Consider the following 144,179-nt stretch of genomic DNA (forward strand, 5'->3'; position numbering starts at 1 on the left):
TTTGAACAAAAGAATGAAGGGGGCGTGGAAGCGTGGCGGTGAGGTGTGGGAAGCTGTAAGCCCCAGGCTACTTTGGGCTCGCCTTCCCATCAACTGGAGGCGAGGAATGGTGGTCGTGGTTACTTATGCCCCCACCGAAGATGAACATCCGTGGAGGGATGGTGGCAAAGCCGATGAGTCAGATGCCTTCTATGACCTCCTGTCAAAGGTGCTGGCTAAAGTGGCCCCTCGGTAAGAGTCATCATGTTGGGTGACTTCAATGCCCGAGTTGGTCATGATACTGGCACCTGGTCTGGAGTGATTGGAGGGCATGGGCCAGATCAGCTCAATAATAACGGTAGGAGGCTGCTAGATTTTTGTGAGCCCATGGGCTTGTAATTACCAACACGCTGTTCCGGCATCGGCGCATCCACACAACATCATGGATGCATGCCGGGTCCAAGCAAGAACATCTGCTGGACTACATAGTGACGGACCAGCGAATGCGAGCCCATGTCCTTGACACCAGGACCTACCGTGGAGCTGATCTGCCCTCTGACCATCGACTAGTCATCTGTAAGATGCGCCTGCCATTCTTCCACTCCGGTGGTGGGTGTACACCCAGGACCCCATTCCAACATAAAGTGGCCTGGTCTCAGTTATCTGATGAAAGTTGCAAGCGAGAATTTCATCATCGCTTGCGGCTGGGATTGGCATCGTCCCCGACTCCTCCTGATGTCGAGGGTAAATGGGCGAGGTTTAGGACTGTGACTCATGCAGCTGCAATGGCTGCTTTGGGTACGCGGTCCAGACCTCCCCAGAGACCCTGGCTGACAGAGGAGGTGTTCAGGATGGTTGAGAAAAAGCGACAGGCCCACTATCATCGGCTACAGAATCCCACGTCAGAGAATGAGGAGGCTTACCGCAGCCTTCGCTTGGAGGTTCGGAGAGCCGTGAGGCGCTGCAAGGATGGGTGGTGGTCGCGGGTTGCTGAGGAGATGGAGTCTGCCTCAGTGGCCCGTGATCACAAATCTCTATTTAACTCCATCAAAAAAGTAACCTGCAGCGCCACACCTATTACCATCATTAGGGGAAAAAACGGTGATCCAATCTCCGACCCCCAGGAACAGGTTCGCAGATTTGCTGAGCATTTCTGTGAGGTCCTGGGGGAGGGAAAATCCCACAGCCAGGAAAACATCGTGGCACAAGGTGAGGATGACCCTGCTGAGGCTGCGGTGCCTCAAATATTGGAAGAAGTCACCCCCTGTGAGTGGCTGGCTGAGGTGCCATCTGCTGAGGAAGTATTGAAGGCGATCCGGAGTCTGAGACCAGGAAAGGCCGCAGGCAGAGATGATCTCCCAAGCGAAATGCTGAGGGAGGGTGGCGTTTCTGCACAGACTGCCCTATATGACATCATAACAACAGTCTGGACCACTGGACGGGTTCTGCAGGATTGGAAGGATGCCCTGGTGGTCCCCCTTTTTAAGAAGGGGGACCGCACAGACTGTAACAACTACAGGGGCATCTCACTCCTCAGTGTGCCGGGAAAGGTCCTGACAAGGATTATTCAGCATCGCCTTGCCAGGCACGCTGAGGAGAGGCTTGCGGAGCCCCAATGCGGTTTCAGGAAAGGGCGGTCCTGCACAGATGCCATATTTTCTGTCTGTCTGCTATAGCAAAGGTGTAGGGAATTCCAACAAGACCTACATCTCTGCTTTATTGACCTGGTCAAGGCCTATGATACCATCAGTAGGCCTGGGCTCTGGGTCGTTCTTCGTGCTTTTGGAGTACCTGACCCTCTGTTCACGATCATTAAGGACCTTCATGATGGTGAGCGGGCCCGGGTAAAACTACGTGGCCGGGAGTCAGAGCCATTCCCTGTACACCTTGGGGTGCGACAGGGATGTCCTCTGGCTCCCACATTATTTAACATCTATTTTGACCACGTAGTTCGTGAAGCCTTCAATAGCTGTACCGGGGGAATCTTCATATGGTACAGATATAATGGGAGGCTAATCGATGCCCGGGTGCGGTCAAGGGATGGCTCCCTATTGCTCAACCACGTTATCTATGCTGATGATTTGGTAATAGCTGCTCAGTCAGAGGAGGAGTTGGAGACGCTGCTGCTGAGACTGGAGCGTGCCACTAAGAGGTGGGGCCTTACCATCAGCCCCACCAAAACTAAGCACCTGCCTGGGTATTTTGTACCATCGGACACTCCACCCCCACAACTCCAAATCGGTGATGGGGCAGTTGTGGAGAGAGTGGAGAGTTTCCCATACCTGGGCAGTGTGCTTATGACTGGCTCCAGTTTAACAGCAGAGGTCTCACTCCGAATCAGTCGAGCGGCAATATATTTTCATCGGTTGCGTAACGCTGTGTGGAAGCTACCTGGTCTGTTGCTCCGCACTAAGCTTCAGGTCTTCTCGGCCACGGTCATTCCCTCCCTTCTCTACGCTTGCGAAACGTGGACCCCCCTAATGGAACATCTTCGCCGGTTGGAAACATTTGGGCTAGCCTGCCTACGATCCATCCTGGGTTTAGCCAGACTGGATTGTGTGAGGAGCTCACAAATCCTTGAAAGATCTGGGCAGGGTCCCATCGGTGAGCTCCTCCGGCAGGCAAGGCTACGATGGCTGGGTCATGTAGCCCGCATGCCCAGCCACCGCATGCCGAAACAGCTTTTGTTTGGCCGGATTGAGGGGGCTGGGCGGGCGCGGCACGGGCTAGAGAAGAGATGGAGTGATGTGGTACAGGAGGACGTGGAGCTGAGTGGACTTGCCGATGACTGGTACCAGCGGTGTCAAGATCGGCCTCTGTGGAGGAGGCTCGTGAAGGATGCTACTGGGCAGTTGGAGGCAGTCGTCCTCCAACAACAACGGAGGACGGAGGAGCGACGCTCAGAACAATGAGCAGAGTGCCGGGTGGCTAAAGCACAGCAGGTTGGCACAGTAGGGGGCACAGGTGGTGCATCAGCCAGTCATCTCAGTCAGTCGACCCGTGGCACCTGGGTCTGCCCCGTGACCTCCTGCCAGCGGGCGTTCGACACTTCACGTGGCCTCAGGGTGCACATAGCCTGGCACAAGCGTCGTGGTGACGTCACCGCCACTTAGTGGCGAATGGCGGTTGTTGTTGTGTATGTGTGTTTGAAAGAGTGTGTGAGTGAGAGAGTGTGTGTGTGTGTGAGAGAAAGTGTGTGTGAGAGAGAGTGTGTGTGTATGTGTGTTTGAAAGAGTGTGTGTGTGTGAGAGAGAGAAAGTGTGTGTGAGAGTGTGTGTGTATGTGTGTTTGAGAGAGAGAGTGTGTCTGTGTGTGTGGGGAGCGGTAGTGGAGCGATTAGCGCGCTGCGCTATGAACCCGGCGACCCGGCCAACACCGGTGACGATTGTCTGAACCGGTCCTGGGCATCCCCTAGGGTCGACTCAGCCTCAAATGAGTATCCTGGTGCCGTGTGTAAACATCGCCACTGGGGAGACAAAGGCGGCTGGGTGTGGTGCTGGCCACCCACCCCCTCGTGTGCCGTGTTGGGGCACTTGCCCCAACAGTCTGTCAAGGATATACATACGGTAAGGAGGGAGGGGTTTGTCTTTACGTGTGGCCGTAAGTGCGGGTGGGCACGTGTTGACAACTCCGACAGATTTTGTTTGGTTTGAATTTTTATTCTTTTTTTATATTCGCGTTTATTTATTTATTTATTATTTTCGGCGTATCGCGATATTCTCCGAAGTGTTGTTTAACGAGAGGTGAGAACTCGGCACCTCGAGACTGGTCCCATTTGCCAAGATCCATGCGTCGGTAACCACTGCGCGTGGCCTTGACATGGAGCCTAATATATAAATGTGTTATATATAAACATAATATATCACAGATTACGCTTTTTTTATAAATGCCCCCTTATGCGTAGCACGTGAAAAAACATTGTATTGCATTTATCTGCGATGAAGAAAGGCCATTGCCCGATGCGTATTGTTATAGAAGTATTGTTATCGGAGTCAGGATAAAGATTCCTGAGTTTTAATATTTCATTTGGATACATGTCCAAAGGATAAACTGTTAAGGACATCCGCCCAAAGTTTTGATGATATTTTCATATTCATGTTGGCTATGACGAATTGCTGACATTTGCCTTATTGTTTTTTTACCCTTTGAAAAATGAATATCCAAGTTAACGTTACTACTGCTGCTGATGAGAATAACTACTGATGTTGCTGCTGTTACTGATGATTTAGATGTTTGTTGATGATGATACTGATTGATAATTCCGTTGCTGCTGCTGATGATGAATCCTGACGATGACGTGGTTGCTGATGGTGATCATACTTCTATTACCGCTGGGGCTGACGACGCCCTTGCTGATAATGATGATTATACGTCTGAGACTTTGGCTTATCTGTGACACTGTGACCCTTCCGAGTGTTTGCGGTGAGGACCCTAGAGACGACTCCAGGGCTGGGAGATGGAGGAGGGAGGGAGGGAGGGAGTGTGACTGGGTGGAGGAGACCGGGGGAGGGAGGAGAGCAGGGAGGCGGCGAGGTGGGAGCTCGTTTGGGGAGGGAGTGGGGGATTTGAGGGTGTGCAGGAGGGAGGGAGGAGAGGGAAGGATGAAGGTTGGAGGGAGGAGGTTGAGGGAGGGTCTAGGAGCGAGGAGAGGAAGAGAGGGAGGGATGAAGGATCGAGGTAGGGAGGAGCGGGAGGGAGGGGTGGGTCGGAGGGAGGTGGCTGGGAGGGAGGAGGCGGAGGGTTTGGGGGAGGGAGGAAAGGAGAGGAGGAGGAGGGAGGGAGGGAGGGAGAAGAGAGTTGGGGTTTGAGGGAGGAAGGGGTGGGTCGAAGGGAGGAGATGGTGGGTACGACTTACACGGAAGGGAGGAGAGGGAGGGAGGGGAGTGGGTAGGGGAGGGAGGGGTGCGTCGAAGCGAAGAAGTGGGACGCAGGGAGAGAGAGGGGAGGGAGGGGAGGGAGTGGGAGGAAAGGGAGTGGGTGGGAGCGAGGGGGTGGATCGGAGCGATGCCGTGAAGGGCGCATTTGCTGGCCCCTCGCCCCAGCACCGCGGGATGCGAGGCGCACGCACGGGGGCCCCGAGACATCTCCCCCCTCCACCCTCGCCTCGGAGAGCAGAGCGCAGCGCGGCGTGGCACGCGAAGTACGGGAGCCTCTTGTAGATCCACTGCTGGATGAGGGCCTCCCCAAGCCGTACGGGTCATGCTCGGCTGTTTGACCATACTTCACCACGCTGTTGATCAGTGCGGGCTGGTGAAGGCAGCAGGGAGCACCAGTGCACCAGGGAGCAGAGTGGGACAATGCGGTGTGGAGTTGTTTGATTGGTGCCAGGGGTGTCCAGCTTGGCCTCTGTGGAGGAAGCCCTTGAAGGACACTAGTGGGCAGTGCCAGGCTGGGTGCACTTCGAGGCTACTGGGAAATTGGAGGCAGTCAAAAACGGGAGGGCGTAGGAGCGACGCTCACAGCAGCAATCGGAGGTTCACGGTGGCTAAAACGCAGCGAGTTGGCACAGTGCGGGAGCACAGGTGGTGCATCTGACAGTCGTCTCAGTCAGTCAACTCATGGCACCTGGGTCTATCCCGTGACGTCCTGCCAGCAAGCCTTCGACTCAAAGTGCACCTCGCCTGGCACAATCGCCTTGGTGACGTCACCGCCACTAGTGGCGTTGGTTGTATGTCCGTGTGGTTGTGTGAGTGAGTCGGTGTTTATGTATGAATCTGTGTAAGTAGTTACTTTAGTGTGTATGTATGAATGATTGTGTGTGATTGTGTGAGTGTCTCTATGAGTGTATCTGAATGCATGAATGGTTCCGTGTGTGTGTGTGATTGTGTACATGCGATTGTGTGAGTGTCTCTATGAATGTATCTGAATGCATGAATGGTTCTGTGTGTGATTGTGTACATGCGATTGTGTGAGTGTCTCTATGAATGTATCTGAATTCATGAATGGTTCTGTGTGTGTGCGATTGTGTACATGCGATTGTGTGTCTCTGTGAGTGTAGCTGATCACTGTTACAACGCTGTGGGTGATCACGATATAGTTTTCTCCGATACCAAGGTTCTCTGCAAACCCACGGGTTTTTATCAGAGATTTGTCAACGAGGCAATTCAGATTTACAAACACAGACATAATTTCAACCGATGTTCTAAATCAAACCAAACATTAAACTAATTTTCAATGGTACAGTATATTTATTCAAGTAGTGGTATCCCAAACTTTCACAGCAGCTTATTTCCCTTCACACCAACATTATGTAAACTCCCCCCACCGTGCCGGTCCAGTACATCATTGTTATGCTAATTCCTTTGTCAAGGCGTTTTTTTTTGTTTCCTCCCACACAGCTTAAAGGACGCGACCTGGGCTGGCTGTCTTCACTCTAACCCTTTCCTCTGGACAGTCCGGTCCCTTCACCTGATGAAGGCCACTTGTGTTGTGGCCGAAACGTCGTGATTTTTGTAATTTTATTTTTACCTACGTGACTTTACCGAATAGAACCAAAGAGGATGTACGTGTGTATTTGTCATTGTGTACATGCGATTGTGTGAGTGAGTGTTACGGAGTGTACAATCTGTGGGCATGCATGATCGTGTGACTAAGTGTGTGTGTAGTGGGGAGCGGTAGTGTAGTATTAAGCGCGCTGCGCTATGAACCAGTGTGTGGTTCGATTCCCGCTCACGGCCAACACCAGTGACGATCATCTGAACCGGTCCTGGGACTCCCCTAGGTCGACTCAGCCTCAAATGAGTACCTAGTGCGATGTGTAAACATCGCCACTAGGGAGACAAAGGCGGCCGGGTGTGGTGTTGGCCACCCAACCCTCTCATGTACCGTGCCGGCCTTTATAGGTGCTCGCTAACAGCACTGGCCCCTACAATCTGTTAAGGCTACACGAGGGATCTTTGTCTTTGTGTCGTTGAATGTCTGAACCCGGCGACTCGAGTTTGATTCTCTCTCACGCCCTTCATCAGTGGTGGATATCTTAACACGTCCCCGACTCAGCCTGAAATGTGTAGCTGGTGGGGTGTACCATGAACATCAGCACTGGGGAGACAAAGGCGGCTGCGCGTGTTGGTGGCCACGCACCCCGTCGTGTGCCGTCCCGGCCTTCATAGGTGCTGCTCGCTAACAGCACTTTCCCCAAACGTCTGTCAAGGCACCATGGGGGATCTATTCGTCTTTACTGTCGAGTGCGAATGTGTGACCGAGTGAGTGGTGTCTCTGTGAGTCTCGCCTATGCATCGCTGCGATGTATTGTAGGGAGAGAAGATGCGCGCACGCGCGCGTGCGTGTGTGTGCGTGCGTGTGCGTGCGTGTGTGTGTGTGCGTGTGTGTGCGCGTGTGTGCGTGTGTGTGAGCGCGTGTGTGTGCGCGTGTGTGTGTGCGCGTGTGTGTGTGTGAGTGTGCGCGTATGTGTGTGCGTGTGTGTGTGTGCGTGGGGAGCGGTGGCGTAGCGGTTAGCGTGCTGTGCTATGAACCCTGCGACACGGGTTCGATTCCCGCTCACGGCCAACACCAGTGACGATCATCTGAACCGGTCCCGGGCCTCCCCTAGGTCTACTCAGCCTCAAATGAGTACCTGGTGCGGTGTGTAAACATTGCCACTAGGGAGACAAAGGCGGTCGGGCGTGGTGCTGACCACCCACCTTCTCGTGTACCGTTCCGGCCTTCATAGGGTGCCCGCTAACAGCACTTGCCCCTTCAGTCTGTTAAGGCTACACGGGGGATCTTTGTCTTTGTTTGCGTACGTGTGGGCGTGAACATGTGTGAACATGTGTGAATGTGTGACTGAGTGAGTGTCCCTGTGAGTGTATTGCCGTGCGTGCGAGTGCGTAAGTAAGCGACGGAGTCTCTCGGCTATGCCTCGCTGCGATGTAGATGGAGAAGATGCGCTGATTAGGCCGCCGGAATGAGATACTGAATCGCATCGGTCACACCACGCGAGTGTGTCCATCCCACCTGTCAATCAATCACGCGCTGCCCGTGATAAATCTGGAGCAGTGTGGGATTGGGGCGTGGGGGAGAGAATGGGTGGGGGGGGGGGGAGATTAAGGTGGGGGCTGTGGGGGATGTGACAGGGTAGGGGTGTGATAGTAAGGTGGGTTCGAGTATCATCTGCTGAACACGCACAGCAGGAATCAGCCTCGGTTCAAGCAAAGGCTGACACTGCTGATGAGACATTGAATGTCGAAACGAGTCCTTGTCAATAAGCATCTGCGGGCAGTTCGCCAGCATAATCTCAATTTTATATAACAACGCATTCCGCGCAAAGCCTCAAAGCTCTTTACGCGAGGCTTATGTTAGAGAGAAAGCCCGTTGTAAAAAAAAATACAGCTGAGTTTTAAGACGCGATTTGAAACGTGTAACAGACTCAGATTCCCTAATGGAGCGAGGGAATTCCACAATCGGGGAGGGTGGCTGCAGTATTCTCCTTCTTCTCCAGATCGAACAAAATCCGCTCTTTATAGACGTTATATCTGAGTAGGAATGAGATGATCTAAGTTTTCGCAGTGGAATACGAGAAAAAAAATAAACTGAAGCAGATCGGTAAGATGGCGAGGAGGCGACTCCTCCAAAAGCCTTAAACGTGAGCAGAAGTTGAAGAAGAATCTGCAAGTCGATTCTGTACGTCGAAGGGAGCCGACGCAGGGGGGGAAAAGACGGGAGTGATCTGGCCGCACGACTCACATCTGGATGAGGATTGAGAGGAAGGGCGTTGTGTGACGTTGTGTTGTAAAGGGCCTCGGCGCTGCTGCACCCAGAAGCGTCTGTTTTCACAGTGGGCGGGGAGTATGGGAGGGGGTGTTGCTACACAGAAGTCACGTGATTAACGGGATGCTTCAGCTAGTCGAGATAGATACCCGTGTTAGTTGCGTGCGTCTGCGTGCGTGACTCGGAGTATTTGTGTGCTTATGTGCGTGTCTTTGTGCCTACGTGGGGAGCGGTAGTGTAGCGGTTAGCACGCTGCGATACGATTCCTCGCTCACGGCCAACACCAGTGATTATTATCCAATACTGGTCCCGGGCCTCCCCTAGGTCGACTCAGCCTCAAATTAGTACCTGGTGTGGTGTGTAAACATCGCCACTGGGGAGACAAAGGCGGCCAGGCGTGGTGTTGGTCACTCACCCCCTCGTGTGCCGTGCCGGCCTTTATCGGTGCTCGCTTACAGCACTTGCCCCAACAGTCTGTTAAGGCTACATGGGGGATCTTTGTCTTTGTGTGGGGGGTGGAGGTGGTGGGTGGTGGGGGCTCTGTGACGCATGCAGGACCAGTTCAAATATTGGAAATCACTGGCCACAAAGACCCAAAGACCTAAACACCGTGCGAGGAATATTTCCGGAAATGGGGACTCAAGCCAAATCCCCCGAAAAACAACAACGGCAGCATTTCACATTCACGTTTTGAGCCCCAAGTGCACTCTGAAAGTGACCTTCTGCGGCAAACACCGTTGTTACACGAGCCCGGCCGGACCTACCTGGGAGTGAAGCTGGCACCGTACGCTCACCTTGCACGACCACCTGACAAACAGCTAGCTGCCAAGACGAAAAACCAGGGTCAGCCTGCTCCAAGAAATTGGCTAGCACAAGCTTGGGGGAGCGTACCCAGTGCCACGGACATCGACGGTGGCCCCTTTGTCTACTCCGCAGCCGAGTACTATGGCCCACCAGAAGTAGCCACAGCTCGACTTGTCGATGCCCCCGCTGAGTGCTGCAACGCGACGCGTTACTGGAACCCTCGAGTCGACCCCAACAACCCCGGCTGCCCTTTGCTGTCACAAATCTCTCCCCCCCCACCCCCCACCCCCATCCCTCCCAGCCGCTGCAACGCTGCAACCCTCTGGCAAGTCCCCGCGCATCGGGGAAAACAGTCGCCGAGCCATTCATCAGGACCTCAATAAAGTTCCTCTTTATTAATCAGGACCTCAATGAAGTTCCTCTTCATTCATCAGGACCTCAATAAAGTTATCTTTATTAATCAAGACCTCAATGAAGTTCCTCTTTTTAATCAGGACCTCAATAAAGTTCTCTTTATTAATCAGGACCTCAATGAAGTTCCTCTTCATTCATCAGGACCTCAACAATGTCCCTCGTCATTGCCTGGAAGTCACGCCATGCCACCGAATGGACCCACGCGCTTAAAATTCAACCCGTCTATGAAGCTTGCAGAGCCGAGTTGGATTTCTAAAGAACTCACTGACGAACACATTGTGAAAGAGCCAAGGGAGAAGGTCCGCGAGGTTTGATCTTACACGAAGCTCATCCACACTCACTCACACACCATGGCAGTAGATGCGGATGCCCGATGCACAAATGGAAAATAAATAAATAAATAAACTCTCCAGCAGTAGCGTGCGACTGTGGTCATCCAGAACGGGAACGCAGTTACGACGCAATTCCCCGATCCACAAATACGAAGGAGACATCACAGCGATGATACACTCCGCGCTGCCTTCACCACCTGAATGGGAAATTGTCGTCGTTCCGCGTCTCCATCATCAGCCGGCTCCCCCAGGGCTTTCCTGCAGTAGTTGGAGGCCATTGAACAAAGGCGGTGGTCACCGCGTCGCGCGACGCTTTCGGATGCGCTTCCACGGCCGTCTGGAACGCTCTTCCTTTGGATATTAGGAAGCCCCTGGGAGCTGTGCACTTTTTAAATCGTCGTCTCGATCAGGGGTGGAGACCGTCCGGCCCGCGGGCCGTTTGAGGCCCGCGAAATCATTTGGTGTGGCCCTGCCAAGGCAACCGCAGGCGGGACTCGAAATTCAATAAATCTAGGAGCAAACCTGGAAAAGCAGTTGCGAGTAGCAACATCATCAATACCAGCTAACATCATCACAAGCCTCGCCAACAAGAAGCAGTTCCAGCCATCACATTAGGGGTGAGTTAATTAAATGTTTGACCAAATATAACATGCTAATTTTTAAGTTGAAAATTTTGTACGGCCCGCGAATGATGTTATAAATATCCAAATGGCCCTTGGCAGGAAAAAGGTTCCCCACCCCTGATCTAGATTGACAAACTAATTTCTTTAGAAGTGCTTTCTTGTGTTTAGTATGTTGTTCCTCCCCCCTTACCTCCGATTAGCACGGTTGGCTACGTACGGTGCGATATAAGTTAAACATACACACATATCTTCCACTAGCAGTGGCGTGAGCGAGGAGATGCAGGGCTGCGCCTTTATCTTTGTGAGATTTTTTTTTCACATTTTAAACGTAAATAAAGCGGTGCTGGGTCTGTTAGCGCGACGCGGCGCTTTAAAATGAAGGGAAAACGCAAACGCCACAACAATAAATCACAATGCCTAATAATGCAAACACGGGCGCGCTCTCTCTCTCTCTCTGTGTGCTGCGACCTCGCTATGCGTACAGCTCGCCTCGCTCGGTGATTCCTGTAAACCACTCCACCACTCACATAGTGAACCCCCCCCACCTATACCACTCACATAGTCACCCTCCCCACTCCACCTCTCACATAGTCACTCGTCACTCCACGACTCACATAGTCACCCTCCCCACTCCATCACTCACATAGTCACCCTCCGCACTCCACCTATCACATAGTCACCCTCCGCACTACATCGCTCACATAGTCAACCTTCCCACTCCACCACTCACATAGTGAACCCCCCCCCCCCTATACCACTCACATAGTCACCCTCCCCACTCGACCACTCACATAGTCACCCTCCCCACTCCACCACTCACATAGTCACCCGTCACTCCACGACTCACATAGTCACCCTCCCCACTCCATCACTCACATAGTCACCCTCCGCACTCCACCTCTCACATAGTCACCCCTCACTCCACGACTCACATAGTCACCCTCCCCACTCCATCACTTACATAGTCACCCTCCCCACTCCACCGCTCACATAGTGAACCCCCCCCCCCCTATACCACTCACATAGTCACCCTCCCCACTCGACCACTCACATAGTCACCCTCCCCACTCCACCACTCACATAGTCACCCGTCACTCCACGACTCACATAGTCACCCTCCCCACTCCATCACTCACATAGTCACCCTCCGCACTCCACCTCTCACATAGTCACCCCTCACTCCACGACTCACATAGTCACCCTCCCCACTCCATCACTTACATAGTCACCCTCCCCACTCCACCGCTCACATAGTCACCCTCCCCACTCCACCACTTACACAGTCACCCTCCGCACTCCACCGCTCACATAGTCACCCCCCACTCCACGACTCACGTAGTCACCCTCCACACTCGACCACTCACATAGTCACCCCCACTCCACTACTCACATAGTCACCCTCCCCACTCGACCACTCACATAGTCACCCTCCGCACTCCACCGCTCACATAGTCACCCCCGACTCCACGACTCACACAGTCACCTTCCCCACTCCATCACTTACATAGTCACCCCCCACTCCACCACTCACATAGTCACCCTCCCCACTCCACCACTCACACAGTCATCTTTCGCACTCCACCACTCACATAGTCACCCCCACTCCACGACTCACATAGTCACCCTCCCCACTCGACCATTCACATAGTCACCCCCAACTCCACTACTCACATTGTCACCCTCCCCACTCCACCACTCACATAGTCACCCTCCCCACTCGCCCACTCACATAGTCACCCTCCCCACTCCACCACTCACATAGTCACCCTCCCCACTCCACCACTCACATAGTCACCCTCCCACTCCACCACTCACATAGTCACCCTCCCCACTCCACCACTCACATCGTCACCCTCCCCACTCGCCCAGGTACATAGTCACCCTCCCCACTCCACCACTCACATAGTCACCCTCCCCACTCGCCCACCCACATAGTCACCCTCCCACTCCACCACTCACATAGTCACCCTCCCCACTCCACCACTCACATAGTCACCCTCCCACTCCACCACTCACATAGTCACCCTCCCCACTCCACCACTCACATCGTCACCCTCCCCACTCGCCCAGGTACATAGTCACCCTCCCCACTCCACCACTCACATAGTCACCCTCCCCACTCGCCCACCCACATAGTCACCCTCCCACTCCACCACTCACATAGTCACCCTCCCACTCCACCACTCACATAGTCACCCTCCCCACTCCACCACTGACATCGTCACCCTCCCGACTCGCCCACTCACATAGTCACCCTCCCCACTCCACCACTCACATAGTCACCCTCCCCACTCGCCCACTCACATAGTCACCCTCCCCACTCCACCACTCACATCGTCACCCTCCCCACTCGCCCAGGTACATAGTCACCCTCCCCACTCCACCACTCCCATCGTCACCCTCCCCACTCGCCCACTCACATAGTCACCCTCCCCACTCCACCACTCACATAGTCACCCTCCCCACTCGCCCACTCACATAGTCACCCTCTCCACTCTACCACTCACATCGTCACCCTCCCCACTCCACCACTCACATAGTCATCCTCTCCACTCCACCACTCACATAGTCACCCTCCCCACTCCACCACTCACATAACAATACATTTGATTTGTGAGCGCTTTTGTGAATACTCAAAGACACTTTACATAAAATCATAAAAGCAGCAAAAACAACATCAAATGGTAAAAAAAACTAAAAACACATCAAACTTAACTAAACATTAAAAGCAATTTTAAAAAGGTGAGTTTTAGTCAATGATTTGAACGCTGGAAGGTCGGTGCAGTCACGGATTTGTTTTGGGAGAGAGTTCCATAGTGAGGGGGCAGCTATAGAGAAGGCTCTGTCGCCCCAGGTTCGATGCTTGGTCCTGAGAGGTGGAGTCAGGAGGTTGGCGTCAGATGAGCGAAGGCTACGGGATGTGTTGTGGCGGTGGAGCAGGTCAGTGAGGTAGGAAGGGGCTGGTTATGAAGGGCTTTAAGTGTGAGGAGGATTTTGAATTGAATTCGTTGTGGGACCGGGTGCCAATGGAGGTTCTGGAGGACAGGGGTAATGTGGTCACCGGTGCGGGTGTGAGTGAGCAGACGAGCAGCAGAGTTCTGGATGTACTGGAGTTTATTTAATGTTTTGGTTGAGGTGCCGTATAGGATGCTGTTGCAGTAATCGATTCTGGAGGTGATGAAGGCGTGGATGAGGGTTTCTGCAGCGGAGAAAGAGAGTGATGGGCGAAGTCTGGAGATGTTTTTGAGGCGAAAAAAGGCCGTTCTAGTGATTTGTTTTATGTGGTGTTCAAAGGAGAGGTTATTGTCAAAAATGACTCCAAGGTTTCGACTTTGAAGGGATGGAGACAGGGTGTAGGTGTCGACAGTGACGGAGAAACTGCAAATGGATATAGTGATAGATTTGGGACCGATGATGATCATATCTGTTTTGTCGCAGTTAAGTTTAAGGAAATTGGTGTGCATCAACGATTTAATGTCAGCGAGGCAGTTAGAGAGAGTGGAGTGGGTGGCGGAGGTGATGGATTTGGTGGAGATGTAGAGCTGGACATCATCGGCATAGCAGTGAAAGTTAAGACCATAGTAGCGAATGACGTTGCCAAGGGGAAGCAGATATAGTATGAAGAGCAAAGGACCAAGCACTGAGCCCTGGGGGACACCTTGGGACAACGGAGCGGTGGAGGAGGTGCAGTTGTTGATGTGGATGAACTGTTGTCTGTCGGTGAGATAAGATTGGAGTCAGGAGAGGGCGTTGCCAGTGATGTTGAGGGTAGATTTGAGGCGAGAGAGAAGAATGGTGTGGTTGATAGTGTCAAAAGCTGAAGTGAGGTCCAGGAGGATGAGGATGCTGAGGTGACCAGAGCCTGTGGAGAGGAGGATGTCGTTGGTAACTCTGAGGAGGGCTGTTTCAGTGCTGTGTTGTGAACGGAAGCCGGATTGAAATGGTTCTGCTCCTGGGAGATTTTAACATCCACATTGACACTGACTGTAAATTTGCTACCGAATTCCTGGAACTGCTGCACTGCTTCAATTTCACCAAACATGTCAACTTTCCAACCCACAGCCGTGGTCACATTTTGGATCTGGTCTGCTCTACTGGTCTCACCATACCGCTTCTCGAGCCCCGCAACCTCAACATCTCGGACCGCCTGGCAATCACCATGAACATTGATCTCCCCATTTCTACAACCAAGGACAAAAGGACAAATTATTTCAGAAATCTTAAATCCATCTCTAGTCCTGCCCTTTCAGCCTCTCTTGCCAGCAAAATATCCTCCTCCCCCCCACCCGTGACTGACAACCCTTCCGACCTCACCAACTACCACAATGAAACACTTTCCACCAGTCTCGATCATCTGGCTCCCATCAAAACTAAAACTGTCTCATTCACTCACTCTGCTCACTGATACACTCCTATTCTGCACAAAATGAAATCCCGTAAGCGTCAGCTTGAAAGGCTCCATAAGAAAACTGGTTTAACTGTTCATCTACAAGCGGATTGAAATGGCTGTTTCAGTGCTGTGTTGTGAACGGAAGCCGGATTGAAATGATTCGAACAGGTCAATTGAGGAGAGGTGGGTTTTGAGTTATTTGGCGACAGTGCATTCCAGTATCTTAGACAGAAAGGGGAGTTTGGAAATGGGCCGAAAGTTTGACATAATGTTGGGGTCAAGTCCAGGTTTTTTGAGAATGGGGGTAACTGCAGCCAGTTTGAGTGAACGTGGGATTGAGCCAGAGCTGAGAGAGGAGTTAATGATTTTTGTGATGAGTGTGGAGATAGCTGGTAAACAGTCTTTGATGAGGTGGGATGGGATGGGGTCCAGGACACATGTTGATGTTTTCATCCCTGTCAAGATTTTAGACAGCTCCCCCGGCGACACTGGGGAGAACTGAGACAGTGGCTGAGAGCTGTGGTGGGGGGGAACACATGATGGAATGACAGAGCAGACAGTGGTAGCAGAAGAAGAGGACAGGTTGGTGTAAATGGTGTCAATTTTCGTCTGAAAGAATGATAGAAAGGCGTTGCATTTATCAGTTGTGAATGAGTTGACGATATTGTCACTGGGTTTGAGAAGTTTATTTACTGTGTAGAAAAGAGCCTTTGGGTTGGTAGAACCAGAATGTATGAGGTGTGAGTAGTAGGTGGACCGGGTAGTTTTAAGAGCTTCCTTATGCTGCTGAAGGTAATCTGTGTAAGCTTGCAGATGAACAGTTAAACCAGTTTTTTTATGGAGCCTTTCAAGGTGACGCTTACGGGATTTCATTTTGTGCAGAATAGGAGCATATCAGTGAGCAGAGTGAGTGAATGAGACAGTTTTAGTTTTGATGGGAGCCAGATGATCGAGATTGGTGGAAAGTGTTTCATTGTGGTAGTTGGTGAGGTCGGAAGGGTTGTCAGTCACGGGTGGGGGGGGAGGAGGATATTTTGCTGGCAAGAGAGGCTGAAAGGGCAGGACTAGAGATGGATTTAAGATTTCTGAAATAATTTGTCCTTTTGACCTTGGTTGTAGAAATGGGGAGATCAGTGTTCATGGTGATTGCCAGGTGGTCCGAGATGTTGAGGTTGTGGGGCTCGAGGAGTGGTATGGTGAGGCCAGTAGAGCAGACCAGATCCAAAATGTGACCACGGCTGTGGGTTGGAAAGTTGACATGTTGGGTGAATTTTGATTTAAAGCTTTCGTGACTGCAGTAATTCATATACTTGTTCTTTCGGTAAAGTCACGTTGAAATCCTGCGTCCTTTCACTGGAAAAACCACCTCTGCGGTACAAAATTCTACTCACCTGGTATCGACAATCAAGGGTATTTCCCTGTCCCCAGACGACCTTCTTGTCAGTTTTGATGTAGTTTCCTTATTCACCAAGGTTCCTGTACCTGACACCATTGCAATCATTGAAGACTTGGTTCATCAAGGACTAAACACTGAGGTACCCCCCCTGGTGAGACACAGTTTAACCAATACATACTTCACTTGGAATGGAACTTTCTACAAACAAACTGAGGGCACCCCAATGGGCTCCCCCCTATCTCAGGTTATAGCTAACATTTTCATGGAGAAATTTGAGACTGACGCCATCCAGACTGCCACTCTGCATCCAACCTTATGGAAGAGGTACGTGGATGACACTTTTGTCATCTGGCCACATGGCCGGCCTGCTCTAGACCAATTCTTCGACCACATCAATTCCATACACCCAGCCATCAGATTTACCATGGAAGTCGAAATAGATGGCAAGCTACCTTTTTTGGATGTCCTAATTAAAAAGAGACCTGATGGTTCAATGAGCAACTCTGTCTACAGGAAAGCTACCCATACGGATGCTTATCTGAAACCAGATTCCCACCACCATCCATCACAGAAGAATTCTCTCATCAAGACTCTGTATCATAGAGCCCAATGCATATCCGACCAGGAACACATAGGCAGTGAACTCAAGCACGTACACCAAGCTCTTAAGGCTAATGGTTACTCCGACTATACAATCTGCAAAGCTATCACTCAAACCATGAAAAAGGACCCTCTTGAGGAGCCTTTTAAAAACCATCACTTTACCCTACATTGCGGGGATCACAAAAAATATCTCCAAAATCTTGAATAATCACAAGATCCAGGTCCGTTTCAACACATTACATAAAATCCGTGATCTGGTTCTGTCTGTAAAGGATGTGATTCCGGACATACAATACCCTGGTGTCTACAAACTAAGTTGCCTCTGTGGTAGTAATTACATTGGAGAAACCAAACGCCATGTCTCGGACCGCATTCGTGAACACAAAGCAGACCTTAAACACGGTAGGACCAACACCTCGGCCGTGGAAGATCATTGTTATAATTCAGTAGGCTCACATGACATTGACTTTTCCAAGACAGAGGTTCTTTGTAAGCCATCTGGCTACCATGAGAGATTCGTTCATGAGGCTATCCACATATACAAGCACAGAGACAATTTCAACCGAGAAGATGGATTCTGGCTTAGCAATCATTGGAAAGATTTGATAAACCATTTCAGGTCTTAATTGATTGTTCACGCTTACAGTGGCTTTCAGACAGCATACAATATTAAAAAAAATGTTCGTCTCCCCCTCCTCTTTTCAGAACATAGATGGACTAGTCCGTCTAAATAAACTGCAAAATCGCTGCGCGTGGCGCTAACGTTTTTTTATATATAAATAAATAGATACACCGTATATATAAAAAAAATTTCAATGCAAACCGATACACCTGAAGACGACCGTTTGTGTTATGGTCGAAACGTCGTGAGAATTTTTATTGTTTTATATATATTTTATTATTTTGTTGTTTCCCTTCAACGTGACTTTACCAAAAGAACTAAGACTATGTTGGGTGAAATTGAAGCAGTGTAGCAGTTCCAGAAATTCAGTAGCAAATTTACAGTCAGTGTCAATGTGGATGTTGAAATCTCCCAGGAGCAGAACAGAAGGTGAGATGGCAGATAACTGAGTTAAAAAGTCACAAAATTCAGAGAGAAAGGAAGGATTTGGTTTGGGGGGTCGGTAGATTATGGCAGTGACCAGAGGAGTGGGACTAGAGAGTTTGAAAGTGATCTGTTCAAAGGACTGAACAGCAGGGATGGAGATGGTGGATGTTTTAATGTCCTTTCTGTACACTGCAGCGACACCACCTCCCCGCCCCTCAGATCGGGGTGTGTCCATGTATGTATATCCTGTAGGTGTAGTCTGGTTGAGTGCGAAATAGTCCATAGGTTTATGCCAAGTTTCAGTGATACAGAGAAAATCCAGGTTATTGTCAGTAATGAATTCATTTAAAATGAGGCTTTTATTGTTTAGTGAGCGGGTGTTGAGCAAAGCCAGTTTCAGGTGACTTTGCTTCGTGGTGAATTGAGAGGACCGAGGGATGGGGCGGAGATTGGTTAGGTGCACGTGTCGTATGTTGTGATGACGTATTGAGGAAGTTGTGGGGCGCAAACAGGACCAGATGGAATGGAGTTTGGGGTTGAGTAGTTGTAATTGAACATACGACCAGAGCCTCTGTGAAGCGGACGGCGAATTAGTCCAGTTTCTCGGCGAATGCCAATGCAGTCCAAATGAAGGTGGTTGTTGATTGAGTGGAAGTCGGTGGTAGAGTGGAGTGGTGGCATTATCCAGGTGTGGAGCTAGCACTAGCTTGTACCCAGATGCCCGGTGTCTTGTAAACGGGGAGGGCGTCCACGGCTCCCAGGCGCCGCTCCGGCTTCTCGACAGAGGCGCTGCGACCGCTGCATGACGGGAGCCGTGGGAGCAGCTCAGGCAAACCCGGGGAGCAGCAGCTCAGGTAGACACAGGGAGCAGCAGCTCAGGCATGATTCACTCTCCAATCCACCACTCACATAGTCACCCTCCCCACTCCACCACTCACATTGTCACACTCCCCACTCCACCACTCACATAGTCACCCTCCCTACGCCACCATTCACATAGTCACCCTCCACACTCCACCACTCACATAGTCACCCTCCCCACTCGCCCACTCACATAGTCACCCTCCCCAATCCACCACTCACATAGTGACACGCCCCACTCCACCACTCACATAGTTACCCTCCCCACTCGCCCACTCACATAGTCACCCTCCCCACTCGCCCACTCACATAGTCACCCTCCCCACTCCCCCACTCACATAGTCACCCTCCCCACTCCACCACTCACAGAGTCACCCTCCACTCCACCACTCACATAGTCACCCTCCCTACTCTACCACTCACATAGTGACACTCCCCACTCCACCACTCACATAGTCACCCTCCCCACTCCACCACTCACATAGTCACCCTCCCCACTCCACCACTCACATAGTCACCCTCCCCACTCCACCACTCACATAGTCACCCTCCCCACTCCACCACTCACAGAGTCACCCTCCCCACTCCACCACTCACAGAGTCAAGAGAGAAATAAGACAGACAGAGAGAGAGTGAGTGCAGCACATACTCTGCTCGCTCCACGCATAATGTCGCCCCATTTAGCGCGCTGCTAGTAGCTGATGGCTATCACGGTGTATGGGGGGGGGCAGGCGGTGGCCGGGGGGGCGCGTAAGGTTTAAGGTACTGGGGGGGTGGGGGTACACCCCTCACCCCACCCCTCCCCCACCAGAAGTGAGGGCGGGGGCTGGTGGAAGGGGGGTACCCCCCCCACTTCTAATAGCTCCCCAACACACAAGTCCCGTGGCTCCCACCGCCACGGTCACCACCGGCGGCCGTCAGCGAGTGGATAACGCGCCACGTGCTCCCTCTGTACGTACCGCGCCTATGTCGAACTTCTTTCGCACCGTGCGTAGCCAACCGTGCTAGTCTCCCCACGAGAAGAGACGTCACACGTAGCCCCCTGCACGTGTGTACGTGTGTAAGGAGACACGGGACACGTGAGAAGACACGGAGGGCTTACGGGGGGGGGGGGGGCGGGGGGGGGTACGCATGCGCTTCAGTAAAAAACGTGACGGCTGTGAAACATGAAATATCGTGAATCACTCCGCGCCGAGTGATTCACGGTAGTCACCGGGGGTCTCCGATTAGCGCGGGCAGCAGCACGTCCGCGTATCCACGCGGTTGCCCGTGTGCTTGTCGGTGTGGGTGGCCGCCCGAGTTCGATTCCCGCTCACGGCTGACACGGACCAGTCTGCCAAGGTCACGGCGCGGGATATTTGTCTCTGTGTCTCTCTGTGTCGGGGAGCGGTGGCGCTGCGGTTTCGCACGCTGCGCTATCAGCCCCTAGGTCCACTGAGCCTTAAATAAGTAGCCGGTTAGGTGCTGGCCAACCACCTCCTCGTGTGCCGTGCCGGCCTTCATAGGTGCTACTGGCTAGCAGCACTTGCACCAACAGTGTGTTGAGGCTATACGGGGGGAGCTATGTCGGGGGGGTCGGTAGCTCAGTGGTCGGTGCACTGGCGATTGAGGATCGCAGTTCGACTCCAGGCCACGGCCAGCAAAGCCAGTGGCGAATGATGTATTCACCGATCATGAGACTTCCCCTAGATCAGTGGTTCTTCTTCTTAACCTGGGGTGCACGCTGCACCCACTGGGAGTTCTAGATGCCCTTTCTGGGGGGGGGCGGGGAGGGGTGCGAGACATGGCCAGATATTTTTAGAAGGTTAATCATCAAAACACAAATTAAGCACGGGCACGTGAGCACAAATGGGGTGCAAGGCTGCCTTAAAGGTTAAGAAGCACTGCCCTAGATGGACTGCGGGAGACAAAGGCGGTCGTGTGTGGTAGCCGGCCGTGGTAGCTGTGCCCTTGCAGCCTTCGTGTGTGCTCGCCGTTTAGTGCAGAGGTTCACGGTTTCGCTATCCAGCGGCCACCCCGATTAAATCCTGCGACGTCTGATAAGCGTCCGCGGTACGGCGCCCTCCGCTTCACTCCCGGTGGACGTCAAAGATCCCCGTGGCATCATTCCCAAGAGTGGCGCCATTCGCGTGCTGCTGGGGTCACGGTCCAAAATTGACCAAATTCTAAAAGTTACACCGCAAATTTACTCAAAACGGGATGCCTACGCCGTAGCAATCATCGCACCCCCACCCCTTACTGACAGCACGCTAATGCCACAGGTCGCTCTGGCACATGAGACTCCTATCCTCGTCTGTTGAATTCTCACCTCGTTACAACAAAATCAACTCCCCTATCAAAGCCTCGCCTCTTCCCTCTCGCCCATTCTCTTCCTCTTCCCTCCGCTCGCCCCCTCCACTCCATCGCGTCACTCCCCTAAAGTACCCCTGTAATCGCCGTCACTCATTCCTCAATCTGTCCGAGGCCCTGGCATTTAAATCTTTCCGCGATATTCTGTCACAGGTTTTTTTTTTCCTTTAAACTATGTCGAGCGCCTTGAGTGAAGGCGGCTCTATTAAAAATTTAAATACATATTATTATTAGATTAACAAACGTGACTGGGGCTCTGTAATGAGCACCAAAAGATGCGAATCCTGCATACATCAATGTCCAGCTTTTTTTTTAACGAGAAATCCATTTCACGATGACCAAGCGCTCACATTTAAAATCGCGCAGTCAGCTGAAACACAGCAGCCATTTCCCTCCACTGAGTTCGTTAAGCCTGATGTTTTGTAAAAAAAAAGACCCATAACGAATACAGCTCATGAATTATTATTATTTCTGTGCGTGGGTAGCTTTGCACAGCCCTCTGAGCCCGTCTGCTAGTCGTGTAAGAGGCCAGATAATCATAATCACAGTGAAATATTATTGTGTGTTGCAGGGGTGATTTCAGCCCCTTTGTAACTTAATCATAGTCATCGTGAAATGTGACCCAGAACCTTGAACGGCGCTCCCAGCTACATTCACATTGCGTTAGTCCACTGCACGTGAACACACACCAACAACCCCACTCCCTCCCCCCACGTATAGCCTTAACTGACTGTTGGGGCAATTGCTGTTAGCGAGTAGCACCTATTAAGGTCGGCACGGCACACGAGGGGGTGGGTGGCCAGCACCACGCCCGACCGCCTTTGACTCCCCAGTGGCGATGTTTTTAAACACTGCAGCAGTTACTCATTTGAGGCTGAGTCGACCTAAGGGAGGCCCAGGACCGGTTCAGATAATCGACACCGCTGTTAGCCGTGAGCGGGAATCGAACCCGGGTGGCGCGGTGCGCTAACCATTGCACCACCGCTCCCCAGACATGCCATGGATATGTGGAAGCATGAAGAATGGTGTGCAACACATAGATCTGTTTCATGTTCCTGTAACTTAATTTCGTAATTATTCCATGCTGAGCCTGAAGATTATCTGCCCCGAGCCGACTAGAGCAAGATGGTATTTATTATTTAACATTGATTTATGTTAGTGCAATATTGTTATTCGATTTCTCACGTGACACAGATCTTTTTGATCTGATTTAAATTCGCTTCATCGTTTGCTGTACGATTTATATGCACGTATATATTTATGTTTGCGTACCGTATTTTTCGGTAGATATATTCAAGTCCGCTTTGAAAAGCCCATCTCTTTAAAGTGGATTTCCCTTACCAGTTTGGTTGGTTGGTCCCTGGTTTTTTTTGTGTTTCCTGCTCTTCATGCATTGTGCATTGGGGTCCTCGGAGGGAATGCCGCATTATACATTTTAATTTGTATTTATTATTATTATTATTTGCTTTCGCGTTTGCCTTTGTGATGTACACATCGCCACGGCATGTACTGCATTCACGTTGAACTTCTTTCGCACCGTACGTAGCCAACCCGTGCCAATCGGAGGCGCGGGAGAATCCTGGCATCTTGAGTTCTTTCTAGATTTGAAGTTTTCGTGACTGCAAGGATCCATACTCTTTGATTCTTTCGGTAAAGTCACGTAGGTGAAAAAAAATTGCATGCTGTGGTTGTCACACCTGATGATGATTGCTTGTGTTGCAATCTAAACGTCGTGATTTAATGTATTTCATTTTTATTTCATTATTTTTTTCACGTACGTGACTTTACCGAAAGAACCAAAGAGTATCTTGAGTTCTTACCTCGGGTACAAAAACAGAACTTCTCAGCACATTAACGGATGCAGATGATTGACAATCTGTAGAACAAAACGCCAAACATCACCGCACCTCCTGGCTTTTCACAATCATCCTCCTCGAGCACACCCAGGGGGTGGAACCATCGACCCGCATCAGAACATCACCACCAGGGCTGGAGCGCAGCAACATCTCCTTCACGGATGTGGATTGCAAGACGCAAATCCGCAGCGGTTGCGACTGCGACCCCGAGGTTTTGTCTCCCCCGGTGGCGACGTTTACCACACACCGCAGCAGCTACGTATTTGAGGCTGAGTCGACCTAGGGGAGGCACGGTTATAGGTTCAGATAAACCGTCACTGGGTGTCGGTGGCCGTAAGCAGGCGAGACGAGTTCGTAGCGCAGCGCGCTATCCGCTGCACTCTACCGCTCCCCAAAATGCAAGGACAGAGATCCCCCCCCCCCCCCGTATGGCCGTAGCAGACTTTTGTGGCAAGCGCTGTTGGAGAGAACTCGAGCGCACACCTCAGCCCCCCCCCTCCCCCCATTTGTAACCTCCTGCCAGCAAAAAGTCTCCTAGTCACGCACGACAAGCGTTTGGGGCTCGTCCCTATAAGCTTCTCTCTATCTCTATATCTCTATCTCTCTATATATCTCTCTATCTCAGTCTCTGTCTATCTGTCTATCTCTCTCTCAGTCTCTATATCTCTATCTCTCTCTATTTCTCTATCTCAGTCTCTGTCTCTCTCTATATCTCTCTATCTCTCTATCTCAGTCTCTCTATCTCAGTCTCTCTTTATCTCTCTCTATAGCTCTCTATCTCTCTATCTCAGTCTCTCTTTATCTCTCTATCTCTATATATCTCTATCTCAGTCCCTGTCTCTCTCTATCTATATCTATATCTCTCTATCTCTCTATCTCTCTATCTCAGTCTCTCTCTATCTCTATATCTCTATATATCTCTATCTTAGTCTCTCTCTATCTCTCTCTATATCTCTCTATCTCTATATCTCTATCTATATATCTCTATCTCAGTCTCTCTCTATATATATCTCTCTATCTCTCTATATCTCTATCTCTCTATCTCAGTCTCTCTCTATCTCTCTATCTCTCTATCTCAGTCTCTCTATCTCTCTATCTCTATCTCTCTATCTCTATATATCTCTATCTCAGTCTCTCTCTATCTCTCTCTATATCTCTCTATATCTCTCTATCTCTCTATCTCAGTCTCTCTCTCCACCGTCTTCCACCTTTAGCATGGATCAGTCGGCGGAGGCCACGCGGCGTAATTGGAGGGGGTTTACATCACGTCGTAGTGGCAGGCTGTCTCTCTCTCTCTCGCGTCTTCTTCGAACGCTGGGGAGCCGGACAAGCCCCTCTCTGTACTAGCGTGGACGGCACCCCACGTGTTCACCTTCTGAGGCGCTCGCTCGTCACCATGGCGCGCGCGATGACCACCACCACCACCACCACGTGACTTTTCTTTTGTGTTGTGCGCGGTGCTTTTAGCGCCACAGCGCGTGGATGTATCGTGTTTGTTTTATTTGTGTTGCTGGTGACTTTGTGTATTTCATATCGGAATCGCCTCCAGTGCTGTTGCTGCTGGCGGCAATAAAAGTTGTTTAAAAGTCAAAAGTCTCTCTCCCCATCTCTCTCCTCTCTCTCTCTACATCTCTCTCCAGAGAGTCATCGACCAAGCGCGACTACTCCGTCTGTCACGGCGACCGCGAGGTTCGCGAGGAGCAGGAGCAGGAGGCGCTGATGCGCAACAGCCGAGAATCGCCGACGAGCAATTAACTCGATCACGCGGCATGGCTCTGCCATTTAAGCGTTAATTGCCGTCGCCACGGCATCTAATTTGGTCGCTGCTGCTGCTGCTTTTTTTTTTACAAATCGCGGTCGTGGATTTTTTCTTTCTTTCTCCGTGGCCGGACACCGCAGTGGCCACTTAGTGGTAAATGGACCGTGCTTTTGCTTTGCGTTTGACACACAAGGCAAAGACAAAGGTCGCCTTAACGGAACTTTTTTTTCTGGGGGGGGGGGGGGGGGGCAAGTGCCGTGCGTGAGCACCTTTGAAGGGCCGTCACTGTAGCACAAGAGACGGGTTGTGGGTGGCCAACGCCAACGCCCTCCGGCCGCCTTTGTCTCCCAAGTGGCGATCATTTACGCATCGGTGGCAGGTGTACTCATTTGAGGCTGAGTCGACCTAGGGGGAGGCCCAGGACCGGGTCAGATAATCGTCACCGGTGTTGGTGGCCATGAATCCAACTCGGGTAGCACGGTTTCGTAGGGCAGCGCGCTAACCGCTCCACTACCGCTCCCCACGTTTGCGTCTGATACACGCACACGCACACACGTAGCGTGTGGCGATTTGACTTCAAATATATCGTAAGATTACGATTCGTAGTTGCTTTATTTTTGGGTCAGGTCTTGTAAATAAAATGGGCATCGTAACCCCTCCTCCAAGCAACAGTCGCGTCATTGTGGCCATGCAAACCCAAATCGTGGACTATACAGTAAACCGATAGAGACGCACACAGATACCATTTATACTCTTAAAGACCCGTAGAGACCCATGAAGATATATATAGAGATTCACAGAGGCCAACCGAGATGCATAGCAACCCATAGATACACCTAGATGTATCAGGTAAGGCCCACTGAGCTATTCAGCTCTTTTTCAGAAGCCACCTGGCCACAAATGATAGCCCATCGAAGTGGCTTATCATCGCGTGGAAATGTATAGCAGCCAAATACTCAAAAAAGCATGTTTCTAAATGTGGAGGGAAAACCCGGAGAAAAATCCACGCGACCACAGCAAGAACATACAAACTCCAAATATACAATAACACGTCAACGCATACGGTTTACCCGTATTCTTGTACAGGGAAATTGAGTTTTTAGGTCCATACGGCGTACAGCCGTTTCAATATAGGCAACAAAAATGTGTCTATTTGTTTGTGTTTCTCCCTTGTGACCAATACGCTCTGAATTGATCTGTAATAAGTTAGGCACTGATAAGGGGTTGACGGGTAGATACAAGCGTCAGAGTCGGGATCGAATACCTAGAGAGACATTCCAGGCAAGCCACAGTCGTGCCAATGTGGCCATGCGACCCAGACCATGGACCGCACGATAAAGCCACTGCGGTCTGCACTCCTTCAACGGAGGAGGAGGAACAGCGACACGAACTCTCTCTCTCTCTCTGTCTGCTAAAGCCCTCTCGTCGTGGCCACCACCAGCAGCAGCAGACTCCGACATTGGCATCGAGCTCCAGAACACCAAGCGCATTGACAAACATCCACACCCACGCTGCGCGCGGCAAATCCACATTTTAAAACAATTTTTTTAAACATACTATACGGTCCATATAAGTGTGTAAAGACACACTGAAAGGCTATCGCAAGAAAACCAATGTGGACATTACACACGGGGAGGTGCGAGCCACCGATCGCCGACGTAAATAGCGCAATGTCCTCCATCAGGCAGAATGAGAATATTGATTTATGCTGGAGGAATCCGATGAGCTATGAAGCTCTTTTTTTCCACAGATGTCCAGTATGGGGGGGCGGGTCAGTGGTCGGCTTCCCGGAGAAGCGTTTTGCCCTCGAAGCAGAACAGAGACAGAGAAAGGAGAGAGACGAGAGAGAGAATGGAGAGAGGGGGTAGAGAGGGGGTAGAGAGAGGGGGTACAGAGAGAGGGAAGGGGTAAGGAGAGCAGAGCGAGAAATCTTTTGTTAAATCTTTAATTTAAAAGGGGGGGGGGGGTTACATAAAGCAAAGCATTAAAAAACGAAATTATGAACGAAGCAAAGTGCCGACTACACCGAGCATCTTCTTGTTTCCTCAAAAACAAAGATAATGGAGAGAGAAGGGAGATAGATAAGGGAGAGAGAGAGAGAGAAGGGCGAGAGAAGAGAGATAAGGGAGAGAGAGAGGGGGAGAAGGAAGGAGATGGATATAGAGAAGAGAGGGGGGGATAAGAAAGGAGAGGGATAGAGAGAAGGGAGATACAGGGGAAAGAGAGGGGGAGAAGAAAGGAGAGGGATAGAACCACACGCCATCAGTAGGGAGCTGACCCCCTGCACGTTCGCACAGGCGGACTTGTGATTCCAGGATTCGGACTCCTCTGGAATCATCTCAATACCCGTGCGTGAATCTGCGGTAGAAGATCCTCGTCCAATCGAGGAGTTGACGATGATAAGCATCGCGCTAAATTGGGGGGGGGGGGTAGGGGGCGATTAAACGTGGGTGGATGGGGGGCAGGAAACGGAAACGAAAGGCACTTTCCCCCCACAGACTTCTCAGGGCTCTACGGGGGCCTCCCCTTGGTGGACTCAGCCTCAAACATCACCACCAGGGAGACAAAGGCGGCCGGGTGTGGTGCTGGCCACCCACGCCCTCGCGTGCCGTGCCGGCCTTCATTGGCGCTCGCTAACAGCACTTGCTCCGATAGTCTGCGTGTGGGAGAGCGGTGGTGCAACGGTTAGCACGCTGCTGCGCAATGAACCCGGCCACCCGAGTTCGACTCCGGCTCACGGCCACCGACACCGGCGACGGTTGCCTGAGCCGGCACTGGGCCTCCCCTAGGTCTACTCGGCGACAAATGAGTACCCGGTGCTGTGTGTAGTTAAACATCGACAACTAGGGAGACAAAGGCGGTCGGGCGTGTGTGCTTGGCCACTCACCCTCTCGTGTGCAGTGATGCCGGCTTTAATAGGTCCTCGCTTACAGCACTTGCCCCCAAAAGTCGCTTAAGGCCCTACGGAGTGGTGGTGGTTGGGGATATTCGTCTTCTATTAAGCCACTTAGCATCCGTTTAAATCTCCGAAACAAGAGGCGAGCAAACAGAGGAGTGGTGGCCGCTTTCTAATTGCGATAATGCACCGGCCTAACGAGATTATGGATTAGGAATTAGCGAGGGATAGGATCAGAGCTGCTAAATACAGGGACATTTTTTTTTCTATCTTTTAACGCGGAATGGATTGGAGGTCAGGATGATTATTGGGGAGTGGAGAGGGGGGTGGTCGAGGGTTGAGTTGGATGTTGCATAGACTCCATCTGCTGGAACCCGCTGGGTACTACGCATTAGCCTCTTGGGGGTTGTCCCCGATCTCCCCTGATGAGCCATTTGGCTCAAAATGGCTCATCGGTACCCCCTAAGGTGGCAGATGCTGCCATTGATTTTCCCGTGGCATTTTATCTCTCGGTTACACGTATGTGTGATAGCAAGGTCAATCTGGTAGCTTTTATTGAGATTTATTTTTGTAAGTTGGATTCGGGCTATCTTCACAATATAACGTGCCAAACCTTGCACCACCGCTCCCCATATTCATCTCCCCCAGGCCCCCCACATACACATTGGCAATTGCACGAATTGGCTGCGGCTCTCGGATGAGCACCGAGAACACGAATCCTGCGTAGAGTCTCCTGGTTTTAATTTGTTTTTTTTATATTTTGACAAGCTACGAATGGGCACCGGACATGCAAGCAGCACTGATTATAATTTAAACCACATCGTAGATAGGGTGAGGTCGGGTGAGGTCAGGTGAGGTCGGGTGAGGTTAGGTGAGGTCGGGTGAGGTTAGGTGAGGTCAGGTAAGGTCGGGTGAGGTCAGGTAAGGTCGGGTGAGGTCAGGTGAGTTCGGATGAGGTCACGTGAGGTCAGGTGAGTTCGGGTGAGGTCACGTGAGGTCAGGTGAGTTCGGGTGAGGTCACGTGAGTTCGGGTGAGGTCACGTGAGGTCAGGTGAGTTCGGGCGAGGTCGGGCCAGGTCGGGCCTGGCCCCACATGACTATTAAGTGATATCTGAACTGGACCTAGAACTCATTCCCACCCCCCTCCCCTTTTTCCAACGCACACTGACCAGCGTGGTCAAGTATGGTCGAATGACCCCATTGGCCGACGCAGGGTGAGAAGATGCCTTCATCCAGCAGTGGATTGAGGAAGGACTAGAATGTGTTACCACGTATGAGGTTGTTTTTGTTTAATGCAGGAGCAGAGAGGTGGAGGGAATGTGTTTAAATGTGTCTTGGCAACACGACAACAAATGTCATTATTCATATACACACAGCCCAATTAATGCATATCAATATATGCAAATGAAATGTTTTGAGGAATAATTACATTATATATATTCCTGCCACTTTCGTCATGTTTCCCATGCCATAATTGACTCGGCCTGGGGTGGGGATGGGTGGAGTCACGGTTTAATGAGGACCGCGCGTGTCTATCATCGCACGCGGCGTGAATTCGCGTAAATCGGAGAGTCCGTGAGACCTCTCTCAGTGTTCGCGTGAACCAAGAGGAACCCCATCAACACATCGGAGGTTGAATCGCAAATTTGAATTGCGTTTCGTGTGTGTGGGTGGCATTGTGTCCATGCGGACAGCACTTGCCTCCAATAGCCCGTTCGAGGCTATACGGAGGGGTGTGGATCTTTGTCTTTGTGTGGAGGAGCGGTAGTGCAACGGTTAGCGCACTGCTGCGCTACGAACCCCGCTCACGGCCAACAGCAGAGGCGAATATCTGAATCGGTTCTGGGCCTCGCCTAGGTCGACTCAGCCTCAAACATCGCCACCAAGGAGACAAAGGCGGCCGGGCGTGATGCTGGCCACCCACGCCCTCGTGTGCCGTGCAGGCCTCATTGGCGCTCGCTAACAGCACTTGCTCCTACAGTCAGTTAAGGCTATACGGGGGGTCTTTGTCATTGTGTGGAGGAGCGGTGGTGCAGCGATTAGCGCGCTGCTTCGCAAACGAACCCGGGGACCTGAGTTCGAATACCGCGCACGGCCAAACAGCAGTCACGATTATCTGAAACCGGTTCTGGGCCTCCCCTCGGTCGACTCAGCCTCAAATGAATACCTGGAGCGGCGTGTGAACATTGCAACTGGAGAGACAAAAGCGGCAGGGCGTGGCGCTGGCCACCCACCTCCTCTGTGTGCCGTGCCGGCCTTCAAAGGTGCTCGTTCACAGGATCTTCTGTTTGGGGCAAGTGCTGTTAGCGAGCAGCACCCACGAAGGGCAGCGCGGCACACGCGCTGCGGTGTTTATACAACCGGCAGCAGGTAGGGTGCTCAAGGAGGTTGTGACGGGTGGGACACGCGCGTCACGGGTGGGACACGTCACGGGTGGGACACGTGACGGCGCGTGTGTAAGGGGCTGGAGCAGGAGGCTGACCCGAGTCAGATATTGCAGTGGCACCAGTGCCGGATTATCCTAGCAGCACAACAGCAGCTACTAGGTAGTAGTAGCTATGTATGTAGTAGCAGCTACTACAGCTACTACGGATGTAGTAGCTGTAGCAGCTACTACGGATGTAGTAGCTGCTACATATGTAGCTACGGGCCCCGCACTTTCAAGGGCCCCGCGCTAAATGCTTTCAAGCTATAAATTCCGGTTCAGTGATTCTGCACTTGCTCTATGACTATATTACTCCACGGCCTTCAACTTTAACGAACGACTAGGTGTTATTTATTTAAGGCCCCTTTACAACATGCCACAGACTCCGCACTAACTTAATCCGACACTCAGAGTCCAGTGACCAAGGGGAAGAGTAGGCCTGGTGGGGAGCTAGACTTCCCAGGGAATAGCTTCAGGGCCGTCCATAAATGACGTCACGCGATTTTGGACGATTTTTGCCCCCCCCCCCTCGTCACACGGCGTCACAAAAAGTCAGACCCCCCCTCAAATATGACGTCACAAAGTTCTGCCCCCCCCCAAAAAAACATATTTCCATTTTGAAAATAAAACATGCTTCAAATCGCTTTAAACTATTGTCATTGTAGTGCGTATTTAATGTGGCGCTGCACTCTGATGTTGTAGGAGAAAACATTTATTAAACAGTCAATTTAATTAAGTTGAACGTGCTGTCTCTATTTAAAGCTGCGCCATTGATGTGACGTCACATTTCTCACCACGCCCTCCTCGTCACAAATGTCTAACCCCCCCCCCAGGTGCGTGACGTCATTTATGGACGGCCCCTAACCTCCAAAAGGGCACGAGCCGAGAGACGGCCTTCTACCCCTAGGTCGACTCAGCCTTAAATGAGTCGCGTGCAGCAACAGCGCTGCGAGACACGAGGGGGCGCTGCGGTGACGCTTTCGAGCACCAGGAAATGGTCTGTTGACGGTTTCGCGACATCACAAAACCTCTTCTCTCGCTCTCCCATCGTCATCATCGTCGTCGCCGTATCATCATCATCATCGCCAACATCACCGCCGAGACACCACCCACCACCACAACCACGGAAGGTAACACGCGTGCTGTGTATTCGCCGAATGTGTTCAACGGGGATTCGTGCGCGCGTTAGCTCGTTTCTCCGTTTGGTCTCACGTCCTCTTCCTGTCTGTGCGCCGCAAGTGTCTGAACCGGTCCTGGGCCTCAACCTAGGTCGACTGGGGGAGACAAAGGCGGTCGGGGGCGCGGCGCTGGCCCACCACACCCGACTCGTGTGCCGTGTCGGCCTTCGTTGGGTGCTGCTTTGCTAACAGCACTTGCCCCAAACAGTCCGGGGAGGCTATACGGGGGATCTTTGTCTCGTGCCTGTATCTCCGTGTGTATGATGTACAGCACACGTTTAAAGCCGCCGAAGTCGTCAACGGCACCGTTTGGGGCCGTACATAAATGACGTCACGCACCTGGGGGGGGTGGGGGGTGGGGTCAGATATTTGTGACGATGTGTGACGAGGGGAGGGTGGGGGGGGGTTGAGAAATGTGACGTCACATCAAAATGCGCAATTTTAAATAAATACAGCATCGACAACACGTTCTACTTAATTCAATAGACTTTTAAATAAATGTGTATCTCCGACAAAATCAGAGTGCAGCGCCACATTACGTACGGGGCAGAGCTTTGTGACGTCATATTTGAGGAGGATGGGGGGGGGGTGTCTGACTTTTTGTGACGTCGTGTGACGAAGAGGAGGGTGTGGGTCTAAAATCGTCCAAAATCGCGTGACGTTATTTATGGACGGCCCCTTATTCCGCCATACTTCACCGCGGCTGGTCACCGCGGTCCAATCGGCTTGCAGCACCCCACAGCGTAGCCACGTGGAGCGAGCGACTCAGCCGTGCACGGACTTGGGCAGCTCACCGGCGTTGGTTCAAGCAAGACTGACTTGCTGATGAGACCGCGTGTGTCGAAACGGGTCCAGAGCTGTGTCGTTATACTCTTTGGTTCTATTCGGTAAAGTCACGTAGGTAAAAATAAAATAGCAAAAAATCACGACGTTTCGGCCACAACACAAGTGGCCTTCATCAGGTGAAGGGACCGGACTGTCCAGAGGACAGTGTTGGAGTGAAGACAGGTCGCGTCCTTTAAGCTTGTTGTCGCTTAAAGGACGCGACCTGGGCTTGCTGTCTTCACTCCAACGCTGTCCTCTGGACAGTCCGGTCCCTTCGCCTGATGAAGGCCACTTGTGTTGTGGCCGAAACGTCGTGATTTTTTGTTATTTTATTTTTACCTACGTGACTTTACCGAATAGAACCAAAGAGTATGGATCCTTGCAGTCACGAAAGCTTCAAATCTGGAACAGTGTAGTTATCTTCAGTCAATGTAGCTGATATTCAACTGAACTACGAACGCCATGATATACAGAATATATTTTTTAGGGGGGGTGGGCGGGGGGGTCAGATCGCGTGATTATAAATGTGTCGTTAAACCCGCCACCAGAACTCCTACATACCAAGCGAGGTAGTTAACATCGGGCCACCGTGATGATGATGATGAGAGAGACGCACAAACTCCAAATATACAGCAGCAGGCATCGTCAGGGTCGGGATCGAACCCACGACCTCCTGCAGACCAGGCGAGGTAGTTAACATCTCCTAGCCACCGTGATGATGATGACGAGAGAGAGACACGCAAACTCCACATGTACAGCAGCAGGTGTCAGGGTCGGCATCGAACCCCACGACCTCCTGTATACCAGGCGAGGGAGATAACATCTCGCAGATAGGCCGTGTCAGCAGATGGAATGTCGTCTGCGGATCTGTTTCATAGTCGGTGGTCACCCATCCCCCAGTGCGACCATCCAGCCAGGCCCCAGCTTGCTTAGCTTCCGAGATCTGATGAGATTTGGGTGGGGGGGGGAAATAATCACTCAACAGTTCCTTCACACCTTCGATTAACACGGCTGGCTACGTAGGGTGCGATGGAAGTTCAACATACAATACGTACTTAAACACGTTCGTCAACAACACTGCGGCCTTAAAAGAAACATATTTAATAGGCCTTCCTTCATAGCGCGTAATTAGAGATGACAGGAGAGAGAGAGTTGATCATCAGGCCTGGAGACTGCACTTGTCTGCACCATGGTGGCTGATTGAAGTTTATAAATAGGAAAATATGAATAATAATCATCAGTAGCTATTGCGTAACAGACAAAGCCCTACGGAAACCAACACAAAGGTTTAACACTTGGTATAATATTTATTTAAAGATTAATAAGCGGCGTCACTTCACAACGCTTCCTCCACACGCGCGGCGCGGTGACCTCTACACATGTGGCAAAGGTACGTCTGTGTAAAAGATGCATCTGTGTAAAATGTGTGTCTGTGTAAAATGTGTGTCTGTGTAAAATGTGTGTCTGTGTAAAAGGTGCATCTGTGTAAAAGGTGCATCTGTGTAAAAGGTGTGTCTGTGTAAAATGTGTGTCTGTGTAAAATGTGTGTCTGTGTAAAATGTGTGTCTGTGTAAAAGGTGTGTCTGTGTAAAATGTGTGTCTGTGTAAAATGTGTGTCTGTATAAAAGGTGCATCTGTGTAAAATGTGTGTCTGTGTAAAATGCGCGTCTGTGTAAAAAGTGCGTCTGTAAACAAAAACAAAAAAGAGATTCCTGGCTCTCATCGGATTCCTCCGGGTGCCAAGAAAAACAACAACAACGCTTTTACTCCATCTCCACCGCCCGCCCCCTCTCCGCTTGCGACCGCGCGCAGCCGCCACCCGCGCCATGGCCCCGCGCGGCGGCGGCACCGCTGGCGCCGCCGTCGCCGGCAGCTCCAGCTCCAGCTCCAGCTCCGCGGCGGCGGCGGCGGTGCGGCGCGACCTCCTCTTCCAGAGCTACGCCCGCTTCCACGAGGCGCGCCTCTCGGCGCCGGGCAGCCGCGGTCGGCGGCCGCCGGGCGACGCCGCCGACCTCCGGCGGGACGCGCAGGCCCTGCTGGCCTCGCCGGAGCACGCCGGCGGCCCCGGCGGCCCCGGCGGCTCCGGCGGCCCCGGCGGCTCCGGCGGCTCCGGCCCGACGTTCGGCCGCGTGGACGTCTACCGCCTCGTCGAGGGCTCGCAGCGCCGGCCGGGCCCGCCCGGGCTGGGCGCGATCGCCCGCTGCCTCGGCTGGTTCGAGGCGGTGAGCCTCCACGTGTTCCTCTACCCCTGGAAGAAGGAGTTTCGGCAGATCAAGGTGAGTCGCGTGCGGGGGTGGGGTGAGCGTGGGGGCACCGACCCCCCCCCCCCCCCCCCCCGGCGCTTAACGATGGCCCCCCGCCGTGTATTTTGGAGCGTGCTTGCCGGTGTTTCGGTTGCTGCGCCGCCACGGAGGCCCGATCGGGGCCGCCGCAGTGGCGAGGAGATGTTGACTGCCTCGCCCGGTGTGCAGGAGGTCGTGAGTTTGATGCCCGACCCCTGACGCCTGCTGCTGCTGTGTATTTGGAGTTTGCGTGTCTCTCTTTTTCTCTCTCTTCCCGTGGTCGCGTGGATTTTTCTCCGGGTCCTCCGGTTTTTCCCCCGCCGCATTTACGGTTGACGTGCATTTCAGAGTGTTTGGCTTGCTGTAAGTCTCCACGTCGTGATAAGCCGCTTCGTTGAGCCATCATTTGTGTGGCCGGGTCGCTTCTGATAAAGAGCCACAGAGCTCAGTGGGACTTACCCGGTGTAAAATAAAAAAATAGTTTTCGTTTTAAGTGTGGGTTTCTCATCACGCGACATTCCTCTGTGTGTCCATGGCGGACAGCTCTTGCCCCAACAGTCTGTCAAGGCTACATACGGGGGATCTTTGGCTTTGTGTGGGGAGCGGCGGTGCAGCGGCTAACGCACCGCCACTACGAATCCGGCAACCCCCGGGGTTCTATTCCAGCTCGCGGCAGCCAACACGAGTGACGATTATCGAAGCTGCTCCCCTAGGTAGACTCGGCCTCAAATGAGGACTTGGTGCGATGGTTTAAACATCGCCACTGGGGGAGACAAAGGCAGCCGGGCATGGTGCTGGCCACCCACCGCCTCGTGTCGCACAGTGCTTTCATTCATAGGTGTTACTCGCTAACAGCGCTTGCCCTAACAGTCTGTTAAAGGCTACATGGGGGGGTCATTGCCTTTACCTATTTTCAATTAAATTGCTTGTTTATGCAGGAGAGAGTCACTCTTTCCTTTTTTCTGGAGGGTCCCGCCACTGCATTGGGGTTCTATCTCAAGGTGTTTCCAGCTGATTAACGATGAGTGGTGCTCATCATACGAGCGGGAGCCACCCACGCCTTGCGCGAGAGAGGGAAACGCTCTATCCCCCCCGTACGCCCCAGGGGAAGCAAGTTTCGCAGCACGTCCGCGCGTGATCCACCAACCCCCGCTGCCTGTCTCCATGGCGGTGCCGGGTTACGGGCAGCCACGTGCAGCGGCGTAGCCACCGCCACCGAACGGCTCTCTTGACGAGACGCCGGCACGTGTAGGGAAAACCACGCACACCCTTTAACGTAATACGCTACCGGGTATTCTGGTCCAATAAAAAAATGTTCGTTAAGCAGTGGAGGACGGGTGGCTCGGAGGTCAGAGATGCCGGGACGGCAAACGTCCACGGCCTGGGTTCAAATCCGGGTCTTGGTCACCGGTGAAAGAACAGGGTTCTCGAGTTGTGGTAGATCGATTGTCTCAGACAAGTCACCAACGGCTGACACAGAGACCCACAGACTTGCACGGATGCAGATAGATGCAAATAGTGACCCGCGGACTCGCATAGAGATCCACAGACTCGGACAGACTGAGTTGCCATTGAACCCGGGCTTCTCAAGTGAACAGATTATTGCACAAAAATAAAACATCCCGTTTAAAATGGGCTCTGAGAATTAAAACAATCACGTTCACTGTAGTGCAAAGAACCTCCCAGTAGCCCAGATAAACTGTGGTGGGAAATGCTGTTTGTGAGCACCTATTAAGGCCAAGAGAGTGCGCAAGGGGGTGGTGTGGCCGGACCCACGCTTGGCTGCTTTTATCTCCCGAGTGATGATGTTTACCAGACTGCACCAGGTACTTATTTAAGGCTGAGTCGACCTTGGGGAGGCCCAGGATCAGTTCATAATCGTCACCAATGTTGGCCGTGAGCGGGAATCGAACCCAGGGCTTCCGCTGCGTAGTGCAATGCACTAACCACTGCATCCAACACGCACGCACATACGCACGCACGTTCACACGCACGCACTCACACATGCACGCACACACACTCACATATAGCCTGAACAGACTGTTGGGGTAAGTGCTGTTAGCGAGCACCTATGAAAGCCAGAACGGTACACGAGGGGGTGGGTGGCCGGCACCACGCCCGGCCGCCTTTGTCTTCCTCGTGGCGATGTTTACCACACCGCACCAGGTACTCGTTTGAGGCTGAGTCGACCTAGGGGAGGCCCGGGACCAGTTCAGATAATCGTCACTGGTGTTGGCCGTGAGCGGGAATCGAACCCGTGTCGCCGGGTTCATAGCGCAGTGCGGTAACCGCTACACCACCGCTCCCCACCACACACGTACTCACACACAAGCGTGCACACACGCACTCATACGTGCACTTACTCACGTATGCACTCGCGCACGCACGCACGCGTGTGTGTGTGTGTGTACACACCGGCTTGGGGAAAGAAAAAAAAACCCAGTAATATTATTCAGCGGTGTCAACAACAAAAACGCACGCACTTGACTGAAAGACGGCAAATCTAATAAGGTTTTCACCCTCCGGAATTACGAGATTGAATTAATGTCGGGATCTTGCGGCAAACGAGACGCAGCTTCAAATTGTCCAAATGCCACGCGCGGGCGGGCACACGCGCGGATGCGGGCAGGCGGGCAGGCGGGCGTCCCAATGGAGGAGGAGGAGGAGGAGGAGGCAGCATCGTCGTCATTTTGGCGGGTAAGCGTTCCGAGGAGCCGGGGGACCGGGGGAATGGTGGAGATTAACATGAACACTTCCTTCAGACGCCCGGGGGGCGGGGGGGTGGTGGTGGTGATGGGAACCGTTTGAGAGAGACAGCTTATAGACGGCTTACGTGAATTAAACAAGAGGATCCTGAGCCGCTGCCGAGAAACTTTCCAGGTTTGTCGTAGAGCCGCGGAGAGACGCAGAGACGGAGAGACACAGACACGCACAGACACAGAGATGCAGAGACAGAGACACGCAGAGACGGAGAGACACAGACACGCACAGACGCAGAGACGCAGTGACGGACAGACACAGAGATGCAGAGACAGAGACACGCAGAGACGGAGAGACACAGACACGCACAGACGCAGAGACGCAGTGACGGACAGACACAGAGATGCAGAGACAGAGAGACACAGAGACGGAGAGACACAGATGGAAAGACGCATATATGGAGAGACGCAGAGACACAGAGACGCAGAGACACAGACACAGAGACGGAGAGACACAGAGATGCAGAAATGGAGAGACGAAGAGACGCAGAGACGGAGAGACGCAAAGACGGACAGATGGACAGACGCAGAGACGCAGAGACGGAGAGACGCACAGATGCAGACACGCACAGACGGACAGATGGAGAGACGGACAGATGGAGAGACGGAGAGACGCAGAGATGGAGAGACGCAGACGCGCAGAGACTAACAGACGGAGAGACCCAGAGACAGGTCCCTGGGACGATTTTAATGACATGCACGCAAATTCTCGACGTGTTTTTTCTCCCCCCTTCTCACCCGACACACGCAGCTCCTCCCCCCCCCTCCACCTCGGCCTTCCGCCCCCCCCCTACCCATGGCGTGACGAACCTCCTCCCGGTAGCGCCGAGACGCTCGTCGTTTGGAGCCGCGCGCCGCGCCCACAAGCGAGTGAAAACAAACGAACAACCAAACAGGCGACAGCCACGATGCTCGCCTCCCGCCCGCGCGGTGGCTGTCTCGGCGAGTTCGACTTCTGATTGCGCCGGGGAGGGTGGGGGTGGTGGGGATCGACTCGGCCCATCGTCGTCGTCGTCGTTCCGTGGTCGATTAAACGAGAACCGCTTGTTGGGGAGAAGTCACGTGATTGGCGGTGGTTGCCCGATGGGTAAACTAACTCGTCCCCTGCTATTACCACACGGTTGGCTACGCACGGTGCGACAGAAGTTCAACATCAACTATTTTTTTATTTGACCAGGCAAGTCCCACTGAGCTATGTAGCTCTTTTTCAGAAGTGACCTGGCCACAAATGATAGCTCAACAAAGTGAGCTTACCACCACGTAGAAAGTTATAGCAGCCAAATACTCTCAACGCGTGATGTCGATTATTAATGTAGAGGGGAAAACCAGAGGACCCGCAGAAAAATTCATGCCACCACGGGGAGAGAGATATGCAAACTCCAAATATACAGCAGGTGTCAGGGTCGGAATAGTATCCACAACGTTCTGTATACCAAGCGACGTAGTTAACATCTTGCCATAGACTGGGGGGGAGGGATTTCCGCTGCTGGTTCTGGGCTGTAAAATGGAAATGGGCATCTTTTAGAGGCACCATCGTGTGCTTTTAAGTGAAAGTGGAGGGAAAATGTAATCTAAAACCTGAACTGGTGTCACGGCGACGGGGTTTTTACCAAAACAGCAGCAGCAGCAATGACATTGCAGCGTTCGTCTCAAGTCGATGTTTATTGTAACCAGGCCAGAACTCGAGATGCCACTATTTGCAGGAGTGACGAAGTACAACAATGAAGGATGTAGAAATCAGAGCAGAGACAGCCATATAGAGATCAGGGCAGAGACAGACAAATAGAGATCAGGGCAGAGACAGACAGATAGAGATCAGAGCAGAGACAGCCAGAGAGAGATCAGGGAGAGACAGCCAGATAGAGATCAGAGCAGAGACAGCCAGATAGAGATCAGGGCAGAGACAGCCAGATAGACATCAGGGCAGAGACAGACAGATAGAGATCAGGGCAGAGACAGCCAGATAGAGATCAGGGCAGAGACAGCCAGATAGAGATCAGGTAGATACAGCCAGAGAGAGATCAGGGCAGAGACAGTCAGATAGAGATCAGGGCAGAGACAGCCAGATAGAGATCAGAGCAGAGACAGCCAGACAGAGATCAGGGCAGAGACAGACAGATAGAGATCAGGGAGAGACAGTCAGATAGAGATCAGGATAGAGAAAGTCAGATAGAGATCAGGGCACCGACAGCCAGATAGAGATCAGGGCAGAGACAGCCAGATAGAGATCAGGGTAGAGACAGCCAGATAGAGATCAGAGCAGAGACAGTCAGATAGAGATCAGAGTATAGACAGACAGATAGAGATCAGAACAGATACAGTCAGATAGAGATCAGGGTAGAGACAGTCAGATAGAGATCAGGGCACCGACAGCCAGATAGAGATCAGGGCAGAGACAGACAGGTAGAGATCAGGGAGTGACAGACAGATAGAGATCAGGGAGAGACAGCCAGATAGAGATCAGAACGGCATCACAGGAAACACTGACAGTGACACTCACACATAAATCAACCCGATCCCCCGAACCACACAACTCCAGTCGATGTTACCCCGGTGCCTCATGGCATCGGTCGTCCAATCGGTGAACCCCATAAATCGTTTTACGCGCGTGCCCAGTGTTCACTTCGTTATTCATGAACTTGGCTATCCGCGATTTTTGCCTATCTGCATCGAGAGTGAGAAATAAAGTGATGAAATAAAGTGATGAGCGAGAATGTGATGGGATAAAGTGATGAGAGAGAATGTGATGAGATAAAGTAATGACAGAGAATGTAAGAATTATCATTTAATACTTTAATATTTACTTTAATGTTTATAATCAATATTTTTTTTTATTACTATACATGTATTTAATAGCTTATTTACGTATCATCATTTAATACTTTAATGTTCATCCGTCTTCACTATATATTTTAATCAATGGTTTTAGAGAGCTACAGTGAGGGAAAAAGTATTTGATCCCCTGCTGATTTTGTACGTTTGCCCACTGACCAAGAAATGATCAGTCTATAATTTTAATGGTAGGTTTATTTGAACAGTGAGAGACAGAATAACAACAACAAAATCCAGAAAAAGCATGTCAAAAATGTTATAAATTGATTTGCATTTTAATGAGGGAAATAAGTATTTGACCCCCTCTTAATCAGAAAGATTTCTGGCTCCCAGGTGTCTTTTATACAGGTAACGAGCTGAGATTAGGAGCACACTCTTAAAGAGAGTGTTCCTAATCTCAGCTTGTTACCTGTAAAAAAACACCTGTCCACAGAAGCAATCAATCAGATTCCATCACTCTCCACCATGGCCAAGACCAAAGAGCTCTCCAAGGATGTCAGGGACAAGATTGTAGACCTACACAAGGCTGGAATGGGCTACAAGACCATTGTCAAGCAGCTTGGTGAGAAAGTGACAACAGTTGGTGCGATTATTCGCAAGTGGAAGAAACACAAAAGAACTGTCAATCTCCCTCGGCCTGGGGCCCCATGCAAGATCTCACCTCGTGGAGTTGCAATGATCATGAGAACGGTGAGGAATCAGCCCAGAACTACACGGGAGGATCTTGTCAATGATCTTAAGGCAGCTGGGACCATAGTCACCAAGAAAACAATTGGTAACACACTACGCCGTGAAGGACTGGAATCCTGCAGCACCCGCAAGGTCCCCCTGCTCAAGAAAGCACATATACATGCCCGTCTGAAGTTTGCCAATGAACATCTGAATGATTCAGAGGACAACTGGGTGAAAGTGTTGTGGTCAGATGAGACCAAAATGGGGCTCTTTGGTATCAACTCAACTCGCCGTGTTTGGAGGAGGAGGAATGCTGCCTATGACCCCAAGAACACCATCCCCACCGTCAAACATGGAGGTGGAAACATGCTTTGGGAGTGTTTTTATGCTAAGGGGACAGGACAACTTCACTGCATCAAAGAGACGATGGACAGGGCCATGTACCGTCAAATCTTGGGTGAGAACCTCCTTCCCTCAGCCAGGGCATTGAAAATGGGTCGTGGATGGGTATTCCAGCATGACAATGACCCAAAACACACGGCCAAGGCAACAAAGGAGTGGCTCAAGAAGAAGCACATTAAGGTCCTGGAGTGGCCTAGCCAGTCTCCAGACCTTAATCCCATAGAAAATCTGTGGAGGGAGCTGAAGGTTCGAGTTGCCAAACGTCAGCCTCGGAACCTTAATGACTTGGAGAAGATCTGCAAAGAGGAGTGGGACAAAATCCCTCCTAAGATGTGTGCAAACCTGGTGGCCAACTACAAGAAACGTCTGACCTCTGTGATTGCCAAAAAGGGGTTTGCCACCACGTACTAAGTCATGTTTTGCAGAGGGGTCAAATACTTATTTCCTTCATTAAAATGCAAATCAATTTATAACATTTTTGACATGCGTTTTTCTGAATTTTTTTGTTGTTATTCTGTCTCTCACTGTTCAAATAAACCTACCATTAAAATTATAGACTGATAATTTCTTTGTCAGTGGGCAAACGTACAAAATCAGCAGGGCATCAAATACTTTTTTCCCTCACAGTGTTACTATCCATTCCTATACACGTATTTAATAGCTTATGTATTTATTTGAGGTCGAATTTGATATTCACGAGCATCTCCGCAGCGTATCCCTCGCGAAAAAAAAAACAGCGGAACCCTGTGCCATTTTACATGTACAGCGCACGACTTCATTCGGGGCTGCGCGGGGTGCAGTAGCGGTTAGCGCTACGCTGCGCTACGAACCCAGAAGAGACCCGTGTTCGATTCCCACTCGCGGCCAACACATTTTGACGATTATCTGAACCGGTCCTGAGCCTCCCCTCGGTCGACTCAGCCTCAAATGAGTACCTGGTACGGTGTGTAAACCGTCGTCACTGGGGAGACAAAGGCGACCGGGCGTGGTGTTGGCCACCCACCCCCTGGTGTGCCGTGCCGGCCTTCATAGGTGCTCGGTAACAGCACTTGCCCCAACAGTCTGCTGATGCTTCTATGGGGGATCTTTGTTTTTGTGTTGGGGGACCCCAGTCCAGTTTCGATTATTTCGATCATTTTTCTGCTGTAACTTGCCACGTGATGAGCCGCTTCGTTGAGCTGGCTGGGTCTCTTCTGAAAGAGAAACTAATAGCTCAGTGGGCTATTGCTTACCTTTCCTATACTTTGCACGCCTATCGTGTTTTTACGCTGTTTGTTGTCACGTTCTGAACCCGCCCCGACTGGACATCTGTGAAAAAGAGCTTCATAGGTCATCGGATTCCTCCAGCATAAATAAATATTCTAATTGTGATTCAGTCGCGTGTACTCGCGTACAAAATGTTGCCTAAACTTGGGTTCGGAGACCACCAGTCATCGTAATTTAATGCTTTAACTTTAATGCGTGGTGACAGAAAGGAGTTCATGGAGCGCATGTACCACGAACAAGTTAGGTTCCAGAGGTCTGTTCGTAATTTGATTTGTTCGCAAGTCTAACTTTACCCCTGTCCATTCAAAACAAGTTGTACGGCGTGTACACTGAACCCGGGGAATGGCATTAAAAGTTGTATAATCTCCCGTAGATGTAGATGCCACTGGTTCTACATGGTCTAAAGATGTAGATGCCACCAACCGCCATCTATTGCACGGCGGTGGAACGGACAGGTTCGTATCTATGAAAGTTCCTAAGTCGAATGTTCGTACAAACTGCACGCAACATCGCTGAACACTCCGCAGCAGCGGTGGGCGCCTAAGCCCCGGCTAAACTAACGTCTCCGTCGCTGTCCACCTCTCCGCGCGTAGGCCTACTCTGGGCCATTCGTCTACTGGGTTCGCGGCGTCCTGCGCAAAGACGACACCGAGCGCATCCTCCAGCTGCTCGGCTTCAACCGCTGCCCGCCGGAGAGCGGCGACGCCGGCGCCGACAGCACCGGCGCCGCCGTCGCCTACGAACGGCGCGGCCGCTCCCAGCCCGACGTCGCCCTGGCCGTCGCCTTCGACCTCTTCCTCGCCGCCGCCGAGTGCCGCCTCATGGAGGAGATGGTGACTCGCGCCGGTGCCCTCCGCCTCCCGCTAGGCCACGTGGTGCGCGAGCGCCGGCGCGGCACGCGCGGCGGCCTGGAGGCGCAGGTCGCCGCGCTCGCTCAGGCGGCGGCGACCGCGGAGACGGCGAACGGCGACGCCGGCAAAGCGGCCGCCGCCGCCGCCGACGGTTACGGCGACGGCGGCCACGGCGGGGAACTGAGTTTCCTCGGAGCGGCGTTTTCGGGGCAGGCCGCGGAAGCGCCGGAGATCCTGCCGGCGGTGCTGAGCAGCGGCGACCGCGCTTCGTGGGAGCGCGACGACGCCGCCATCGCGGCCGCGTTGGCGCAGAACGACGACGACGACGGCGGTGGAGGCGGCGGCGGCGGCGGCGGCGGCGGCGGCGCGGCCGACCGCGACGAAACCATCCTCCGGCCGACGCCGTCGCTCATGCGCATGAGCAGCTCGCCGAGCGACCGCACGGACTTTCGCGGTCGAATCCAGGCCGGCGCCAACGTTTCGGGGACGGGGGCCGAGATGGCGGCACGCCAACCAGCGCCCCCCTCTCACCACCACCACCAGCAGCAGCAGCAGCAGCAGAGCGCGTCCATGCGCGGCAACCAACGCCGTGCCACGAACCCCATGGTCTCGTCGGACTCCGGCGCCGGCGGCGTCGGCAGGAGCCGTGGCGATGTTGGCGCCGCGACGTTCGACGTTTGCTACCGGTGCCCCGATACCGCGCTGGAGAAGTGCCGCTACTGCCAGTGCTCGTTGTGCGAGTCGTGCAAGCGGTTGCACGCGTGCACGGGAGCAGACGACGGCGCGTCGCCAAAACTGCGGCGCTCCGAGTCCAGCATCAAGAACCAGCAGCAACAGGGGGTGACGGCGGCGGTGCCGGCAAAACCGTCGCTTGCGACGAGCCACTGCGGCTTCTGCGGAGACGCGAACGGCGCCCTCAGCTGCCGCTCGTGCCAGAAGGTGACGTGCCAGGATTGCTGCCTGCATTACCGCGAGCTCTGCCTCGGCGTCGGCGATGGGCGCCAGCACGCCTTCGTGCCCATTGGCTCCACCGGGCACGGGCAGCAGCAGCAGCAGCAGCCTTTCCGCGGCAGCAGGAGGTGAAAGTTCCATGCGGAATGGATGGCCCCGATGTTGTCCGGACCGCCGTGCCCTCCCGTCCGGACCGCTGGGCCCTCTTGTCGGGCTCGTCGAGTCCTTTCTTCTAGACCACTGAGCCCTCCTGTCTGGACCGCGGGGTCCTCCTCTCCCGCTCCTCTCTCTCTCTCCCCGTACATTACATCCTCGACTCGACTCAGCTTCCCGTGCTGTGGTGGTGGTGGTGCCAGGTGTTAAAGGTTTTATCGCTTATATATATTCGTGGGTTATCAAGTTTTTTTCCAGCCGGACACCCAAGGAACAGTGCACAGTTTCTATTATAAAGCTCAGCGCAGCCTGCTTGGAAAGTGCTGGCAACGTTAACTCCATTGAGACGTCATCCGTGGACGTTGTCCGTTGTCCGTTGTTGTGTGCCTTGCGTGTAGCGGTGGATCCCCAGTGTTGTTTTGCCAAAATTCGTTAAATTGACTGCAGTGGGAAGATTTTTTTGGGGGGGATTGTTATTTACTCCAGAAATGGAGACGGAACATTCCTGGAAATGATGTTTTGTCTAAAAATGTCTTCGCTCTTCCCCTGTTCTGCATGGATTTCTCCGGGTTCTGCCTGTTTCCTCACCTCGTAATACAACAACAACAAAAACCTGGCAAAATGTAACTGGTATTGGCCAAAAAACATCACATTCCACCTAATTCTGCCTTACCTACCCCAGCAACACCAGCTCCATTCCCAGCCCCCTGTTCCTTTCATTCATTCCGTTACCTCCCTCACCTGACCGCCGGCGGCTTATATAAATCCAAAATAGCATAGAATACAAATAATTTCTGCACCCGATCATGACATATTTCGGAAGTGTAAGCAGGATTGAACCTGGATAGCACATGCATGGGTGACCACGAGTGTTTCTGCGATTCCACAATCTAAGGGCATACCACGGTGGCGAGGAGATGTTAACTACCTCGCCTGGTATACAGGAGGTCGTAGGTTCGATCCTGACCCCGACGCCTGTATACTGGGTGCTTCAAAAAAATGTTAACACTTACATGGTACTATCGTTTTTAATGGCAAAAGAACGGATAATACACTGTAGCATGATAACAAATGTAATGTTAATAGCTTAAAAAAGTCAACGAGTCTCCACTTGTTCGCCATCGTTGTCAACACGTGCCTGGAATCTTCTCCAGGTGGTCTCTAAGAGCCCGGAGGCAGCAGCACATTTCGTGTGGTGTTGTTTCAAGTTAACATTTTTTTTAAGCATCCTCTATTTAGAATTTGCGTGTTCTCTCTCTCTCTCTCCCCGTGGTTGCGTTTTTTTATTATTCGAGTCCTCCGATTTTCCCCTCCACATTTTCGATTTAACATCACGCATTTAGAGTATTTGGCTGCTAGAAACTTCCACGTGATGAGAAGCCACTTCGTTGAGCTATCAGTTGTGGCCAGGTTGCTTCTGAAAATGAGCTATATAGCTCAGTGGGCCTTACCTGGTAAAATAAAAAAAATGGGTTTAGTTTAGTATAGCACAATAAAAGGCCCACTGTAACCTTCTCGCCCGTTTTATACAACTAATTTGATTTCTTTGAACGTTTAATGTTTTATCTCAGACTAAATATTTAAGAAATGACAATCGCTGATAAGTAAATTGAATAAATGCATATCTGAATGTCATGAATGGAATTTGTTATGAAGTTGGAATGGTTTGAAAACTTGTCGCAGTGGACAATATTCTCCCACAAGTACTGTACAACAAAGAAAAAAAATAATTTACGGAAATTCTAAACGCAATTGTAAAGTTACGGGAGTCTGATATCGCGATAACAGTCATATATAACGGACATTGATATCGTATTGTATCGTGGTGAAACACTGGGTATTGTTGAGTATGGACTGATGCAATTGATTGATTTTATTGCTTGATATCGATTCTGAAGCTCGCGAGAGAGGCTTGGAATCGTGCGTGTAAGAATCGACGTATTAAGTCAAAAATCGATACATTCTTTTCTATTTTTACTGCATGTTTTTTTTCGGTCTGGTTGAATGCTGGTTTTAAGAAGGGTAACATTCGATTTTAATTAAAATAAATCGTAAACGTCGCGGTTCATTGCATACTGACGTGAGTACAGGCTTCGATGTTTTATTCGTGTCTATTCGCCCGTGGTGGATGATATTGGTAGAGCCACCAAATTAATGGGAGGCTCAACCAGGACACACGGGGATGCCCCTCCCCCCCCCGTCTCAGCCCCGCCTACTTTTACATAACCACGCCCACTAGCCCCGCTCACGCAGTGGAATCGCTTAACATTTTTATGTTTGGCCCCACCCAGTGATCACAGCCCCCGCCCACTATCCTTGGACATGTGGGACAATTTATCATATCCATACGTAAGGGACTCTTCCGCTTACGAACATTCGACTTACGAACTTTCAGAATATACAAACACACCTGTCCGTATGTCCAGTTGCCTGTTCGGACCGAGAGTCGTAAGTTCGAACGCCACTCAAATAGATGGCGGTGGTGGCATCTACATCTGCAGAACCTGAAGAACCAGTGGCATCTACATCTAAAGGAGATGAATATACAACTTTAAAAGTCATTCCCCGTGTTAAGTGTACATGCCGTACAAGATGTTTGGAATCGACAGGAGTAAAGTTGGACCTAAGAACAAATCGACGAACAGACACCTGGAACCTAACTCGTTCATAAGTAGAAGAGTCCCTATAATGTCAGAATCAGAATATTTATACTGGAAGAATCCAATGAGCTATAAAGCTCTTTTTCACATGTCGCCGTGGTGTAATGGTTGGACTTGCAACCCAGAGGTTCATTCCATCTCTCATCCCGTATCAGTTGAAACAATGGTGTGGCTTTAATCAGAATTTGTCAGAGGTTGCCTCTTGCAAATGTTCCTCCGGTATATTCAGATTTTGGTCACAGGGAACATTTGACCATACTTCACACCACGTCGACCACTACGATCTGGTGAATGTAGTAGGGCCGGTGTTCACGATCGATTCAGACATCATTGGCCACTGATGTTAGCCGTGACTGGGTCTCAAAAAACTCAAAACATGCTGGGGTTTAGAGTGCAGTGCGCTAACCACTGCACCACCGCTCCCTCCATACACCCATAGCACTGCGGCGCACCATGAGGATCAATCTCATTTAATGAATCAGGGGGATGTAATAAATTGACTCGTGAATCATCACCTCTATTGTATTGAGTCACCACATCATAATAACCGGCCACGATCGATCCACTGCTGGATGGGCGACCACGCACCACCACGTGATCGGGCGAATGTGGTGATCACGTGACCGACTCGACCGCTTCCGCTCGCGCGTCACGTGGAGCGCAGGATTTCCACGATGGTGATTGGCGGGTTGCGAGAAGGTTTAATAATGGGCGTGCTCACGACAGTGAGGGAGGCGTGGTTATAGCTCAGGAGGGAGGCGTGGTCATAGCTAATGAAGAAGGCGTGGTCATAGTTAAATGTTGGAGGCGTGGTCAGGAATGTCGGGGCGGTGTGGCAGGGGTGCGGCCAGCTCGGGGAACGACCCCGGCTTCTTGTGTTGCATTGTGGGAGTTAGGCTGCAATATTTGCTGGGAATGGGGGGGGGGGCAGGGGCTTAAAGGGGCGTAGCCCAATGGCGATCGGGCGTGGCCTAATAACCGCGGGGCGTGGTCATGCGGGGGGCGGTTGGGGGCTTTAAATCCGCCGTGTTGCATTGCCCGGGTGGAGGGGGCCGCGAAATGGGGAAGGGCGGGGCCAGGAGGTGGGGGGAGGAGCCACGAGGTGGGGCAACGAGATAAGGGGGGTGGGCGGGGTTTTAATGAGGGGCGGGGCTTTGCCACAGGGGCTGAGGGGCGGGGCCGTGGGGGTGATGGCGGCCGCGTTGCACTGCGGGACGCAGAGGAAGCGGTAGCGGCGCGCCAGGCAGCGGCGGCGGCAGGCGGAGGAGGCGGCGGCGGCGGAGTGCGAGGGGAAGAGAAGCCCCCTGAGGCGCCGCTTTCACTCGGAGGCGAACTCTGCACGCGCATCGCGGCGGCCGTGGTCGTCAAGCAGTGGAGCCGGGCGACGCGCGCGCCAGCGGGGCTGAGGTAAAGGCCCTGTGGTGGTGGTGGTGATGATGATTATGGTGATGTGGTGATAATTGTGTTGATAGTGGGGTGGCTTGGCGGTGATGGCGATTTTTGTTGTTGGTGGTGGTGGTGATGATGGTAGTGAGTGACGACTGTGCGTGTGATTGTGATGGTGATGTGGCGATAGTTGTGATGGCACTGGTTGAAGTATTGTCCAACAACCTCGCGGAGAGGCCCTCATCCAGCAGTAGATTGACGGACGCGCTCTACGAAACCTGAATAATGTGGGTCGTGATGGTTGTGGCGATGACAATAGCGATTGAGATGATGATGGGACAGTGTAAGTGAATTTGCGATGTTGATGATGTGTGATGATTGTTGTGGTGGTGGTAATAGTGGTGGTGAATGTATAGCGTGGTGAAGTATATAGTCGATTAAAAACCTAGAGTGCTCCCGCATGGATGGTGTGTCACCTTCTTCAGCCAGCACTGACCAATCTTCATGATGGTTCTACAGTTACGCTTTGTAAAGGGATGATGGGTGCCAGTGTTGACGTGGGATAGTGGACTGGCTGTAAACCAGGGGTGGGCAAATTTGTTGACTCGCGTGCCACAATGGGTTCTAAAATTTGACAGAGGGGCCGGGCCAGGAAACAGATGGATGGAGTGTTTGTGTGAACTAAATATAAATGACACGTAAAAAATCATTACGTGAAAGGATTTGGCCTTTAACAGGTAGCAAAGCATTTATTTGCAAGGCAATTTAACAAATTGCACGAACATGAACAATACAAAAACATGTCGTAACTCCCGGTCAAAGTGCGCCATCTAATGGGGAAATGGGGGGCATTACAGGAGAAAGGTAAAATTTAATTTAATAATAATATTTGGACAAGTTCGGCAGGCCGGATTAAAAAGCCCTACGGGCCGTATACCTTTGCCCATGTCTGCTGTAAACACATACCGGCGAATCATCTCCATGACTTACGCCGTATCGCCCACTCTTCAGTGTCTAATTACAATGGCATTAAAAATACAACACGTGCTTTACCACCGCTGGCCAATGCGGTTGGTGAGGGTGGGTCAATAGAGGTGCAGTATAACAATGCGATGTCTACGCACTGCCCTCTGCTGCCCACAATTTAGCCCAGCGGCGGCCTGAAGTGTGACCTGGTGTGAACTATCCAGGATACACCAGCTTGGCTTCAGAGGTCTGTCGAGATCGAGTGCTTCTCTTGGCGATTTAAACGTGGTCCTCACAAAAGTACTTTGACGTTGATAGTCAAATTAGAAAGTGATTTCATTCCCCACTCAACCTTGTAACAGCCCAGAGGAGTTCTAGATTTGAAGCTTTCATGACTGCAATGATTCATACTCTTTGGTTTTTTCGGTAAAGTCACGTAGGGTAAAAAATAAATGAAAAAACCAAATTAAATCACGACGTTTCGGGCGCAATACAAGCGTCCTTCACGTTGCCCCCACCTGAAGAAGGGCGCTTGCATTGTGCCCGAAACGTTGTGACTTAATTTAGTTGTTCTCATTGATTTTATTTTATTAATTTTTTACCTACGTGACTTTACCGAAAAAACCAAAGAGTATGAAGCCCAGAGGAGGTGATGGAAATTCCACATTTTAATGGCAAAGGTCATCCGCTGTTGACGTCTTGCACAGCACGGTACATTACCCACCCCTGTTGAAGATCCCAGAGCCACGACTTGTAAATTGACAAGTTACTCAAGGCATCAGGCATACTTGTCAAAACCTTATTACAGACCAATTCAAACCTTATTGGTCACCCCGTGCCCTTATACATCTCAACGTTCATCCCACAAAGTCCCATCACAAAGGAGAAACAAACAAATAAACAGAACACATTTGTTGCTCGTATTGAAACGGGTGTACGCCGGATGGATCTGAAAACTCGCTTTCCCTGTACAAGAATCTGGGTAAACCGTATGGGTTGACAGGTATGATGCAGGGCTACGTGGTGGACGGCAGAGGGCAGTGAAGCTAAATCCATAAGCGTACTACTGTACTGTGCTTCTATGCTCCCGTGCCTACTATGCTCCTCACCCTTTCTTTGAACCTATCTACGTGACTTTACCGAAAGACCCAAGAATATTAATTCCTGCAGTCAAGAACGCTTTAAGTCAAGATTTAAGTGCGGTGGGGTTTAATCAAATAACCCGCTGGTGCAGCGTGGCATGGGGGAAGCCCTCATCCAGCAGTGAATTGCATGTGCCTATTTACGTAAGGTTTGAATCCATATGACAAACACTTGGTTTGCCACAAAGTTGTACTAATTTTAGGATGATGGAGAATGGCTGAGCCCACATTTGACTTCCTCCTGCTGGCTTCCTACAATGTCGTCATCATACCAAGTCATCGCACATGCAGCAACAACAACAACAACAGCTGCCGTTTGCCACGAAGTGTCGTCATCATGTTAAAAGACTAAAGATTCCGCCATACAGGCTTTAACAGACTGCTGGATCACCCATGAAGGCTGGCCTGGCACACAAGGGGTCGAGGTGGCCAACACCACGCGCAGTGCCTTTATATCCCAAGTGCTGATTGTTTACACACCGCACCAGGTACTCAAGGCTGAGTCGACCTAGGGGAGGTCCAGGACCGGTTCAAATATTCGCCACTATTATTGGTCGTGAGCGGATATCGAACTCTGGTTGCTGGGTTTGTATCGCAGTGCGTTAAACAAAACTCTACCGCTCTCATGCAATGCATTGTTTTCTTATCACTTAACCTTTCATAGAAATGAGATGTGAAGCGGCCAGGGGATGGCAGTACAAGTCGGTGATGCTCACTGTTTTCTTCAGATATTTAGTTTCCCCCCCCCCCCCACACACAAAACTTTTTAAAAGGAGAGACCCAGAAGACCATACACAATCCATACGGACCAATTATAATAAATAATATAACACTTGCCACTGATGTTAATCAAAGCAGGGAATCAAACTCTGCTGGGTTCTTAGTGCATTGCGCTTATAATTGCACCACTACACCACTGCCAATCGGCATAATCATCCATCCAGGGTGGATAAATTTAGTACCATCACTTTGTGAGAAGCTAACAAATGGTTTGTGTTTTTTTTTGCTGTAATTTCAGCCCAAACATTTGGTCTACAGCACCCCAGAGACAAGCTCTTGGACAACCGTATCGAGGAGACATCTCTAACAAAGCCAAGGAAGACGAGCGAGCAGGAGAGTGAGGCACCATGGCGCAGTGCGCTCAAGGAGCCTCCGAGTTCCTGCAGGACGTGTTCGTGCCGCGCATCGCGACGCTGTGTAGCCCAGATGCCGAGGCCGTGACGCGCAAGAACAACCTGAGCTTCCCGGAGCTGCTCAGACCGTTCTGCCGCCTCACGTCCGAGGGTGAGGGTTAGGGCCGCTTGTCTTATGAGCGCAAGCGCGTACGTGTGTGCGCGCGCGTGTGCGCGCGCGTGTGTACAACCGTATGTGTGTGCATTATCGGCTCGGCCTCGAGTGGCTACGTGGTACGATGAGACAAAGGCGGCCGGGCGTGGGTTTCTGGCCACACCACCCCCTCATGCGCAGTTGATGCTCGCTAACAGCACTTTGCCCTCTGCGCTTTTTAGTAGGAAATATTGGATCTCTGCCGCACGCGTCTGCGTTTGTGTTGCAGCTGTTTAACGCACCGCGTTGCATTCAGCACAACATGCGCTCTTAACAAACCGCTGTCACGACAGGAGTGCTAATTTGGAAATTGGCAATATAAGCACTTTCTTTTTTTATTCAATTGGCTTAACAGTTGCATGCTGCTCTTCATTGCTACAGATGGCCTCCCCACACCAAGTGTAAGAGTGCTTGGTTTGTTATTTTTGTCGGCACAAAGGGAGTTGCGATTGGTCGCAGAGGCATTTGCTTTAAAACTGGACACTGCTGCAGGTGGCCTGGTGGCTCAGAAGGTCAGGCTGAGCTTCTGGCTTTGATTCCTGGGAAGAGCCTGTGATAAAATTGTACTGTCAAGTGTAGTGAGTTAATGGTTTTGGGGCCCAGCCACGAATGACTGCACGGGGGGAACAAAAAAAACCCTTTCGAATTAAATTTGCTTCCGCACTTGATTTTATTAAATTCCCGAAGGAGAATAAAAAATATTGGGTTTGACCGACGTGCGACGAGCATCGTTTTCAGTGGCAGAGCGAGTGGGGGGCGTGTGGACCAGAGGTCACTTGAAAGGAAATTGAGAGGTAGTTCCGTGATATCCACCTCTGTGGGTCGCTCTCCAACATGCAGTTGTGCCGGGGGGTGGAGGGGGGGGGTGGCAGGAGGTTGCACTGCTCTGTGAGAGTTCCAAATGGATTCTTCATCTCCTGACCTATCGATAGCGCAGTCAGGATTAAACCTGGGGGGGAGGGGGATTTATTTATTACAATTAGACGTGGCTGTCATCCGGGACAAGGAAGCAGGTCGACCCCAATCCTTGGCTGTGCAGCCACTTGACGGCACTCGGTGACGCGTGCGGGCCACCACTTGGTTGCTGACTTAGTGCTCGACGCTCTAAAGGACGGTGGAGAAAAATATTTCCGCAGCAGCAGAGTGGGGCTTCTCATTGATTAGTGCCCGTGCTGTAAAATAGTTATTCGAGCGCTGCTGAGCCGGAAGGATCAGTGAGGGTCAGTGGTGGGAATGGATTTTTCGATGTATCGATTGTATGCATTTAGCATTGCGGAGGGTTTAGCCCCTTCAGTGGCTGCAGGGTTTACGCAAAACAAGTGCACGTACGTGCTCTGCCCTTTTGTCAGTCTACTGCCAGATGATGGCATCCCAATGCCGTGTGGGTCGGAGGATTATTTGGCCATACCTCACCGCTGTTAGGTGCGGATTGGTAAAGGTTGGGAACATGGAAGCATAGAAGTACCTTCTGACACAGCAATGGATTTTTCTACAATGCCTTCTGCTGCTCAAAACAATGTGAAATTCTACATGTGTGTGTGTGGAATTTCCATCTGGTAGAGGTACAATGGGAGGCTGATCGATAACCGGGTGTCATGAAGATATGGTTCCCTATTGGTAATCCATGTTATTTATATATGCGGGTGATCTGGTAAATGCTGCTCACTCAGGGGAAGAGTTGGAGGCGCTGCTGCTGAACATGGAGCATGCCACTCGAGATGGGGCCTTATCATGAGCCCCATGAAAACAAAGCACCTACGTTAGTATTGTATGCCATCAAATACTCCACCCTCTCAACTTTGCATGAGTGATGGGGCAGTTTTTGAGAAAATGGAGAAGTTTCCGTAGAAGGATCGTGTGCTTAAGGCCAGCTCCGGTTTGGCAGTGGAGGTCTCACTTCAAATCAGCCTAGTGGGACTATATTTTCATCAGCTGCATAACAATCTGTGGAAGCTGCCTGGCCTGTTTCTCCTTATGCAGCTTCAGGTCTTTTCTGCCACAGTTAACACGAGCAAAACACGGACTGTTTTAAAGTAACATCTGCGCCTGTTTTAAATATTCATGCTGGGCTGTCTACAATCCATCCTGGATTTAACCAGACTGGATTGTTTGAGGAGCTCACAGATCCTTGAAAGAGCTGGACATAGTCCCATCAGCGAGCTCCTACAGCAGACGACACTTTGTTGACTGGATCACGTATCCCGTATGTCCATCCGCTGCATTCCCAAGTAGCCTTTGCCCGGCCAGATAGAGGGGGCTAAATGGGCAGGAGATAGGCTGATGTATGTGGAGCTGATTGGACTTCCTAATGACTTGTCCCAGCGGTATCAAGATCGAGGTCTGAGGAGGAGGCTTATGAATGACGCTACTGGGTAGTTGCGGGCACTAGCCCTCCAACAACAATGGAGGGTGGAGGAGCGATGCTCACAACAACGAGCGGAGCACCGGGTGGCTAAAATAAAGCAAGTTGGCAGAATGGAGAGCACAGTTGGCGCATCTGCCAGTCATCTCAGTCAGTCAACCCAAGGTACCTGAGGGTCTGTTCCATTGCCTACTGCCAGCGAGCCTTCAACGCTTCACGTTTGCCTCAAGGTGCACGTAGCCTGGCACGCCATGGTGACGTCACCGCCACTTAGTGGCCAGTAGTGGCCGTTGTTTGTTGTTCTTCGTTCGTTCACGTGTATATACATGTATATGCACGTGCCCGTGTGTCGCAGTTCACCTGCGCGACCCCAACAACCAGCTGCACGCGATGCGCGGCCTGCGTGTGTCCGTGTCGCGGCTGGAGACGCGGGCCCCGGCGCCGACGGCGGCTCGGAAGATGCTGAGCGACGTGGTGTCGGCGAGCCACGCCGCCGACGGGCCCGTGGGCAACCTGCTATCTGCCGGGGACTATGACCTCAACATCAGCGGTGAGACGCGTGCATGCGTACTCGTGTTTGTGTGTGTGTGGGGAGCGGTAGTGTCGCGGTTAGCGCGAACCCGGCGACCCGAGTTCGATTCCCGCTCACGGCCAACACCGGTGACGATTATCTGAACCGGTCCTGGGCCTCCCCTTGGTCGACTCAGCCTCAAATGAATACCTGGTGCGACGTGTAAACATCGCCACTGGGGAGGCGTGTTGCTGGCCACCCACCCACTCGTGTGCTGTGCCGGCCTTCATAGGTGCTCGCTAACAGCACTTGCCCCAACAGTCTAGTACAGGCTATACAGGGGATCTTTGTCTTGTCTGTGTGCGTGGGGTGCGGAGGCCAGTCATCTCAGTCCGTCAACCCATGGCACCTGGGTCTGTCACGTGACCTTCCAGCGGGCGTTCGACACTTTACGTGGCCTTAAAGTGCATGTAGCCTGATACAAGTACCGTGGTAATGTCACTGCCACTTATTGGTGAATGACGGTTGTTGTTGGAGCGGTGGCGCAACTGGTTGACGTGATGCGTTACAAACCTGCCGACCCGAGTGTGATTCCCGCTCTTGGCCAAAATTGGTGACGAATTTTCATCAAGTACTATTTATTTGTATCTCGTCGAGGGGGGCAGTGGCAGTGTCGTAAAGTGGCGAGGTTTATTGCTACCTGTTTATCTACCTGCTTAGCTGCCTGCTCACCCTTTGCCCGCCAAGTAGTTTTCATGTTTTAATGCCCTCCACCTTTCACCTGGACAATTGTGTGCCAATCAGTGGGCCAGGAGCCGTGTATCCCGACTGAAGTTCGTGTTTTTGCAACTGCGCCTTGCCTTTATATTCATGACGTTATCTCCCATTCATAATTGTTTTCTTTTGAGTGAGATCGTCATGTAGGTACAGTATGTATGTTGAACTTATTTTGCACCAACGTAGCCAACCCTGCTAATCGGAGGTGTGGGGGAAGGACAACAAACTAAAAACAAAAATAATTTAGAATGAAATTAGTTTTAAATCTTAATTTTAAAAGTGCAATACCGTAGCTCCAGTAACTTCCTAATATCGGTCGGAAGAGCATTGCAGACGGCCACGCATCTTAAAGCGTGCCACGCGGTGACCGTCTTTGTTCGATGGCTACCCAGAAGCCGCTGCTTGATGGGTGACCAGAGTTCGCGTGATGGTTTATGCTTCTCGACGATATCAAAAAGCAAGCATGATGATGATGCTGCTCTTGATGATCAAACGCTGCTGATTTACAACGATGAAGTTTGACCGCGCGGTCCCTGCGTGCACGTGTGCGTGTGTGTGCGTTTGGCACAGTAGGGGGCACAGGTGGTGCATCGACCAGTCATCTCAGTCATTCAACCCATGGCACCCGAGTCTGTCCCGTGACCTCCTGCCAGCGGGCCTCCGACACTTCACGTGGCCCTAACGTGCACATAGCCTGGCACAAGCTTAGTGGCGAATGGCGGTTGTTGTGCGCATTTCTGATCGTGTGTTCACAGCGACGACGCCCTGGTACGAAGCGTACCGTGAGAGCTTCATGCAGGTGCTGCCCGTGAGCGACCACGAGTTCCTGCGCCACTACCTGGCCTGTATCCTCCCACCCTCCCCCGCCGTGCGACGGCCACGCAGCGATAGCGTCGTATAACTCCCGTTTTTTTTAAATATTGTTAACGTTTTTTATTGTTCGTTAAAGCACTTTTTCGGCTGCAAGTCCCGTGTTGCCTGTTCATATGTACACAACACTCTGACCTTGCTCTGTGCTAATGCACCACTGGCTCAGTGGGACTTTCCACGTAACAAATAAACAGTTGATTGATTGATGACTCTTTCAAGCTTAGTGGTTTTTTTTAATCATTATTACTATTAGTATGCTTGTTTTTACGCAGGAGTGGTCCTTCAAAATATTTCGCAGTCAGTGGTCAGTGTTGCCACTGTTTGTTGTGATCCCACTGCTTTTGTAATTTACAGGGAATTTTTCTGCTTTGGGATGTTTGGATAACATCAGTTACTGCTGATTTGTTTGGGCAATTATTTTCATAACCTTTAACCTGCTTCATGAACTTCTTTGGTTCTTTCGGTAAAGTCACGTAGAATGTGAATAAAATAATAAATTGATCAAATAAAATAACACAATAATATTCTCACGACGTTTCGGCCACAACATATTCTCACGACGTTTCGGCCACAACACGAGGCCGCTTGTGTTGTGGCCGAAACGTCGTGAGAATATTATTGTGTTATTTTGTTTTATCAATTTATTATTTTATTCTCATTCTACGTGACTTTACCGAAAGAACCAAAGAAGATGAATCCTTGCAGTCACGAAAGCTTTAAATCGAAATTTAACTGCTTCATGATTTTTATGCATTTAATGTAAAAAGAATAAACATTGTTTTTTTTTTGCTATGGCGACGGAACTGGAGAGCCCACAGGAAATCCATGCAGGAAAGGGGCAGAGAACGTACAAACTCCACTGACGCTTACTCGCTCACTACAGAACAGGGGGAGAGCATACAAAACTCCACACATAAAGGGAGCCCGGGTAGGGAATCAAACTCAGGCGGCTATTGCTGCAAGTCACGAGTGTCACCACTGTGCCACCACCCTGCGGCCCATTGCTGCTGCTGCTTCTAATTGGAGGGCATTGCCCTCTACCGACAACAATGGACGGCGGAGGAGCGACACTCGCAGCAACCCAGATTGTGGTAATGACAATGCCGTGACGATGACCGCAGCCACCCCTTGACCTTGCTGCCGGCGCCCAGGCATGCTGGTGGTGTCTTCGTCTCACGCCGACCCCATGGACATGTTTGGGCGGCTGTCCCAGGACCAGCACCGCGTGCAGCACAGCGGGGACTACGCGCAGCCCAAGTGGCTGTCGCCCAACACGCTCAAGTACTACGTGCTCGTGCACGACATGGCGACGGGGGACGAGCGTAGGTATGAGCACTCGCCCGGTCGCTCGCCTGTGATCGCTTGCGAACACTCTCTCTCCGAGCACTCGAGATCGCTCGCGCACTCGCGCTCTCCCTCCCGTGCGAAAGAGCGCTTATCCGATCACTCGCGAACACTCTCTCGCCGAGCACTCGAGATCGCTCGCGCATTCGCGCTGTCCCTCCCGTGTGGACGAGCACCCGCGTGATTGCTCGGGCGTGATCTTATGTTACCAAGATTTATATCGTGCCATATTCCAAGGCGCTTTATGACAATTATTACATTGTACGTGAGGTGACTGGTTGAGATAAGGAGTGGTGGTGTAGGTATGGTGACGGGAGAATATGTGGGAGAGGTTAAGGAGGGGTTGGGGTAGTGGGAGGGGTAGCGATAGGAGTAGTGATAGGGGTTGGGGTAGTAATAGGGGTTGGGGTATTGATAGGGATAGGGATAGTGATATGGGTTTGTTGGAGTGATATGGGGTAGTGATAGTGATAGGGGTTGGGATGTATTAAAGCTATTCATTTCTTTTTCTAAAAGATATTCATTGCTTTAATACCTTTTCTGCCTCCAAACGCTAGCAGACACCTCTCTCACGCCTCGCTGCTAGGCCAAACTTGCCAACCGTCTTCCTTTCTCTGCACCTTTTACCTACTTTTGCGTGAGCGTTGCCCGCATCGCGATGTTGAAACGCATGGACTGTGAGGGACGGTAACGGCTTGAGGGAGGCTGTAATCTAACAGTGGGTTGTCAAGTTACGTTGAGCTTCTTTCGCACTGTATGTAGCCAACCGCGCTAATCGTAGGTGCGGGGGAACGACAACAAACTTAACACAAAAAGCAGTTAAAAAGAAATTGGTTTTCAATCTAGATTTAAAAGCTCGAGTGGCTTCGTAATAACGGACGGAAGAGCGTTCCAGATGGCCGCAGAAGCGCACCTGAAATCGCGCAATGCGGTGACCGTCTTTATTCGATGGTTAACCCAAAGCCGCTGCGAGGATGACCGGAGTTCGCGTGATGGTTTACTCTCCTTGACGAGATCAGCGAGGTATTGTGATGGCGATGATGATGGATTGTCACTTGTGTGGTTGTCTGTGTCTCTGTGCCAGAGCGGAGTCTGTGTACGAGAGCATGAAGCAACTGTACGGCTCTCAAGCGTGCCACCTGCTCAAGATAAACTCCAGGCAGCCCAGTCGCGATGGAGAGGAGCAGATACCCGACCCCTGGAGCCAGTACTTGAACCGCTGCACCAGCCTGCACTACGCGGTACCCGCCCCAGTCTCTGCATCAGCCTGAACTGTGCGGTACCAGCATGTAATGTGTGAAATTGTCTGCACCGTATCCCGTCATGGCCGCTCTATCAGAGCCGATAATAAATTCACTCTGCTGTTGCTGTTGATTGAGCTGCTGCTGTTATCTCCTGCTGTTCCTGATGCCGATCTTCCTGGCCATGGCTAACTTGTTGCTGTGTCGGCTGCTGTTGCCGCTACCGTTGCCTGTTGCTGACGCTGCATTTCCCGCTGCTGGTGCCACAGAGGTTGCTGGACGGTGGAGGCACGACGGTGTTCAGCTTTACGGAAGGAGAGGACGAGGTCATGGTGGCCGCCCTGACCGCTGATCACGGTGCCGCCCCACCCCCCATGCCGTGCCCCCCTCCCCCCCCTCCCTCCTTCCAGCCATACCCCAGTTGACTACATCAGCTTAATCCAGCTTAGCACAGGGTTTGGCAAAGCCAAATAACAAGACGAGCCCTTTTTTTTTTTTAATTCGGTAAAAAAAAAACCTCCAGATTTCAAGAGCCGCAATGCAAGTGGTTGAAACGAGATGGTGGCCCTCAATAAATAACGTTACGATGCCGACCTTAAAGAGCCGCAGGTCGCCGACCCCTGGCCGAGTTCAACCCAGCGTAGTGCACCTGAGCTGGAATTTCTCGCACGCGCAGTTTTTACGAGAACCAAAGCCTCTTTAGTACGGTTACAATACCAGGGTGCTGCATCTGGTGGCCTGTGGCCCACATGTGGCCCACATGTGGCCCTCCCAAGGATTTTGGAGTAGCCCTACAAGCCGTGGCCCAACGAAAGAAGTGGACTCGGTGTATACATAGCGGTGCAGCAGCCAGCGCCGACCAATGCGGTCGCGTGCGATCAAATAACGTCAGACGTGACTCGTGCAGCGACAAACCGGGAAGGAGGCCCTCATCCAGCAGCAGATTTGACGAAAGGGCCTTGTACGCGGTTGGCCACGTCGCATTCGCCACCTGACCATCGTTTTTGCGCCGCCGACAGATGGCGCTGGGCAGGGCTGCGACCTGCAGGCGCACCCCCTGCAGCAGCCCCCGCCGTCGTCGTCGACACAGGCCGACGAGGCGGGCTGGGCGCCGGCGCCCGCCGACGTGGGCAACTCGCAGCCGCACCCCGCCGACCCCCGCAGCGCCCTCGGCGTTGGGGGGCCACCCCCCTTGCCCACGGCGGCCGTGGGGGGCTGCGGTGGTGGCGGCAGCGGCGGCGGTGGGGGGGGCCCGCAAACCGCAGGACCCCGGGGCCTGTGTCTGACGCTGGCCGATCACGAGCGCATCCGGCAATTTGTGCACGAGTTCACGGTGCAGGGCCTCCTACCGCACGTGGAGAGGAGCATCCGGCAGCTCAACGACCAGGTAAAGTGACCGCCGGCGTTGCGGGTCAGCTGTGTCGTCCGTGTGGGTTGACTCGGCCTCTCGTATTTGCCTGGTGCAAGGGCCGTCCATAGCAGGGTGTGGGGCCTGGGGAAAATCGCACCCAGATGCCTTCAAACTAAATGGGAAGCATGACGCCTGATGACACCATGACGTCGAAGCGCGGGGTGATGCTAAATCGCGGGACTCGAGGCGGTCGCCCAGATTCGACGTACCCCTAGGGATGGCTCTGCCCGGTGCGGTGTGTAAACATCGCCACTAGGAAGACAAAGTTGGCCAGGCGCGGTTCTGGCCATACCACCGTCTCGTGCGCCGTACTGCCCTTTCATAGGTGTTCTCGAACAACAGTTTCCCCAACAGCCTATCATGAATGTCTGCACGTTTGCCTGTGTGCGTGCGCACGACAGCTGGTGTCGCGAAAGGGACTGAGCCGCTCGCTCTTCAGCGCCACCAAGAAGTGGTTTGGCGGTGCCAAGACCCCCGAGAGAGCCGTGGCAGAGAGCAAGAACACCACGGGCCTCCTGTGAGCAGAGCTGTCCCACCCACCCATCCATCCACACACCCTCCCACCCACCCACCGCTCTCCCACCCTAACCACCCTACCACCCACCCTCCTTCCCACAACCCCCTCCCACCCAACCACTCCCCCAAGGGCTTCTGTGCCCCGCTAACACAATATTCGCCCATGTGACAACTTGATTTGATTGGCTTCGTCGGATCGTGTAGGGTTAGCGTTAAAAACATATTGACGCAATATAACCAATCGGAAACCAATTATGAATCCTAACCGTGGTCGTGAAAGCTTTTGTGGAGTTTAATTGATGGTCAGTTTAACACGTAGGCTTTCGCGACCAATATTCATAATAAACCTTTATTATGTTTAATTGATGGTCACAACCCGACCTGGTAAACAAGCCCCTACAGGCTCAAGTTCTCACTTTGTATAATAAACCTTCTCTCTGTCAAAATATCACCCGCCAACTTTGTTAGCAATGTCCGTGGATCGCACTCGGGCCACCAGATTCATAGTGCAACTTGCTTCTGACTGCGCTCACCGCTCCTACGCTTATTTACACTTCCCGGCCACGGCTAACATCAGTTGCATCTCTCTCATCCGGTCTTGGACCTCCCTTGGGTCGACAAGCTCTTCACTGAGTTTCCGGTGCTGGTGTGTTATAATCGGCGCTCAGAAGACAAAGGTCGCAAAGTGTGGTTCTGGTCACACCAGCCTGTTTGTGCGCCGTGCTGACCTTTATAAGTGCTCACTAACAGCACTTGTCCCCACAGTGTGTGTAGGCTACACGAGGGGGCCTTTGTCTTTATTCTTCAGCTGGGGTAACGCGGTGGCGAGATGTTAACTACCTCGCCTGGTATGTAGGTCGTGGGATGGATTCCGACCCTGATGCCTATATATTTGGAGTTTGCATGTTCTCCCCGTGGTCGCGTGGAATTTTCTCAGACTTCCTGGTTTTAGAAGCATGCGTTTAGAGTATTTTGCTGCTATAACTTTCCATGTGACAAGCCACTTCGTTGAGCTATCATTTGTGATAGCCAGGTCGCTTCCGAAAAAAAGAGCTATACAACCCTGGCCTTTACCTGGTAAAACAAAAAAAAACCTTAAAGTTTAGTTTACGTGTGCGTACGTATGTGCAGGTACACAGCAGAGGCTCCTGAACTTCAGGTGCGGAAGATGGCAGACCTGTGCTTCCTGGTGCAGCTGTACGACCTGGCATACAACTGCTATCACACGGCCAAGAAGGACTTTGAGGGAGAGCAGGCGTGGCTCTACATGGCCGGAGCACTGGTACGTTGACTTTTTTTTCCCCCCCGCCACATTTTATTTCCAGGAGACCTCGGTTAGGGCACTCCACTCATGACCAACACCGTTGACGATTATCTGAAACCGGTTCCTGGCTCCCTCCTAGCTCGTCTCAGCCTCATATGAGTAGCTGGTGCGGTGTGTGTATATACATCGTCACTGGGGAGACAAAGGCGGCCGAGTGTGGTGTTTTCCACCCACCACATCATGTGCTGTGCCAGCCTTAATTAGGCGCTCGCTAACAGCACTTGCCCCGACAGCTTAAAGAGGCTAATACGGGGGTGGGGGGGGTCTTAGTGTGTCCCGTGTGATGCAGAGAGTGCAAATTTAAATTAGGATTATCTGCGTGTCTAATCGATTGTTGCATGTGATATGTGTTCGTGCTGATTAAAATAGATGGGTGATGTGTATGTATGCGTGTACAGACCTTAGAGAGGGCTGATTTTATTAAATTAACATCACTTGCTTTTGTGTCCTTCCCACATGACTTCGGGAAGTACCGATTCAAATTAAGATATAGGGCTTGTGTGTGTGTATATGTATGCACGTGCGTGTCCCACGTTGGATAGTGAAAGCTGATTGAAATTGGCAAAAGTCTTGTGTGTGTGTGTGTGTCCCATGTGATGTAGAGCGTTAATTAAAATTAAGATAGATATCTTATGTGTGCGTGTACAGCATGCCATACAGAGCACTCATTCAATTAACGGAGTGCTCCTGTTTCTCTGAAAACGTTTGGTCCGCGTCATTTTAGAGAGTACTGATACAAATTCTAGGCCTTGTGTCTACATGCGTGTCCAATATTATGCAGAGTATTAATACAAATATAGGTTGTGTGTGTGTGTATATTTGTTGGGGAGCGGAGTCTAATTCTCGCTCACAAGCCAACACCAGTGACGATTATCTGAACTAGTCCTGGGCCTCTCCGAGTTCGACTCTTCCTTAAACAAGTACCTTGTGAGGTATATATATGTATGTTGAACTTCTTTCGCACCGTACGTAGCCAGCCGTGCTAATCGGAGGTGCAGTGTGTAGACATGAAACAAAGCACGAGGGAGTCAAAGGCGGCTGGGCATGGTGTTGGTCACCCACCCCCTCATGTGCTGTGTAGACCTTCGTAGGTACTAACAGCACTTTCCCCATCAGTCTGTTAAAGGCTATTCTGGGATCTGTATCTTCCTACGTGTGTGACCCATGTGATGGACATTTTAGTAGTTCAAATTAACATATTGTGGGTGTATGCGTGCAAGTGTGTTGTGCGTGTCCAATGTAACGTAGAATGTTTTCAAATTTCACCCCACCGTACTGTCCATCAAATAATGACATTTGCCTATCATTTTATTAATTTTGCTTTGTGATTTTTGGTGACCCTAGTCACACTTGCAAATGAGACTCATCCTGGTTTTCCTGTGGTTTACATGCAAAATAAACTAAACCACGGTTGACTTCCTCACCAAGTGGCAAAGGCTCATTGCAGTGCGCAACGACCAAATTTTCCATTCGAAATCTCGGCGAGGATTGGCAGAGCGGAACCGTGGACCGCTGCGGTGTTTTCGCGAGCCTCTGGCGTTCCGCCAGACCGCTGCGAGCGCCGCTTTTATTCTCCGGAGGAACGTTCCGGCGCCCGCACGCACCAACGTAGGCCGCCACCCGTTAACCGGCCCCCTCTCTCCCCCGCAGGAGATGGCGGCGCTGTCGGTGTTCCTGCAGCCCAGCGCACAGAGGCAGTACCCGGCGCACTACATGGAGAAGGCCATCCAGACCTACAAAGACAACTGCAGGTGAAGCAACGCCCGTGTGCGTGCCCTGGGTTAACCGTGTACCCCCTTTTTCCACTGCGCTACCAAGCTGTGCCGAGCCGGTACGGCACGGCACGTCTTGGGAGAAGCCTTCTTGCAGCACATTATTAATTCTGAGTTTAAGAATTGCAAGGTGGGTTGAAATGATACGATTTTGAGAAGTTTTCGAAATAAATTTCTATTGTTCTCAGCACGCAATATTGCTGGGGAGTGAGCATCAAGCCTGCTAGGCCCAGCGTGGGGGAATACGAGCGGCTCCCCAAACTCATTGTTTTTCCACAGCGGAAGCCGGGCCGTGCCGCTGACATCGCACGCCACCACGTGTAGGTGACGACGCGGTGTCCTCGCAGTATGCCGAGTGATGTCGCACACAATGAACGATCCAATACCTTCACATCTGGCCTTGCTTGCTGGTGCCTGAGCCAGATACAGGTGGCTCGTGATTAAAAGCTCTCCTCTTTGGGCACATTGGTACATTGCTTTTCATATCCAAGTTCAGCTTCCCAAAAGCACCCCAAACTCCTATTGTCCATCTATAATAGCCGTCCTAGGTAACAAGAGTCGACCGTGTTTTCCAGCTGTTGTGCCCCTTTTGCGGCTGCCTCAAACTGTGCGGTGAACTTTTGTTGTACGTGTCCTTTGTTTCGGCTCCTAAATCTAATTACCTGAGCCCAACTTTGCAGCAGTCTTGATTCACTTATCCTGACATTTTCTGTAGGTCATTCCCAGTGAACGTTATAATGCCGCCGTCAACTGTATGATGTTTAATATTTTCTCCGGTAATATTCTCTGTCACTGGAAATGTGGCAAGGTTTCGGTGCTAATGCCTAACGTGTGGGCCACCTTTACCTGGCTGATGACTTAAAAAGGTTTCTTCAAAAAGGGTAAAAGTGCGGGCCTGAAATGACTTGCTCGTCCCTGCTGTGACAGAAGTTCCTTTACAATTGGGCGCTCTAAAGAACCCTTTTAGGGGGTATTTCAGCCTACTTTTCTCCGCTCGCTATACTTCTCGGAAGAGCTGGGAGTACCCACACTTTACCCCACCGCCGCATGCGACCTGCCGATCGACTCGCTGCGATTAGACACATTTATACAGCTAGGTGGACAGAGGCGGCGGGGAGATGGCATCAATACCGTCGACCTCCAGTCTGATAGTCCAGTGTGCTGACCATTGCTTTCCTTGCCGCCTCCTCCTCTCTCCGACCCTCTTAACTCTCCTCCTTAACCCCCCAAAATTTTATATTTTTCTACACGTAGTGCTGTTGAGACGGTGCACGTGTTTGCCCATATGCGCTTGTTGCATGACGTGTGCTTTACGTCGGTGTGCGGAGAGTGGTTTGCGGTTGTGCTCGTGGTGATGGTCGTCGTGGTGTGGGGCAGTGTCACGTGGTGCAGGGTGCCGGGAGGAGCAGTGGCACAGCGGTTTAGCGCACCGTGCTTTTTCAAACACGCTTGTAACAATGTACAGCCCTTTGTTAATGCACTGCTGGGTGAAGGCCTCCCCCCATCTGATGGGTCGTCGTCCGTTTGTGCATTAAAGAAGGAATTCTGCCGCACGTTATTCTGCTGCATGCACAGCAGGGTGTGATTTATAAACACGCCCACCGTTAATACGACAACCTTAATCATAATAACTTTAGGGCAGGAAAAAAACCTGCAAATTCAATGTGATTTGATTTGGCACGATAGTCCGGTAGAGAAAAAAAAATCCGTAACATTCTTGTTTACTTGAGGGTGCAAGATGCCATAATAATAATAATGATAATCTAATAAAAGTAATGGGCAAATATCAAGGCACGACCCAATGCCGATGGTAAATCACCGAATCTGAAGGCCTCTTAGGTTTTATTACTCAGGTTTTATTAATGTCAGCCCGCGGCCACTGCCACAACAAACGCAGATAGAATCTGGCTCTCGCCCATGTCACTTCCAACTGCGATAACTCACCTTGGCTTAACGTCATGGATGTTTGTCCCAGGAAGGATAACGGTGAGATTTTCATTCATCGGGCACTTAGCTACTCCGCTTAAGAACCATTTTTTTCTCACGGGTCACTGAAACCTGCATTCGATCCCAGAGGAACACAAGAGGTGCTTGCAGGCTCAGTGTCTCTGACCTTTGAGTCACACCACTGAATTGCCTTGCTTTTAGACCGAAGAAATTGCAGGTGAAGTATAGATTATATTCTTGAGCATTGCAATATGTTCATTACCAAATACCAAAGTCGAGGCCTACCAGCCACTATAAGAGGGCTTCAGGAGATAGGGTTTGTGTATCGATTTAAAGCTTTCGTCACTGCAAGGATTCATCTTCTTTGGTTCTTTCGGTAAAGTCACGTAGAATGAGAATAAAATAATAAATTGATAAAATAAAATAACACAATAAAATTCTCACGACGTTTCGGCCACAACACAAGCGGCCTCCAGACAGTCTCGTCCCTTCACCTGATGAAGGCCGCTTGTGTTGTGGCTGAAACGTCGTGAGAATTTTATTGTGTTATTTTATTTTATCAATTTATTATTTTATTCTCATTCTACGTGACTTTACCGAAAGAACCAAAGAAGAGTTTGTGTAGTTTTTATATTTTTCTCCTGAAGGAGCACAGACTACAGTCATTTACTCTATGATCCGTAGTTTGGGTTGCATAGGCAACCGTTCCCCCCAACGCACGGCTTGCCATCAGGCAAACTAACCGCAGTAAACTCGTTTATACGGCTTGAGTGGACAGAGGTGGCGGAGGGAATTTAAGAAACTCGCACTGCTGTTTTCCACTGCCGTGCCAGGGAGATGGATTAGAACCGGCGACCTCTGGATTGCGGGTCCAGTGCGCTCGCCGTTTGACCACGGCAGCTTCCCCATGGCAGCTTGCAAATGTACAGCACGTCATTATCAATCCACTGCTGGATTTAGGGCCTTTTGTGAGCCCTACGAAACACGCATGCCTTGGGAAGGCCGTCACACGCGCGACACTGGTCAAGGTCTTTCCCACATTGTGGCTGGCCGTGTCGGGGCTTACTCGACCATACTTCGCCGAGTTTTTCAGTGTGGGTTTCTAAAGCCGGAGAGCGTAGAGTCTCGTGAGCGTTTGAACCACCGTCCGGCGATCGATTTTTCCGCGCTCCCTTCTGCCCACGACGTTATCCCCGCACCTCCGATTAGCGCGGTTAGCTACTTACGGTGCGGAAAAAAGTTGTACATACACACACAATCAACTTGCAGGTGGATTGATGTTTTGAAACATGTTCCCTTTCATCATCATGGTTAGCATGTTTCTACTGCCGAAGTATTGAAGTATGTTTTCATCATCATACTGCTGCGAAGGTATTTAAATGTTTCATTTTATACGTAGACTCACGACCAATGTTCCATATGTACATACAGATAGTCCCCGAGTTAAGATGATCCGACTTAAGAGATTTCGATCTTACAATGGCAATAGCGATACAACAAAATTGTAAAATATTTTAAATTTCGCGCGGCAGGCAAACGCAGCAGCGTACGAGGTACGATACTGTACGTTGGGACGCTGCCGGGATGTACGCATCTCCCGCCTTTCTATTAAATTGCAGTTCATATAGGTAGGCTAAGAATTTACCTTTTTTTTACTTTACATTTTAAAGTGCAATACAGTATTGTAATTAATAAATACATACAGTACATAGTTTATACAGTACGGTACTGTAAATTGCTCTGTTTTGCTACATTATCACCATTCTTTAAGACTCCTGGGTAGGCTAGGCCTTCTTCGACTTACGATATTTTTGACTTACGATGGGGCCGTCGTAACGCATCTCCATCGTACGTAGAGGACTACCTGTACATATCCCCGTATTAGCCTCCGATCACGTTTGCTGCGCACAGCGGTTGCCCGTGGCCAGCGTGCTGACCGTCACACGGCGGTAGCGTCCCTTGCCACCTGACCGTTTGTACCTCCCCCTTCTCCTCCCCCTGCCCCCCAGGAACGGAGCCCTGGCCGAGCGCTGCACGATGCTCGCCGTGGAGATCCTCAAGAGCAAGGGGACGTTCTCGGACGCGGCCTCCATGCTCATTCGGTTGATCAGCGAGGTAACGGTCGTCGCTGTTCGCGTCGTCATCACCATGGCGGGAAGAGATCTGTGTCGCCCCCCCCCCCCTACACCGACCTACCTCTCCCATTCCTTGGCATCTCTTGGACGCTTTCCAGCTCAGGTTGAGAACGAGCGGGTCGGATTTTGTGGTGCGTGTGGGTAGTATTTTTTGGCACGAGTGGGTAGTATTTGATGGCGTGGATGGGTAATATTCGGTGGCACAGGTGGATATTTGTTGGCGAGGGTGGGGGTAGTATTTTGTGGAGCGTGTGTTGGTAGTATTTGGGGGCACGAGTGAGTAGTAATTAGTGGTGCGGGTGGGTCGTATGGCGGTGGTGGCGATTAGCTGTGTCGGGTGGTGGCGGGTTAACGACACATTTATATTTTCACTATCTAACCCAAAAAAAACTTTCGTGACTAATTATGATGATGATGCACCAGTGCTGTGCCCTACCATACTAGTTCCCCTTGGAAGCATGATGCTGATTGATGTTAATAATCGTACTTGAACACATTTGGTGTTCATGCCACTCTTATTTATTACGACGCTTGTTCTGTTTTCAGGAGGGTCCTGGAATGGGATTTTGGATCAATTAAATGTTCAGCGTGTGTGAGGCAACTGGACAACCTGGAGAAAACCCACGAGCGGTGGTTTAGTTAACTTTGTTTAACCAACTGAGAATTCGAAGAGACCAGGAATTGTCCTATTTGCAAGAATGACCTTGGGCATATTAGTCTGCCAGTGGAGGCTGATAATTGCTGCTGTGTGTAATCCAAATTGGACAGTTTTTCAGGTTAATGTTTATTTTTATTTTTTGTTCATGGCGTACCATGACGCCAGCGTGCAGTGGGCCTACCCGTATTTGTATGACGTTACGGGATATATTGAACTTCCGCTGTGAAGCAGATAGCGGCACACCAGCATCGAACCGTGAAAGTCTGCAACCAGCGGCGAACGCGCTACGGCGAGGCCAATTCATCGATTGAAAGTCACGATCGTGATTATTATTATTATTGTTGTTCTTGGTTACAGTATTTCACGTAGGCCAGCGGAGGCCGCGTTTGCAACCGAGGTTTCTCTCTCTCTCTCTGCATCTTGTGGCCCAGGACTCGGACCTCCGCTCGGCCCTGTTTCTGGAGCAGGCGGCTCACTGCTTCATCAACATGAGGGTCCCGCTCGCGCGCAAGTTTGCCTTCCACATGATCTTGGCGGGACACCGCTACAGCAAAGCCAGTCAGGTGAGCCTCTCTCATCTCTCGCCGCGGTTGCTAGGAGATGTTAACTACCTTGCCTGGTATGGAGGAGGTTGTGGTTTCGATCCCGACCCCTGAAGCCTGTAAATTTGGAGTTTGCATGTCTTTGTCCATGTGATTGTGTGGATTTTTCTCCAGGTCCTCCGGTTTTAGAGTATTTGGCTGCTATACATTTGCAGATGATAAGCCACTTTGTTGAGTTACAATTTGTGATAGCCAGGCCGCTTCTGAAAAACCACTATATAGCCCAGTGGGCCTTACCTGGTAAAATAAAAAAAAGTTTATAGTGCAATTTAGTTCTCTCTGTGGATGCTACGCACGTGGGCCTGTAATCCAGAGCATTGGAGACAACCACACGGACGACGCGGGATTTACCGGAGGCTTACGGGGGGAGTCTTTAGCTCATTTGGGTACATGATAGAAATGACCAAATCATTCGGCGGAAAATACACCGCCTTCATATATCTGTTGCTCCGTTAAATTTTCTTCATATTTTTTTTGACATATCCCATCAAAAAAGCACTGTGGGAGTGCATAATTTCAGCAGCGTTAACAATAATTATTGAGCACCCAAAAAAATAATATGAGAAGCTGTAAACGGGCCAAAGACATGTTCATGGATATAACGGGTATTTCGCGAGCACGTGGTGAATGGAGCGATGACCGAACCGTAAATTCGCCACTGTGGCTGACCGCCTTCCCCCTTCCGTCGCAGAGGAAGCACTCCCTGCGCTGCTACAGCCAAGCGCTGCAGGTCTACAAGGGCAAGGGCTGGTCGCTGGCCGAGGACCACATCAATTTGACCATCGGGCGGCAGTCCTTCACCCTGCGGCAGCTCGACAACTCCGTGTCGGCGTTCCGCCACATCCTCATCAATGAGAGCCGGCAGTCGCCCATCCAGCAGGCTGCGTTCCTGCGCGAGTATCTATACGTGTACAAGGTACGCTGCACGTGGCTGCCTGCAATCCAGCACTGCGCTGAACGATGCTGCCTATAATAAAGCAACTGCGCTGCACGTGGCTACCTGTAATCCAGAGTGCGCTGCACTTGGCTGCCTGTAGCACAGCACTGAGAAGGCAGCAACAAGGGTCGGTGGATCACACACATGTTGTGAAACTCCCTTCCTACGGGCGACGAGAAGGTTGCCGTACCCCTGGCTCACCAGAAGAAGGCAGTACATCTATTCCATCTGTAGGAGGGAACAGACACAGAATTATAATTGTAGTCAGGTAGCGCACGGGTCGTTTTAGTGGCAGCTCACAACCAGAAACTCCTGAGTTTATTCTGCGCAGGTGTTCGCGGTTGTGCTGTATAGCTGTCCGTCGTGTTTTTGGGCTGTTCAGTACAAAGTCCGACGTTTGGCTGCATGTGCCTGGGAGCTTCTTCAGTGAGCAGAATTGAAAACACAACAGAAATTGAAAAAGCTCCCCAGCACGTGGAGCGAAACGTCGGACTCCGTGCCCGAGCAACACGCAGCCCAACCCCGAAAACACTTGGCAGAGAGATTCTGAGATCAAGGTTCAGTTGGGGCAGAGACTGACAATTTGTTGAGAACACAGTTTAGATCTAGCTGTCCTTGCCCCACACCTCTGATTTGCGCGGTTGGCTATGTACGGTGCGGAAGAAGTCCACCATACATCTCGGTGAAATCGGCTGAATTTCTCCGATTATTATCGCTCCCCGGTGTCATCTGACCACCTCTGTTTTCTAGGAATTATTTGTAGGCACATTCTTTGGTGCTTTCCGTTAAGTCACGTAGATAGAAAAAATAATAATAAATAAAGTGAACAACAAATAATAAACAACAAAAAAACACTCATGTAGACTGTAGCCTGGTTCTAATTGGAGTGAGTGTACTGGCAGTCTATAATGTAGACTTATTGTTGGTTCTTTCAGTAATTTAAATATAAAATATAAATTTATAAATAAATAAACCATGACGTTTCCATCGCAACACAAGTGGTCGTCATCAGGAAAAGGGGGGATTAGCCTCTAAAGGCAGACTGTTTATGAAGGTTTAGAGATGGGCGTGGCCCAAATGTGTCAGCAGCATGGGCGAGGCAGCTAATGTCAATGTAGGAGAAGGAAATGCCAACGCAGTGGGTCTACACCAATCAAAGGGCCGCCAGGCAATCATTTGCACCTCGCTTCACATACCCATACTGCTGTGGGCACGTTAGACCTCTCCCCACCAGGGGGCGACTCCGCCTGCCCACGATCAAGCCCCCACGTGTACGGATTATGTCTTTTATTCATCGGCCTGGCGGCGGGCCCCTTCGTGATCCAGCCCCTTGCCGCCCATCGTCGCGTCCACGGTGCCTCGGCGTATTACGCAATGGTCGGCGTGTGCGGGCGCCTCGCGGTGACGGCGTTCCGTCCGCGTTGCGCAAACGCCGCTCTCGAGCTCGGGGGGGGGGGGGCCGTTCAGGAAGAAATTCAATGTCGCGCGGCGAAATAACCGCCGGGGGGGGGGGGGGGGGACAACAAAGCGGAATGAAACCGAAACGCTTTTTTTCTCGGGTGACACAATGCCAACCTCTTGTAAGGGGTCATCCATTTAGTGCGTACGCAAACATCTGTAAAAACTTGACCCCTCCCCCCACCTGCGTACGTACGCCTAACACCCCCCCCACCCCCCGAATCCTATTGAACGGTCGATATTTAATCCACGCAGAAACGATCAAGGATTAATAATGTTGACGTGCTTAAGAAAACAGGTAATCCACCGCCGGCTGCATTAAGTTGCGTACCTTGGCCACTTATTTTGCCGAGCTGCGTGATAGCTCGCAGTCAGGGGTACGGTGTCATACGAGTGACACCTCCCACAGTCCTACTTCTTCCGGTTGTACTTGTTGTCTGACAGCTGAAGATACTGAAATGTGGCTCATTTTAAGGTCATTGTAGACAAATTATTATCGAGGCTTCACCCCCCGTTTCCTATGCGTGCGTACATTGTCAGTAGACCCCCAATACGCAAGAGTACGCATTTGGGTTAACCCCCCCTCCATGCGTACGTACTAAATGGATGGCCCCTAAGAATACGCACCGCCCCCTCCGTCTATTCGCTCGCATTTCTACCCAAGGTCACACTCTTGCTCCTCGTGTGTGCGAGCCGTGTATATGTCCTGTATATGTACGTGTGTACATCGTATTGCACCGTGACGTCACTTAGTATAAGAAGCAATCTGGTCTTTGGTTTGCTCCGTGTTGCATTAGAGTTGTTGTATTTCACGCTGACATAACGCATTGTGTAACATCATAAGCCGATATTTTTTTTGCCGTTTGTGTAACTGTGTTATTATTTTGATTTAAAGCTTTCGTGACTGCAGTAATTCAAAATAATAAAATATATATTTTATATATATTTTATTATTTTATTATTTTGTTGTTTCTCTTCATCGTGACTTTACCGAAAAAACTAAGAATATGTGTTATTATTGCGCTGTGACATAACTGGGGGGGTGATGTGGCCAAAGCGGGGAGTTGCAGAGGTTCATGGTTTGAGCCCAATGGTCGCCCTGGTTAATACCGTGATGTGCGTGAAGCATCACAAAAAATTTACGCTCCGCGTGCTTTTGTATTTAGTCTGTTGTCCTTCCCCCCGCACCTCCGATTGCCACGGTTAGCTACGCACGACGCAAAAGAAGTTCAACCCACGTACGCCCATGCATTTCGTGTCCTCAAGCGAGACGTGGCGCGGCGTTGTGCCGCCGTGTGTTTACGCGTGCCCAGCACGTGAGCGGCGCCGGACCGGAGGACCCGCTCCCGCAGCTGCCCCTGCCGTACGTCGACAGCGCCGCCACACGTCTCTTCCTCGGCCACGACCACAAACCCGCGCAGGGTGAGGCCTCCGTGGCGTCGCCGCGCTGCGCGCGGCACGGCTCCTTTGTCGCAGAGGCCCAGATGTGGCACGAGCAGGCGATTGCCGGGCCTGCACCTTTCCCGTTCTTGACACTGGCAGCGCACCGTGGCGGTTGCGGCGACTGCTGCGGCACGCGGTTGACGGGCCCGTACGCCCGGCTGACTGCTAATCGATCGACGGTCAGCGTGACCCCCCCCCCCCCCCACTCCAAACCCCTCACCTCCCCCCCTCGCCTCTCCCCGTTGTCCCGGCGCGGCAGGCGAGATGCAGGCGGCGACTCACATCTCGCTGGACCAGGAGCACGACCGCGAAGCGGCGGTGCAGTGGCGCGAGCTGGAGGAGGTGCTGGTGTCGGCGGCGGTGGCGGCGCGGGGGGGCGGCAGCGGCGGCGGCCCCACGTCGGCCGCCTCCTCCTCAGCCCTGGCCCCCTACCAGCAGTGCCTGAGCGCGCACACCGACAACACGCGCCCTCCCGTCGCGGTGCTGCACGGTGGGTGCGCCGTGCGGACGCGCGTATGTGCGTCTTTGTTTGTCTGCAGGGAGCGGTGGTGTAGTGGTTAGTGTGCTGCGCTGCGAACCTGGCAGGCCCCAGCTCGATTGTCACTCCAAGCCGACACCAGCGACGACTCGGCCTCAAATGAGTAGCTGGTGAGATGTGTAAACATCACCACTGGTGAGACAAAGGCGGTCGGGCGTGCTGCTGGCCACCCACCCCCTTGTGTGCCATGCCGGCCTTCATAAGTTTTCGCCAACAACACTTTCCCCAACAGTCTGTTAAGGCTGTACGGGGGGGGGGGGGGGATTTTTGCCATTGTGTGCATGCATTGGCAACTGGGTCTTTCCCGTGACCTCCTGGCAGCGGGCGTTCGACACTTCACGTGGCCTTAAAAGTGCACATAGCCTGGCACAAGCGCCGTGGTGATGTCACCGGCACTTGGTTTGGCGAATGGCGGTTATCGTTTTTGTTGTGCGCATTTGTGCGTGTGGAGCGGTGGCGCAGCGTTTTAACGCGACGCGCAACGAACCCAGCCTACCTGAGTTCGATTCCCGCTCACGACCAATGCAGTGATGATTATCTGAACCCTTTATGTGTGGGGCCCCCCCCGCTACCCCACCTGTGTGCCTGAGCGCACGCCCAAGACACGCGTCCACGTTTGTGTACGTGTGTGTTTCCGCGCGAGCAATTCTCTGCGCGGCCGACTCCTGAAACAACAAACCCGAGGCTGTCTTAATAATAGACTGGCTTTGCTGGCTTGGAACGGCGTTCACTCTTGAAGGGCATTGAGCTGAGTCGAGGCCCCGATCGGCCGTTCAAACCCACAACCTCTTCCCGTTCAAAAGAGCGCCAACACAGAGCGTCGGGTGATTATCGTCCGTCCCGCAGGAAATAAGTAACGTGCAAATAAATAATACCCTTCAGCGGTCATGCTTTTATTGTTATTACAAAGCCGGGGAGGGTAGGAGGGGGCCGTGGGGAGGTGTGGCGCGATGCATACGTTTTAAGCTGTGCGTAAGAGGCTTAACGGTGTGCTGGCACAAGCAGACAAGCAGCGACGCCACCTCCGCCACTGCCCCCCCCCCCCCCAATCACAGGAGAAGACGGTGGTCTTTACAGCCATGCTACTGCTGCGGCGATAGGACCGGAGCTTTTTGGGTCAGCGCCGCTGATCGGTAATGGATTTAAAAGGTTGGCGCTGAGCAGCTGCCACCGTCTGTCAAGTTGAGGCCGAACTAACACAATTTTTTTTTAATCTTGCAAAATTCCCACTCCGAGAAAGACAAATGAACTAAACTTAAACTAAACTACTTACATTTTACCGGGTAAGGCCCACTGAGCTAAATGGCTGTTTTTCAGAAGAGGCCTGGCCATAAATTATCGCTCAACAAAGCAGCTCATCATCTGGACATGTAAAGCAGCCAAATACTCTAAACGCACATTCATTCTAAATGTGGAGGGAAAAACCGGAGGATCCGGAGAAAAATCCACGCGGCCACGAGGAGACAACTCCAAATACAGTAAAACCTTGGATTGCGAGCATAATTCGTTCCGGAAACGTGTTTTTAATCCAAAGCACTCGTATATCGAAGCACTCGTATATCAGTTGTGATCGCGTGATGCTCGGCAGACAGCGTATACGTACACTACACGTATTGCAAGACCTCGCTCGTTTATCAAATTAATATTGAATTAAAAATTTTGCTCGTCTTGCAAAACACTCGCAAGATCAAGTTACTCGCAATCCAAGGTTTTACTGTATACAGAAGGCGTCAGGGTTGTGATTTAACCCACGACCTCCAGTATCCCAGGCGAGGTAGTTAACAACTCGCCCACCGTCGCAAACATTGCTCTCACAGGCAGGGCAGGTGGGAAAGTGCTGCCTCCCCTCGTGTATGGCTTGAAGGTATCTGATAGTGAGTTCTGTGATTCCCGCTTCTGCGGGGCCCTTCTCTAACATGAGAGACCGGAATGGAATTATTCTCACGACTTGGTGCCGATATACATAATCTAGAGAGAATTGTGGAAAAAAGACGAAAAACATTACAATATTGGCGTCGCTTTTTACAAGCCACACTTAAAAAGTCAAAACCAGTCCACAGGTTTGCCGAAACTAAGCGCTATTTCAAAATCCACTCGTGCTGATTTGCCCAACATGCTACGGTGAATTTTGATTTAAAGCTTTCGTGACTGCAGGGATTCATATTCTTGGTTCTTTCGGTAAAGTCACGTGACTTTACTGAAAGAACCAAGAATATGTTACGGTGAAACGTGTAATTTTTATATATATATAAAGTCACTGGATTGGACGTCTGTGAAAAAGAGCGTCGTACATGTCCACACGAAGATTCTGATTCTGAAAATTGAGACATCTCTAGTGGGCCGCGTGTGCCAGGAATTTAGCGTCGATTGGGCTGCACGTTAGCTCAGTCCCGTAACTTGTTGTTAATTACATTTTCTAATCTCCATTCCAGTGCCTACTTGTTATCATCCTTGTCTCAAAGGACCGACATCAAATAAGTTAACTTAATATTTCCTCTCTCATTCGGGATTCCCAGCAGTACCCCAAGTTATTTCCCCTACCCTCCGCACCCACCCAACATCTCCGCCCTCCTCCTGCACGTCCCCTGCGCTCGTTAATCCACGCTCATCGTAATTTATTTATCTTAATTATTCTATCGCTGTGCCGAGGGGGGGGGGGGGGGGGAGGGGGGAGGCACTAGGTCCGGTCGACTTTACGTCCGACCGTTGCCTCTTAATTAAATCCTCGCTTGCGCAAGCGCCCGTCGCTCAACCCCCACCGCTCTCTCCCAACCCCTTGCGGCGCTCCACTTGGACACCCGCCGATAATCGGCGTCATTGGCGCCAGCTGTGCGTGGGACGGGGGTGGGGCAGCCTGGGGGTCGCCCCCTAATTAAGAGCGCTAATCTCCGCTCGCGTGAGGTTGCGTTTGCGCGGTTTCTTTAATCGTTTCCAAGCTGCTACTTTTAACAACAATCGCTTCTCTTGGCACGCCCCCCGACCTTGACCTATACATTGATGTCAAAGGATTGGTAGTGGCGGTGGCCGCAGCAATATAACGATTCATCATCATCATCATCATTGTGATCGTTAGCCGGCGGGCGGCGGTGGTGGCCGCTCTGCACGTGGCTGCCTTGAATCCAGCGCTTTTGGAGGCAGCAGCGAGGGTTGGCGCATCGCCGCTCGGATATCGTGAAACTCTCTTCTTCCCGTGGGCGTCGAGAAGGTGCCGTATCGCTGGCGCGCCAGGAGAAGGCGGTACAGCAACATGTGGATCGTCCGTGCCCATCTGTACAGGGGATGGTGTTGCCTCCTCACACGTCTGGCATCTTCCCCGCGCGCTCGACGAGAGGGCCAAATCGTTCGCTTTGTTCACTTGAATCAAAAAAGTATTCACCCGAGCGGCTGAGCGGTGACGTTTTGACTACCGGCCCTCCAACTTGGCAGTTGGTGTGGTGTGGAAGCATCAGCACTGGGGAGACAAAAGCGGCCTGGCGTGGTGCCAGCCAGCCACCCACTCGTGTGCCCGTTCCAGCCTTCATGGGACTTATCCCCCGAAGTCTGTTGAGGCTATGCGGGGGATGTTTGTCTTTGTGTTGCTGCTGTGCACCATGTTGGCTCGGGGATGTGGCTTTTGTCCCTGGCCCGCGTGCCGCCGCAGGATACGGGCAGTTGCCGTGCATGCACACTTCAGTGAACCAGTGGGCGAGCCAGACAATTGCGTCAGGCTTAGCGGAGCCACTTATTATTACTATGAGAGCACCATACAGCAATGGATTGAAACTAAGTGGGGCAGAGCCTTGAACATTACCCCCTCATTATATGTTTTTTGGGGTTTTATCCGTGTACTCCGAATTCCAACTTCATGCTGAAATATCGTGAATAGAACTTGCTTAACATCCTGATGCAGGACCCTCCTGAAAAAAGTCTTGCGATTGAGGGAGGCTTCAATTTCGAGATCGCACTCACCGTTTTTAAAGATCCTTAATGATCTTGCTCCTCTCCTACCCTCCACACACTCCCTTACCTCTCCTCTCTCATCCACTCCACTTCCCTCCACACACTCTCCTACCTCTCCCCTCTCATCTCACTCTACTCCCCTCCACGCACTCTCCTACCTCTCCCCTCTGATCTTACTCCACTCCCCTCCACGCACTCCCCTACATCTCCCCTCTCATCTCACTCTACTCCCCTCCACACACTCTCCTGCCTCTCCCCTCTGATCTTACTCCACTCCCCTCCACGCACTCCCCTACATCTCCCCTCTCATCTCACCCTGCTCACCTCCACTCACTCTCCTATCTCTCATCTCACTCTACTCCCCTCCATTAACTCTCTGCTCCAGCAACAAAGGCTTTCTGTTGAAGCCCACACACAGCCTTTGCTCAGTGGGAGATGGCTCATTCTCTTCTGCTGCCCACATTGTCTAGAACTCCCTTCCCCAAGCCATCCACGCTGTTGATTCTCTGCCCCTCTGCCGATGACTGACTGCCTGTCTCTCTCTGTATAAAACGAATGAGCTTGTAGCGTCTTGACAGCGGCCGCTATATACTTCCATGTTGTATTGTTTCCGATAGAGGCTTTTGTTTTTTTACCGATACCCGTTGTTGATGACTCTCCTGTGTGTGTGCTTTCAGAGCCCATCACGGTGGAGGTGTGCTTCAGGAACCCCCTGAAGATCCCGCTGGTCCTGACCGACCTGGCGCTGCTCTGGAAGTTCCAGGCGCGGGATTTTCTCTCCCCGGCGCCGGCCGACACCTCGCCATCCGCCGTCACCAACGAGAAGGTGAGACGTCGCGCTCGTCGCCATCACCCTCGTCGTCGTCGTCGTCGTCGCGCTCTTCATCGTTGAGCTCGTCGTTGTCGCCCTCATCGACGCACTCGTCGTCGTCGTGGCCCTCGTCATCACCCTCATCATCACCCTTGTCATCGTCGCCCTCGTCGTCACACGCGCCGTCGTCGTCGCCCTCGTCGTCGTGCTCGTCATCGCCCTCATCGCGATCGTGACCGCGCCACCAGTCTCAAAGGGCAGGTCCATGTCGTGACGCAGAGAGAGCGGTGAGCGCCATTGTCGGCACTCGCCTAGCTTCTCAACGTCAACGGTGAGGGCCTGATATGGCCTCTGTCTTCGCTTCACGCGGCCGGTGTCTTCGCTAAACATGGCCCGTGTCTTCGTTTCACCCGGCCGGTGTCTTCGTTTCACCCGGCCCGTGTCTTCGTTTCACCCGGCCCGTGTCTTCGTTTCACTCGGCCCGTGTCTTCGTTTCACCCGGCCCGTATCTTCGTTTCACCCGGCCGGTGTCTTCGTTTCACTCGGCCCGTGTCTTCGTTCGTTTCACCCGGCCCGTGTCTTCGTTTCACCCGGCCCATGTCTTCGTTTCACTCGGCCCGTGTCTTCGTTTCACCCGGCCCGTATCTTCGTTTCACCCGGCCGGTGTCTTCGTTTCACACGGCCCGTGTCTTCGTTTCACTCGGCCCGTGTCTTCGTTTCACCCGGCCGGTGTCTTCACTAAACACGGCCCGTGTCTTCGTTTCACTCGGCCCGTGTCTTCGCTAAACACGGCCGGTGTCTTCGTTTCACCCGGCCCGTGTCTTCGTTTCACCCGGCCCGTGTCTTCGTTTCACGCGGCCCGCCTGTACGCGTGTTTGTTTTTCGAGTCCGGTGCCTTTGCTGAAAATGTCATAGGGTTTAAAAAAAAAAAACTCCAAAATTGCATTCCGCTTGCCCTTCAGTGCCCTGTTGTTGTTGTTGTTGTACATATAAGCAAAGGCGCAGCCCTGCAATTGCCTGCTAATGCCACTGCTGGCAGCAAAATGGGCCCCCACTTAAGAGGGATCTCTAACGAGCCCACTGTCCAGGGGCATTTTCTGCCTGCTCTTCCACCCTGGCCAGATGTCATGGAAGAGGTGGGAGTACACACACTTGACCCCACCGCTCGCAGCTTGCCGGATTGGCTTACTGTGGTTGTAGCCAACTCAACCCCTGGGTGGACAACCGGAGGTGGGGGGTGGGCGATTTAAAAAACTTGCACCGTTGTTTTAACTGCCGCGCCGGGAGAACTGACTGGGGTGCTGTTGCGGCGAGATGTTAACCACCTCGCCTTGTATACAGAAGGTTGTGGGTGCGGTCGCCTGTATATTTGAAGTTTGCATGTTCTGTCTCTCCCCATGGTCGCGTAGATTTTTCCCCAGGTCCTCTGGTTTTTCCCTTCACATTCAGAAACATGCGTTTAGATTATTTGCCTGCTATGAATTTCCACATGACGAGCCACTTTTGTTGAGCTATCATGTGTGGCCAGGTCGCCTCTGAAAAAGAGCGAAGAGCTTAAACCTGGATAAACAAAAAATAGGATCTCAGTTGTGCCCATATAATTGGATTTTTTTATGCAGTAATTGGTCACCAGGCTGAGACCATCAACTTTCTATTCTTGAGAACCCAGTTTAACCACTGTGGTTGGGCGGCTGAAACCTGGATTCGAACCCAGGAACTCTTCTTGGTGGTCACCCGCTCGGCACCTAACCAGCCCACCCCGTGCCACCGCCATCACCATCTCACACGTCCTCTCTGTTCCCGCAGATGCCGGCAGGAAGTGACCTCATAAAAACGGAAGTCAATCCCGAGTTTGTTCTGCAGAGCGAGGAAACCAAAGCCGTGAGTTGACCTGCTCGCACATTCACTAACACAGCAGCCCCTCAGGTGACCTCTCATCCGCACCTCCGTTTAAGCACGGTTGGCTACGTACAGTGCGAAAGAAGTCCAACGTACGTACATCCATACGGGTGGTACATTCCCACCGGCCCCGGTGCAGGGTGATGCGCGTCACATTGCAGTAAAACAGTTTTCTCTGTTTTTTTACTTCTTACCATTGGAATTTATACAAAGAAAGTGTAAAACTAAATTTTATGTGATGGTCAATTTTGTTGTTTTTGCGGTCATTGGTGACCGGGCTTAGTCCACCACTTTTGAGAACCCGGTTTAATCACGGGGGCGCCTGAAATCCAGAGCCAAAGCCAGAAATTAATTGGTGCCAGCTTGGTATGGGACTGACTGACGAAACGGACTGACAGACCGACAACGGAATGACTGACTGATGGACTGAATGACTGATGGATGCACAGAATGTCTGACTGACTGACTGAGTGACTGACAAATGTAATGACTGACCGACTGAGTGACTGACAGATGGAATTATTGATTGATGGGCGTCACGACTGACAGACGAACGGACGGGCCGATGGACGGAATGTCTGATGGACTGACTTGACTGATTGATGACCAAATGGACGGACGCGCACACTCGCGCACGTACACGCGGCCATACCGACAGACCGTGCGTGGGTTTGCCTCCCGAGGTTCAAATAAAGCTGTCGACGAAGGACAAAGACGAAATGTTTTGTTTCAAGGGCAAGCTCAGATTAAATTTTGAATTTTCCTTTGTCGGGCATCACGGTGTGACATAAGAATGGAGAAAAGAGAGAGAATGCACGAACCCATTCAAAAGTTTGCTGGCAGCTCATTCCGCAGCTGCTCGCTCGCTCGCTCATCACACACCCCGGATTTATAATTCCCCGGTGGTTTAAAAATGACACTGAGTAACATACAGGGAGAGGCCACTGTGGAGGTGTGTGTATGTTGAACTTCTTTCCCACCAAACATAGCTAGTCGGAGGTGCGTTTGACACTTTACTTTGCGTGGTTTGCCCTGGGTGAGTTCTGGCTGCTGAACATGATTCTTCCAGAGCACCACGACCGCGCACTCTTGTATGTGCAAGAGAAAACACACCTTATTCTCCACAGTACAGCCCTTGCTGTCCATCAAGAGAAAGCAACCAGAGAACGCACACCTTATTCGCCACGGTATTGCCTTGTCCATGCAGAGAAAGCATCCAGAGAAAGAACGCCTTACCCTCCACGGTACAGCCCTTGTTGTCCATCCACCTCCGTTTCGTTTGGCTCCTCCTAACATCGCGAACCATTCCAAATTGCATTTCTTCGAGGAAGTCCCAAATCCGTCGCTGTCCTCCCGTGTGCGTGGTGGCGCAGGCGAGACTGCGTCTCTTGCCGAAGCAGACGGGGGAGCTGCACATCTTGGGCCTCGTCTACAGCCTCAGCACCCTTCCCTCGGCGGCCGTCGACCCCGAAGATCCCTTCAGCGCAGGTTCGCTCGCGGGGCAACCAACACTACGCCGCCTGGGTTCTCGGGTGCATGCCGCGAGATCCGATTGCATTGTCGCTTTGCAGCTAAGATTTAATACGTTAAGAGTGTTCCCTCTCTCCGTATGTAACAGGCTCGGATGGGTGGGGGGGGTGGGGGGTTAGGGGGGCGAGATGTATAACTATCTCACCTTGGATACAGGAGGTCGTGCGTTCGATCCCAACACTGACGCCTGCATATTTGGAGTTTGCGTGTCTCTCTCTCTCCCCGTGGTCACGTGGATTTTTCTGCAGGTCCTCTGGTTTTCCCTCCGCATTTTGAAAAGTACATTTAGAGTATTTAGCTGCGATAAATTTCCACGTGAGAAGCCACTTCAGTGAGCTATCATTTGTGATAGCCCGGTCGCGTCTGAAAAAGAGCTATATAGCTCAGTTGGGCCTCACTTGGTAAAATATAAAAAATAATAGTTTAGTAGTTTACTTTGGTTCAGATGATCCAAAATGAATTTAACTTAAGTGTGAAGTTGTTGCTATTTGGGATTTGCCCTTTCAGAAATCTGGCCACTTTCATCCAAATGGTTTCCAAAAAACATAGATAGGAAAAGGCTCCGCTAAAAGTTTGTCACTTTTGTCACGTGACGCTTTTGTCACCGATGTAACGCTCCGGAGGACGACGCCGCGCGTGTTGGGAAAGCGTTTTCTGATTATACGCGGTACGCGTGATTTTTCTTCAACACGGGACAATGACGACGATGATAATAACAACAATGATAACAAATCGGATTTCTCGCATTGCGTTGAAGCACCAATAAACGGCGCCTTTCAGGAAAGCAGTACTCGATCGGAGGAACATCCACTACATTTAAACTGATAGTGTGACGTGAAATTCAGTGACGCATTCAAAAAGGATGACAAACAAAACGGAGCTCTACTTTAGTTGGTCCCCCCCCCCCATCCCCCCGATAGTTATCGCCAATATTGCAATGGTCTGCCGCTTGGGTATTAACGCTGCCGTCAGAGTTGCATTAAGTTAATCGTAGGCTTCTTTGAAATAAATTAAAGTTTCTGCTCTTCGAATATTTTCTTCTTGGTCCGCTGCTGCCCTCCAGTTGCTGGCCGCCAATAGTTTTACCCTCGCCAGGAAGAGATTCACTTGCGGATACTTTTGTGATTTTGGACGAACACTCGTTCAATTTATATGTGTGTGTGTGTGTGTGTTGAACTTTATGTACCGTACGTAGCCAACTGCTAATCGGAGTAATCATGGGTGTAATCATTAAGTGACTTTTTTGTGGTGGTGGTGGTGGTGGTGATGATGATGCAGGCTGTGTATGTGAAGCATAGCACCTTTGCGGTAGCCCTGTGGTATACGAATGGGAAAAATGCCAAATGTAACACATTATTGTTACAATTAGTTCTAGCCTAGGTCTTGTCGGCTTCTGTGGGGCTGGATTGTGGGCTGTACAGCAAACGCCATTTTTGTACTGTAGTACATTCCCAACGTCTGTGTTCCCTGCCTTCACCAACCTACCACTGACCTACTCACTCGCTTACCCACTCAACCACCTGCTCACCAACTCACTCACCCACTTACTCAGCTACCCACTTACTCACCAACCTACTCACTCACCCATTTACTGATTCACCCACTCACTTTCCCACCCACCCACTCACCCACACATCCACCTATCCACCCACTCATTCATCCAACACTCACCCACTCCACTCACCCAACACTTGCCCACCCACCCACGTCTCGCTGTGGGCGTGCAGTGAAGGTGCCCGGAAACGGCATGGTGGTGCGCGGCCGCCAGGACCTGGAGGTGCAGGGCCCTCGGCTCAACGGCACGCTGGCCGAGAAGACGACCGTGCAGTACGGGCCCGACCGGCGGCTCGACCCCCTCGTCACCCCGCCGATGCCCCTGCTGCAGGTGCCACATCGATTACGACGACTCGGGCTTGTGCCCCGGCTCGTGTCGCAGTGGGGTTCGCTCGACGTAGCGGAGCTACGTAGCGTTGTCGTAATGCGTTCGCGCATCTATGACGCCGTGCGTTAAACGGTGGCCGTGTTTATTCGCAGTCATCGCCGTCGCCCGCCCCCCCCCCCCCCGCCACTACTGGCAGGCTGGCACCCGCTGTCAGGCCAGGTGCTGAGTTGCTTGAGCCGCACAGGGACAGCTGCCACGTTGGGGGGCGGTGAAGGGGGGTCCCCTAGGTTAGACCACACTGCCAGCAGCGCATCCCTGCTGGTAGATTTTTGCCCTTCCTACATATGTGTGTTGAACTTCTTTCGCACCGTACGTAGCCAATCGGAGGTGCGGGGGAAGGACAGCAAAACTAAAAACAGAAAGCAGAGAGCGGTGCCTTTCCCGGCCCAAGCGCTTGGGCGGATGGCATTGCTCCGTTAGATTGGCTGACCGTCCATAACAGATGAGTGTAGGTTTTTGCGATCGTGTACCTATGGGTGGGGATGGCATTGTCCGGCTAGGTTGTTTGACTCGGGTTATCTTTGCTATAAAAGTTGAGTACGTACTGCGACCTTGGACTCGGTGCCACAGCGGCGAGATGTTTAAATACCTCACCTGGTATACAGGAAATCGTGGGTTCGATCCCGACCCTGACCCCTCTATATTTGGAGTTTGCGTCTCTCTATCTCCCCGTGGTCACGTGGACTTTTCTCCGGGTTCTCTGGTTTTTCCCTTCCACATTTAGAATCAACATCACGCGTTTCGAGTATTTGGCTGTAATAAATCTCCACGTGATGATGAGCCACTTCGTGGAGCTATCATTTGTGGCCATGTCGCTTCTGTAAAAGAGCTGTACAGTAATAACTGCAACTGATTTCACACCTCCGATTGGCACGGTTGGCGATGTACGGTGCGCAAAAGAAGTTCAATATACGTATGACTGAGCAGAAATTTGAGATTGCTAATTTGAAAGGTGCTTTATTGCTCGTTATGGCCAAGCAGCTGTGATGATCCACACACACACATTGTTCTAATATTTTTAGCTCTCCCTTTGATCTCAGTGATGTAATTTTATGCAGTGTTGTGTTTCACGACTAATTAATTTATCGCTCCACAGTTTTTCACCCTAAGGGGGGAACCCGCTATCATCAACTTGTTCCTCATTCCCATGAAATGTTGCTGAAGGTCGTTGGAAAAGACGGTGGCCTTGATTTATTTCACGCATCAAAACGAACGCTCCTCTTTTACTGTGAATTTTATGATACGCTAAGCAGGGGTTTTACGAGTTAATTTTTATTTTACAATGCCGGAACGTAAAATTTAACTATCGTTACATTGGGTCTTTCGCAAAGCCACTCGAGTGTTTCGCGGTAACAGAAAGCCCCCACAAAAGTGGATATCACAGAGCTGCCTCTGAGATCCCTTCAAGTGATCTCTGGTCCACAACAGTAGAACGGGGGGGGGGGGGGGGAGTGATGGAGTGGGGGGAGGGGGCTGCGCCTTCCAGTGCTGGGGGGGATGGGGGATGGGGGAAACGTACAAACTCCACTTCACTTTCGACTCCCAAGTTTACCATTTCGGTGTGGTCACTGTGACCTCCGTGCCAACATGCCCGCTGTTGACCTTAACGGCGGTCGACAAACGCCCCCCCCACCCCCCCCACCCCCACGCCCCCTCCCCCCAACTTCGCAGGTCTTCTTCATAAATTTCCCGTCGGCGCTGCTGTGCGGCGAGATCCAGAAGACGCACGCGGAGTTCGCCAACGTGGGGCCGCGGGCGCTCCTCTCGCTCCGCGTCGCCTCCCGCAACCCCGAATTCTTTACCTTCGGTGACGGCGCCACCGCCGGCGGCGCCACCGCCGCCGGCACCTACGCCACGAGGCCGCGCCCGGCCCAGCCCTGCGTCACCCCCGTGCCGCGGCAGCCGGCGCCGGCGCCGCCGACGCAGCCTCGGGGTCGCCCCCTGGCGGCGACGGCGTCCCATGGCATCGTGGAGGTGCCGCTGCCGCACGGCCGGCTGGAGCCCGGCGCGACGCTCCGGCTGCCCATGTGGATCCGCGGGCCCGAGGAGGAGGGAGTCCACGAAGTGAACTTCATCTTCTACTACGAGGGCGCGGAGAGGCACCCCAAGCTCAGGTGGACCCCCCCCCCCCCACCTCCGCTCCTCCCCCCCTCTTCCCCCTCCTTCCCCCCCCCCCCGAGCGAAATCAACCTTCCGATGGCATCAAGGGGAAAGGTTATCGCGAGCTCAAATCCTGATTGGTCAGTTGACTCAGGCCATCGTCACTCTGTGGGGAGTCGAGAAAGTGCGTACCCATTTCATGGAGAAAGTCGGCAGGTGTTTTGTCCTCTGGATTGACTCGCCCTTGCCATAGGAATGTGGAATGCCACGTGAGGGGAGATGAGAACCGCCTCGGTTTTCTTCAACGGAGTAACAACGTCTTTGAAAATAACGGCGCCACGACGCCTCTCGAAATGAAATGACCGCCGAGTCACTTGCGAGCGTTTCCGAGATTCGGCGGTGAACAGGAGGGACCCGCGCCCCGTGACTTGCAGACGTCTCGGATCCCGGGAAATGTGGTTAATTTCTCCGCAGTGCCCCGCCAACGCGTGCGCACACGCCCCATAAGTCCCCTAAAGCTGCCACCCGGGCGGTCTCTGTAAGTCCTCTGTAAGTCGAGGGTTTGCGGTAACTCGCCGTTTATTCCCGACCACCCCCACACCGCAGTCACCGCGTGCTGCGGCACACGGCGGTGGTGTGCACCGCTCGCTCGCTCCGGCTGACGGCCAAAGCCGCGCGGAGCCACCGGGTACAGCGCGACGCGCACTCCCTCCTGCTGCAGCTCAACATTGAGAACCTCAACCAGGTGAGGCTCGCCACTGACACACACCACAAACACCTCAACCAGGTGAGACTCGCCACTGACACACACCACAAACACCTCAACCAGGTGAGACTCGCCACGAACACACACCATGAACACACAAACACCTCAACCAGGTGAGACTCACCACTAACACACACACACACCTCAATCTCAAGTGCCAGTTGAGTGCCCGGCAGGGGTTGGTTGCTTGTTAAAGAGGGTAGGCGGTGGTAATGACGTGAAGATTTTGTCGCCCTTGTAGGTTATGGATTGCCCGCAACACCTCCCCCTCCGCCGCCCACACTCGCTCCCCTCGGGGCCCAACTGGCCTGCCAGTCCACCGCACGTCAAATCCCGGAAATGATTCGTTTGGAAGTTTGGCCACATGTAAAGAGCTCTCCGCTCCCGTTTCTCTCCGGCGCCCTTGGAACAACCGGGAGAGTGGTTATTCGGTCAACGGGCTCTGTGCGGCGGCCCGCTCGCATGTGCTGTCTTAAGCACCGGCGGCGCCTGTGCTCGGTGAACAGGTGGCTTCTGTTCAAGTTTCTCTCTCTCTGTCTCGAGAGAGGGAGAGTAGAAAACTAAAAAAAAAATTGACCCAAATTTATTCGCATTTGCTGTGGTGGTATCTTTTGCCGTGAGAAGGTGGGGGGAGAATCGATGCGGAAGTGTCATGTGGAGCGGCGGTGGAGTGGTAGCGCGCGGTGGGTGGCGCGCCGTGTTATTAATCTGTCGGCCCCAGTTCAATTCCCGGCCATGGCGGCTAACATCGGTGGCAAATGAGGGTGTGAACTGCTCGCGAGCCACAACCTCCTTTACCAACCGGCACGGTGAAATATGGTCAAGTAACCCCCGCGACCCACACGGCATGGGGGAAGGGCCCTCTTTAACCCCCTTAATCAAAAGAGCCATACATTTGCACACATACCTGTCAACCCCTTATCAGTGCCCTACCTTATTGCAGATCAATTCAGACCTTAGCGGTCACCCCGAGCGTTCATCATACAAAGTCCCATCACAAGGGAGAAACACAAACAAACAGACAAAAAACATGTATACAGGAGGTCGTGGGTTTGATCCCGACCCTGACTCCTGTATATTTGGAGTTTGCATGCCTCTCTCCCCCGTGGTCATGTGGATTTTTCTTCAAGTCCTCCGGTTTTTCCCTCCACATTTAGAATCAACGTGCGTTTAGGGTATTTGACTGCTTTACATGTCCACGTAATGAGCCGCTTTTGTGGAGCTATCATTTATGGCCAGGATGCTTCTGATAAATAACTAATTAGCTTGCCTGGAATAGAAGCATTTGAAGTCTTCGTCTGTGTCTGTAGGCCTGAACCTGGAGCCTAGAAGTGTTGTTGCATCTTAAAACACGCTTCTCTGAAATCATTTGCATTTACATTGTTTTCGTATTTGGTTCGTTTTCCCACGGCCAACGTGTAGAGAATGCGTGCTTTCTTTGCCGGTGAGATTATTCATGAAAAGCTACAAAAGATTAATTTGCTCAGACACTTCTCCTTCGGGGAACGATCTAAGTCTGAGTGAATGCGTGTAAAGGCGTGTGTGTGTTTATTCACGTGTCTGTGTGTGGGGTGAGCAGGAGTGTAGTGGTTAGCACGCTGCGCTGCGAACCCAGCGAACCGAGTTGGATTCCCGCTCACGACCAACACCAGTGACAATTATCCGAACCGGTCGTGGGCCTCCTCTAGGTCGACTCAGCTTCAAATGAATTCCTGATGCGGTGTGTAAACATCGCCACGAGGGAGACAAAGGCAGCGCCGAGCGTGGTGCTGGCCATCCACCCCCCTCGTGTGCCGTGCCGGCCTTCGTAGGTTCTCGCTAACAGCACTTGCCCCAACGGTCTGTTAAGGCTACACGAGGGATCTTTGTCTTTGTACCTTTGTGTGCAGGTGGAAAGCAGCGTGCGGGAGTTCCAGGTGAGCCAGGTGTCGAGCGTGAGTGGCGAGTGGCTCCTGTCTCCGTGCTTGGCCCCGCCTGCTGGCACAGGTAAATCCGTACTCTGGCCGCAGGGCCCATTCCTAACCCTCATCCCCAATCTTAACCGCCAATCACGACTCCAAATCTGAATCGTAACCCCTATTTCGAACCCTGACCGTAACCCCAATCCTAGCCCTTGGCTAAAGGACCCACGTTACCAAGACCCATGTTACCATGACCCGTGTTAGCATGACCCGTGTTACCCTTACCCCTATTACCATGACCCGCTTTTCCATGACCCGCGTGACCATGACCCGCTTAACCGTTACCCGCGTTACCATGACGCGATCCTCAATAAAACTTTCTCATTCAAGTCCACGTTGGTGTTGGATCGCCCCTCCGCCCCACCCCTCCTGGGCGGCAGCAGTTGTCCAGTGAGATGACTTTTGGCACCTTCCGTCGGAAATGTGGGAACATCCAGCAAACGGCTGAGGGCTGAATAATTAATCGGAGATGATCCCCTCCCAGCCACGCACCACCACAGCCGCCGCCGCCACCACCACTCTTTGTTAGAGCAGCCCTGAAACAATTCCTTCTGACTTTTGGGTGAAACTTCGTAAGCCTTTGCACCGCGGCCGTCTCTCCTTAAGTCACCTTCGCTAAGCCTCTGGGCTCAGCCCCACTCGTCAATGAGAAGCGCGGCATCATTCATCCCTGGCGCTATCCATGCCTCGTTTAATTGAAATCTTCGTCCTCAATCCACGCGCGTTAATCGATGGGAACAAAAAAACTCGTGCCCTAACTTAAATCCAAGCTGCTGCTGGAGTGAGTTAAAGATCACCCGAAGCCGTCGAATGTTAGCGCAGCCTCAGATGCAGCTTTAAAAGCTTGAATGCTAATAAAAACAAGCTATTTGGTGGTGGTGCTGCTGCTGCCTTGGTAGGGTTGCACAAGCACCTCCGATTAGCGCGGTTGTCTACGTACGGTGCGAAAGAAGTTCAACATACATATGTACTTCCTGTAGACTAACACTGCCCATAGACTCAACACAGGACCTCCGATTAGCACAGTTGTCTACGTACGGTGCGAAAGAAGTTCAACGTACATGCATACAAAATAAACTCGGCACATTCGTCAATAACGCTATGTGCATCTGTGTGTGTGACCTTATAAGGGCATCTGTATAATGATAAACAATTGATTGTCTAAATGGGGTGAGCAAACGATTGAGCCGACACACGTGCATGCGTGCGCGCGCCTGTGTGTCTACGGTGAACGATTTCACCGCCGCTCTGTTGCGCCCCGTGCCCGATGGAGAAACGCACGGACGCCCGTTCATATCCTCGCCGTTTATTTCATCTGCCCGGCGACTTATTGCTCGAGCGAAACCGGTAGCGCGGAGGGCTTGCTCGCACTCCACGCCGTTAGCGGAAACCGCTCAGGCATGCGGATGTCAACCCCCCCCCCTGCTCCAAGGATGCCGGTGGTGGTGGTGGTGGTGATGATGACGACGCTCCTGCTGACGCGGCTGCTGTTGCTGCTGCTGCTGCTGTCATTGTTTTAGGGATAACGCTCGGGCCGCGGGAGAAGATGAAACTGTGCTTCAAAGCGACGCGCTGCAAACCGGGTGAGCCGCTGTGACCTTGCCCCGATCGCCGTCGCGTTCAATCAAGAAAAAAATAGCATCTCAAAAATTAAAAAATGTAAATATCGGCCGAATGCCAGCTTGTTTCCGCTTCTTGCGTATAGCTTGATCGGAAGTCAAAAGGGATTTTCTGCTTTAATGAGCATTGAGGCGTTGGTGCTCATCTGCCGTTTACCGCTGTTGAATTACCCACAAAGTGGTGCTTTATCGGAGAGGGATGATGGGCCGAGTCAACCCCCAACCAGGATCTTAACTCGCTATCATCTGATCTTAACTCACGATCATCCGATCTTAGCTCTCGATCATCCGATCTTAGCTCGCGATCATCCGATCTTAGCTCACGATCATCCGATCTTAGCTCGCGATCATCCAATCTTAGCTCATGATCATCCGATCTTAGCTCGCGATCATTCGATCTTAACTCACGATCATCCGACATTTACTCGCGATCATCCGATTTCACGCCACGGTCAGTCATCTTTAATCAACCATGAGATGGAAATAAACATTCCATTGAGAAACTTGGAACATCACCAAATCTTTTATAATTACAACCTGGATTACGGCAAGTAATTCTCAGTACAGAATATATATTTCTATATTTTAAAAGATTATAATTGGCAAAATTGTACAACCATTTTCGTAAACATTTTAAAGAAGGCTTATGGAAAGAAGGTGAATTGCAGTTTTGAAAATGTATAAAAACACAATAAACCGAATGTAATTTTTGCAACGGCAAGTGACTAGATTTTGGCCAGTCAATGCAATGCAGAAAAAAAAAATTCGAAAATGTGAACAAAAACTGGCTTCGGGCAGCCGGAGCACATCAAGATCAACTCGGTCCATTCAAAGACGCTTGGAAAGTATTTACAAAACTGCTTCTAGATCCCTGTCCAGATTCTTTAGCAAGGAAGTGGCTTCAGTTGATGTGCAGGGGATCACTTCTTGGGTGCCGACTCAGTTTGTCTGCTCTGGGCTGTATTTATTTTATTTTACCTCCGGTATTTTTTATTATTTTCTTGTTTTTGTCCCTTTGGTGACAGGGTCACTCATGCACATGAGGCGCATCCTGTTCCCTTGAGGTCTCCGCCCAGTTAAACAGAGGCAACTTCAGTGCCTTCGCTCTTGAGTTCTATGGCTTCGCTGCCAAGTAAAACCCACTGTGGTCTGCGCTACCTTCGACGGAGGTGGAGGAACAGCAAAACGACACGAACCGTCTCTCTCCTGAAGCCCTCTCTTCGTGGCTAGCAGCCCTCGACATTGGCTTTTGGCTCCCGAACCATATTGCTGCTACCAGCATGCGCACGAATGGAACTGGCTGTGTGGTCTCACACAGAGTTCACAAGTAGTTCACTACTTGAAAATGTTTTGTCTGCGTGCCGTTATGTGTTTGCTGCATGTGTTGTAACGTTCCTACCTACCCCTGTTGAACATCTGTGAAAAAGAGCTTAATAACTCATCGGATTCCTCCAGTATGAATACATATTCTGATTTTACTTCAATGTATGCCCTTGCAAACGAGATGTGTGTCCCATCTCAAGGGGTTTTCCAGGGTAAAATTCGTTAATCGACAACTAACGTCAATAAAACTGCTCCGTGGTCTATGGTCTGTTCCCTGTTTGCACATCTCCACACCATCCTGTACCTCCGATTAGCATGGTTGGCTATACGTATGGTGCGAAAGAAGTTCACCGTACATACGTACAAGGTGAGAATGAATGCAGTTAAACCGCGCTCCAGATAAATCCGCTCACGGGTAACCGCGGGTGACCCCGTAGCTCTGCCGTTAGCTAGGAGGTGAACGCCGTGTCTCTCCGCGTGTGCCACAGGGTCGTGCGAGGATACGGGCAAGCTGATGTACACGGACGTGACCTTCGCTGACGAGCAGGTGGGTGTCAGAGGTCGTCGTTGTGACAAGGGCGATGTTTCCGCTGTGTTTATCGTCGTCCTCATCATAATCATTTCTTTTAAACCATCACGCGAACTCCGCTCATCCTCTGCAACCGCAGCGGCTTTTGGCTAACCATCGAACAACAACGGTCCGCCGCATTGCGCGCTTTCGGATGCGCTTCTGTAGCTGTCTGGAACGCTCTTCCTTCCGATATTAGGAAGCCACTGGAGCTATGTACTTTTAAATCATTTAGATTGAAAACTCACTTCTCTAAAATTTATTTTTGTGTTTAGCTTGTTGTCCCTGCCACCATCGGATTACCTGGAGACAAATCGACGCCACCACACGGAGAACACGCAAACCCCAGATATAAAAGCGACAGGTTTAGGATCGAACCCACTACCTCATGTTTACCAGGCGAGGTAGTTAACATCAGAACAGGTTATGTATATCTGCGGTACAGGCCTTAATGCCTTGATATACTAAACCAAAGTGACAAGCAACTCTTTGATTTAGTCATACGCAGTTACAGTGTAACTGCGAAATACAATGTGACGGTTAACATGACATGTTTAACTATGTGAGAAATCTGGAGACCAGGATCGGAGTCCCATTTGCTAAGAGTGATCTGGGCCACCAAAAATGACAAAAGCGATGAAGCGAACAGAAAGCCGAAAACAAACATTTGTGAACATTATTTTTTTACGTAGTTTTTCAATAGCTTGCATTTATAATCGATTCGTGTCAGGCATTGCATTCGTCTCCATGAGTCCAGCAAACAGAAGAGAAGACCTAAGAGCGGATGGTGGAATTCTTGGGGCAGGTTTTGGGGACCGCTGTGTCTCTACCGTGCAGCAACTGCCGCTGCAAGATCTGGCATAGGGTAGATAGCGCTGGCGATTGGGTGTGGTGCGGTGATGGCATCATCAGAGATAATTGGGATCGGTAGCATAGAGGTTAGCGTGTTGCGATACGAACCCGGCGACCCGTGTTTGATTCCCGCTCACAGCCAACACCAGTGACAATGATCTGAACCGGTCCTGGGCCTCTCCCCTCAGTCAACTCGGCCTCAAATGAGTACCTGGTGCCGTGTGTAAACATCGGCACTGGGGGGAGGCAAAGGTGGCCGGGAGTGGCACTTTGCCACCCATCCCGTCGTGTGCCGTCCCGGCCTTCATAGGTGCTTGCGAACAGCACTTGCTCCAACAGTCTGTTAAGGCTCTACGGGGCATCTTTTTCCTTGGCATAATCAGCAGTGTTGGCCACGATGACGGCTTGAATCCAGCGATATTCCACATTCGCGGTGCAATCAGTGGTGGAAATAAATAGCGAGCGGCGCCCGACAGTGTGGGTGTTTTTTTTTTTCACGAGCGCTTCTCGCTTGCAAATGAAGTTGAACAGATGATTTATCTTCTCTGAATGACACTCCTCTTAATTGGTTGACTTATCGATGCCCACGGTGGAAGGCGGCTCTGCGGTTACACTAACGACTACCCACGTCTTTATGGCATCCGACGTGCACGTTCCGAACTGTTGGAACCGCGCCCCGACTTGGCTTCACTATTACCGGCTCAACGAGGCAAAAATATCACGCGCATGTGCAGCGTACACGGCGACGGCCACGATAACGTTTCAAACGAATTCTACGGGGCTGAGAGCACCGCTCAAATGAACCGCGCACCCGAAAACGCAGCGGCGCATCCAAGTGCGACGAAATAACCGCGGGCAAAGTGCCGCTTTCCCGATGATCGAAGCCGCTAATTGTGAGCTGATGTGGAGGAAATTTCGCACCCCGCCCCCCCCCCCACGCGTTGAAGGATAAGCTGGAGAGGGGAGTAAAGGTGGGAGAGGTGATGGAAACGTAGTGCAAGATGATTGACATTTCATAGGATACAAACATATGTATGTTGAACGTCTTTCGCACCGTACGTCGCCAACCGTGCTAATCGGAGGTGCGGGGGAAGGACAACTAACTAGCCACAAAAAGCAGTTCTAAAGAAATGAGTTTTCAATCTAGATGATTTAAAAGTACATAGCACCAGTGGCTTCATAATATCGGCAGGAAGAGCGTTCCAGACAGCCGCAGAAGCGCATCCGAAAGCGCGGAATACGATCATCGTCTTTGTTCAATGGTTAGCCAAAAGCCGCTGCGAGGATGACCGGCGTTCACGTGATGGTTCATGCTACTTGAGGAGATCAGCAAGGCACCGCGGATCATTTGCGTCAAGCACTTTGTGTGCAATGAGTTGCGACCTTAAACGTTAATCGGATAGGTCAATGTGTGGGCGGGGCAGGGTGGCGCAGTGGTAACACTTGTGTCTTGCAGCAAGAGGGCCTGAAACAAAGCGACCTTTTGCGTGGACATGAAACTTAGGTTTTATCGTAGCCAATGCAATTGATCCATATACAGGGTGACCGCAAAGTCCCTTTGCACGGGGCGGGGGCAAGGGGGGGGAACCCACCAGAGATGACGTTACCTCGATTCCAACAGCTCCCTGTGTTGCCCTCCATTGTCAGCACACAGCCGGATTCGTGCCCAATTTCTCCATGGCAGATTCTTCCGAGTGGATGCCTGGCGACTGTGAAAGTGGTTCCAGGCAGAACCACGACCATTGATGTTTGTCACATTTGATTGAAACCTCTGTGAAAGTTAGGTTCTCATTGTCTTTATGGCCCGTCTGCTCACTTTCACGGTCGTGGATCCACGCACTCGCTACTGGTTCGTGGAGAGCATGAATGTTAGTGGCTAGGATGAGTGTTGATAGATGGGATGAGCGTTAGGGGATGGGATGAGTGTTCGTGGATGGAATGAGTGTTGGTAGATGGGATGAGCTTTAGTGGATGGGATTAGTGTTGGTGAATGAGATGAGTGTTCGTGAATGGGATGAGCGTTGGTGAATGGGATGAGTGTTCGTCGACGGGATGAGTTTGTGCAAGACGTGTGTATTATTTCTGGATGGACATGAGTAACAGTGATTGGCCCAAGTCCAGCAGCTGTCAGTGGGAAGATAACTCGGAAGTCTTGTATGCCATGTGCGTGTACAGGCATTGTCTATTTCCCTGTCACCTGCCACATTAAATGGGGTATTTAAACAATCGCAAGCAGCCGCGCTACCTCCAAAAACCACACCGTTGTGTAATTGCGGCTCAGGACTATGGCAGCATAAATGGGCCGTGTAACTGCGGAGATTGATAGCTAGTCACAAGCATGTAATTGGTTTCACGACTCCTGCGGTAGCTATTACTGCAGGGTATAATTCCGGTTTTTTTTCCTTGAAAATTCTTGAACTTTTAATATTTTTTGCGAGTGAAATGTAGCGCCTCGTAATTAAACGTCCATGTTAAAAATAAAACGTCAAAACATAACGTCGTTATTATTATTTACTTCCACGATGGAGTAGCACCCAAGGGCGGGCAACAAGCCCGAGAGCACGTCCACTTGCAGAAGAACGAGCGATGTAATCGTTCTCGTGGTGTCGCAGCCTCTTGGCTGAATTTCTTGCATTCCGAGAAAGTGGGGTGATGGCGGCGGCCTTTGGGGGGGGGAGTGGGGGGGTGGGGGGTGGGGCTTCAACCAGTAGTGAATATATCCCGGCTGGTGACGATGAAACCAAACTGTGCGAGTGTGTACCGCCACCACCCGTCCCGCTCAAAAACACACGCCCACGCCCCAGATTCGACGGCAGAGTCTTGTCGGTCCCCGGTCGGCCTTGCCCAGCTGTCTTCCGTGGATTAGACACGGATTGGAAGACGATCATCCCCGACCTCGAGGGGTTGAAGAAGGAGGAGGAGGAGGAGGAAGAGGCTGAAGAAGAAGACAAATAGGAAAAAGAAGAAGAGGAATAAGAGGATGAAGAATAACTCCCTACCAACAATTAATTTCGCTCCGCTCACGACCAAGCCGCGTTCGGATCCCGGCCACGGCTAACACCAGCGGTGGCGAGTACGATCTGAAACAGTCCTGGTGACGCGCCCCCCCTTTCACCAACCAGGCCCTGACCGACGTGGCGAAGTGTGGCCAATGGCACCCCCCGTGACCTCCCATCCAGCCTGTGGGGTGCGGTCTCGCGGCACGATTTGGGCCTCGACGTGACGCGGACTATTTCCCCCCTCTGCCCCCGCTCCGCTTTCTTTTCAGATTCTGAGTTGGGCGACGCCCTGCTCGGATTTTTTTGCCCGGAGCCGGAGAAGCGGCGACGAACCGGGCGCGGCGGCGGCGTTGGCAGCGGCGGCGGCGGCGCCGGCCTGGGCCCCCGCGGACTCGCCGGCGGAGCTGCACCGGCAGCAGCAGCAGGAGGTTGTGGTGAAGAGCAGCCGTGCCGAGATCAGTCTCACGCTGCTGTGGAAGGTGAGCTGCCATCATGATGCTCACATGCGCTCGACTATTTGCTCGCCCGCTCGCTCGCTCGCCCACCTGTTCTCATGCTTGCACCCTCGAAAATAACTAAACTTAACCATTTTACTTTACCAGGTAGTGCCCACTTAGCTGTGTAGCTCTTTTTCAGAGGGGACCTGTCCACGAATTATCACTCAAAGAAGCGTCTTGTCTCGTGGGAAATTTCTCGCAGCCAAATACTATAAGCACGTGATGTTGTTTCTAAATGTGCAGGGAAAAACCGGAGGACCCGGAGAAAATCCACGCGACCACAGGGAGAAAGACGTGCAAACTCCAAAAATACAGGCGGCGGGGTCGGTATCGAACCCACGACCAGAGGGCGTGGGTTCGATCCCAACCCGCTGATCCACCTGTTTGCATGTTCGCTCGCCCATATTTCTCCCCAATACCCCCCCCTAGCCGCCCACCATCAATTTCCAAGCAACCCAGATGCTTTTATTCTCCTTCAGCGATTTTTTTGAAAGGTGTTTCAATTGCACAGGTGAGCAAGGGGCCACATGTCTGTGTGTGTGTTAGAGCCTTCGTGGGGAGCGGAGATGCAACGGTTAGTGCACTGCACTCCAAAGCCGGCGACTCGAGTTCAATTACCCACTCGCAGCCAACATCTGTGACCAATGTCTGAACCTGACCTAGGCCTCCCATAGGTCGACAAGGCCTAAAATGAGTACCTGCTGCTGTGTGTAAAACATTGTCACTCTGGAGACAAAGGCGGCCCGGAGCGTGGTGCTGGCCACCCACCCCCTCGTATTCCGTGCCGGCCTTCATATGTGCTTGCTAACAGCACTTGCCCCTAAGTCTGTTTAGCCCTTATGGGGGATCTTTGTCTTTTATTTGAGCCTTCTTGGGGAGCGGAGGTGCAATGATTACCGCACTGCATTACAGAGCCGGCGACTCGAGTTCAAGTTCCCACTCGCAGCCCATATCGGTGACAAATGCCTGAACCTGTACTAAGCCTCCCCTAGGTCGACTCAGCCTCAACTGAGCACCTTCTGCGGTGACTGAATACGGCGCAGGGAGCGTCGTGCTAGCCACTCACTCCCTTCATGTGCCCGTACCGGCCTTCATAGGTGCTCGTCCAACATCACTTGCCCCAAAAGTCAGTAAAGGCTACGCGGGTTAACTTTGTGTCTGTCTTTGTGCATGCACCCCCAAGGCGGTGGTGGTAGAGGACAAGCGGCAGACGATCGTGGAGGGGCAGCACCACGTTCGGCTGGAGGACATCGGCACGGAGGTGACATCACCTCCTCTCCAGCAGGTATCATTGTAATGTTTTGGCGGGGGCGGAGTGGTCAAGGGTGTGGTCGAGGTCAAAGGGGTCGTCGCCGTCCATGCCGTCGATGCTGCTTACGCTCGCTCGTCGCGTCCTTCCGTCCGCTATGCTCGGCTTTTGTGCAGCCGACATCCGAGCGACATGATCCGTTATTAACCGTCTTGTCTCCGCCACTCCTTGAGTTTTTTTTGCATACATGTCAACCCCTTATCAGTGCCTACTTTATTACAGACCAATTCAGACCTTGCTGGCCACTGCGTGCCCTTATAAATCACAGTTTATCCTGAAAAGTCCCATCACAAGGCAGAAACGCAAACAAAGCAACGTAGTGAAATGGCTGTACGCCGTATGGACCTGAAAACTCTGTACAAGAATACTGGTAAACCGTATGGGTTGACAGGTATGTTGTCCTCCCTCCCCAAACCTCGCCACACCGCTGATTATCACGGTTGGCTACGTACGGTGCTAAAGAAGTGACACGTACACACAGGTGTCCTCGTATGAAATGTCAATCATCAAAGCGGGCGACCTCTGGATGGCAAGTCTCGTGCGCCATCATCATCACCATCTCTATTTAGACTGGAAAAATCCAATGAGCTATGAAGCTCTTTTCACAGATGTTCATTATATTTATTTATGTATGTATGTTGAACTTATTTGGCACTGTACGTAGGCACGGGCGGGCGCTGCTTCTCTGCAGAAAGGAACCAAATGACATTGCAAATTACTGGAAGGGAGATTACACGCAACAAGGTTCCCACCATCACCCTTATCCCCCTGCTTCCGCCCCCCCCCCCGCCTCTACGCCGCCCCTACCCTCACGGTTGCCCACGGCTCGGCCGATTTGTTGACGCCTGTTTTTCTGTCCACCTCCCGGGTCGCCCGTGGTTCCGCTGACCCTGGTGAGAGCCACCAGATGGAGCGAATGGGGGCCGCCCCTCTCCCTTGGTAGCCGTTCTGATGCCCCTGGGCCTCTCGTTTGGGTGTTTTGTTGTTTTTAATGAGAACGGATTTCCAACGAGCAGGAAACGGATCGTGTGCGACTTAGCACAACGTCCACCCCCGCAGAGATGGAGCGACGAAGAAGGCGGTTAGCGTGCGGGTGCCTGGGCGGATTGTTACGCCGCAGGATCGTGAGACGGTGCTGGGCGGATTGTTACACCGCAGGATCGTGAGACGGTGCTGGGCGGATTGTTACACCGCAGGATCGTGAGACGGTGCTGGGCGGATTGTTACGCCGCAGGATCGTGAGACGGTGCTGGGCGGATTGTTACACCGCAGGATCGTGAGAGGGTACTGAGCGGATTGTTACACCGCAGGATCGTGAGACGGTGCTGGGCGGATTGTTACACCACAGGATCTTGAGAGGGTACTGAGCGGATTGTTACACCGCAGGATCGTGAGAGGGTACTGAGCGGATAGTTACACCGCAGGATCGTGAGAGGGTACTGAGCGGATTGTTACACCGCAGAATCGTGAGAGGGTGCTGACCGGATTGTTACACCACAGGATCGTGAGAGGGTGCTGAGCGGATTGTTACACCACAGGATCGTGAGAGGGTGCTGACCGGATTGTTACACCACAGGATCGTGAGAGGGTGCTGAGCGGATTGTTACACCACAGGATCGTGAGAGGGTACTGAGCGGATTGTTACACCGCAGGATCGTGAGAGGGTGCTGACCGGATTGTTACACCACAGGATCGTGAGAGGGTACTGAGCGGATTGTTACACCGCAGGATCGTGAGAGGGTGCTGACCGGATTGTTACACCGCAGGATCGTGAGACGGTGCTGACGGAATGGGGGGAAGGGGTGGATTGAGCACGGCTGACGATGATGTTCATGAATTGCATATCCACTGGACATCTGTGAAAAAGAGCTTTACAGCTCATCGGATTCCTCCAGTACAAATAAATATTCTGATTAGATTTTTCCCCTCCCCCTTTGTTAATTTCAGATGTGCCAGGCATTGTTCGCTATGATGTCCGACGTTTCACACCACATGCTGGTGTTTGATACAGTCTGGCCGATGCTATTTGTTAGCTCCGTCACTCACCCTTTTTTGGTGATACAGGAGAGCGCACGGCCCGTAGGGTAATCTGTTTCCCGTACTTAGCTGACGGGGATAGCCCCCTGTGCTATGCACTGCTTAAACTGCGTGCGGGCCTGCAACCAGGGGTTTCTGAGTTCACATCCCGGTTGTGGGATTGACTCGGGCCTTCAATAAAAAACGAGTACCACTTAATGGGTTAGAGCAGTCATTCCATAGGAATGTGGAATTTCCACTACTAACTCAGGGCTTTGAAGGAGACATGCGTGGCCACCCCACTTACGTATTTAGAACAGTGGCGAATATCTGAACTGGTCCTGGACCTCCGCTAAGGCTGACTCAACCTTAAATGAGCGCCTGGCGCGGTGTGTAAACGTCAGCACTAAGTGAGGCAAAGGCGGCCGAGCGTGGTGCTGGCCACACCAACCCCTCTCGTGTGCCGTGCCCGGCCTTCATCGGCGCTACTCGCTAACAGCGCTTGGCCTAGCAGTCTGTGTGGCTGTATGGGGTGCCAGGCATAAACAAGTCGATCAGAAGCTCAGGTAGCTCAAGGGACCCCCCCCCATATTAACGGACGAACAGGGGTTCACAACACGATGCGCAATCGTCTCGCGTCCGTATTGTTTATGCAAACAAACAAAAAATCCAATCGTTCTGAGAACGCGTCCGGCTACGTACCCTGACAGTGATTCGTCTACGGGCCTTCGTGATAGCTCCACACAGTTGCGTGTGGCTCGTGCGGCTCGTCATGCCCGTCACCGAATCTATTCCTGTTCACCCCAGCAGCACGGCTGCCCTGTTTCCCCAATCTCCCGAGCTTCCTTTCACCACCAACCACTTCTTCTTCTTCTTCTTCTGACCTGCACGGTAGTCTTTTCCCCCAATATTCTGCACAGGCCACCGCTTCCGCTGGTTGGTTGGCATAACCACGTCATCTTGAGTGATTGCCATTGTGGTGCTGCAGGGCATCTCAGGAGGTGATCCATGTGGTTTGCATCTGCTGATAAGCACGTTGTTTATTTCACGAGAGAGGTGAGTGTCGTGGAACAAAGTTGCCTCTTTATTTGACCACTGAAAGTAGTGGAACAACGTTGAGTCCTTTATTTAACCGCTGAGAGTTGTGAAACAACGTTGTCTCTTTCACAAGAGCAGACCCGGCTCACGCAACGTGATTTTAATTAGACGGAATATGTTGAAGCGAGCATCGGCTCGTTAGGCATTTGACGCGGCGCGGTGATTTTATTTGTTTACGCTGTGCGTCGTAGGGAGAAGACTCGCGTATGAATCCCTGCGTGTGATTCCCCGCGTGTGATTTCCCGCCTGTGAGTCCCCGTGTTGCGATTCCCCACGTAAGATTCCCTGTGGAGAGAAGACTCGTGCGCGCATTCGCGTGCTGTCACTGTCTTGACGCCAGCAGTTTGCTTCCGATGACTTTGGCCACGTGGGGCAGTCCCTCAACTGATTTATTAACCCTCTCTGAGATGTCTGCAAGTTAAATCACGGAACGTGCAAGTGGCTCTGCATTAACTTTGTTTAGAGAGGCATAGCACCGCTGTTTTTAAAGACATAGTACTGTTCTCACCGTGGAGAACTGTAGCGACACAACCGCACTCGGTTATAGCTGGCGCCAAACTCTGCCAAACGCCCCTCCCGCATGGCCTTTCACTTTGGATTCCGTTCGGAATTTATTCCATCATCGGAACGGAATCGGAAGAATAACTGATGACGTACTCATACGTCATCAGAAAGGGTTAATTCCACGATAATAATGATAATAAATTCGTTCTACGTATTGCTCTGTTCAGGGATGCTGCTGTGGTGTAACGGTTAACATACTGGCCTTGCGATCCAGAGTTTAGCGGTTCGATTCCGCTAACCTCTGGATCGCGGAGAGAATGGGAAGGTGAGCAGAACGAATTTCGAAGGGAAGAGGAAGGAGAGTGCGTGGAGGGGAGTAGAGCGAAATGATGAGATCGGGAGAGGTAAGAGAGTGCGTGAAGGGGGGTAGAGGGTGATGAGAGGTAGGAGAGTGTGTAGAGAGGAGTAGAGTGAGATGAGAAGAGAGGCAGCAGAGTGGGTGGAGGGGAGTGGAGTGAGAGGGATAGGAAGGTAATGGCGAGTTTGACGGAGAATCTACATACACACATCTTGAACGGGGTGAGTGCGATCTTGTCGTTGACTGAGGGACTGCGTTGTGAACGAGTGCAGAGACAATGGCGTTGTCGGGGTGGTGTGATCATGTTTACGGTGCAGGTGACGTGGGGGAGGCCGGCAGCAGCGGAATTTCAAATCGCGCGAGCCATATTGCCTCTTTTTATTAAACTGCCAGGCAGCAGCGGGTAAGGCACGCGGTGAAATGTCATCCCACCACAGGACGCCCCTCTTTACTAGCGTCGCCCGCTGTGCCGGATAGCAAACGTGTGCAAATGAATGCTAATTGCACCGGTTACTCAGCGGCGTTTCAAATGCGCCGCACGAGCATGAATGTAAAATTAACTTTCCTCTTTCGTGTGTATGTTACATATGTTGACCTTTCGCACCGTACGTAGCCAACCGTGCTCATCCGAGGTGCGGAGGAAGGAAAAAAAAAACTAAACACAAAAGCAGTTCTAAAGAAATTAGTTTTAAATCTAGATTGAATCGCGCGTCGCCGGTTAAGGGCGCTTGCGTGTGTTCGCTCGCTGACAGCACTTGCCCCAACAGTCTGTTAAGGCTATACAGGGGATCTGTGTCTTTGTTTTGTGCGTGCGTGTGCATTCGTGTGCGTGCATGTGCGTGCGTTCGTGCGCGTGCGTGTGTTTGCGCGTGTGTGTGTGCGCGTGCGTGTGAATCTCACCCACTAGCTTAAAGTACAAGAAGCCTGGCACAAGCGCCGTGGTGATGTCACTGCCACTTAGTGGCGAATGGCCGTTATGAATCTGTATTTAGGTACTCGCTAACAGAAACCCATTGACTCTAGTTCGATTCCCGCTCATGGCCAACACCAGTGATGATTATACAAGGTCCTGGACCTCCCCTAGGTCGGCTGAGCCTCAAATGAGTACCTGGAGCTGTGTGTACCAGGCGAAGGAGATAACAACCCCTCGCCCCACAGCACCCACGGATAAAATCATGTATAATTTAAATAGGAATTTGCGGTTCAGGAATAACGTTTTGGTTGTCGTTGTACCCCCCCCCCCTGCCCCCCCCAAACCCCCCGCCCCCCCTCCTAGCTGGTGACGGAGCTGCCCCCGCTGAGGTTTGTGCCGGAGGAGCCGGTGGTGACGCCGGCGACCGGCCCAAACCCAGACGCGCTGAGCCGCATGGTGAAGTGCAGCCTGCAGTACGCGCAGAGGGTCACGCACAACTTCACGGCCAACCGGTACGCCCGCCTGCTCACCCGCCTGCTCACCCACCTGCTTACTCGGCCTCAGACTGACGCGCTCGCTCGCTCACTCGCACGTGCGCTCAGACGTGCGTGCGTACTTACGCTCACACGTGCACTCCACTCGCTCACTCATGCACTCACTCTCGCACACTCACCCACACACTCGCTCACACAGACACACACACGCTACCTCGCTGGCTCACACACGCGCTCACACATTCTCTCGCACGCTTAGCCACACGCTCGCACGCTGCCACGTGCCGACTCGCTCACTCGCCAATCCGCCAAGCAAGCTCACTCGTTCGGTGACGTGCGCAGTCACCCATTGTTGCAGGCGCTTGATCGTACGGCTGTTCTCTCACCCGTCGGCGCGTGATGTTCCTCGCACGCTCGCTCGCACTCGTGTACACGCTCCGTCAGTCGCGCGCTCGCACGCTTTGCTCCAAGAGATACGAGCAAACTTCTGGAGCAAGGTGTCGCGCACACGCTCGCACACGTACACGCACACGTACACGCACGCACGCTCGCTCACGCGCACGGTTTATCACTCGCTGTTTGAATTCGTTCTCGCAAGGGGCGAGACTCCCGACAGGCTTTTTAAACCGCCGTTCATGATTTATTTTTCAGCACTCTTTTTGTGTATCCTGCTTTGCATTTGGTTCTGGCGTGGGTTTCGTGAAAATAATTGCCTGTGTGCTCCGGATAGTTTGCACGTTCCCTCCACCTCCCTGCGATGTCCTGTTGCTGCCGCCACTGCCAACGATCTTGGCAGTGGCGGCAGCAACTCTGTGGATCTCTACGTGGATCTCTCATGGATGCTCGCTAACAGCACTTGCCCCAACAGTCTGTTAAAAAAAAACAACTCTTACGGATGATATTGTTCGCGAAAGCCTACGTGTTAGTCTAGTAAAGGCTATAAGTCAACGTCACGGGTTATACCGGGACATTGACCAGAGCCCGACTCCCTTAGCTAATTAAATGCTCACCCGAGCCGAAATATCCCGTCATTTTCCGCAGCGAAAATCACTCTGCCGGTAAAGTGTATTCATGTTCCGAAAGAGTGCACCATTAGTCACGTTGAATTATGTTCAGAGCTCTGTGTGCGCGCGCTTAGTCACCCGCCTTGCGCATTTCGTTCAACTCAGTTTTCCACACGTGATTTAATTTTCCCCCCATTTAATTGTTTTATTGGATATTTTCCGTCGTTGATAGCGCTTGTATGTTTGAGGGTCATTCCGCACCCGATTCTTATTGTGTCTGAGATATCGTTTTTCAAAACTCGGGAGAGCGGGCGGGCGGGCGGGCACACGGACGGACGATAAGCGGCGGCGGCGGCCTCCTCCACAGGCCGTGAGGCATCATGGGGGTTGCTTGACCATCGCTGGTCGATTTGCCGCCGGAGTTGTCGATGAAGTTGATGATGGGGGGAGAGCGTTGGACATGGGAGCTTAACAATAGATGTTGCCTTAACGTCCTCTGTTATCCGCGAACGTAAAAGCCTGCGGTAACAACCTCGTTCTTGGAAGTTATGCTGGGGGTGTTGAGCTTCGGTAGAGCTTGGGGTTATAGGTTTTGCGTTAAAGAGAAGGTAAGTTGATGAATCTCACCTCTGAGCTCATCTACTTTCTTCGGCGACATTATCCAAGTTTATGGTATCCCTTGTGTATATGTGCAGCTTTCAGTGAGCAACAGTGGCACGGTGGTGCAGTGACACGGACCCAGCGGTAGCGCTTTCATCTTTCGTTGCAGTGGTTCGCGGTTCGAACCAGCAGGTCGCCCTGGTGAATACGCATTGCATATTGATAATATTTTTTTACCATAGAACACTAAACAATTTTTTTTATTGTACTAAGTAAGGCCCACTGAGCTATATAATTCTTTTTGAGAAGCGACCTGGCCACAAATTATAGCTCAACAAAGTGGCTTATCGTCACGTGCAAATTTATCGCCGCTAAATACTCTAAATGCATGTTTCTACGTGTGGAGGGAAAAAACAGAGGATCTGGAGAAAATCCACGCAACAACGGGAAGAGAGACGTGCAAGCGCCATATATACAGGCGTGAGGGTCAGGATCAAACCCACGACCTCCTGTATACCAGGCGAGGCAGTTAACATCTCCTAGCCACCGTGCCTGCCTCACAGCGTATGTCAAAGAACCCGCGATGTCTTTCTGAAAGAGCACGCTGGTGTTGCGACGGCGTCTCGGAAACCAAATTTTCCAAATTCAAAAATAATTTGCAAATGACTCAATTTGAGATTAGATGCAGGAACATCAACCCCGGCCGTCAAACTGTTTTGCAGACTGCGCCTGTGAAGCATAGCGCAACTCCTTCCTTCACGATGATTGGCTTGCATGAGAAGACCCCCAACACCCTGGCTGCCCTTGGCGTTGCAAATATTACCCCGTCCCATCCGCCGCAACGCTGCAACCCTACGGGAAGTCCTGCAAATCGGAAAAACAGTCGCCTTCCAATTCACCGGGACCTCAATAACGTCCCTCGTCATTGCTTGGAAGTCACACCACCAAGCCCTTGTGGGCCCGTGCGCTGAACTGTGGTCATCCAAATCAGAGACCGCACAACATATAATGACGCAATGCCCGATGCACGGATACAAAGGGGACATCACAGTGATACACTCTGCTGCTCCTGATGCGGTTGTCTGGCTTGACCACCCGAATGTGAAATTGTCGTAATTGCTCTGCATCTACATCAGCCGTACAGAATAAGAAGAAGAAGAGGAAGAAGATTGCACCAATACCACTTATCAATCGTTACTGTGATCATTATGAGCGCATTAGGCTATGAACTCGGCGATCTGAGTTCGATTGCGTGGCCACGACCAAAAAATCGGTGGCGAGTGATATCTGAACCCGCGCCCTCCCCTTCCGAATACTCTAAATGCACGTTGATTCTTAATGTGCGGGGGGGAGAACCGGGGAACCAGAGAAAATCCACGCAACCACGGGGACAGAGGGACATGCAAACTCCAAATTTACAGCAGGCGTCAGGGTCGGGATCGAACCCACGACGACCTCCCTCCTGCATCCCAGGCGAGGTCGTTAACATCTCGCCACCGCGACACCCCCACGGTGACGAGATGACACTCGGTGTTTGCCGGGTCGCAGGTAGATTGCAGTCAGGTGGCGCGTGACCAGCGGTAGCCACGGGCAACAGCGAGGCGCGCTAGGACCGGCGCCAGGGCGCCGGGTCTGGTGATGGGGCTATACTGGACGTGGTGTGCCGGATGTGGAAATTGTTTTTTCTGGGTCGCCAACACAGTCCGAAATGAATAAAGTCCCGGTCTTGCAGCCTCACACCGACAACACCTGGTTCACCCATCCAAGCACGAACCACTCTCCACCTGCTTGGCTTTACGAGGTCCGATGCGATGAGATCCATCAGGCACATGTAAGGGCAATTTATTTGGCTTGAGGTTTGCGCCTCGTCTCGACGACCACCCGGGGAGAATCGGGCGATGCAGGGGAATGCTTTTTGACCTCGCAACACAACGCCGCTGTGGCGTCTCAGTTTTAGTAACTGCCCAGGGGACTACTGTGCTGTGACAAGTGACTGGCGTGCCCGGTGGTGCATGCTGGCCCGTCAACGGTATTTCGTATCCCTGTTCTGCCCTCGTTGAGGAAGTGGTCGCTCACCTGATGCGTAGATAAAGGTATCACGTTTTTCTTCATTCTGACCGGTGAGTTTGGATTTTTTTTTTTTGGAAGGACGTTTATGCGTTTTTATCCTGTCTATTGATATCCCAAGGAGTTATTATCCTTAATTGAACATAACTTATTCCAACAAATTGCTGAAGTGTAAACGAGTGTGTGAGTGTGTGTTACTGTGGGGTGCGGTAGTGTAGAGTTTGCACGCAGTGCTACGAACCAGGTGACCCGAGTTCAATTCCCGCTCATCCAGTGACGAATATCTCAACCGGTCCTAGGCCTCCCCTAGGTCGACTCAACCTCAAATGATTATCTGGTGTGGTGTGTGAACATCACCACTTTAGAGATAAAGGCGACCGGACGTGGTGTTGGCCACTCGCCCCGTCGTGTGCCGTGCCGGCCTTAATAGGTACTCCCTAACAGTACTTGCCCTTAATTGTTTTTAAGACTATATGGGGGATCTTTGTCTTTTTAATGATTCTGCGTGCATGTGTGTGTGTGTGAGAGTGAATGTGATTGTGTGTGTGTGTGAGTGTGTTGAGTGAGTGTGTGAGTTTGCTGGTGTTTTCTGTGGGGAAGGGGTGGGGGGGAGGAGGTCAGGCGGTAGCGGTTTGCACGCTGCACTCCAAACCCGCCGACCTTAGTTCGATTCCAGCACCTGCGTGTGCGGAGTGGTAAATGATTGCATCGAGGCCAGCGAGTGGTTTCCACGTCGGGGAGGGGGAGAGACCTCCGCCACCACCTGTTGGTGTGAAATCAAGCTGCGAGCGTCGTCGTGGTAACCATCCTCCTTGCTTGGGGAGTCTCCGAATTTCGAAGGAAGTTCACGCAGAAGCCTCAGCCTGCCCTCGCGCTGCTTTGGTTTCCTGAGTTGCAAGCGGAACTATGGACGAACATTTTTTTATCGTCGCTAGTAGAATTTATGATGATGTTTTGATAAAGCCCGGTAATGAATTACTCGGGAGACCAGGATGAATCTTCCTTGCGAGAGTGACCCGAGTCACCAATATGACACAAAACAAATAAAATAAAGTAAAGCGGTGACGCAAATAGGCATTGTGCAGTGTTCGTGCTGTTAACGGACGCCTATCGGTACATCAACGTCATTCGGTGCTTCTGTTCCCGCAGGCTCTGTGTGCTGCCCATCAACCTCCTCCTCTACAACTGCTGCCCGGCCAGCGTGGAGGTGGCGGTCGACTGCAGGGGTCGCTCGTCCATTGCGTGAGTCCACCTTCAATCCCCCCCCCCAACCCCCTTCCCGCCCAACCCCTCTTCACCCCTCCCCCTCCAACCCCCCGGCCTCAGGCCCCCCTCTACCCACATGCTTATCCTTGCAGGGTCACCCCTGCCAGAGGTCAGAGGTTGAGGACGACTGCTGGGGTGGTAACCACTGGCCCAGGGCATGCCATCCGATCCAAACTACGGTTGAAAAAATGAAGACGAGTTTCAAATTCCTATGACGAATCATCCGGAATGCAGTGGGTTTTTTTTATTGTTATTATTGGATTTCGGTATTTATGGGTGCGTTCATAGGTTTGTCTTCGTGGGATTTAGCGTTTTTATTTTTTTGGGTTTTATTATCATCATTTGCAGCCAGCCACACGTGCGTCATAGCCCAGTGGCCCAATCCGCCCCGCCTCCCCCGCCGCAGGCCCGACGGCTCCGCACGACCGGACGTGCAATCCGGCTTCAGCTGGTGCGGCCCCACGCAGCGCCGCCTGTCCCTGGGCGCCCTCTCCACGCACCGCCTCCGCCTCGCCGCCGCGTTCACGCGCCCCGGCGTCTACAACCTGGGCACGGCGCACGTGTCGGCGCGCCTCCGCGGCGACGCCGATGCCGTCGCATCTTCGGCCGCCGCCCAGCTCCCTCCGACGGCGACCGCCGCCGGCGTTGGCGGCAACGCCGGCGGTTCCCAGCAGCTGCTGGTGCGGCAGCACCTTCCCGCGCCGGCCTTCATGATCGTCGAGCAAGGCACGGAGGAGGCGGTCGAGTGAAATCGAGCGCAGGGTGGAAATCGTCGAAGGTGGAATTTGTCGTTGGGATCTTAACACCGTCGCTCACCCACACGCCACCTCCCCCCCCCCCCTCCCCCCAGGTCCTTCGTAAAATAAAAATTCTGCTGCGCCCCTCCTGCCGTCATACCCACCCGCCCGCCCGCCCGCCTGCCCGCCTGCCCGCCTGCCCGCCTGCCCGCCTGCCCGTGCATCCCCTTTCCCTATGGGGCCCTACTGGTGCCGGATAGAGCCACCGCAGGCTCCGTTGGTCTGCAGGTGCCACCAGCTTCTCTTCTTAGACAGAACGGTTGGCAGTGGTGCACAGAGAACGAGCAACGACGAACGAAAGCTCGACCCGCTCGTCAATAACGCCGCGGCACTATGAGGGAAAAATACCGGTGACCTATTTGGCCAATGCTCTTTGACCTCTACGCTACGGGGGAGGGGGGTCAGTGCCCGAAACGTCCCCCTGCTGTGCTGTTTCCCCTCTGCAGTGTTGGCGAGAAAACGCTTCATCTTGTTGTTATTCCTCCTCTTGAGAGCGACCGAGAAAGGTGGTTTCCTTCGGCCAGGGTCGTGTTGATCTGCCGCACACGGCACCGCGCGCGGTCAGAGGGACCGCCACCTGCAAAACAAACGTCTCGTGGTTGACGCGTCCACGCGGTCGGCGCCTCAACGATTTGTCGCTCTTGCGCAAGAAGCAGTGCGTACACGCAATGCGTGCGTGCGTGCGTGTGTGTTGTTTTCCAACTGCTCGACGTGACCCCGTCCGGCGGCTAGATGCAACACGGCGGTGTTTGTTGAACGGCTATCAAATCGGAGCGACGACAACGCGCGGTACAGCGACAACAACAACAACAGCAGCAGCAACTCGCGGTGCCGCGCGATACAGCACAACCGTGAACGCCCACGGCAGCCTCCCTCGGGGGTTACGATTTGCGAGCTGACTGCTTTTCGAACGCGCCGAGCGTTGCGTCGCGTTGACCCGGGCGTCGCAACAAGAGTTCCGTGAGCTCGGTCGATCTCACGAGAGGCTGGTTGGTTGTCCTGAGTGTGTAATACAGGACTTGGTTCTAAATTACGAAAGTCCACTTGGTAGCCAGAACAACCCCAGTAGGCGCGCTGCCTCTCCGCGTAACGAGAGTAATTCATCGCTTAACGCGGTAGTGGATGCGTTCACCGACAAACGGATAAAAGTGAAAACGATTTCACCCATAAATGTTGTAACGATAAAGTTTTGCGGGTATCTGATCAGCTACCCACACCACACGGCGAGTTGGCGATACAAAGATCTGAGGGTACGCTGCCGCGTTACTGTATCATTCCGCGTACCGTATCGTACCGCTGAGCCGCGCAGTTCAAGAGAGTAGTTTGCCGTCGACCGCTCGGAAACCACGTTACAACGACGGTGTGCGTCCCTTGTTATAACGGGTGCGCGTTCCGCGTTATAACGGCGCGTGCGGTCCACGTTACACCACGGTGCGCAACTCCGTGTTATGACGGGAGAGTTGTGAGAAAAGTGTTCCCAAAATGAAAGAACCGCGTCATTGCGAGAACGCGCTATCGTGTGAACGAGCACCACGCGTTAAGCGAGGACTTGCCTTGCTCCGGCGTCCGAGCCGTTTGTTTTTGTTTTCCCCTCTCTCCCTCTGCCGCCCGCTCGCGTCCCCTTTAGCGTTGACAAACCACGCGCGGTGGCTGCACCCAACGGCGGTGTAACCGCGCCGTTTATGCAACAGTTCCGCGTGCACTGCTGCGCACAAGCGCCAATAGCAAGACGAAAAGCATCGCGACACTTTTGTCAAAACATTATTTTTGTTCGACTTGCGGCAGTGCTGTTTCACGCGTTATGCGTTAGATTTTGTTTTGTGTGTGCGACACCATCGAGGCCATCGGCGTACACAGTGGAGGGGCGCAAATAATTTTGTTTCATCCGACCTTCAATCTGTTTCCTAATTTACAATTTCGCATTTGTGACAAATCTCAAGAGTTGGTGGGTGTGAACAACGCCCCATAGGTGCGCCGCTCACAAACAGCAGGAAGAAACGACTCCCGGGCATGCCTCGCGTGCGTGTCATGCAACCACAAAGTTGTGCGTATAGAATGCTCTCGTCCTTGACCCGACCACCAGCTCAGCAGAGCTGAACGTATGGCCGTATTGATGATTAGATGATGGGAGGTGTGGTGGCTTCCTGCCGTTTGCTAGCAGCTCACCTTGGTATCTCGTTATTTCTGTTTTGTTTCCAGTTTGCAGGCATTGTTCAGTTTCGGTGGACTTTCTTGTCGTTTGTAGAAAAGGTTGGATGTGATCAATGGGTCAGTGGTCAGCGATGTACAGGACAGGAGGGGGCACGAGACACGACACGGTTCCATGTCAATCGAATGTCGAACACTGAACGGAACGAGCGACGCAGAGCGGTCTGCCCTCCGTGTCCAGCGTGCATTGTGCTCCGGCTCCCCCCCTCCTCCCCCGCATGCGACACCCTTCACTTAATTGTACACACAAAAATTTTTGTTCCCAGCACTTGACACTTAAGAGTTTAGCCGGGGTGGCTGAGCCCCCCACCCCATCCACACCGATTGTTAGAGGGCTCCTCTAGCACGGGTATCTCTACACCACCACTACCACTTCAGTCTCCCCTCCATCTCCCAACCAGCCTTCAGTCCTCCCACATGTGCGCTGCCTGAGCTCGTGACCCTGTAGACAGCGCTGCCACGTTTGTGAAATTATCCCCCGATCCCCAAAATAATGTGTCACTCGCCCTCTCCGGATGCTGCCGCGATGTAATGGTGAGCGCATTGTGCTTGCAATCCAGAGCTACTCGATTCGAGTGTCCTAAATCCTTTAATCCGCCCAATACCCAGCCGACAAGGGGGATAATGTTGCTGTGGCGTATCGGTCAGCAGGCGGACTTACAATCCCCAGGGACCGTCGGTTCCGTCCGATCTCCCGGTGTGGTAGTTGACGCGATGGTGCAAGTTTCTTAAACCTCACATCCGGCCGTCCACCCAGCAGTATAAAATGGGTAGCGGCCAATGGGCAGGTTGCACACGCGGTTTTGCGGGGGGGTGGGGGGGTAACCTTTCGAGAAGTCTGGCGCATGTGAAAAAGAGGAGGCCCAAAAATGCCCTCCGGCGTGGGCGGATGGGGGGGGGGGTGTTGAGAGCTCCTGCCAGCGGAGGCCATACCGCCAGCAGTGGCCATGAGCGAGGAAATTGCAGGGCTGCGCCTATACCTTCACCGCGCTCATCTCTCAGAAAAAGTTCCGGGAATCTGGCGGATCTGTTGTAAAAAATATATTTCGGGTGAAGTTAAGTTTTTCGCGATTTCCATTTTTGCGTGTTTTTTTTTTTGTCCGCGTGTGTGCGCGCGTGTGAAAAAACTGGATTTGCAGAACTAATCGGGGACTGTGGCGATTTGCACCAAAAGCTATTTGACTCTCGGCTCGGCGCAGAGGCACTCAGGAATGAACGAATAAATGAATGGACGAACTTAGCGAGCGTACGGACGTGTGTGTCGCTAATGCAGGTGGAATTCCTAATTCGGACGGGCGAGATGGCCCCAAGCTGTGATGCCACCTCGCGTGCCAGCGCCGCCACCGCCGCCTCTTCCTCCTCGGTGGGTTCGTACGCCTTTGCCCGGAACGACGGCACCCGTTCGCGCCGGGTCGTCCACTGCCGGATGGGGGCGGGGGGGGGGGGGGCCTTCGTCGCTCCGGGGGTCGTTGCGGTCATGTGATCACGCACGCAACTTCATCGCGCCGGCCGGAGCGGGTCGGCCCGACGACGGCGGCGAGGGCGGGGGGTGGAGACGCGCGAGCGTGGTGCGGTACAATGGCGTGGTTTCGCTGCACTGTGCCATGCCACTCTCTCGACGACAGCTTTCGCTTTCCGAAAGTCCGACGAAATTGGGTGCAGGTTTAGCCTGGGCCCTCTCGTGATCAGGAGATTGCTTGAGTTTCAAAAAAAAAATCTACCCATTGTTTTGTGAACTCAGAGGAGAGCTTTCTCTCCATGGAGGGAGCTGTATAATGTTAATTGCCCTCGGGTAGAGGGTGGGGTTGAGGTTGTGCGTGTGCGTGCGTGCGGGGCTGGTGTGTGGTACAGGTGGCTGTGTAGATGAAGTGTTGGCGGTCGGGAGGCCACAGGGACGATGGCTTGTCTCTTGAGGGGGGGGGGGGGGGGCTCTTACCCAGCCTTTGTGGAGGGTTCAGGGATCTGCGTTTGTTTATTGATTTTTGTTTCCTTTATTTGAATTGGGGCGGTGATTTTCATTTTTGGGGGGATAGGGGGAGTGGGCGGGGGGGATGGGCGGTGTTGGGGCGGGGGGGGGGGGGGTCGCGTGTTTATTTTCTCGTTACTTCCAAGAGATATCTGTGGCTGTGCAATGGAGCAAAGGCTTTTGGTTTTGTTTAGTCGCGCTCGCTCGTGTGCACGCGAGCGAGCGAGCGGGCGTGCGTTGGGTTCTGTTTGGGGGGCTGGGGGGGGGGGGGAACGGGTGGAGCGCCTCGTCGCCTCTCGTCGTCGCTGTGCGACGCGTCAGGGCGTCGTGCCGATACGACACGGGGTGCGCGGAGGAAGACGGCTGCACGCGACGCAACCCCGCGGGACGGCCACACGCACTCTCTTGCCGTCGTCCCTCTCGTGTCCTTGAACGAGTGCGCTAGTCCAGGGTGCGGGGTTGCCCCCGTTTATCCATCTACTCAACAGAACTTTGCTATTCCCATCATGGGACCTCCGCGAAGACCACATTCGGAACAAATGCATAGCTTGCTCTGTTATTTACATTGCCTTTTCGTGCATATAACATTGGAGACTTTCAGTTATACTTATGCATGTAACTGGACACGGGGGGAAGGGGGGGGGCGGGGGGGGTGTCCATTGATGGCACAGATGCCGGCCGGTGGTGCCGTCATCGCAGGTGTGAGGTCGTCGTCTCGCTTGGCCACCCTACCCCCCCCCCCCAGCACCTATCCAAGCACGTGACGGGGCAGAGATGAGAGTGGGTGTGATCGAAGTGTGTGTGTGTGTGAGACGCGAGTGGGAATGGCGCGTGTGAGCGAGGTGTCTGAGAAAGTACTTGCGGGAATTGTACAGCGACCCGAGTTCGATTCTCGCCCGCGGCCAACATCAGTGGCGATTATCTGCACAGGTTCGGGGCCTCCTCGAGGTCGACTCAGCCTCAAATCATTTGAGTTCCTGGTGTGATGTGCGTAAACATCGGCACTTGGGAGACAAAGGGGGCCGGGCGTGATGTTGGCCACCCGTTCGCACGTATACCGTGCCGGGCTTCATAGGTGCTGCTTGCTAATGTCACTTGCCCCCCCCCCCCCTCACCGTCTGTTGAGGCATGATGTGGGGGTGGGGGGGGGGAGGATCTTTTTTTGTCTCGAGAGCGAGACAGAGAGACCGTGTTTGGGGCCGTGCGAGAGTGAGACGTGTGAAAATTGTGCGAGCGGGAATTTGTGAGTGAAGGCAGCGGTTTAGCGCAGTGCGCTACGGACTGGCCCGTGGATACTGTCATTGGCGAGTGATATCTGAACTCATCCTGGGCCTCTCCGAGGTCAACACAACCTTAAATGGGTACTCGGTGCTGTGTGTAAACATCACAACTGGCGAGATCAATTTGGCCGAGGCGTGGTGCTAGCAGCGCCACCAACTCCGACGCCACCCACGGCCTTAATAGGTGCTCGCTAACAAAATACTTCATCCCTGCATTCTAGAGGGCTTAACTGTGTAGATGCTTGGTATTGAAAGAGTGGTTAAAAAAAAGCTTTGAAAGTTCAAATACAGAAGTGGCATTTACATTTGGCTTATTTTAAAGCCCCCTCCATATACAATAACAATCGTCGCATGAGAATTGCATTAATGCTCTTGGTTGTTACGATGAAGACGCAGCGTTTGTTGGTGAGCCATGGCTTGTTTTTAATACCTGGAACTAAAAACTTGACCGTCCTTTTTGCACCGTGCCCGCTGTGTGTGTGTGTGTGCACGCGTGTGCGTGTGTGGGGAACGATAGTGTAGCGGTTCGCGTCGCTGCGCTACGAGCCCGACGATTTGAGTTCGATTCCCGCTCGCGGCCGACACCAGTGACGGTAACTGAACCGGACACTGGGCCTCCCCGAGGTCGACTCACTAACAGCACTTGGCCCTGCAGTCTGTGAAAGGCTATTGTGTGCCCGCGTGTGCGTACGTACGTGCGTGCGAACTGGCCGTGGATTAAACCGTTGATAAAGGGACAACAGTCGCTCTTAGGCCAGAGCAGACATTGGTAGCGCCCGATTTGGAAACAAAATTATAAAGCCTTGCACACGTCCCGGGATTGTGTCGATCCACTGCTGGGTGGGGGGCTTCCACCAGGGCTGCGCGGGGTCGTGGTGAAGTTGCGGAGCTGAGACTGGAGAGTCATGGTGCAGCACAGCGACGTATTTTTCCGCGCAGCCCACCACATGGAGCCTTCTTCAGCCTATAACACCTGTGTTTTTTTACACGCGGCGGTCATCCATGCAAGCGCTGTACAGGCCCAAGCCTTGCTTAGCTTCGGGGAGAGATGGGGCGGGGGGGGGCGCATTGCCGTTGACTTTTTTTTTCCCCCCTGCGCCAATTTTATTTCCGCACGGGCGAATGTCGTTTATTTTATAATAGGCGATGTTCCCTTTCACTGCTCATCCATATCCAAATGTCGTCTTTGGTTATAGATGCGCGCAGATAAACAAAACGCATGACTACATTGGTATACCCCGTCTACTACGGACAAGCTGCTCCATCGTCTCAGCCCTTGGGAGTGTATACAGAATCCGATTTGCGTGTTTTTTTTGTTTTTAAACGTTTAATCCTTTTTCGTTTGTGTCCATACCTCCCCCCAGCCTTACAGGGCTTGGGGCTGCTGTTACATATTGGTTAGGACACCCTGGACTTGCGAATCGAAATGGGCCGCCGGTTCGATCTGATCACGCGGCACGGGAGCTGAGAAATAACGGACAGGTTACCCCCACCCACGCCTCTGGATACGGACGGCGCGGTTATCCCACCAGGCAGGTCACCCGCGTCGAGTTGGCGTGGGTAATCCCACATCTTACAAAACATCGGGCAAGCGTGGAAGAATAGGCCAAATACACGTGTTAGAGGGGACTTCTTTTTGTCGTGGAGGCCCTCCCGCCAGCAGTGGCGTGGGCGAGCGCTTGTTGGCACCCATCCTGCCAGAAGTGGCAGGATGGGTAAAGGCGGGCAGGGGTTTGGGATTCCATTTTTGTTCACGAAACCAACCGTGCTAATCGCACCTCCGATGTGCACGGTGCAAAAGAAGTTCAACATAGATACAGACCGTAGCCGTACCTCTACCGTAACTAACAAGCCCGCCAGACCCCCCCCCCCCAGTCCTATCGTAACAAGCTAGCTGACCAGACCCTAGTCTTACTCCTTACCCAACAAACTAGCTGATCGCTTCCTAGCTCCCGACCCCTACTACACCAAACGAGCAAATCAGACCTTGGCCCCCATCCCTGCCCTAACTATCCAACCATATGCCAGCCATGCTGTTTCCCTATCTAGGAAAGGCAGCCTAGTATGACTTGCCCCCTACCCACGGCAGCTGGTTGCATTAAACACTTAACATAATAATTATTCCCCCACGCACTGCTTAAGTTGACAACCTGTGGGAGAGTACCACTCAAGTGTAATTATTTTTTGTTTTACAGGCACTGACCCAGATGCACCGCCCTGCCCACTGTGCACGCTGCATTCACGTTTCACCGATGACTTGCACAGAATTCCCGTCCAGCAAACTTACGTTTTCAATCATCGGTGTCCGCTCAGATGTCACACGCATCTTCGATGAATCCTAAAATCCCTTCGCCTGTCGTAGCTTGCCCTGACTGACAGCAGCGAAAGTGCCCTCTGCAGCAGTTGCGTGCAACTTGGGTTGCATTGCCTGCGCCCGTGCAAACCTATGCAAAACCGGTTGCTTGCAGTAGAGACGGACCCTTACTTTAAAGCAATCCGCTCGGTAACATAATTCATTACGTGCACCTTTGCAAACCATAATTGGTCGTTACAATTCTGTGATTGGCACCAGGACATGCCATTGATGTCAAGCACAGCACACCGGTGTGTTGGAGAGTAAACCCACGATCGATTTGCCGGGAGGGGAGGGGGTCCCGCGGTTGTTGGGCGCACGGCACGCAGACGTACATGGTGGGAACGAGCGAACGGATATGCGGTCGATTTTGGGATGAGTGGGACATTGGTGATGGCCTTGTGATTGACCGCGGCGCTCTTCTCCCATGGCGGCCCTGTTGGTGGTGGTTCACCCACCGCGGTGCAAAGATTGTGCAGCCCAAAGTCTCGCTGTGGGCTTTTTTTCGGACGTGTGTGGATTTCTATTTAGAATGGCGACGACTGCTGGGATTTTATATTTAAAGTTTCTCCTCGCTCCCGCGGGTTTCCAAAATCACTCTTCTTCTCTCCCCCGGGTTCTCCAAAATCAACATTGCTCTGTGACGTAGGCGTTGGGGATGGTGGCCGTGGTTTGTGGGCCGGAGCAGAATGCATTCCCACTGGGGCTGTGAAATATTTGGCGATGCCGGTTTCTGCGTATGGAAAGTAAAAGTAGATTATGTGTGACACGCATAAGATTATTGTTTGATTCACTTTTATTGTGGAAGCATAAAGATGTAGGTGAAACAATCTCAAGGTTTTTTTTTGTGTTCCCATCTCGAGTGGTACCAACAAGCAAAATATTTGTGGTGGGGGGGGGGGGGGCAGTCCATCGGCTACTCGCTGTTTGCTGATTCAGTGGAGTCTGCGGAGTACTCGGATGGAATCGGTGGCAGTCCCGTGGCCAGGATGAGATGTTAAAGATTCAACCCAGACACGAAGCAGCTCTTCTCGAGTAGCTACACACCTCGGGGACTGAGTCACAGAGGCAGAGCCGCACAATCGTGAAGCTTCGTTGCGTCATAATAATAAAGTCTATAAATTAAAGGTCATGTGTGTCGCCAACGCTCTGCAGTTAAGTCCATTGCATCGACGTATTGAAGGCTGTGGGAGTGACATCACGGTGACATCACAGTGGCATCAGTGACATTACAGTGGCATCACTGGAGTACAATGACGTCCCCGCCCATGACTTCAAACTATCGTTTTATTTGACATTGAGGAGGCTTAAAACCTGGCGACGCATACCCAGCTCAGTTAGACCCCCTCCCCTCCTCCCACAGCAGTTGCCCGTATACTTTGCATTGTCTGAGAACGCGATTACAAACGAAGCGAGCAAACGTGGAGTATTTAAACGCACACTCAGCAGCATCCACTGAATGTATTTTGTATCGTCTCGCCGCTCACGTTTTCACGTTCGTTACGTGTATTACGATTCGCCGTTTATGATTACAAAAAAAAAGTCATTTGCATCGCGACAAATTATCCGGCCCCACTGAGTGTGTGCAAGCCTGCCAGTTAATTTGGCGAGACGAACCACGAAGTCTGTCGCTGTCCGGTGTGTTATTCGGGGGAGTTTGTACCCCGCGTGTTGTCGGGCATGACGACCCCGACGACGTGGGCCGTAAACGCGGGACATCGCTCGTGGGCAATCTCCCCCGCACGCCGCGTTAGCCGTGATACAGCGCAACCCGCCAAAACCTAACGCTATGCTTCAAGCCACTAACTCCCGATCGATTTGTTGCACGCGGGGCCCAGTCCGTTTGGTTTAAACGCACGCGCGGGCGGGCGAGTGAATGAATGAGCGAACGAGGGCGCGCGCGCGCGCGCACGTGTTCACGCCGAGGTGACGTCGTCGTGTTGTCACAAGGACGAGGGTCCCTTTCACGGAGCATGGGCGACTTTAAAAGCAATGCACTCACGGTTTATAAATACATCAACAATATCCACTTTCGACAGCTGAGAAGCGTGTTTGCGCACATGCCGAATGATTGAAATATATATAATGATGATATAGGCCTATTCTTTACAATGCTGTAATATATTTATAGTTGATCATTAATATCCGAGAAAAATAAAAGTATGTGGAAATCTTGGTGTGCTTCTGACGTTGCTGTGATTTTTCATACGTCTTAAAACATGGTGGGTGTGAATGTGTACGCCGATGAGCCCCCCTGTGTAAATACATATTTGTGGGTAGCGGTAGGCGCCTGACTCCCGATGAGACTCGTCAAGATGCCTGGTGCAGGCGTGAGCCAACTTTAACAACAACTTGGGGAGCTCACGCTCACGGCGGACGATAATTGAGCTTCGTTTCTCGTGGGATGACGGACTGGATTATGTATCAATTCAACACCCCCGTGTTATTACATTTTGGTTTAAAAAAAACAAGTTGAGATACATTTGAGCTTTTATCAGATGCAGACTCGATTGTTTTGCGTGTGCACGCGCGCCAATGCAATTAAGCAGTAGTTGAAATTCACAGCGGAAACACCGATACCTACAGTGAGGGAAAAAAGTATTTGATCCCCTGCTGATTTTGTACGTTTGCTCACTGACAAAGAAATGATCAGTCTATAATTTTAATGGTAGGTTTATTTGAACAGTGAGAGACAGTCTAACAAGAAAATCCAGAAAAACGCATGTCAAGAATGTTATAAATTGATTTACATTTTAATGAGGGAAATAAGTATTTGACCCCCTCTCAATCAGAAAGATTTCTGGCTCCCAGGTTTCTTTTAAACAGGTAACGAGCTGAGATTAGGAGCACACTCTTAAAGGGAGTGCTCGTAATCTCAGCTTGTTACCTGTATAAAAGACACCTGTCCACAGAAGCAATCAGATTCCAAACTCTCCAACATGGCCAAGACCAAAGAGCTCTCCAAGGATGTCAGGGACAAGATTGTAGACCTACACAAGGCTGGAATGGGCTACAAGACCATTGCCAAGCAGCTTGGTGAGAAGGTGACAACAGTTGGTGCGATTATTCGCAAATGGAAGAAACACAAAAGAACTGTCAATCTCCCTCGGCCTGGGTCTCCATGCAAGATCTCACCTCGTGGAGTTGCAATGATCATGAGAACAGTGAGGAATCAGCGCAGAACTACACGGGAGGTTCTTGTCAATGATCTCAAGGCAGCTGGGACCATAGTCACCAAGAAAACAATTGGAACACACTACGCTGTGAAGGACTGAAATCCTGCAGCGCCCGCAAGGTCCCCCTGCTCAAGAAAGCACATATACATGCCCGTCTGAAGTTTGCCAATGAACATCTGAATGATTCAGAGGACAACTGGGTGAAAGTGTGTGTGGTCAGATGAGACCAAAATGGAGCTATTTGTCATCAACTCAACTCGCCGTGTTTGGAGGAGTGCTGCCTATGACCCCAAGAACACCATCCCCACCGTCAAACATGGAGGTGGAAACATTATGCTTTCGGGGTGTTTTTCTGCTAAGGGGACAGGACAACTTCACCGCATCAAACGGACGATGGAAGGGGCCAGGTACCGTCAAACCTTGGGTGAGAACCTCCTTCCCTCAGCCAGGGCATTGAAAATGGGTCGTGGGTGGATTTTCCAGCATGACAATGACCCAAAACACACGGCCAAGGCAACAAAGGAATGGCTCAATAAGAAGCACATTAAGGTCCTGGAGTGGCCTAGCCAGTCTCCAGACCTTAATCCCATAGAAAATCTGTGGAGGGAGCTGAAGGTTCGAGTTGCCAAACGTCAGCCTCAAAACCTTAATGACTTGGAGAAGATCTGCAAAGAGGAGTGGGACAAAATCCCTCCTGAGATGTGTGCAAACCTGGTGGCCAACTACAAGAAACGTCTGACCTCTGTGATTGTCAACAAGAGTTTTGCCACCAAGTACTAAGTCATGTTTTGCAGAGGGGTCAAATACTTATTTCCCTCATTCAAATGCAAATCAATTTAGAACATTTGACATGCGTTTTCTGGATTTTTGTTGTTGTTATTCTGTTTCTCACTGTTCAAATAAACGTACCATTAAAATTATAGACTGATCATTTCTTTGCCAGTGGGCAAACGTACAAAATCAGCAGGGGATGAAATACTTTTTTCCCTCACTGTACGTGACTTTACCGAAAGATCCAAAGAGTATGAACTCCTTCCTTCGTCTGTTCGCAGAACGAGAGCCTTGCTCCCCCCCCCCCGGCCCTCGCCTTGCTGATGACATGGGGACAAGGCGTTGGCAACAAGCGATTGGGGGATGTCCGCGTGCGATTCGCGTGAGTTGAGGGGCAAAGCGGAATGCCTGGAGAAAACCCCCCATTGCGCCCACAGACACCCTCCCCCACCCCATGTTTACCATGGAAGTCCAGTTTACCATGGGAGCCCAGTTTACAATGTAAGTCCAGGTTACCATTGGAGTTCATTTTATCATGGTAGTTCAGTTTACCATGGGAGTCCAGTTTACCATGGAAGTCCAGTTTATCATGGGAGCCCAGTTTACCATGGAATTCCAGGTTACCATGGGAGCCCATGTCACGTTGTCCAGAAACCAAGAGGCCGCCTCTGTCGTTGGCGGCGCCTGACTGTGAGACGGCTCGGAGAGCCCCGCAACTGTTCAAGAGGATGTCGGCTTTTATTCTAATCAACGTCACGATCTGACGACCGACCATCAACCGCCCAGTGCAGAGGTAGGGATAGCCGGTCAGATGGGCTACTGAAAGAGGGAGGTGTATAAATTAAATATATATAAAAACATAACTCCACACAAAGACAAAGATTCCACCTTATAGCCTAACAGAATGTTGGGGCAAGTGCTGTGAGCGAGCAGCACCTATGAAGGCCGGCACGGCACACAAGGGGGTGGGTGGCCAGCACCACCCCCGGCCGCATTTGTCTCCTCAGTGACGATGTTTACACACAACCAGGTACTCATTTGAGGCTGAGTCGACCTACGGGAAGCCCAGGACCGGTTCAAATAATTGAATTTTCACTGGTGTTGGTCGTGAGCGGGCAATCGAACTTGGGTGGCCGGGTTCATAGCTGAGCGCCCTAACCGCTGACGTATATTGGGTCACTACGGCGTTTAGCGCTAGCTACTGACAGAAGAGGTGAACTGTGCGTGTTAGAGCCTCCCTCTGACACCAGAGTATGGCATGGAAGGAGGCCCTAGCGGGCATGGGTCTGGTGACTGTCAGAGAGAGATCAGTTGAGGACGTGACAGTCTGGGTGAACCCGAGAAGGCACGTGACCAGAACAGGATAGTGAGGGGGGGCAAAAGTTGGCGAGAGGGACACGTGATGTATGGCCCAGAACCTTCTGGTCGGATCCAGAAGGGGGCGTGGCCGAGGGCGGAGCCAGGCCACGCTCATGGGGCATGAAAGGGAGGTCCCGAGAGCCGATCCGGGCTGTCTGTTGGAATGGAACCCGTCGGTGCTACGTCTCTTCGATCCTCGGTTCTCAGTCTTCGGTCTCACGCTCGGCATCGAGACGGGCTGAGCGGGGCGGGCTGCTGGAAGACGAGTCGCTTACATTAAATCTCAACACATCACCGTTTTTCTCTCTCGAAATATACATACACTATCTCTCTCTGTCATGCGGGGTTATTTACAGACGCGATTTCCGTATCTATCTTCTCTCTACGCATTTACCGCATGCACATATGCACACGCACACACTCACTCGCGCGTGTGTGTATGTGTCCTCTATGTATACGTATCGTGCGATTCACTCAGCTTCGGTGAATTTGAGGCTACGACTGAACGCGGATCATTTGGACTCTAGCGGTGGCATTGATAAGTAACGTGGCGCGCTGCGCTGTATGACAGACGGCAGCTTACAAAGTTCGATTCCCGACCACGGCGTTAATAACCTAAGGCAGTGCTGGGAGGACCACCACCCCGTCTCCACCAGCCAGCAGTGACCAGCGTGGTGAAGTATGGTCAAAGAAGCCCACGCGACCGACGCGGCGTGGGGAGGCCTCCATCCAGCAGTGGATCGATAAAGCTTCTGGACTAAATCATCATCACTACTACGAGTGGTGTTATTGCACAAGTTTACCGACTTGACTGGAATCGCACGGAACGCGGCGGCTGGGATAACAGCTGACCCAGCGGGGTACCCCTGGAAAGGAGACCCAAAAAGAGGACCCTCGGAGGCTACTCAAGAGGGGGGGTGGGGTTGAGGGAGGGTCCCAGTGGCTGCCACCTCGTACCCCCCTTTAACAGGAATACCGGACCGGGGTCTGCGAACGGGAACCGCTCGCAACGGGGAATCGAATTTGAGCGATGAGGTCGGAGAAGAGGTGAAGATTCAGGCGTGGAGGGGATTCAGGTGAGTGAGCGCGCGCGTGTGTGTATGTGTGTTGGGGAGCGGTGGCGCAGTGGTTAGCGCACTGCGCTTTAAACCCGTCGACCCATCCCGCTCACTGCAGACACCAGTGACGATTATCTGAACAGGTTCTGAGCCTCCCCTAAGTCGACTCAGCCTCAAATTAGTACCTGGTGCGATGTGTAAACATCGCCACGAGGGAGACAAAGGCGGCCTGGCGTGATGTTGGCCAACCACCTCGTGTTCTGTGCCGGCCTTCATAGGTGCTCTCTAATAGCACTTTCCCCTACAGTTTGTTAAGGCTATACGGGTGATCTTTATCTTTGTGTACTCGGGTCCCAGGACGATGGTACTGGAACCGTAGACTTCCACTTTGCCCCATCAAAGCTCCCGATCACGGCAGATATCATCATGGCTGCGTGCTCCTCGCTCATAGGTGTGCATGCATGCACGCAGAACTTCTTTCGCACCGTACGTAGCCAAACGTACTTAATCGGAGGGAACCGTATTGAGTCTATGAGCAGTGTTGAGTCTATGAGCAGTGTTTGTCTGTGGGTAGTGTTAGTCTTTGGGCAGTACGTATGTATGTTGAACTTTTCGATTTAAAGCTTTCGTGACTGCAAGGATTCATCTTCTTCAGACAGTCTCGTCCCTTCACCTGATGAGGGCCGCTTGTGTTGTGGCCGAAACGTCGTGAGAATTTTATTGTGTTATTTTATTTTATCAATTTATTATTTTATTCTCATTCTATATGTTGAACTTCTTTCGCACCGTACGTAGCCAACCGTGCTAATCAGAGGACAACTAAAGGCAAAAAAAAGCAATTCTAAAGAATAGGCGAGTCCTCCTCCTCGCCATCATCATCATCAGCAGCAGCAGCCATGGTCAATCCACTATCCTGCCGTGGTGCATTGTTCATCCACCCAGCGCCCGCACGCAACCCGACCGCATCTTCGCTCCATCTCCCCGGCGGTTGTATCCTCGAGATCCGTTCCACGCCTCGAGTGGCACTCCATCATCATCATCATCCTTCACCGTCGGAGAGAAACGCAGAGACACTGAAGAAGAAGAAGACGAAGATGCCCCGTATAGCCTCAACGGACTGTTAGGGCAAGTGCTGTTAGCGAGCACCTATGAAGGCCGGCACGGCACACGAGGGGGTGGGTGGCCAGCACCACGCCCGGCCGCCTTTGTCTCCCTAGTGGCAAATCTCAGAGACACTGAGGAAGAAGGGCACAGAGACACGTGCAGATGGACACACGTGAAGAGGCAGACACACAGAGACACGTACATACGTACGAACAGAGACGAGACACAAAAGCACACGGACAAAGACTTGGGAGTCCAGAACGGCACACGAGGGGGTGGGTGGCCAGCACCACGCCCGGCCGCCTTTGTCTCCCCAGTGGCAATGTTTACTACACACCGCACCAGGTACTCATGGGAGGCCCAGGACCGGTTCAGATTAATGTCACTGGTGGTCGTGAATCATCGCTGACACGACCACAATCACCACCACATTCTCCTCCCCCAAAACTCTGCAATATGCAGTGCTCCCTCGCGTGATTATCCATGATCCATAACAGCTGCTGTATGTTGTGGTGTCAGCAGAAGCCTGTGTTGTACTGTACTACGCTCCCAGATCTACGTTCCCCACCTTCACCCAACCCAGTGAGATATGGTCAAAGAACGCCCTCATCCAGCAGTGGATTGACAAAGGGGGGCTGTGTGTGTTACATGCCCCCCCCCACCTCCCATTGGCTACTCAGCATGGACCCCCCATTCGCTCGGTCTCCATGGCAACGCGGAGCGGCACCGAGAACACGTGACCGTGTCGCACCCTCGTGGGCGATCGGAGGAATGGTGGCTTCAATCTCAAGGATCTACGTTCATCTAAATTCTAAACGAATAGAGGGTACATTTCGTTTTAAAGCTTTCGTGACTGCAGGGATTCATATTCTTGGTTCTTTCGGTGAAGTCACGTAGAAGGGAAATAATAAAATAAAAAAAAATTAAACTATCAAATTCTCACGACGTTTCAAGAAAATGTTCTTGCTGTGGTTTTCACACCTGATGATGATTGCTTGTGTTGCAATCGAAACGTCGTGAGAATTGTATTGTTTTATTTTATTTATTTTATTATTTCCCTTCTTTGACGTTACCGAATGAACCAAGAATATGAATAGAGGGTACGTTGATCTAAATGAATACAGGATATACTAATTTACCTGTAGTATTATAGGCGTGGTAGTGCCTGGTGCCGACAATCCCAACTCCAAACCAGCCGAGCAGAATTCCGGTGAATGTCGATTGAGAGATTAACTAAAACTAAACTTTTTTATTTTACCAGGTTAGGCCCACTGAGCTGCGTAGCTCTTTTTAAAAACAGCGATCTGGCCACAACTCATCGCCCAACGAAGTGGCTTGTCGCGTGGAAATTAATAGCAGCCAAATACTCTCAACGCGTGACACTACAGACACAGCAGGCGTCAGGGTCGGGATCGAACCCACGGCCTCCTGCACGAGGTAGATAACATCTCCAAGCCGCCGTGAGGATGATGATGAGAGAGAGACACCGCAAACTCCAAATATACAGCAGGCGTCAGGGGCAGGATCGAACTCACTACCTCCTGTATACCAAACGAGGTAGTTAACATCTCCTAGCCACCGTGATGATGAGAGAGAGAGAGACACCGCAAACTTCAAATATACAGCAGGCGTCAGGGGCAGGATCGAACTCACTACCTCCTGTATACCAGGCGAGGTAGTTAACATCTCCTAGCCACCGTGGCACCCTCACTGTGTGGCGCTTGATCCATCGTATGGGTCAACCACCCCCCCCCCCCAAGCCCGCGTGTGGTGGAGCCAACACCGGCCTCTGGAGCCCCCCCCCCCCCCCTAATATCCACGTACATCTACAGCCCTCTGTCAACACCACGTCGTGCGGGTCGTCGTACGGGGGGTTATTTGGCCATACTTCACCACGCTGGTCAATACCGGTCGGTGGGTGGGTTAGTGGGGGGAAGCGAGGTGGAGGTGCATAGCCACCTCTGCCCCTCCCCCCCCACCCGCCCACGTGCCGCACCCCCTGAACCTCACTCCCTGAACCTCACCCCCTGAACCTCACCCCCTGAACCTCACCCCCTGAACCTCACCCCCTGAACCTAACGCTCCTTTTACTTCTCATTTTCACTTTTGCTCCGCTTGCCCGGGCTCTTGCGCAACCCCCAGAGGGGTGGACGGCACCAGCACCGCCCGCTCGGCCACGGGACGCCGAATCATCTCCGGCTGCCGCCGTCGCCGACGCCGCAACGGAGAACGGAGCCGCCGGGGGGAGTCTACCGTGCTGTGGTGCCACGGCTGCTGACGCCGCCGCCGCCGCCGCCGGGTTTTGCGGCCCGAGGACGACGGAAGAGGAGGAGGAGGCGACCTGCGCGTCACCATTGAGAGCCTTCCGTGAGCGGACGGGACGAGCGGGCGGGTGGCCACGGCTGAAACAGCATCGGAATGTTTATTAATGCTGCGGGGAGGAATCCGATGAGCCACGAACCTCTCCGTCGCAGACGTCCAGCCTGGGCGCGGGGTCAGAAGGTTAACAGCGGCGGCGGCGCCTTCGACGGGCCGGGGCCCTCCTGTCGCTCGGGGGTCGTCGGGGCCAGGGTGGGCTGAAGAACGGAGCGACCGCCGCCGCTGCGGCGACACAGGTGGCACGCGTATTGGGCGCCGCGCCTGGGTTTGTGCACGCCCGAGCACCGGGAGAGATGGCGACCGCGCGGGGAGACTCGCATCCAGCATTGGGTCGAGCATGCCGGCTGATCATGGCAACTGACGTCGTTGACGCTCGGCCGTCTGAAGCCCCAATCGCCGGCGTTGTAATGTTTACGGTGGAGATTTGAAGCGGTCAGGCGGTCTGGTGCAGATGTTCGAAACCGCGATGTTTGCGAAAGAAGATCCCGTGACCATACAGGATGGTTAACAAAAATGTTTTTTTTTACACTTTTACAGCAATACCCGAATTTACAACAATACCAAAATTTACAACATTACCAGAATTTACAACAAAACCAGAATTTACAACAATACCAGAATTTATAACAATACCAGAATTTACAACAATATCAGAATTTACAACAATACCAGAATTTACAACATAACCAGAATTTACAACAATACCAGAATTTACAACAATATCAGAATTTACAACAATACCAGAATTTACAACATTACCAGAATTTACAACAAAACCAGAATTTACAACAATATCAGAATTTACAACAATACCAGAATTTACAACAAAACCAGAATTTACAACAATACCAGAATTTACAACAAAACCAGAATTTACAACATTACCAGAATTTACAACAAAACCAGAATTTACAACAATATCAGAATTTACAACAATACCAGAATTTACAACAATATCAGAATTTACAACAATATCAGAATTTACAACAATATCAGAATTTACAACAAAACCAGAATTTACAACACTACCAGAATTTACAACAATACCAGAATTTACCCAATACCAGAATTTACAACAATACCATAATTTACAACAATACCAGAATTTACAACAAAACCAGAATTTACAACAATACCAGAATTTACACAATACCAGAATTTACAACAATACCAGAATTTACAACAATACCAGAATTTACAACAAAACCAGAATTTACAACAATACCAGAATTTACAACACTACCAGAATTTACAACAATACCAGAATTTACAACAATACCAGAATTTACAACAATACCAGAATTTACAACACTACCAGAATTTACAACAATACCAGAATTTACAACACTATCAGAATTTACAACAACACCACAACAAATGTGCTGCTGCCTCCGGGCTCTGGAGACCACCTGGTGAAGATTCCAGGCCACGTTCGCCACCATTGTCAACACAAGTGGAGACTCTTTGACATTTTGAAGCTATTAATATACATTTGTTATCATGTTACACTGCATTATCCGCTCTTTTTACATTAAAAACGACAGTAAGTGTTAATAATTTTTTGAAGCACCCTGTATTTGCTGGAAAATTCCGCGGGTATTCGTAGCCCAAGCCCATTAAAAAAGAACGTGGGTGCGCCATGGTGGCGAAGATGTTAACTACCTCGCCTGGTATACAAGCGGTCGTGGGTTCGATCCCGACACTGACGCCTGTATATTTGGAGTTTGCATGTCCATCTCCACCGTGGGTCGCATGGATTTTTCTCCAAGCCCTCTGGTTATTTCCCTCCACAATTATAATCGACGCGGCGTTTAAGAGTATTTGGCCCGCTGTAAATGCCAACGGGTCTTAGCCCACTTCGCCCAGCTGTCATTTGTGACGGCCAGGTCGACTCTGACGAAAGAGCTACACAGCTCGGTGGGGGGGGGGGGGTCCTTAGCTGGTCAAATCAAATAAGAACACCCAGATTCAACCACCGCTTCCCCACACACTCGTCCCATCGCACGAGTAACAAGAAATATATAAACACAACTCTCCGTTCTTACGCCTTCACGCAAACATAAAAGAGTAGGTTTTAACACCTTTCTGGCAATAAAATTGAAGGTTAAATCTTCATATTCTTTGGGTCTTCCGGTAAGGTCACGTAGATAGGTTCAACAAATATTAAATAAACAAAAAACGACGACGTTTCGAGGTTAAACCAGGCGCTTGGTTGTCGCTGCTGCGTTGGGAGTGGTGCACGGTCACAATTAAGAACAGCAAATCACTCGACACATTTCTTCACAAACACTTTTGCCTTGACAGTAAAAGTATGTATATATACATTTTGATTTAAAGCTTTCGTGACTACAGGGATTCATATTTTTGGTTCTTTCGGTAAAGTCACGTAGAAGGGAAACAATAAAATAATATTGTTTTATATTTTTCTTATTTTATTGTTTCCCTTCTACGTGACTTTACCGAAAGAACCAAGAACAGTATGTATATAATTGAACCTTATGGCGGGACCCCGGGGTCCCGAATAAACGGAAGTCAAAATCGTAATTAATAAATGTATCAAAGACTTGGTTCGAAGCTTTCGTGACTGCAGGAATTACTCTTTGTTTTTTTCGGTAAAGTCACGTATAAATAAGAAATTATATTACGTTATTTTATTATTTCTTATTTATACGTGACTTTACCGAAAAAAACAAAGAGTAATAAATGTATTTTTGGCGACTCCGTCCCATAAACCCCGCGACCCGCCTGGCGCGGATCGTTCTGTTGTCGTGTCGTCCAAGCGCAGCGAGGACGAATGCCGTAGTCATAAACAAAACTTTGAAACTTTCATAAGCGCATCGTGTAATAGCTCGTCAAGAGGAATAGGTCGCCGTGTCGCTCGCCTTCAACAGACACAAAATGACGTCGCAACGCAGTTTATGCGAGAGCCGGAGGCTTACGTGACCCCGGGGTCCAGCCGTAAGGTTCACTTGGCAAAAAGTTGACATCTTTCAATCCTCTTTGGTTCTTTCGGTAAAGTCACGTAGAATAAGCATTTTATTGTGTTATTTATTTTATTTAATTCTCATTCTACGTGACTTTACCGAAAGAACCAAAGAAGATTAATCCTTGCAGTCACGAAAGCTTCAAATCGAAATCTTTCAATCTAGCGAAGGGTATTTCACGCGACTTCCCACACTCAAAACACCAGATACATGTGCAGACAAATATACAGATAGATAAATACATGTCCTTAAATGCCCCCCCCCCACCCACTCACGCAGCCACACAGAGCCACCTTGGCAGCCGCCTCCTCCTCCTCCTCCACCTCCTCCTCCAGCAGGAGCAGGGCAGCCAGTCCGCCCGGCACGGCCTCACGCTGGCTGCACGCGTTCACGCAGCGGGGCTGTCCGCGTAGCGACGCCCCCCATCGGCGTTGGGAAGCAGCGAGCACGCTCCCTGGGTGTCGCAACGTTGAAGTGATTAAGAATGCGTAATCATTATTTGTTACATCCTTAGATTCCCACCGACTCGCCACCCGTGTTTTTTTTTTTTAAAGCAGGAAATCAACAGAGCCTCGCGGGCTAAACGTCCAGAACTACGCGGGGGTTTAGAGGCCATGAATAAGGGTCATTGCCCGAAACGTCGACTTACATTTTTCATCTTTAAGGTCTCGCAATGATACCGAGTTGCTTGAGTTTGTTTTGTTAACCACAAGAGGGCGACTCTGCCTCGTGCTCAAAAGTTTTGGACGGCCGAACTCTCTCCGGGACTGCGTCCGAGAAGAGAGAGAAGAGAGAGGAGAGAGAGAATCCGTAAGAGTGCCACGTGTGTGGCCTCCTCGAATCATCCCCTCCCTTGCCGCCCGATGCGTTCTTGCAAGCGCGATCGCAACTCCATTCCTGGAATCCCTACACGACAAAGCGCTGGCCGCGAATTAACCACAATACAGTCAGTCTCCTTTGCTGATCCCATCATGGAGCATAAGGCCACCACCGTCACGCGAGCTTCGTTCCATCGGAGCAGCGGCGGCGGCTTTTGGCTTTTAGCCAGCCATCGAACAAAGACGGTGGTAAACCTGCATCGCGCGGCGCTTGCAGACGCCTTCCTGCGGCCGTCTGGAACGCTCTCCAGACGCCCTCCTGCGGCCGTCTGGAACGCTGTTCAGACGCCTTCCCGTGGCCGTCTGGAACGCTCTTCAGGCGTCCGCCTGCGGCCGTCTGGAACGCTGTTCAGACGCCTTCCCGTGGCCGTCTGGAACGCTCTTCCTTCTGGTGTCAGGAAGCCACTGGAACTGTGCACCATTCAATCATCCAGATTGAAAACTCGTTTCTTTAGAAGCGCTTTTTGTCTGTGTTCAGTTTGTTGTCTTTCCCACGCACCTTCGACGAGCGCGGTTGGCTACGTACGGTGCAAAAGAAGTTTAACATGCTGTGCATACATCCTTGCCTCGCGTGCTCGGTGATTGTGAAACACGCGTGATATTCGATTTCATCATAATCATCGTCGTCATTATCACTTAACAAGTATGGTTTTCGTAGACAATGTTACGAATAATAATGTATTTTTGTTGGTGGGGTGTTAGGGCTTCGTAATGATCAGTCTAATCATCTATAACCTCTTTATCAACATCATATCATCTTATCATAATCACTATCATGACTAACAATTTTGCCATCACCCTATATTATCACCCGTATAATCATCAGCATCAGCAGCATGATTCACATTAATTATGATCAGCATCACCGGCACCACCACCACCACGTGTAAGCACTTTCAACGACGCTCATTGTCCCAGAACAATTATGAACATTTTGGAATTCTGTCTCTCGCTTTTTTGTGTGTGTCCTGGTTTCGTGTTCCCGGCTCGTGAGATTTATTCCAGATGTTTCAAATCCCTCTTCGTTTAATTTTCCACGATCGCCCAAAACCGCAGAGAGACATTGGAATTTATGAGAGTTACACATTTCTCTTGCTCTGATACCACGTGCACACTGCAACTTGCAACTCACTCCCTTGTCAAGTCATTGCGCTCTACAGCCTAGAATTGCTTTGATCCACACCTTTGAATTGTTAATTATTGCATTATAGAAACTGTTGTTGTTTTTGTTTCAATGTTTATGTGTTACATTATTCATAACTGATTGTGGGTTAGGCCAAGCAGTGGTCTGACCAAGGTTGTACGTATGTATGTACTTCGATGATAATTTCAACTTGTGTAGCGCACAGCATTCGCTCACCGTCAACGAGAGACGGAGAACGGTTCAGAGGCATGAGGAGGAACTGCAGACAAGCAAGGAGACAGCGCTGCGGCGAACCGGCGCCAACTCCCAAGCTCTGCGGTCCTCTACGCATCAAGGTGGTATCGGCCAATGCATGTGGGAGGAAAGCGGAGCATCCTGAGAAAACCAACGCGCGCGAGGGGAACACTCTGTTCCCGTACAGATGGACACAGATGGTGATCAGTCCACTTGCTGTACTGCCCTTCTCCTGGCGAGCCAGGGTGTTATGTCACCTCCTCGAAGCCTGCGGGGAAGAAGGGAGTTTCACATCCCATCTGTGCGTGATCCGCCAACCCTCGCTGCTGTCTACACAGTTGCTGGACTACAGCCAGTCACGTGTGGTGCAGTGCTGGATTACAGCCAGTCACGTGCAGTGCAGTGCTGGATTACAGATAGTCATGTGCAGCGTAGTGCTGGATTACAGCCAGTCACGTGCAGTGCAGTGCTGGATTACAGATAGTCATGTGCAGCGTAGTGCTGGATTACAGATAGTCACGTGCAGTGCTGGATTACAGCCAGTCACGTGCAGCGTAGTGCTGTATTACAGGTAGCCGCGTGCAGCGTAGTGCTGGACTACAGCCAGTCACGTGCAGCGTAGTGCTGTATTACAGGTAGCCGCGTGCAGCGCAGGGCTGTACAACAGGCAGGTAATTTCATTCCACTTGCACTGTCACCGTCACGAGAATAATTATCCATGCGGAATTCTAGCAGAGCCGTGGATCGCCGCCGCCTGTGTAAGCGTGTCCCGGTCGAAGGAGATGTCACAGAACTACGTCTGAGAGCCCCTCAATCAAGCGATCCCCACCGCCCACCCAAGCCCACGAACTAAGGGCTGCACTTCCTCACTCGCTCTCTGTATGTATATGTATGTGTGTTGAACTTCTTTTGAACCGTACGTAGCCAACCGTGCTCATCGGAGGTGCGGGGGAAATCGGAGGGGCCGCACGTGACTCATGTTCTCATCACGTGACGGTCAAACCGATATACTGGGTAATAATATTAATTAGCAGTGCTGCAATTGAACCAACCTTGCGTTGGAAACCTCAAATTAAAAGTTGATTTTCTTGTGCAGTCATTGGTGACCGGCTAAGCCCTCCAATTAGAAGGAAAAAACACACAATTGCATAAATGGTAAATAATTATTGTTACATACACACGCAACTCATTACACATATCTCGCGCATAATAATCAAAATGAATTGCTGCATCAATTAAAGGCTGATATAATTGATATATTTCTGAAATATTGTCAATTCACATTGAAAGTGATATCGTTTTCTTAAACACATTTTGTTGTGCGAGAATTACCAAATATCGTTCATATTGGGATTCAGTTCCCAACAACACGGCACTGATCAACGGCGTTGGCAGCCCCTGAGTCTGCAGAGTGTGGAGTGGAGAGAGAGGGAAGAGAGAGAGCGAGAGAGGTAGGAGAGAGAGAAGAAGAGAGAGGGGATGACGAAAGAGAGAGCAAGGAGAAAGAGACGTTTGACTTTTAAACAACTTTTATTGCCGCCAGCAACAACAGCACTGGAGGCGATTCCGATATGAAACACACAAAGTCACCAGCAAACAAATGAAAACAAACGCTATCAATCCACGCGCTTTAGCGCTAAATGCACCGCGTACAACACGAAAGAAAAGTCACGTGGTGGTGGTGGTGGTGGTCATCGCGCACGCCACGGTAACGAGCGAGCGCTTCAGAAGGTGAACACGTGGGGTGCCGTCCACGCTGGTACAGAGGGGGGCTTGTCCGGCTCCCCAGCGTTCGAAGAAGACGCGCACATCACCGACGTGTGTGTGGTATGCGTGGTCCAGCCAGAGCCGCGCCTTAAGCAGGCCCCTGAACACTGGAAGCACAGAGCAGCCGTCAGTGTCACCTTCCAGCATCTTTTTCCTCGTTCTGTACACCGCCATCTTCGCCTGAGCACAGGCGAAGTTGGCGAGGTCATGGCGCTTGTTAGCCAGGTAAGGCACCACCCCATATACGAAGCTGCCGTTGTAGAAGGGCACCCCCAGTTTCCTGAAGATGTCCCCCAAAAGGCGGAACATTGGTTTGAGCCGCTGGCAGCGTAAGTACTGGTGGGGCAGATTCTCCCTGGCACCGCAGGAAATGCACAAGTCTGTTACCCTTGGCGAGATTCGGCTGAGCCACACGGCCGATGGCAACGTGCAGTGTGCCAATCTCCACTGGAGGTCACCGCAGCGTTTGGCTACGGGAGACTTGTACATCTGTTTCCACTGAGGGGCGGCCGCAATGAGGGGAGATAAATGGTCTCTCCATTTTGTGTCCGATAGGTCGGCCAGGTCCGGGAATGCAGCGCCTTGACACAGCACGTGTAGAGGAGGAGGAGAGGGAGGAACGTTTCAGAAAAGAATATGTGTTCATACTGGATGAATCCGATGAGCTATGAAGCTCTTTTTTCGCAGATGTCCAGTGGGGCTGGTCAGAACGTTACAACAAACACACAGTACAAAAACACGATGGAGGAATGCAAAGTGTAGGAAAGGCAAACACATCACAAAGATAAATTGGAGGAGAGAGGAGGAGAATGGGGTGAGGAAAGACTTTTTCACGTTCAAACCACTTTTATTGCTGCCAGCAGCAAAAAGCACTGGAGCCAATTTCGATACAAAGTCACAATCGAAAAAAACAGCGTCACGTCACACAAAACAAAAAGAGGATCCACGCGTCACGTGCGACACAAACAGCGCGTCGTCACGCGCATCACGCGTGACACAAACAGCGCGTCGTCACGCGCGTCACGCGTGACACAAACAGCGTGTCGTCACGCGCGTCACAAACAGCGGGTCGTCACGCACGTCACGCGCGTCACAAACAGCGTGTCGTCACGCACGTCACGCGTGACACAAACAGCGTGTCGTCACGCATGTCACGCGTGACACAAACAGCGTGTCGTCACGCACGTCATTCGTGACGCAAACAACGCGTCGTCACGCGCGTCACAAACAGCCGTCACGCACGTCACGCATGACACAAACAGCGTGTCGTCACGCATGTCACGCGTGACACAAACAGCGTGTCGTCACGCACGTCATTCGTGACGCAAACAGCGCGTCGTCACGCGCGTCACAAACAGCGTGTCGTCACGTGCGTCACAAACAGCGTGTCGTCACGCACGTCATTCGTGACGCAAACAGCGTGTCGTCACGCGCGTCACAAACAGCGTGTCGTCACGCGCGTCACAAACAGCGTGTCGTCACGTGCGACGAATGAGCTCATTAGGAAGAGAAATGCAGAATGCCACCTGCGCTCGTGCAGAGGGCCTGACCCACCCCTCCCCCCCCCCCATAACGTTCAAATCACACGCGCGCGAGAGGGAGGAAAGAGAGAGACGCGCAACACCACAGGCAGGCAGAATTTGAAGGTAGGAGGAACAAAATGGCCACCTACGCAAAGGTCGCAGCTGCCAATCTGCCTGGAGTCACGAGGCCCCCCACTAGGGCCTCTGCTCCAAGGCCAACCCCCCCAAGCGCGCAGCGACCACTGCCGCTGCGCGAGAACGGCGTCCGCTGCTACGCCTCGAGCTCCGTCACGATCGAGGCGTACGTCGAGGCCCTGGCCGCCATCGTCCCACCAGCCACCGTCACCCACGCCTCGAAGGTCAGCGGGAAAGCCGTCTTCTTCCTGACGACGAAAAAGGTGGCCGATGCGGCCGTCGAGAAGGGGATGACCGTGGGGGGACTCCACGTCCAGCTGGAACCCGTCGCTTCGGTGGCGACGCGAATAGTCGTTTGGAACGTGCCGCCCTACATCCCCGACGAGGCCGTGTTGGAGCACGTGTCCAAGCTGGGCACCATCGTGGTGCCAGCACGTGCCCTGTCACTGGGGTGCAGAAACCCTGCTCTCAATCACATTTTATCTTTCAAGAGGCAGGTGCACGTCCTGCTGACTCCCGGACAGCAAGAAGAGGACTCCTTTGTCATTGTCTATGCAGGCATTGCCCATAGACTGTTTTATGCCAAGGATTGCATCAGATGCAATCTTTGCAAAGTAGAGGGGCACTTCCGAAGGGATTGCCCTAAACCAACGACGGCGAGGGTCGGAGAAAAGAGCGGGGAGGAGGGAGGCAGAGCAAAGGGGGCAAAGCAGCAAGAGCACCAATAGCAACAAGGCCCCCAACAGCCCACACCGGACCCGCCAGCCACGCAGCCTCCTACACCTGAGGTCGTGGCCCCAACTTCGCCGCCTCAAGCGACAAATCGCAAGAGGAAAAATACAGAAGGACCCGGATCTCAAGGGTCAAATTCAGAGGAGGAACCCCTCCCAGACCTCGAACAGGAAGAAGCGGTGAAACCCCCCACACCAGGGGAGGAAGCAGAACAGCTGCCAGACGCCAAAGACGTGGTTTTCGCCATCCCGGACGCCTCGCCAAGTGACGCGGGGGCGGCGAGGTAAGAAACCCGCCAAGGGGAAGAAGCGGCGTGCGTCTGGGGAAGGCTTTCCACAGCAGGAGACCGTGGACGATGAAGGCGACATCGCCACGGAAATCGACCCGACTACTGTGGTCATAGAGACTCACTCCCCACCAGCTATACATGAAGCGAGGACAAATACTATCTGCTCTGCCCTTGACCAAGAGGAAGAAGTCGGCGGAGAGACATCGAGCACACTCACCAAGGGCAAGGACGAAATGGATGGGAATGAGGAGGAAGGTCCCCATCCCACTGCTGACCCAAAACCAGCGGAAGAGACACCGGGCCATCCACCCGAAGAGCCTGAGCAGGAGCCATCCCAGGCCATCCCTGCCACTAGGGGAGAGGATGCCGCTGGGCCATTCGCCAGCTCAGCCGCTGCAGCTCTTCCAGCGGAGCCGGACGCCGGGGAAATCGACTCAGATCGGGACGATTGCTTCAGCGTGGGGAGCGAGAGCAGCCAGGGGTCTACACTCCTTGACCCTCAGATTCCCCTGGTCTCCCCGGAAGATCTCTGGCACTTCCTCGACCAGACCAACGTGAGGAAGGACACAGTGGACATTGCCTTGGCTCGATGGAAGGACAGCAAGGCAATGAAGGCCTCTGTGACTCAAGCAGAGAGACTCCTCGCCAAGCAGGGACTCGAGTCCCGGGGCAAGGAGAGGGCAAAGCTGAGATATTTCCGCAAACAAATTACAAGGTGGGAGGCCACGGAGGCAAGGAACAAGCAACGCCTATGGACATCGACTCCCTGAACGTGAATGGGTGCAGGGAGGCAGTGCGGAGGTTTTCCGCAATGTCTCTTGCGAGGAAACACGCTGCCTCTGTCTTCTTCATTTAGGAGACGCATCTCACGGTCGAGGACGAGGATGTCGGTTCTGCGGTAAAGTGGAGACGGTGGCGCACCAATACGTGGAGTGCAAGAGCCTGGACTCGTTGTTCAAGGTCCTGAGAAACATCCTCCTAAGGTTCAGCCTCCACTTCTCCCCGACGGTCCTCATCTTTGGATACCCAAAGGGCGACGGACCCCAACATCTTCAGGGGCTGGTCAACGTGCTCTTCGGCTACGCCAAGCTCGCCATATACAGGGCGAGGAAGGTGGCCCTGGAGGGGCAACGTCCGGCCAGCAGCCTGGGCATCTTCCGTGCTCTGGTCGGAGCCAGGGAGTGGCTGGAGTTCCGCCATGCGCGGCTGACCCACGCCGTGCCGGCCTTCAAGGAGCAGTGGGCGCTGGAGGAGGCCGTGTGCTCGGTGGCAGATGACGGAGAGCTCTGCGCGTGCAGATCTAAGCTACCCGTCGGAGGCCGTTTGATTGTGGGAAGGGCAGCGTGCAGATGCAGCACTTGTCGTAGTTAAAAAAAGGCGAGAGAGAGTGAGCGAGAGAGAGCGAGAGAGAGAGCGGGAGAGAGAGCGAGAGAGAGAGAGTGAGCGAGAGAGAGCGAGAGCGACATGAAGTAGGAAGAGAGGGAGTAGAGAGAGAGGGGGGCAGAGAGGGGGATAGAGAGAGAGGGAAGGGGTAAGGAGAGCAGAGCGAGAAATCTTTTGTTAAATCTTTCATTTAAAAGGGGGGGGGGGGTTACATAAAGCAAAGCATTAAAAAAAACGAAATGATGAACGAAGCAAAGTGCCGACTACACCGAGCATCTTCTGTTTGCCTCTGATTGAAAAGAAAAAAAGAGAGAATGAGGCGGGGGGAAGGAGGGGAGGAGAGAGGGGGAGGATGAGGGGGATAGAGAAGGAGAGGGAGGAGGGGGCAAGAGGAGGAGAGGAAGAGAGAAGGGGTGGAAAGAGAGAGCGGGAGGTGAGGAGAGAGCGAGTGGGGGGGGAGACAAGGATTGGGGGCGCACGAGTTGGGTTAATTGGTTTCATTGAGACCAATCAGTCAGAGGCGCGGGGATGCGGGCAGGAAGCTTTAACGGTGCCATACATAGTGATGGCGTTTATTTACCCCGGAAAGCCCTCGCCGAGAGTCTCGAGACTCTCTTTGTTAGACGGCTGCCCCTCGACATCGGGACGCTTTGCCAAATACGTTCATGATTGACACGGCGGATCCCCCGATGCGTGCCGCGTGTCGCTCGACACGATGTTTGTGTGTCAGTGCGTGGGGAGCGGTAGCGCGCTGCGCTACGAACCCGGCGACACAGGTTCGATTCCTGCTCACGGCCAACACTCAGTGACGATTATCTGAATCGGTCCTGGCCCTCCCCGAGGTCGACTCGGCCTCAAATGAGTACCTGGTGCGATGCGTAAATATCGCCACTAGGGAGACAGAGGCGGTCGGGCGTGGTTGCGGCCACACACCCCCTCGTGTGACGTTCCGGCCTTCATAGGTGCTCGCTAACAGCACTTGCCCCTACAGTCTGTTCAGGCTATACAGGGGATCTGTGTCTTTGTTGAACTTTTTTCGCACCGTACGTTGCCAACCGTGCTATGCTCCCGATGTTTTGCCGTGACGTCGCCCCACGTCGCCCCACGTGCTAGCACTAACCGAACTCATAAAACTCCCAGCCCGGCACGTCGAGCGAAACGGCGGACATCGTGCCAAGCAGCGCGGGGTCACGACCCCGAAAACAACCCCGGAGACCCCTGCCATTAACTAACACTGCCCATCGACTAACACTGCCCATCGACTAACACTGCCCATCGACTAACACTGCCCATAGACTAACACTGCCCATAGACTAACATTGCCCATAGACTAACACTGCCCATAGACTAACATTGCCCATAGACTAACACTGCCCATTGACTAACACTGCCCATAGACTAACACTGCCCATTGACTAACACTGCCCATAGACTAACACTGCCCATAGACTAACACTGCCCATTGACTAACACTGCCCATAGACTAACATTGCCCATAGACTAACACTGCCCATAGACTAACACAGCCCATAGACTAACACTGCTCATAGACTAACACTGCCCATCGACTAACACTGCCCATAGACTAACACAGCCCATAGACTAACACTGCCCATAGACTAACACTGCCCATCGACTAACACTGCCCATCGACTAACACTGCCCATCGAATAACACTGCCCATAGACTAACATTGCCAATAGACTAACACTGCCCATAGACTAACACTGCCCATAGACTAACACTGCCCATAGACTAACATTGCCCATAGACTAACACTGCCCATAGACTAACACTGCCCATCGACAAACATTGCCCATCGACTAACACTGCCCATCGACTAACACTGCCCATCGAGTAACACTGCCAATCGAGTAACACTGCCCATAGACTAACACTGCCCATAGACTAACACTGCCCATAGACTAACATTGCTCATAGACTAACACTGCCCATCGACTAGCATTGCTAATATTGCCCATAGACTAACATTGCCCATAGACTAATATTGCCCATAGACTAACACTGCCCATCGACTAATATTGCCCACAGCCTAACATTGCTAATATTGCCCATAGACTAATATCGCCATTCAACTAATACTGCCCATAGACTAATACTGCCCATAGACTAGCATTGCCCATAGACTAACACTGCCCATAGACTAATATTGCAAAAGACTAATATTGCCCATAGACTAATACTGCCCATAGACTAATATTGCCCATGGACAAACATTGCCCATAGACTAACATTGCTAATATTGCCCATAGACTAACATTGTCCATAGACTAACATTGCTAATATTGCCCATAGACTAACACTGCCCATAGACTAATATTGCCCATAGACTAACATTGCTAATATTGCCCATAGACTAATATTGCCCATAGACTAATATGTCCATAGACTAATATAGCCCATAGACTAACACTGCCCATAGACTAATATTGCCCATTGACTAAATTGCCCATAGACTAGCATTGCTAACACTGCCCATAGACTAATATTGCCCATAGACTAACATTGCCCATAGACTAACACTGCCCATAGACTAATATTGCCCAAGACTAATATTGCCCATAGACTAATACTGCCCATAGACTAGCATTGCTAATACTGCCCATAGACTAACATTGCCCATAGACTAACACTGCCCATAGACTAATATTGCCCAAGACTAATATTGCCCATAGACTAACATTGCCCATAGACTAATATTGCCCATAGACTAACACTGCCCATAGACTAACATTGCTAACATTGCCCATAGACTAATATTGCCCATAGACTAATATTGCCCATGGACTAATATAGCCCATAGACTAACACTGCCCATAGACTAACACTGCCCATAGACTAATATTGCCCATAGACTAACATAGACTAATACTGCCCATAGACTAACATTGACCATAGACTAACATTGCTAATATTGCCCATAGACTAACATTGCCCATAGACTAGCATTGCTAATATTGCCCATAGACTAACACTGCCCATAGACTAATATTGCCCATAGACTAATATTGCCCATAGACTAACATTGCCCATAGACTAATATTGCCCATAGACTAATACTGCCCATAGACTAATATTGCGCATAGACTAATATTGCTCATAGACCAGTGGTTCTTAACCTGGGTTCGATCGAACCCCAGGGGTTCGGTGAGTCGATCTCAGGGGTTCGGCAGAGCCCCCGCCACGGAGGTCCGGACACACTTGAATTATTGTGTAAATTTGTGATGACACACACGGCCCGCTTGGCCATCACTGGCTGCAGATGATCATGCTACACTGCTTGGCCAATCAGCGCTGCGGAGAATTTAGTGCGTACTCAGTAGTCAACGTGTGACTGTTGTTGTCGTACGTCGTGTGATTTCTTTAATATTTTATCCATACTAACTATGTCGGGCAAAAGAAGAAAGTGGTCGGACGAATATGTACAACATGGATTCTCATGTATCACGGAACGTGATGGGAGTGAGCGTCCTATCTGCATGATTTGCAACGCCAAGTTGAGCAACTCTAGTCTTGCACCGGCAAAACTAAAGGAACACTTCTTGAAGCTGCATGGAGACGGGGAATACAAGAACACAACACTTGCTGAATTCAGGGTGAAGAGAGCCAGATTCGATGAAAGGGCCACTCTGCCTGCTCTTGGATTTGTACCTGTTAACAAACCGATCCTGACAGCATCGTACGAAGTTGCTTACCTGATCGCAAAGCAGAGCAAGCCACACACCATTGGTGAAACACTTGTGAAACCAGCTGCATTAAAGATGGCGAATCTGATACTCGGAACAGCGGCCGAAGGTAAATTATCCCAAATTCCCCTTTCAAATGACACCATCAGTGACAGAATAGAAGACATGAGTAAAGACATCTTGGCTCAAGTAGTCGCGGATCTGATTTCAAGCCCGGCAAAATTCAGCCTTCAACTCGACGAAACCACAGACGTTTCTGATCTAAGCCAGCTTGCTGTTTTTGTACGCTATGTGAAAGACGACATGATAAAAGAAGAGTTTTTATTTTGTAAGCCTCTTACAACAACAACGAAGGCAGCCGATGTGAAGAAGCTTGTGGATGACTTCTTCAGAGACAACAATCTTTCATGGGATATGGTTTCTGCAGTTTGTACGGACGGAGCTCCAGTCATGCTGGGAAGAAAGTCTGGTTTTGGTGCGCTAGTAAAGGCCGATGCACCACACATCATTGTGACGCATTGTATTCTGCACAGGCATGCGTTGGCAACAAAAACCTTACCTCCAAAAATGGCAGAAGTATTAAAAACTGTGGTGGAATGTGTGAACTATGTGCGAAAAAGTGCTCTGAGGCACCGCATCTTCAGTGAGCTGTGTAAAGAAATGGGCTCTGAATTTGAGGTACTTCTGCTCCATTCTAATATTCGGTGGTTATCCCGGGGACAGGTGCTGAATCGTGTTTTTGCCATGCGTGTGGAATTAGCCCTGTTTTTGCAAGAGCACCAACACTGCCATGCAGATTGCTTCAAAAATCCTGAGTTCATTCTCATTTTAGCGTACATGGCTGATATATTCGCAGCTCTCAATCATCTCAATCAGCAGATGCAGGGTGGTGGAGTCAATATCATGGAAGTGGAAGAACACCTGAAGGCTTTTCAAAAAAAGCTACCGTTATGGAAACGACGAACAGAGAACAATAACTTCGCAAACTTCCCGCTTCTGGACGACTGTGCAAGTAAGATCGAAGATGTGTCTGGAATCGGAGATATTTCTGTATCCACGGAACTGAAGCAAACAATTGCCACGCACTTAGATGAGCTTGCAAAGTCTCTCGACGGATATTTCCCTACAAGAGAGTCATATCCAGCATGGGTGAGACAGCCGTTCACGTTTACTGTTGAAACAGCAGATGTCAATGATGAATTTCTCGACGAAATCATTGAAATTCAGCAGAGCCAGGTTCAACAGCAACTCTTCAGAACAACAACGCTCTAAACGTTTTGGTGTCGACAAATGAACAAGTATCCAGTTATTGCTAAGAAAGCCCTGGATTTTTTTTATACCATTTGTTACAACATATCTTTGTGAGCAATCCTTTTCGAGGATGCTGGACATAAAAATGAAGAAAAGGAACAGACTTTGCTGTGAAAATGACATGAGAGTGGCACTTGCCAAGGTGAAGCCACGCATATCTGAACTGATCTCTCAAAGGCAACAGCAGAAGTCACATTGATTTCCAGGTATGTAATTTGTTGTGAGTTTATGCATTGTGTTGGTTTTATTCTTTGAACAAGGTAATGTTCATGCACGGCTCATTTTGTGTACCAGTAAAAAACATATCTATGTCTTGAATTTGAAAAAAATCACATTTTATTTTTCACTAAAGAGGGGTTCGGTGAATGCGCATATGAAACTGGTGGGGTTCGGTACCTCCAACAAGGTTAAGAACCACTGTCATAGACTAATACTGCCCATAGACTAGCATTGCTAATATTGCCCATAAACTAACATTGCCCATAGACTAACACTGCCCATAGACTAATATTGCCCAAGACTAACATTGCCCATAGACTAATACTGCCCATAGACTAATTTTGCCCATAGACTAACATTGCTAATATTGCCCATAGACTAACACTGCCCATAGACTAATATTGCCCATAGACTAACACTGCCCATAGACTAACATTGCCCATAGACTAACATTGCTAATATTGCCCATAGACTAACACTGCCCATAGACTAATATTGCCCATAGACTAACATTGCTAATATTGCCCATAGACTAACATTGACCATAGACTAACATTGCTAATATTGCCCATAGACTAACACTGCCCATAGACTAATATTGCCCATAGACTAACATTGCTAATATTGCCCATAGACTAACATTGACCACAGACTAACATTGCTAATATTGCCCATAAACTAACATTGCCCATAGACTAACATTGCCCATAGACTAACATTGCCCATAGACTAATATTGCCCATAGACTAACATTGCCCATAGACTAATATTGCCCATAGATTAACATTGCCCAGATGTTTTAAACAAAGGGTCAAAGAATACTCTTGGGTTTTTTTGTTAAAGTCACGTGGATAGGTTCAAATAAAATTATCAAAATTAACAGTGTCAATGAACACAACAATTAATTAAAACGCCGTTTAATTGATCTATTTTTGTTACGCAAATATTTCATTTGCGTTCCACGTTTTATTTAAATTCAATTCGAGTTGGAGCGGCTGCATTTTGCGATCTCGGGGAGACCCGACAGCATTACACGTTCAAGGCGGTGA

At 51.7% G+C, this 144,179-nt stretch overlaps 2 protein-coding genes across 2 annotated transcripts; both read left to right on the plus strand.

Moving 5' to 3' along the window:
- Positions 1-31,288: 31,288 nt before the first annotated feature.
- On the plus strand, positions 31,289-46,687 carry LOC116952120 (spermatogenesis-associated protein 2-like). Its single transcript, XM_032971172.2, has 3 exons — positions 31,289-31,571; positions 34,257-34,720; positions 43,251-46,687. The coding sequence occupies exons 2-3, from the start codon at positions 34,271-34,273 to the stop codon at positions 44,589-44,591; spliced, it is 1,791 nt and encodes a 596-aa protein (XP_032827063.2). The 5' UTR covers positions 31,289-31,571; positions 34,257-34,270; the 3' UTR covers positions 44,592-46,687.
- Positions 46,688-48,439: 1,752 nt separating this feature from the next.
- On the plus strand, positions 48,440-112,449 carry TRAPPC8 (trafficking protein particle complex subunit 8). Its single transcript, XM_032971041.2, has 30 exons — positions 48,440-48,679; positions 51,785-52,050; positions 54,810-55,004; positions 56,498-56,587; positions 57,764-57,938; positions 59,041-59,197; positions 59,467-59,554; positions 60,217-60,584; positions 61,010-61,125; positions 62,256-62,406; positions 64,099-64,199; positions 68,177-68,282; positions 69,392-69,523; positions 70,254-70,478; positions 73,271-73,379; positions 73,660-73,890; positions 78,555-78,703; positions 80,495-80,569; positions 81,961-82,075; positions 83,845-84,002; positions 85,731-86,173; positions 86,766-86,904; positions 88,815-88,911; positions 90,407-90,469; positions 92,317-92,375; positions 96,517-96,726; positions 97,928-98,029; positions 103,306-103,454; positions 108,257-108,349; positions 108,780-112,449. Exons 2-30 carry the CDS (start codon positions 51,894-51,896, stop codon positions 109,120-109,122), a joined length of 4,596 nt encoding a protein of 1,531 aa, XP_032826932.2. The 5' UTR covers positions 48,440-48,679; positions 51,785-51,893; the 3' UTR covers positions 109,123-112,449.
- The last annotated feature ends 31,730 nt before the right edge of the window (positions 112,450-144,179 follow it).

Source organism: Petromyzon marinus, chromosome 45 (genome assembly GCF_048934315.1).
Source record: "Petromyzon marinus isolate PM22_M1 ecotype Great Lakes invasive population chromosome 45, UKy_Petmar_22M1.pri1.0, whole genome shotgun sequence".
In the NCBI taxonomy this organism is placed as follows: Eukaryota; Metazoa; Chordata; class Hyperoartia; order Petromyzontiformes; family Petromyzontidae; genus Petromyzon; species Petromyzon marinus.

What these genes read in the sequence shown, in the direction of transcription:
- LOC116952120 (XM_032971172.2), top strand. Translation starts at nt 34,271, where the DNA reads ATGGCCCCGCGCGGCGGCGGCACCGCTGGCGCCGCCGTCGCCGGCAGC. An exon ending in AGGAGTTTCGGCAGATCAAG is followed by an intron (nt 34,721 to 43,250) that starts GTGAGTCGCGTG and finishes CTCCGCGCGTAG; the next exon opens with GCCTACTCTGGGCCATTCGT.
- TRAPPC8 (XM_032971041.2), top strand. Translation starts at nt 51,894, where the DNA reads ATGGCGCAGTGCGCTCAAGGAGCCTCCGAGTTCCTGCAGGACGTGTTC. An exon ending in GCACCAGCCTGCACTACGCG is followed by an intron (nt 59,198 to 59,466) that starts GTACCCGCCCCA and finishes CTGGTGCCACAG; the next exon opens with AGGTTGCTGGACGGTGGAGG. An exon ending in AAGAACACCACGGGCCTCCT is followed by an intron (nt 61,126 to 62,255) that starts GTGAGCAGAGCT and finishes ACGTATGTGCAG; the next exon opens with GTACACAGCAGAGGCTCCTG.